Here is a 119,001-nt window from a genome sequence, read left to right as displayed (position 1 = left end):
CAAGACCGTTGCAGTGGTGCGCTGAAAAAAGGTCCCCGGTCACGCGTTCAGTTGGAAATGTAAATATAAATGCACACAGTTTAGAGTAATCCTCTTCATTACTTGTTGTTTTTCGTTAGTAATGAATATTTACGTTTTATGCACATATGCAACAATCCAGCAAATTTCCTATCCGCTCAGAACTATACGACGCACAATTTCTTTATACTCGTGTGCTGATCAGGGAACATCACGCCGGGAATAAAGGAAAGGAGAGGAAATTACGAAAAGTATTGCAGCAGAAACGGACGCACATGTTCTTATAAAGAAGAAAATCCAAGAGTATTATAAATACAACTACCACCGATCATGACAGGGTGTCGCAGCGGCAGAGTCGGGAGCAGAGCCCCAGCTCAGGACCTATGTTTCGTTCCGGGCATTTAAATATCGTGCAGCCACTGAACTGCGGGTTATTGTCAGACACAACGCGGTGGCGTGAACATCACAAGAAATAAAAATCAGTACAATATTATTGAAATAGAACACTTTAGCGTTCGTGTGCGTGCGTTTGTGTTGCTCTGTTTTGGGATTTCCCGTGTTCGTCGTCGAATTTGGCAATTGGCCGAGCCATTGAGAACATCAAAAGTGTGCCGTCTCTTAAATGTATGTAATTTGCCGGTAGTGCTAATGTGACAGCGACTCAACCTGTTGACACATCTATATACATTAAAAAATCTAAATGTTTTCCACAATGAAGTCACAGCAGCTTCCACTGACCATTCCTACCCACTGCGAAGATATGTTCGGTAAAAATAAGGCGACGTTAAATAAAACATACAATGAAAACGGTTGCTACGATGCCTTTATGTCGCCACCATTAAGTGCTAGTATCAGAAGTGATCACGAAGGCTTTCAGGCGCCAAAAGTAACTTTCTCAGGGAGCGTAAACAATACCAATTTTACATGCGCCGAATTGCAGTTTCCGGACTTCTCACACCCCTCCTTCACCACCGACACGCCCAATTCCGCTTTTAGTGACTACACTAATCACACAGGGCCTGAACAGGATAGGGATGATATTGTGTGTGCTTCCTCGGATCAAAGAGGCATGCCCTATCAGCAGGGTCAGTACACCCAGCTAAACCGTGAAGACGTCTTTCGCTTTGAGCCGGAGGATATTGCTCGACTAACAAGCAACAGCGGGAGCGCATTCGCCGAACTCGATGGATTAATGAAGGTGCCACAAACCCCGTATACACCTTGCAGTGCGCAAATCACTCAATTAGGGGTCCTGCCAACACAGGTGGGGCCACCTGAATCACATAATCAGGATACAGATTATTTTAACTATGACGAAGTTAATTGCCAGTCAAAAAATCAATCACCGTGCTCTTCGCCACATTTAGATGCTTGGTTGAATTTCAACCTCAGTGAATTATCTTCGTCAGAGGCAGCTCAAGAATCGTCACCAAAATTATGCAACATTTACGAGCGACAGCTGTCGCAAGTGAAAGTAGAGCAAACGCAAAAGAAGTTGCCGTCAATGAACTCAACTTTCGGTACACCAAAGTGCACACCCATGTGCAATAATTATGACGACTACTCCAATCTGTACAACAGTGCGGAGATGTTACAAGGTGTAATATATGACTATTCAAATGAATTTTCGCCCGACAATTTTCAACATAATATTGCACAAACTATTAAGAAACCAAACCGTGAACACAAAGTTATTTGGACAATTGATGAATTGGATGAACTTAACGCCGCGCTGGTCCTTGACGACCAGCAGCCACAACATCAGTTGAGCTCAGTGTCAGTTGACAGGTCTAATTTTTCAGGAGAAGATTTTCCAGTTTCAAGAGTTAAAATATCAAATGCTGATGACCAACTGCTAGCCACTGGCGGTAGCGACGACGACGACGACAAGGAGGAGGATGACATGGACGAGGTGTTTGCCACGCCAGCCGAGAGCGAAAGGAGGCTCAACTATTCAGACTTAGTGGACGGTGAAACTGAGCAGCCCGTTTCGCTTATATGCCGCTGGACTGCATGCAATATGGAGTTCGGGCACCAGCATGTTTTTGTAGAGCACATTGAAAAGTGTCACGTCGATGTCCGCAAGGGAGAAGACTTCTCTTGTTTCTGGCTCAACTGCCCAAGACGGTACAAGCCCTTCAATGCGCGATACAAGCTCCTCATACACATGCGAGTACATAGCGGTGAGAAGCCCAATAAGTGTCCGGTGAGTTGATAATTTGGCATTTTGCCCGTTAAATACAGAATACTCGTTTTCTTTCAGTACAATATTTGAGACTTGCATTTGGTTGAAAAACTTTTGTCTCGTTTGTAGCATAATTATATAAATATTATTGTTTGCATTAATAGACTGTCAATGGCACAAAAAAAAAAAAAAAACAAACAAATCTAGTTTGCCAGTATATCATAGGGGCGTTAATTATTTTTTCCTAAACGAGGTTTTATTTATTACAGAGACGGTACAAACATCATTAAGAAAGCAAGGCATCTGGCAGAGTTGCCACGAACCCTTTTTAAGCCACTTGAAATAAAACTGTCAATGACAATCATGACATTGCTCCATGTTTGGCTGTCTGCAATTCTCTTTTAAATGGATATTTTGGTAAACTCTTGATTAAATAAGATTCTGTGCCGCGACTTTCAACATCCAATACATCAGTGGCTGGATGCAAGCCAATTAGAATAAATTTCCCTAACAGTTCAGTTTTTGTCATACCTATGCTCCCTGAATTGCGAGGATTTGTTTTCCAGCAGCAGGGTGCTCTTTTTGATATGTGCGTGCTAAGAGTTCGCAATTTCCTGCGCCTAGTAATAGTAGCATTCAATAATGCAATTTTATCACTTTTAATTACAGTTTCCGGGATGCAATAAAGCATTTTCACGTTTGGAAAATTTGAAAATTCATCAGCGTTCGCACACAGGCGAGCGGCCTTATGGCTGTCAATATAAAGGTTGCCTCAAAGCGTTCAGCAATAGCTCGGATCGTGCGAAACATCAAAGAACACACTACGATACGGTGAGTATTCGTCTCTCTGGATGTTTTCGTATGTATATATGGCGGTGTGTGCGTATGCTGTAGAAGCAATTTGCTCCTCGTGTCAAAGGAAATTAAAGAGCCCGTAGCATTGGTCGCCTAGCCATCGCTGCCCAATTTAAACGCAGCTTAAAGTTTAAGTCATGTTGCAGTGTTTAAATTGTGCGCTGCTTCTCAAGGGAAGCTGATGTGACTGTCGCTGGTGCCGTTGCCTCCATGACATGTGCACATTGCCTGATTGATTTATGGTTTTTACGTGTATTTGTGTTGTGCCCAACGAAAATAGCAGCGACAGTAGCAATAGGTCCAACACTCACGACAAAGAATTATAACGTCATAGTCAACATAAGAGGCCCGGCAAAGCTCACTGAAGTTTCAAATGTCGACGGGGAAATTGAATAAGCGAAACGTGTTACACCAAGGCTTAAGCTGCTTTCATGCTCCATGCAATGAGTGGCAGCCAATCAGACCCACAGAACTTTGATCGCGAGAAATATGTTTTCATGGTTTTGGTTGCCCTTTTGCCTGCTCTGTGGAAACTAGGCATGCTGGTGTTCGCCCTGGACGCTGCCAGAATAAAATACATTGCGTTTTCGAAACATTTCACATAGAAAATATATCATAGGGCTAGATGCTTCGCTCGGTGGGTGCTAATGGGTTGGACATTTTGTTCCTTTTTAACACCATTGCCAAATAAATTGATTGATGATTAATTGGATTGGAAAAAAATAATATAACTATCCTTTAACTATGTTCTCTACTCAACAGAAGCCATATGCTTGTCAGCTACCGGGTTGCACCAAGCGTTACACGGACCCCTCAAGTCTTCGCAAACATGTTAAGAATCACGGACTAATGCGCCGCAAGTCTGCCAGTGGAACGCTCGCTCCCTCTAGCAAAAAGGCGCTCAAGACACGCCGCAATTCGGAATCGGCTGTATCCTTGAGGGAACCGTTAGGTTCAGGTGAGCAACGTCCGCAGCGCAGCAGTAGCTGCAGTGAGGCAGTGCAACTGATGCAAAATGATGTACACAATAAGAACATACTTATACAAAGGTTAACGGAAATAGTATCAACTCCGTCTACCGAAAACCGCAACCCCTGCAGTAATGACAATGTTTCATCTAATAACAATTCAATAAAATTTAATGAGTTGTCAAATTGCATTGCTGAACAAAGCCAATCCGGGACGACAGCCACGACAGTAGCTGGCCGTGAAAGCCAGGTACATAGATACAATGCAGTAGTTGAAACTGCAGCAACGGCAACAAATGACGGCTTCAGCTATTATGGTAGCAAAGGCGAAAGCGAGTGTGTAAACACATATGCTGCGATGGAAAGGAATACATTGAGCACTTGCAGCATTAACAGCGATAATTACATAGCCAACAACTATGATTGCTGCAACAACGAAAATATTAATAAATTTAACGATCTTGAACAATTGCTTAGTTCTACAGCGTTACCTAGCGAGCTGCAAAATGTTGGGACTGTTTTTAATTCAGGTGCAAATAAATGTCAATTAAATGAGTTCGTATCGTTTGAATATGTGCGAAAGTATCTAACGGATGTATTTGAGTCCCCCAGTGCGAAGAGGCCGAAGAGTCCTGTTACAAATTTTCAAGAGAATATTCCGATTCTAAATGATTTCGAAAATTATGATATTCAGTTTATTTGAGTATTTAATCTTTAAGTGAGATTGCTTGTCAAATATTTATATTTTATCCGAAGATCTCAACCGTATTAAGTAAGTGGTCAAGTTTATCGATTGTGGAAAAAAGTGTGTATACTCATTTGTATTTGTATATAGTCAATTATTTTTTTAGTTTTAGAAACTGTAAGCTAACTTGTGTTTCACTACGCTGGATATGTTTGTATATATTTATATAAAGCTAGTTAAATTGACGAACAATAAGTTTTGGCCTAAATTAGGCCAAGGAAAAAGGACTCGCATAAAGTTCCTCAATTTTACTTTCTTTAGTGATTAAAAAGTCTTCCCAATGAAAATTAGCAGTAACTATGAATATATTTCTAAGATACAAGGATTGTACTTCTTAGTTCTCAATAGAATTACAAAAATACACTAATACTTTTATAAATGGCTAAGAAATATATATAGAGATCAAATTTACATAGTAATACGCCATAAATTAGCGTAATATTGCTCCCAACAATGATGGAATATAAATAAATAATTTTCTCTGAAAGAAATTATCTAAATGTATAGCACTTTGCATAAAATGCAAGTGCTTTCTTTTATTTTGCAAAAATAAGGAGAGAATACAATGAAGAGGCGGTGCGGACAATTTTTCTAAAGCTTAAGCCTACCTCTCTTTAAAGCCTGGGTATTGCCAGGTAAATACCGAATACTGTAAAGTAAATATTTATATACAAGCAAGAATATCTTTCTCAACATCATGTCACTCCGTTCGTTTATACACTTGTATGAGCACGTATGGGGAAAAAGCAAAAAGGGTCACAGAATCACAATGCATTTAGTGATTGGTACTTGTCGTATATGCTTGTACACACTCACACGTGTGTTTTTGGTAGTTTGGAGTAGGATGCAGCCTATTTCCAAGTCGAGCTGAGTTAGTAAAAAATATTGGGAATACCCTGAACCCTCTTCTTCAAACATCAAATACATATATATTCTATTTTAGAAGCTATATGTCAAGTTTGGTGACTCTAGCCTTTATTATTTACCAAAATTGTCCAAAAAACAAAAATATCGATATCGATTTTTATCGATGGCTTGGAAACAGAATAAGTAATCGATTATCGGAAACAAACTCGATCTGCGCAGGCACTAGGAGCACCTACATCTTAAATTTCAAGTCTCTAGCTCTTATAGGTTCTGAGATTCTTGCGTTCATACATATGGACGGACGGACGGACGGACAGACGGACATGGCTAGACCGACTCGGCTATTGATGCTGATCAAAAATATATATACTTTATGGGGTCGGAGATGCTTCCTTTTGCCTGTTACATACATTTGGATTTTGCACAAATACAATATACCCTTTTTACCCATTTTCAATGAGTTTAGGGTATAAAAACCCGAAATTGCTTTTGCCTGACGCTCCCGTTTATCTCCATACTGTTACTCTGTTTTGGTTGTACGACAATAATACTAAATATGCTTAGCGATGTTTTGGGGGGTATAATGAGCCACACAATGCATTTAAAAGCGCTCCGAGTGTGACAGTTAATTTGCAGACCGAGAATGGTCTTCATTACCAACCACTCACACAAAAAACACCCGTCCACACACTGAAAAACATACAACAAAATGTAAAGCAATTAAAAGCAGTGCTGCACAACATGCAGCGCAAAACGAAAATATCCATAAAACATGGACAGCAGCCCAAATTTGACCTTTCGCGTTTCATATAACAGACTGCCTGCTGCGGCTACAAGTGGCCCACGATTTTGTTTTTGAGGTTAAAGTGCAAAAATTGCAAGCAAGTGTGTATCATAATACTCCATGGGGTTAAATATTTACGAGCACGCGCAGTCCCATTTCGGACTCTCAATGCATACGCTTCAGGTAATATATTTTTATGAAGATGACACTGCGCTGTGCTAAATGCTTCCAACTGCTAAACCAACCAAAAGAAATATAAGTTTATAAGAGAACTTTTCAAATAGAACATTTATGTGCATATAACATTTTTAATGTAAGAAAATATGGCAACAATTGTTTAATATGTGTAAAAATATGTATTTCTATTCTTTTTATACCCTGAACCCATTAAAAATGGGTATAAGGGTATATTGTATTTGTACAAAATCCAAATGTATGTAACAGGCAGAAGGAAGCATCTCCGACCCCATAAAGTATATATATTCTTGATCAGCATCAATAGCCGAGTCGATCTAGCCATGTCCGTCTGGCAGTCCGTCCGTCCGTATGTATGAACGCAAGGATCTCAGAACCTATAAGAGCTAGAGACTTGAAATTTTAGATGTAAATGCTCCTAGTTCCCGCGCAGATCGAGTTTGTTTCCGCTAATCGATAACTTACTCCATTTCCAGGAATCGATAAAAATCGATATCGATATCCTGTATTTTGGGCAATTTTGGTAAATAATAAGAGCTAGAGTCACCAAACTTGACATATAGCTTCTAAAATAGAAAATATATATGCATTTGATGTTGGAAGAAGAGGGTTCAGGGTATCCCCTAGTCGGGAGCTCCCCACTAGAGCCTCTTAGTTGTTTTTGTTTTAATTAAAAACAGTAAAGATTAGATTTCTTCGCCATGCCGATGATTAAATACCCTTTCAAATTAGAACACTGTTCTAATCTTAGTACTGAACAAAACTAAGCAGATAGCTTCATAGAATCGGACAGACGGAATTGGTTTTACTAACACAGCTCCAAATGCTCTTAATTGAGGTTAATATCTCTTTCAATATGTTACAGTTTTAGTGACGAAATTAAAATGCCGTCAACAAGGATATAAAGAGGTAGTACATGGTTGGGTAGCTGGAATCAGCCAAAACGTGAATACATTTCATCCCTCCCACGAAGGTCACAAGCAAAAGCGCGTCGCTTAGTTTTTCATTTATATAGCTCCTCGCCTTTCCCTGAGAAAGGGTTGGCCAGCAGTCGGCCGGCAAAACTGACATCAGGCCAGTATCCGGATTTTGTTTGCGTTTGGCGCTTTCGTTAGCAATTATGCAAATAGGGAGATTGCTGTAGGATGATATTGTGAAATTCCATGCATTTACAATTTTCTAATCAATGAATTTTAATTTATGTCTTCGCTCCCAGTTGTTGTACATTTTCGAATGCTTCTCGCGCATAGTTGCAAATTTTTGTAAATGGTTAAGTTTTTAATGTGTAACAGCTATTGGACTTTTTATAGAGACATCCAATGCCGGTAGGATTTTTTAATTAAGAAATGATGCTTCAACTATAAATCACAACAAAAAATGTACCTTAACAGAAGTTTCTGCTTTGGAGGATGTCTATGAAAATTATTAAAGATATTAACATAGCTAGAACAGGCGAGGATGGGAGCAATAGGATAACGAAAAACATGTTTCTGATCTGTAATTAAGTTAACGTTGGCACCGCGATTTTGTCAGTTGTTTTATAATTCATAAAATGTTCAGCTTCATCAATATTCATCGCGAATCCAAGCAATTTAACAATATTGGGATCCTCTTTTAATTTGTCTAGCAGTTGCGTCACGTTTTAATTCTTAATTAAATAAATGATTTCCATTGACAACATTAAATATTGGCACAAGGGAAATATTAAAATAAATAAAATGCTGCCCATCCGCCAACATTTTATTTTCCGTCATGCATCGCAAAAGTTATGGAAATCAGCAATAGTTCTTATATATTCCAACTCATATATTCAAGCACGTAAGTAATGTTACAGTTTTCCTTGTACATTTCTACATACATCAGACTTGTAAAACAAGTTTTTCCATGAGCGTAATTAGAAGGCTTACTGGACTGAATTGTTGCTAGCATCGTGCTTAAAATGCTCTTTTGGCGTTAAATTTATGACAACCGCACATGTTCGTTGCTGTCGTACTCAAAGGCAGCAACAGACGCATTAACTCTAGCAGCAGCAGCCAAAACTAAGCCACCGGCGGCATAGGTGGTAACAAAGGCACCCACACTTTAGAAACTTTCCAAGAATGTATGGCTTCTTTTAGGAAGCAGCTGCATCATTAAAAGATTTTCAAAATTATTGCACTCCGCCGGCATTGGCGGTAGCCACATCGTTTCGATACCCGGGCGTAAAACGCCGAGTAAAACACATCCTTAATTTGAGTTTGTATGTACCCCACCACGAGACGAAAAATTGCTTATTGGTCATTTGTATCACTCATTACTTGTAAGTTTTGCCGTTTTTTTTGTTAATAATTTGTTAAAACAAACAAAACAAACAAACAATCCTGCTTTATCTTGGATCTTGCGTCTTTCTAAGATGTCAATCAAAATCTTGAATATGATTGTGTAATCAACCCACTTAATAATATTAATGAGGACTAAAATATTTAGTTCTATCGTACAAGCGTTATTTTCTATCAATGTCATTAAAATAATTGCAAAATCGCTATCTTTCCTGTTTATGTTGCTTGGGGAAAACAATTAAAGTGGGTGCGTTTTTTTCAATTGATAATGAAATGCAATTAGAAAGTGTGCAGAATTCAATGTTATAAACAGTGCAAGCCACTCGAAAAGGAAAAATGGGAAAATTGATGGTGCTAAATGTAACAATAGAAGTAATTTACACAATTTCCTCTTTCATTCGCATTCCCTAAAAGATTTTGCCTTGCACGGCAACGTGAAGCCAGCATTGAGCCTGCATAATAAAGCATGGATTCTGTAATTAAAGTTTGTCGAAGCCTGGCTACTGCACTGTTGACGACAGCAGCAGCAGCATCACAAAGCATCATCAGAAAATCAATCCCCGCATCACAACACCGCCACAGCGGAAAATAGAATTCAATTAACGCGCTTAAATTAAACTGCCACTTCCGGTTTTGATGACGTTTTAATCTGAGCCTGCATTGGGCAGACAAGAGAAAATTTTGCGGTGTGGTCATACACTTTTGCGAATCCAACAAGTGACTGTTGCTGACAACAACGGCGCCGTATCGCCTCTTGCGTGACACTTGGATGCTGAGGTTGTTTACTTAAAGCCAGGCTTGGGCTAGCTACGCAATTTTTTAATTTATTTCAACTCAAGTTTTAAAATTATCTAAAGTGGTAGCAGACGGGTCCAATCGTCAGTCTTGACTGTGTGTCGTATCCTTCGTTTATTTCCCTTGATGCTTAGCCTTGTATTTAATTTACTACATATCACAAACAGATAATATTGGCTGTACCAATGTCCTTACCAACTCCAAGAATATTTCAAATTGAATCGTTAAATTGCTTTATTTACGAAACTGCATTTCAGTCATAAACAGTTAATAAATTTTTGAAGGCCTTACATAGTTACATATTAAAAAATGAATTTATGTTCAGCTCCTGCAACACAAAGAGCCCTAACATTTGCTTTTGTGTACTTTGCGAGGGCCATCAGTTGTCAGTCATTTACTCAGTAGCTGTGGATTTATTTAGCAGGTGGTAAGCTTAGAGACTGCAACAAAGCAACTTAGGTTTAATTAAATTAGTTTAAAAAACTTGGGCTTTAGTCAGTAGCGTGCAACTACCAAGTGTTTCAAAGGTACTCGGGGGAGATTATTCAAGGCATATCCTACGAGCTTTTGCTTTTAGACAGTTGGCAGTTGTCAAACAATGATCACAGGTCTTAGCCTTTATTAACGTCATGTTGCCAAATACCCTTTGGCGCAATTTACCTTTCGGTCGGCATTGCTTGAAGGCGAAAGCAATGATTGCATATATCTCTTCGGCAATACTTGAACGAATGGGAGTGAAAAAACCACGGCAGATAGGACATTTTTCAGTGCGAATGCGGCACTCGAGACAAAGCACATGTCCATTCTGGCACTGCAGAACTGGAGGTGTTATAATAGAGTTGCACACAGGACACTCTATTGCCTTCAGAATACTGTCTACAATTATGACCAGCCGTTTCAGACTGGTTGGCATGGGAACGCAGCTGATGCTCTGTAAAATACAAAAATAAATATGAAATTCGTTTAATGCTGGTGACCATTATTAAGGTTCTTACGTTCTCGTCGCAGTCGAATTCATGGTCGCTATTCCAACACAAAATTGTAACGTGATCTCTTTGGCTTTTAACAATTTGGGCAACTTCGGCTATCCTCATACCAAGAATATCTACACCGTTAACCTGAAAATTAAAAATTTCAAAGAAGTGTAATACTTTAAAATAAGTTGTACCTAGTTAGGACAAGATCCTGTAAATGCTGTTATGCTGTTAATGTTGGGTAAGAGTCGTACATGTGTGATCAAATGGTTAAATTAAGTACTAATAAATCAATCGTTAGGTTAAACGCTTCTCGCTGGACTTCGTCGTGTAAATATTACGTAAAGCAGTTGGACTGCTTAATTTCTGTTGAACGTGGATCTCTGTTTCAAAGTAAACTGTAACGGCTGCAATGCGCATATTGTGGTTTGATAAACACTTGCCTTTTAAAACAATTTTTTGTTAAGATGCCTCTGCCATTTGGTTTGTACACCTAACAGCAATATTTGTAGTTAGCTAGTAGTTATATCTAACAGTAGAACAAAGGAAAAGTTATGACATGTAAATAGGTAACATAGAGATATAATTTTTTATTAGTCTATTATTATTAGACTATTAGACTATTAAAATAATAATAATAATAATAATAATAATAATAATAATAATAATAATAATAATAATAATAATAATAATAAAAATAATAATAATTATAATTAATAATAATAATAATAATAATAATAGTAATTATAATAATAATGACAATTCAATAGTCGCATAGACAAAAGCCTCAAACGAACCAACCTTTAAAATGCAATCACCGGCCTTTAGGCCACGGAGCCAGGCAGGTGTGCCCGCGGCCACTTCACAAACCTAGACCAAACAAATACAATTAGTAAATAAATTTTAGACAAATTTCAAAGAGGGTATAAAGTTTATACCCAAGGATATGGGTCCCACTTGCTGCGCGTCAAACAAAATCCAAAATTCTCAATTTTAGGTGCGGCACGTGGTATTGTTAAGAGACGCACGGATGACTCTTGATCTTGACGGTACCTTTCGGTATTGCTGGCATTAATTGCGTTTTTTCCATTTTCATTTAAGTTGCGCTCTTGCATTAGACACGTTTACTCTGTTCAACTCTGTCAAAACTAAGCCGAAAGTTTTAATATTTTGAGTTTTGTATTTTGAGCAACACGAGCCGCGGAGCATCAAAATAGATACGTGTTTAACGCGTGCTCACAATAAACATACTGCCTCAGAGTTTTTACTAAACGCTCGATTCGCACTTTGTTTGGCTCGTAGTCTCCCTGTGTAGTCGCTACGCTGGTTAACGCTCGTTCATATGAGGTGAAGAGCGGCTTAGTGTAATCGTATAGAGCATCCGGAGGCGTGAACTGCCACCATCAAAATTAGTGAATCCATTAGTACAGAAAATATATAAGCTTTTAGCGGTGCTTGAATAAAAATTAATATAACATACTCCCCGCAATATTTACACAGTTGGTTTGATTTGTATTAGTTGGCGGATATTGCTGTTGTGAATGTGATGAAAAATACATCGCTTTATAGAAATTTTAAAAATGTTACTTATCAGATATCGATTTTAACTCTGCGATATTCATTCTGATATAAAAGCATTGCGCGCCTAAGATAGCATATCCGACCCCGTAAGTTTTTCTTTTTTCTGGGGCACAGCCAAGAGAACGAACGACTTAGTTAAATAAATGGACCGTAGCGCGTGTTATGTATAAAAAAACAATTTATTATAAAAACACAGTTTTTTGCCACGCCGTTGTTCGCTACGCCGTTAAAGTACTTAGTTGGTTCTTTGCGCGCAGGTTATGTTAAACATTAAAATTGTTAATTATTGTACCGCGCACCTAGCAAGCTTCCGAAAACAACATGGGCGGTTAACGTTTCGAATGAACCTTTTAATTTGTGTTTAATTTTAATTTGTTTAACTCAATAACGAAATTTAGAGCCAAATGGTCAGTTAAATAAACACAGCAACTACCTGTCAAGTTTGTAGCATAAAATTTAATGTTTTTAATTGGCGTGGTCACAACAAAAATTGGATTTTATTAATCAGAAGGCAAACAACTAATTTCAAGTGCGGCTGCCACACAAATGGTATACAAAAATTTACATTTTTGAAATACCTACTGTCAGATTTGTAATCAAATTAGTTAAATACACAAATTCAGTCCCAAGTGGGAATATATTATTTTTTCTTGAAAAATAAACAAATTCATGTTTTTATTTCCTTATGCAGTGCTTGCAAAGCTTTACGCATTAACGACCGTATAAGCTTTCTGCAGGTGGCGCTTTAGAGTAAAGGTCAGCTTACTTCGGGCCGTCTGTTGTTGCTTAGCGAAGCCACAGTTTACTTTTAGCTCTTTGAGTTTGCGCAGGTGCCGCTTGCAAGTTCCGTTTACGCGAAGTGGGAGTGCGGTACCGGTGCAGGTTTAACGTGTGCCGTTAATCACATTAATAATTTAAGCAGTAGTACATAATTATACAAGTTAAAGTAAGTTGCAAGAACTTTATAGGTGCTTGAGAGCCACGGACTGTTATTGGGCTTGGCGTAAGCTTTCAGTTACTTTATTTGAAAGCGATTCTAGACAGTTGTATTTTTTTTTTGTAAGCATGACTGTGTTATTAGTAAAATGACCTTACATGTGGCTAGATACAAAGCCCTTCTGCAATTTTATTGTTTTGGCGTTTAAAGTTAAAAAAAAAAAACAAGAATAAATGAAAATGAAATGTTTAATATCAATGCGCGCCAACGCACCCTTACGAAAATGATCAGGAACTGAATGTTATAAGTTTACAAAATCAATGAGCGTTGAAAATATATACATATACCGTACATATATAGATAATTGCATACATACATGTTATTGCTGCTTACATGTGTATATGTTATTTCTGTTAAAGCGGGCAGTGATTGCGGTGGCGCATGCGCAGCAAGTTTTAACTGTTTGCGGTTTCTGGGTCTCTGCCGAACGTTTCGTTATTTTTGTTTTTTGACTTTTCTGTTGCTGTAGCATTTGTGTAACTGTGACGCAATTCTCGTGTGAAGTTGTGTGTGTTTCGACTTGTTGGCTATTGGCTGAAAACGAAAGCGGCAAAACCCCTATTAATTGTACACTTGTACACACATATATATATTTATGTACTTATGTATGCCGCCACTATTGCTTACATTGCAAAAGCGAACAGCTGTTTTAGCGTTTAGCTGTATGGCAGTCTATCTGGTTTGTTAGTTATAATTTGCGCGCGCCAATGATTAGTTCATTTAAGTTGTGAAGTAAAGTATAAAGCTTCACTCTGAATCTCGTTAATTTAATATATAAATTACAAATAACGGTAAATGTTGCAATTTTTAATAATTTAACTTATTATTGGAGCACATCGAGTTGGCGTTAAAAACAAATTATTGTTTTTGCTTTCATACAGTGAAAACAACCTTTTGTAGACGCGTCCGTCAGGCATTTATTGTGCCGTCAAGAAGAGTCTCCGCCTAATGGAGGCAGATTGCGGATACTGCACCTTTAGATTTTGAAATGGTCGATTTAACTAAAATATTTGCTTTTCTTGAAAAATTTACTTTGCTTATGGTTTAGTACATTTTGTCTATGTTAAAACCTTATGTAATCGTCATTTGAATATTTCTTTCAATATGCGATTATATTTGAGTGCAGCGAGCAATAACTCCAGAAGCAGTATATGTATCGTTGCTAACGGTAATTACTACTCTATCCTCTGAATATTTTTTAAAGAACTATTTCGGTCCGTCCAAGTGAGTTAATGAGGTTTGAGAGAAAATGTCCAAGATAGGGGTCTACAAGGTGTCTATCGGCTAGCGAATATACTTTGATTTTGAGTCGGTTCTGGCTTCGTTTTTTTGGCATTGAAACCTATTTGTATTTAAACTATGCTAAGTCAATTACTCTGCGTTTATAATAACTTAATTTAAAGCTAAAAAATCAAGTTAAATTATTATTGATTTACTTATAAGTCGATGTGATCAGAATCGGCACTTTTTGCTAAGCTTTTGTTTTGATACAATTTTGACATTCGCTTGCCTTTCGACTGTGAGTACTTCACGTTTTCGACGTCACACAAATTTCATGGCCAATGTCGGGTAGAAGTGAAGTGAAGTGGGCGCTCGTTCGACTTAAAGTTAGTTCATTGTGAGTGTTCAGGTCTTTCCATGTATGCATGTATGTAGCTTTTTAAGTTACACACTTATAAATCAAAATTTCAGATTGCAAATAATAAATATTTTCTGATTAGTTAGTAATTAGATAATAGTTACATTTAGTACGGAGTAGAAAACATCATGGCTGGGCAAACACGGAAGAGTATGATAATCAATAGATGAAAATATAAACTCGTAATACACGAAATCCTTCAGTCCGATTCTGAGCACTTTAGATAATGTGAATGCTTCTTCTTTCCCTAAGCTATGAAGATTCCAGTCTATTTTGTCTTAGTACCCGCTCAATGTTTAAAAAGGAAGGAGTTATTGAAAAACACATAAAGTTGTTTTGCATTAACATTTGGAGCCAAAATTTCAGATTTGAGGTATCTAATTTTTAAAGTCTCTGAAATCGCTTTACAATGCTCGTCTTTCTGGCAAAGTGTAATTGTTCAGTTACCATTTTCAGTGAGTACAGGGTATACATATTGCTTTGCTTTCCATGACAACTATAAAGCATTAGCGGATGCTGCTCACAGCGGCCTTACTGCGTAGCTTGATGTACTTGAACTTGCGTTGCCCGCACTACTCATTCATAAAATTACACGGACTCAGTTTTCGACGCTGCTTATTTGATTCGCACATTTCCGGCTGTGGCTGTGGCCAACTATTTCTAGTGCTTATAAGTATATACCTTCGATCTTTTTTGTATAAGTGAATGCAATGCCAAAGTTTTGCCACCCCTTCTAATTTATATGCGTAATTGTATGCTATTTTGTTTGCGATGCCTGTGGCGGTGAACGCGACGTATGCTTAATTACAACCAGTAAGCAAAAATTTGGTCTGACGTTGGCAACTGTGCAACTTTCAACAGCCTGCTAATTAATTGTGTTTCGAAGCTGATGCCAAGAGGCAAAAGAATTGCCAAGAAGGTGCAAACATTATATGCGGCAATATTAAAGTCCAGTGCCCTCTCATAATTAATAGTACATGAAAAGAAATAACCGTTGAGTTAGGTTTGTAAGCAATTTGTACGTGCGGCGCATACAAAACGGGACCTTGATCTGAGGTTCGCTAACCGTCTTTACGCCCTCTTAACTATTAATAGGGCTTTCCACTCATTTTTAAATATATATGGATGTGCTTAAGAGTGTCAGATTCAGTGAACACACGCTTTTGTGCATGTGTATGCTTAGATAAATTACTTGAAAAACTTTGCACGTTCACTCTTCAACGTCAAAAAGGTGTAAATATATATGTCTAGAAATCAAGCTCACACAATCAAACTCTCGTTATCTTTACCTTATCTCTTACAGTTCCGTTAATATGCTGCAGCAATGCACTATTAAGGCACCCAATGGTGCCTTGGGTTTGAATTTGAGTCGTGCACCATGGGACCCCTATCCGTGGGTCAGCGGAGTGCAGGATGAGTCAAATGCGCAGTTGGGTGGCGTTTGCATCGGTGATACGCTGCTGCAGCTAAACGGAAAGGATGTGTTAGGCATGAGGATCAGCGAGCTAGCCAAGCGACTAAGCGAACACTGGCGTACCGGCGCTGAGCATGTGACTATGATGATGTGGCGACAGCAGCCAAGCGGGTCGATTTCGACTGGCGATTCGATGGAATCGACGCATGTTGTGGTAAGCCGAAAGCTTGCATGGTTTCAAAATTGTTATTACATTCGTTATATGTGTGTGCCATATAATATATGTTAGTTAATCAAACAAGTCACAGTATATTTTATGCAATAAATCAACAATATATATCATCGGAGGCTACCGTTCCTATTGTTTTACCTTTGGCAAACAAACAAAGGCTTACTGACAAAATGTTCTAATGTCCGAAAAAATTCATACACTGATTCACCCATCATGCAAGTAACTTATCATACTTAAATATTTCACTCCAAAATTGATGTCAATTTAAAAGTGCAGCATCTTTTTGCCCTAAGGGTGTCTGTCCCCCAAGGTTTTTATCTGGCAGTCATATTCCAGTGAACTTTATCAAAGTTGACACTTTGTATGCAGTACTTCATTCAAAATTCAATTGACTCAAATTTAACAAGGATGCAATCAACTAAAATAAAATACATACCACAATGCCTCATGCCTCACTAACGTACTCTATGACAGTCTGTATTACAAATCCATATAAATTTAAATCAAGGTAGCCTCCAAATGCTTATGGCTTAACGCTAGGGTAAACGATTTAATAGTATAGTAATAAATGTATATTTGAAGTGTGTGTGGAATGTATGCAAGCACTTTACTGTATAAACTATTTAGTTATCAGTCCTTGACCTAAAAAACACTTCCTTTTGGCTAGTTGGTATACTAAAAGATTTTTTAAAACAAGTATTTTTAAGAAATTATTGCGCACGTGTTAATGCAAGTATCTATGCTGAGCATAGAAAAAGTTTATTCAAAATGCTAAATTAAACTTCTTCTTTCTTTTCGTTAATTTGCCTTTGCAGCACCATGGCCTTAACCAACAATCGCTGCAAAAGTTTGCAACATGCCTGCAACATATTGCCCAACTACTGGAGTGTCCTGTTTGTTGTGATGTAAGAAAATAAACTAATATATATATACTCTTTATATCTATATGTGTACAAGGGGGTTTTTCCTGGCGTTGCCCGTTGCATCTTTTTGCTTCAAATATGTTATATAACTTTTTCCCATTTCTGCCAGTAGACAATTTTAATCTACTCGCACTATCTTGAACTTAACGTCTAAAGTTCTATTTTTATAAAATATTTAAAAATCTATTTAAAATCTATCGATTAAAGAACTACATATTTGAACTAACGGTTTCCGGCTATGTTAGTCTTGTAGTTAGAATCCTCAAGCTCTTTGACAATTCTATCTAAGAGCTGTGAATTTGGTGAAAAACGAAGAAAATAAATTTTCACAAAGATGACTTTCTAGCCGAATGGTTTTTCGCTATTTTTACAGTTGTGAGTAGAATTTCCCAAAACCCCCCCTTAACGTGCATTTTTACCACATAATATAACGACAGCGTCGCACCTCTTACGGTTTGAACTGTATGTTGATCACCAATCAGTCAGTCCGACAGTTTTATATATAGAGATATATATTTATTTTTGTATGAGATTTAAACAAGAGATTGGTGAATGCTGCCATCGGCGCTCTTTAAAACGGGCATGTGAGTTGCATATTGATTAGGTCGGTGGTCTTTTGGCGTGCATCGTCAGTTGGTTGCCAGTTGCCGGTTTTAGTTTTAGTTCGTCATTATCTAAGTTAACCTAACTCAACTCTGGTCGCAAAACTTAGTTGGCAGTTGCCGCTTATTTCCCTTTGTGAGCCGCCTGCATCATCATACACCGCCACGCCCTCGCCCATGCTGTTCTTCCGGCATTGCGTTGATTTTGCTGCGCAAGTTTGTTGCTAATCACTTGACCGTGTATAAAGTTGAAACGTCGAGCCGTACCAGTGATTGCGTGGCCATGCCCATGCTGCAGGTATGCTGTCGTGGTATTGTTTACACAATTACTTACAGCCTGACGCTGTCATGACTACAAATAACGACCGATGTTGTTAGTTAATACCCGTTTGCTTTGTTATTACTCACCTATACTTATATTTTCGAAGCTCTATTTTTATTTTTTAACATTTCATTTGTGTGTGATGTATGTATATGGTATATGTACACATGCACATATGTATGAATATATGGACACAAAATCATATATTTCGTATGCTTCTTAAATGTTTGCTATTGCATGTGATTTGATTAGCTTTGTCCGCCTACCTGCCGGCACTTTTGCGAAATATATCGAGCATGCTGGCATGATTGATTACCAAATTTAAAAGTCAAATATTGTCGATTAGGCATGACCGGCACTACGGTCGGCCGGGTCATTTTCTTGCGGCACCTGCTACACAGTGCCCCAAGTGCCGGGGCACTGTACTCAAAGCTTGCGCTAGAATTTAAATTAAAGCTACGGCCAGTGGCTGTTGAAAAGTGCTAATCTGTAAATTTCTTATAGCTACCATGTCAGCAAACACGTAACTTCAATTAATTAGACAGAATAAAACGGTCGGCACCTCCAGCCCGGTATATTTTGACTTGCATTTAAATATTAAAGTTATCTTCTAATGAAATTTAACATGCAAAAACACAGTGCCATGTGTTGACCATAAATAAAGCATTAAGCATGTGGCATGAGAGCAAACCAGAGACGCACAGACGGTTGCATTTGTCACTTGGACAAGCGAACATACATACTAAATACTTACATAGGGTTTGGATGGGACACTCCGGTTCTATTGGAGCAGCCTGTCAAATAAGCTGAAGACATTGCTTGCACGACGACTGTCTCCTGTCTTGCTGCCAACACTTAATACGTTATTTGCTTATTAACCTTAACTTAGTTTATAGAAAGCACCCTTTAATAGTGTCTCAGTATGTATTTGTCTGGCTTGCGGCCTACTTTGGCGTTCTATATCGTATTTGGAAACTCTTTGTACGGCACGAATAAAGCATCACTTTCCGGGTATCTAAATTAAGAGTTTATGTGTATGCATTTGAATATATGATAATAAGTAGGTTGTGCCAATGTGTATGCAAACAAGCAAGTCCATTAAGTTATTAAGGGATTTGTTGCGCTAGATTTTCAATAATTCTATAAAAGCATTCTCTTACATTTACACTTTTGTATAGTATACTTCAGTATGCCTCTACCAATGCTAAATTCAACCTATAAATAACAAATTAAGACAACTTTGTGCATTTAGTCGTCTGTATCTCTCCTTTGGAGCCTATTGTTGACTTTAAATAACATCAAAATCGCAATTTCATTCTATTAAATATGCATAAGCTTAACATTTCATAAGCTGCAAACGCATACGGAAGAAATAATTGCAATAGTTATTTTCTAGACTAGTGGGTATCCCTTGACTTTGCTCAAGGCACCATTTCCCGCTAACAGACACTACTCGTACTATTTTTAATTCCAAGTCTTGAATTATATTATATTTTAGATAAACAAAAAATATATGAAAATCTAAAGAGATAAAAATTTAAAAAATATCCTTGGAAATTAAATAGAAGCCGAAACATCACCCACTTAATCTTTGGCCCCTTTTCCACCACGGAATATGCTCGACTATTTGATTTAAGGCATTTTTTTTCTTATATATTATATTATTTTTATGGGATTGGAAGCAAATCGGTTTACATTTATAAAAATCGAATTTCATATTTGTAAATGATGGCAAAAACAATTCAAGCTGCTGTACAAAATTGTGTCTTTATTGCTACATATTTATAGCTGCTCCTGTGCACATCGAGGCAGGGCCACGTACATACATGCATTTAAATACGTACATGCAAAACGCATCAATTGAATTCCTCTACTGATATTTTTATTTTACTTCTCGAGACAGTCCCCATGTTTCTGTGTGTGCACGGGATATTTTACGTTTTTGTAGGTCCTGTAGCTTGAAAAGCGCAAAACTGTTTTGTATGCACAAAATACAGTTATATTATTTTAATCCGCTTGTAATATTTCCTTTTTTTTTATTTTCAATTTGTATGGAATCCTTTTATTCTTAAAGTATTGGCAAATGTATGTATGTAATACAAAATTTCAAAAACGATGATTATAAAATGGAGGGCAACGACTATATCATTGTTAACGTTTCAATTCTAATTAATATTCTCTTTGCATAATTTCATATCTTTATTTAATTTGGGCTATGCTGCCTTCCTGCTGATGGCGACTTTATAACTGACCTCGCCATCGTGTTCGTCGGTTACCTTGATTATGCCTACTGCGACTGCATTGGGTCAACTGCGGCTACTGGAATACAGGTTATTAAACCACCTGGCTGGCAGTGCTGCAACGGACACGTGCTTTGCAATAATTGCCGTAACCGCTCTGAAAAGTGTCCGGTTTGCAGAGTGCCTTTGGGGCCACGGGGACGGTGTTTGCTGTCGGATAAATTATTTACGCTGCTGGCGGAGAATTTCCCTTGTGATGGTCGTAAGTATGGCTCATTCTTAATAGTCAAACAGGCAAGTGTGCCAAATGTTGTTGAGAGAACCTATTAATATGTCTTCAGTGCGCCAGTTGTTGGATAAACTTTTGGAATATCTGGTTGTAATCTACCTAAAATGGTGCTTAAATTAGCGTTGTCATTAGTATAATGTCTCTGCCTTGGACCATTATTTGCATTTGCTTTAGTTTGAGCCAAGCCAAAAACTTCAGATTCCCATTCACATTACTTCAACGTAACAGCCGAAAAAGGTACAGCAGAATTACAAGGGAGCGCTGTTTGTCAATGGCTCGGTGCAAAAGTTTTCACCTCCGTAATAGCGGTTTGACAAAAAATGAAGCTGGTGTCAACATTTTCCTAAATCTCGGCACAAATTGCAAACAAAAAAAAAAATTAAAAAATTAAAAGGAGCATCCATTTAGAGTTGAGTGAAAAGTCCTTAGGTCCTTTTTAGGAGAAAGAGATAAGACAAAAACACTTTTTAAAGATTAGAGTATCATCCAAATATACCAATCATATAAAAAGTCTATTCTGTTTTCTTATTGTAGTTGTTTTTGTTTATTATATAATTATGTCGCATAAATTGCAAAAGTTTTTTACGCTTTTTGCCCTCCTCTCTGGATACTTTTTCTTAACATTGTTTTCTAGATTGCTTTGCTTGTTTTATATGACGGTGATGGTTTTTGTATCTTATACCTTATGCTTATGAAATGGGTATGAATGGAATAATAAACTTTTGGGACTGTATCCAAAGTATATGTAGTCCGTTCGTCTCTATGCAAGGGGACGAAAAGGGGTATTATATTTATGAGCTTGCTCTTTTGGTCAAGAGTTTCGATTCTACAAAAAAAATGTGAGTTTGAATACTTGTGTACGTATTATTATTGTATATCCAACAAAATTAGATTGTTCGTAAACATTTCAAGATATCTTTTAGTTAAGCTCTGGCCACTAGAGCACAATATGTTAAAATATCTGTCAATCAACGTAACCGAATTTCTGCAGTTTTCAATTTAAGCATTTCCATACAATACTTGCTAGCTTGAAATAATGTGAAGTTGAAAACGTAGCTAACAAACGACAATAAAAGAAAACAATGACGTTGCTTTTCTAAAAGGCGGATGCATTTGCTCTTGTTGAACTTTCTTGGTACTTTGCGGTCTTAGTACTTGCCTCTAAATTAAGTGTGGTTTCTTAATAAAAAATTGCTTTAGTATTTTCACAATTAGTTCTGCGCATGTTTCTATGTATGTAAGCTTTTACTAAGTACTTATTTGTATTTGCAAGTTCCTTCACGATAAGCTCGTGGAAATGGCTACCGTGGCTACGAGTCAAAAAGGACAATTTCAATTGGCCAACAGAAGTCGTGCAAGTGTGTAGGTTAAGTGTAACTCTTTTTCTGTAGATAAATTTTCAGTTTAAAAACGCTTTCGAATTGATACTTATGAATGCTCAAATATATTTTCTTTTTTCTTTGTTTTTAATGTTTAGTTAAACAAGACAAGAATACTGGCGTGGCCCGCGAATGCAATAACAATCACATCAGCGCCAATAATTGCACAAATGAATATCATAGTCAACCAAAAATGGCATTGCCCAAATCAAATTCGGAAAAAAAGTCCAGAAAAACAGACCGTCAAGTGCAGGCGGACACAGAGCCTTCAGTTGTGAATAACGCTCGGGAGGAGGTCAGGAAGCAAGTTCTGGGTATGCCGAAGGGAAATGAGGAAAGTGTGCAGGTACGAAATAATGTCAACGATGCAAACCTGCAACGTTGTGTGATAAAAGAGCAGAAGAAGGAAAATGTCTTGAAAGAGCTTCTACAGGACGGCAACAATATGCTCGTTAAACCAAAGTTAAAGTTGAGTAAGAAAAGTTGGCAGATTACAGGCCAAGATCAAGCCGAATTGCACAGCAATGAAGTTGGAAACATAAATAATGGCCAACAGCACTTACTGGGACCGGGGCAGGTGTTGAAGCCAAGCAAAGGCCACCAGAAATATCAAAATTATCATTGCCCGACTGGGAAATCATGCAACAACCTGGCGAAACTTTTCCAGCCAACCAGTGCCAACAAAATGTCAACCGCCAAACAAGCGACCACCGCAGACTCCCAAAAAGAGTTGGATACAGTCGCTGAAATTGCACTTGCTGCTGCAAAAAACAGTGTGGCGACCTTATCAGCGGGGACCCATAAAGGGAAGCCCGAAGCGGAGGCGCTGGCCAAATTTTTGAACAGGCCATCAATAAAAACGCCGGTACACACGCACCCAGACGCGTCCAAGTGGTTGCTGCTACAGCATCTGAGCGCAGAGCATAACTTGGCTGCTGTGCACATCTATGGCACCTTTGGCCAACGCTTGCATGTCCAAATTCAAATGATGCCTCAGGAGAAGCATGTCTGTCTTAGTCTGAGTGAAACAACATTAGCCGATGCCGGGTCTATTCAGGTGCACACATTTTTCTTAGCTGTGGTGGCGATCGGCACAGTTCGGAATGACAGCTATGCAGTATTCCTCTGGCACCTTAACCCGGACCAAGAGGTCCAGCAGAAATATCAAACAGTCATCGAGTCACAATGCAGACAGGTCAAATGGTTTGGCACAGCTCAGCCCCTCGTGCGGAGTTGGTCAGAGATTAGCGCAGCAGGCGAATTTCTTACATGGACCGTCAAGAAACAAAGCTCCTGCACGGGTTTTGATATTACCGTGAAACGAAAATAGCACTAAACTCTTATTTTAAGTTACTGCCATGCTTCTATTTGCAAATTCAATTGTAGATGTGTACTGATTTTTGCATGGCATGTAGCAAAAATAAATTCGCACGAATGCAATTTAAAATAGTTTGCATAACGTACATATGTACAATCAGATTTTTTTCTAGCAAATTTGAATAGTGAAAATACAAGCTTCTTCCCTTTTGAATTGTATACTATGTTAATTATATTTGCATTTTTTCATCTCGTTCATAGCATGATTTTAAATATGGAAAATACAATTTTAAATGTGTTAAGTCAGCTGAATTTTTAATTAATAAAAGCATTTAGAAATATGCTTGCCTGGTGTGGCAGGTACCCGGCTACATCATGACATGATTGCCCATTAAACTCTTATCCGCGAGGAGTTATTTTTTCATTTTTGTATACATATTTGCATAAAACCAACAACATCAAACTGCCGCTGCTTCCTGATAATTGACTTGCACGCAAATTAATGTTTTTTGCTTCGCACATATATACATGCATATAAGTATAAACATTTGAATATATGCACCAGTAGATATATGTATTTATTATTGAAATTGCAGTTGTGAGGGCGACTGTTACATAGAAAAAATTGCTGTACCAATTCTTTAGTAAATGGTGTATAAACTAAAAAAAAATGAATTAGTAAAAAAATCATAAGGCAACATTATTCTTGGTCAAAATGCATGGGTAAATGGTATATCCTATATAGGCATAGGTCAAAACCACCCCCATAACTCGGTCAAATCTCATCCGATTTTTACGAGGCGTGGGTCCTTTTTCATTGCTCGCCCCTTGATAAATTAAGCATATAATTCTGGCAACATTATCCCTGTTTTAGGGTTTTTAGGGACCTTCATTCTGATTTACTTTTACTTAGGAATTTACTTTTCCAGGAAAAACCATCTGCAAAATATTCTAAATAGCTTTAACATTCATTCTAAAATTCAAGCTATATAAAATCTATGTATACTTATGTATGTAAAATGTGTATATAAACGCAGTCCTTTCTTTTAACATTAAATAATAAGTCTTATTACCCAATGCGCCTGCGCTAAGGCGACACCAGCACTAATACCTTAAAATCAAAGCTCACCGCTATTAAAGCGTGAGTAATAAAGATAACGGGATCAAAAGCGTTAAGACCAATACCGTGAGACCTGTCTTCATAGAAAGACTAATTGACAAACAGACATGGTTATATAGCCTCGGCTGTAATATTGATTAGGAATTATGGTTTCGGACACAATAAACATAACATCTTCTACAGGGGCGTAAAAGTTATTTTAGCTAATTAGCATACAAATCATATTTCTGATTGTAATTTATGTGTGCTTCATTCTGTTGGTTGTAGACTCTAGACTCAGTGCCAATGATCAACAAGAAGACTCAATGGGCTCAATCAGTTGACTCAAAACTATTATAGGTGCACATCCATAACGCACATGTATCACACATGTATATTCATATTTACATACGACATGCATACATACAAAGCTTTTGGAATAACAGCTGTTCATTACGCTCATTTTTTTTTATTCTCTCTGTTATACCCTTTAAGCAGAATTATGTGGGAGGAGTATAAGGTAATGCATTCGCCACAAAGATCTTTTCCTATATGTATTTGTGCATAATTATTTACGAACCTTCATATACTTATTCACATTTGAACGATTTTCTGGCAGCATAAAAATATATGATCATTAAAATATATTTGACGATTTTAAACATTTTGTAAGTACTCGGTATTTCTTAGTCGAATATATGACACTTTTGACTCGCATTTGTGCTCTTCGATTGTTCTTTCGGTGTGTTCGTATATGTTTGCAATTAGTTTTTGTCGATGAGCGTCTCAGTCACCTCTGTTCCGCGTTCATTGTATATATACGTAGATTGTATGTGTATAGTGTTTGTTTAATTTGAGTTTATAATTAATTTGTTAATAATCATTAGCGAGCGCATTTGTAACAAAAATAATAAGATTCCGTGTTTGTTGAAATTTGGAAAACATAGCAGACACTGCGGCCGCCATTGTAAGTTGTTCCCCAATATCGGTGCTCCGCTGGCGTCGCTTAGTTCATTTGTTCTCTCGTCTTCGTTACGTTCACCATTCTCGTTTTCGCGCGCATTCTATCATTTAATTACGCCACATACATAAATACATACATACATACATGTGTATATTAATGTGTGTGCATGGATTTTGTTCTTCTTTTTGATGTGCTAGACAATCATGAATAGCGAAAGTGGTGAGTAAATGTGTTGGAAATATAATACAGTTAAATTATAACAATACACGCTACTCTTTGATAAATGCAACACCCGAATTCTCAACAATGTAGACATACCATATAAATTCTTGCAAACTGCCAAAGACTAAAATATATATTTCATATTTTTAAAAAAAGTAAATTAAACTACTCCACACATGTATGTATGTATTTTTCGATTTAATTAAATTGGAAAAACTAAAAGCCAATCGCTCTCTTAAAAGCTTATCCGTTGGCCACGTATTTTTCTTTAAGCGCAGTGTTTGCAATCGATCCGATTTAGTTGCGTGAGCTAGAGTGTATTAAAAATACAGTTCAAATTTCCGCTTTTACAACACATACATACATATGTCAAAAAAATAACAAATGCATAAAAAACCAAATTCCCTCATATTTTTGCAAACATACAATGTTTACATTGTAAGTTAATGATAAAAGAAAACAATTCTATTTGATTAAAGCAATATCAAATACTCGATATTTTCTACAATTTCGTACAATTGTTATTCGCGAAAAAATTATTTGGAGAGATTGCTTTAAAAAAAGCGTGTATATAATATATAATGGAAATAAAAAAATAATTGTGTGTATTGTACTTAAACTTATGGTGAATTTAGATGTTTATGATATTGTGGCGACTAGTGATGGACCAAAGTTGCAGGGCTTTCGCAAAACCTCTTTAGATGAGTTGTACAATTCTAAAGTGCAACAGGAAATTGAATCCAATTCGACACCTGTGCAATTGTTGCGACGTGTCAGTGGGACGGTAACACAGAGCATACTCAGTGACTTGGAGCCGGAAACGCAACACTTGCTGGGTGGAGCTGTGATGGGGCCTAGAGATGGTGCCCAAAAGCGCCCGCAGCCCCCACCGCGATCCAACACGAATTCCAGGGTACAGCAGAACCCTCTCAACGAGAGTGGAACAGGTAAGTGTATTGCTTTCTTTGCATTCTAACCTATGTACATATGTACATACATACATATATATGCTCCAATGTGTAACCTTATTTATTTGTACTTTAACGCGTGCAATAATGTGTAAACACACACACACAAAAAGCGATTCATCCTCATACAGTTTAAATAGTTCCAGTTTTGTCATATACATACAAATTTTAAGAGCATAATGCAAAGCTCCGACGCAGTCAATTATTTTCTCCGGAAATGAATTTCATGCACATGTATAATCTAACGAGTGCACGCAGGATCAGATGCACGCAGACCAAGTCGCTTACAAAAGACATCGGCGCCAGGATGACACTGGCAAAAGAACAGACATTCCTTCGATTTCACTGCAAACGGCGCTATTTTGACAACCAACTGATGGTGTCCTCTTTAAGCTCGGGTACATAGAGAAAAAGAGCAAACGTTTATTTAAAGTTTTTGCCGCGCTCAGCCGGTGTTTGGTTCGATTCTTGGCTTTTGTGCGCCAGTGTTTGTCACGCGCTCTTCTGGTTGGGGTGTTACTGGTTTGATTGGAAATAAGGTTTTTATATTGCTTATGCAGGGACATATTATACAATGAAGCGAGCTTTTTAAAAGTAGTGCATCCTAACATTGGCGCCATCAAGGCGCTGCGGCGATGTTGTATATTTGTGTCCTTGAAGACGCTGTACGTGTTTTGCTGAGATAAGACTTATGTTTTATTTAGTAAATACGAACTGGGTATCTTCTAGTCTAGCATTCTCGAAAGCCGCCTTTCAACTTGTTGAAGTCCAAAGTTTTTTATGCTGTTACAGCCGCGTATGTTTTCATGGCACTAACATAGTTAGGCGCTTGTTGTTTTTGGCTAAAATAACTATTATTATTATTGTTACATTGCGTTTGCAGTCGCTTTTTTATTTTTTTTATAATTTTTGCTTTTTGGCATGCAGAAATTCAGTTCACATTTACATAAAGAGCAAAGCCAGTAGTTTCTGTAGTATTATTTATTATACGAGCAAAAGTTTATGTAATTACATACATGACGCAGCATATATATAGTGAATTATTTTGGATGAATTAATATGTTGAAATTCATTTTTATGCAACAAAATTGTTTCACTGAGACTTCGACCATTTAAGCCGTCTTTTAAATGTGACATATGGATGTTTTTACCCCTGCCTGCGAAAATGAATAGCTGTTTAGCTTCTTCACCATTCCTGTTTACTTAAATATGTAACTTGAAAAACGATTTGCTTTCACGTACTAACCATTCATAAATTTACAAACGCGACGAGTCAGTCATACACCCATATGTATGTATTGACATTTATATGCGGACTTATATATTCAAATGCAGGCACTTGCAGGTACATGCAAATGTTTGCATGCACGTCTGTATATAAGTATACATAGATGGTGGTATATATATGTATTTATACGCTGGACCCAATAATTAGAAACGACTAAGTCAGCAGGATGTTTGGAAAACTTTTTGCTCAATGAAAAGGAAACTGTCAGCATACAGACACAGCGCTGTAAGTGCCAAGGCAGACACTCGGCGCTTCATTTCACTTGACACACAAAATCCATTTCTTACTACTTATGTACATAGTTGGTTTTACTTTGATCCCATTTACATTGAATCACTTGCGTTGACTGTACACACTCGTTTTCGTCCCCGTGGCATTCCGACGTCGCGCATCTCACACAAGAGGGGTTTTGAGTTGCCCGAAGTCATTTTACTTGAATCAAAGCAGTGCCTCGACAACTGTGGTTATTGGGCCAATTACAAAGACACGGCTTATGAGTGCTTTTTCCGTTTACCCTAAAACTACAAAATTTGCCTTTTTAAAGTGCTCTCCTTTCGAAATTTTTTTCCTGCAATGTTGTATTTGACTTTATTATACCCATGTGAAGAGTATTTAATTTTTTCATAAAATGTGTAACGTATAGAAGGAGACACATATTATCTGTATCATATTCTATCAGTTTTAGAACTATCGTATTCAAATTTTGCATAGATCCGTCTTTCTATAGCTGGCAGTACATTTGTCGCAACCGGCCGGATCGGACACCTATATCATATACCTTACATAGGAACGATCTGTAGAAAAGTAGGTTCTTGTATGGCAAAATATTATGTTTTCCAAGATATTTTTATCAAACAGGTTCTTAGAGCTTCACTATTCTTACTTATCTGCAAAGCCGGAAGGATATTAAACCTTTTGCGTAAAAAATGGTTTAATTGATTTTCTTGACCCTTGCAGAGTATATTATAATGTATATATATTCTTGTAGTACACAAAGTATATATATATTCTAGATCAGTATCAACAGCCGAGTAGATATAGCCATGTCCGTCTGTCTGTTTTTATGCTAACTAGTATTTCAGTTTTAAACAAATAATATAGCTGCCATGGGAACGATCGGTCGAAAATTACGTTTTTGTATAAAAAAATTTTTGTTTTTCAAAATATCCTTACCATACTCTTCCTTACCTATATTCCCCGTGCTTATTAGATACAAGCAAAGCACTGTAAGCATTATAAAAAGGTTCGGTATTAAATCTTCGGCGTGCAGAAGATAGCCCTACTTTCTCGATTTTTGCTAAAAAAGTTTTGCAATAATTGAAATCAAAAATTGTGCTCATCTAAGAAACTGCTTCAAAAAACTTTAGATTATTTTTATTCTTTGCCACTTGACACTTGAAGAAAATGAAGCAAGTTAAAATGGCAAAAACAGCCGTAAGCTCAATGGCAATGAAGGCCAGGGTGTGTAAAAAACAGCAGTTAGAGGAAAATTCTTACCAACCGGATCTTAAAATGGACAGTCAAAGCAATAATGAGAGTTTCTGCTCGGCTTCAGTGTGGGTGTACAAAAAACGTAAAAGCGTCTACATTAAAGTTTCTGCCTCAGAGTACCTTAATGACTTTGGCAAGTTGCAAACCTAAAGTTCATAACAGTTTTTTGTGAAGTGTATGAATATGAAATATTGCAATTGTAGGCCACACATACAAATTCACATTCCCGTCACCCGATGGCAGTAGCCAACTGAAACTAAATTCCCGTCTTACCTGCTTCATGCAACATGGTGTGCACTCCTTGCTATCTTTGGTGACACCTTGTGCAATTTATGTTGAAATTTCTAGCAACAGAAAGGCTGGAAAAAATGGCTCCGCCGCAAAACTTTTAAATGCGGTACATTATTCATAAATGTTGAAAGGAGCTTCGGGCTAAAAGTAACCAAGCGAGAGGAGTCGGTTATTGCGTCGTATAACGTGGTGGAGACATTTAAAATTAATTAACACAATGTTAAATATTTGTTGCACTTCAAACGCGAAATTCGAATTGAACTTGAATATTTTATCAAGTACATACCAAGAACCAAGAGCAGGCCAACTAAACTGAACTGTACCGAACTGAAATGGTCAATATTTACTGTTGATTATAGCTAATTAATTAATAAACAAACGCTTGTAAACATAATTTTAACTCAGTGTTGTTTGGTTGTGTGTATTATCTGCTGCAAAGACACAACAGCTCAACTAATTGCCCTTTTCTAGCCCATGAATCAGATTTGTATAAACGTACATATTTTTTTGTATGCCCTTGTAGAGGGTATTATAATTCTGTCATGAAATATTAAACGCATAGGAAACATGCTCACCCCATAAAGTATATACATTCTTGATCACCATTAACAGCCGTGCTAATATTACCATGTCCGTCTGTTCTTCTGTCCGTCGGCTTAGTTGCAAATAAGCCCCTCCGATTGTAACTTGAAACTTTTTAAAGGCCGGTGTTTCTGTTGTAGATATGTGGTAACTAGCAGGATCGGATTACTATATCATATTGCTGCCATTGGAACATCCAGATATCTTGTTTAGTGCTTATATATAAACCAACCCTAATTAAATAGCACTTTTATATAATATAGGAAGAATTATCGAAAAATTAGTTTCTGAATCGCAGAATATACTGATACCCTAAATATTTTCACCATGCTCAGCATTAATTGGGCTAAACTACTCTTACATATTTGCAAGTCCGCATGGCTAATGTGTACAAGGGTCGGTTGATGGTAATATAGAATATATATACTTAAGGGGACGGAGATGTCTTCTTCTACGCGTTACACATTTCACGAAAAAATATGTAAACTTTCTACAAGGGTATAAAAGGTCGGTGCACAAATATATATCGGCCTCGAAGCGTATTTAATATTCGTACCGCCGAAGTTTGTTTTTTTCGCTCTGCTTTTTTTCTAATATTCAAATAATCTTATATATAAACATCGCTCGTTCATTGGCTTTGTTTGCTGCTTGCTTCTATCGAAAGAATTTTTGTTGTTGTTATTTTAACTAATTAAAAGAGAGAATTCCCGAGTGTATAGCTGGCACGCGATCATTCGAGTGAGCTTGAGAGAGTGTAGTGGACAGTTTCGTTTATGTTTTTTATTAGCATAAGATATTGCAGCAACAAACGTAAATATTCTCCTATATCTATAGATGTTCGGTGCTTTCCGTGAAATGAAAATGATTCGTTTGGAGCTATGTCAGTAGTACCCCGCCGACTGGTGCGCATCAGATCTGTGATTAGTCAGATTTTTTCATTTAATCTTATCGTTTCGGTGCGGTTGGTAGACAGAAATTTTTTCGTTATTCTCAGTTGTTTTCTATCAACCTTGGTGAAGTGTGTGGTGAAGTGTAATTTGTAAATTGTTTATTGTACTTATAGATTCAACACAATTTGCACTTATTTTTGAGTACATGTTTTTACGAAAACATTTATAAATCGGGATTTTCCAATTCTGTGTAAAGGCATCTTTTTATAGTGTCGCTTTGGAATTGTGGACTTCCTAGGTGCAATAGTGCTAACAATTGTGTTGACTTTGAATGATTGGTCAGCCAGTATAAAAATCGTGTATTAAGAAATGTTTGTTGATTTAATTTTTAAACTGAATCACTTACATATCTAGATGATATTATACGCCATTCCTGAAGCTAGACTTTTAATTTATGCTCTGAATGTCACCCAGATTCACCCAAAATTTTGAAACCTCAAAAATTTCCCACTCCGCAAATTGCACAAATAAATTTTTCATAAATATGCCACAGTCCTAGATTCGCTACTTAATAATAGTCTGTTTTAAACTTATTCAATTTTACTACTTAATACCTCAATTGATTAGCTTTTATTTTTATATTGGAATTAACTAAATATGTTTTGCATTTGGAAGATTTTGAATGTGAGAATCAACTAACCTTCCTTCACTAATTTGCTAGTCGCATGATAGCTTGATCCATAACTGACACGTGATCATTTAACGCAATCAGTCATACTAAACTGGCAAAAACTGACACCAAATATTTGTAAGCAATTATCGTATCGGGGCTTTGTGATAATTGGCGAGTCGATTGATTTGTCAAGGCAAATATGGCTCAGGGAAATGGAATGGTAAACCGGTCAGAAAAATCAAATCAATTATTTACAATAAGCAAAATCGACGTTGGACTAATTGTAACAGTACTGGTACCTTCTTGAAAATATAAGCCAATTTTAATTGAGCTTGAATCCTTAAGTCATTTCAATTATTAATTATTAACTAACTAGTAGTCTCCTAGAGGCAGTATACATCAACTATGGAAATATTTATGTCTTCTACCACCCTAAGAAGTCCCTGTTGAAGTACAGTGATAGGTTGTTGTGCAACTACTTATAATGCCACATCTATCGCGTCGACATCGAAGACAAGCGGCAATTGGAGCATTTTAACCAAAATCAGTCCAAGACCTTTCCTTGTTACTTTCGACGTCACCTTTGCAGCTGCCGACACAGTTGTCGCTACTTCGGCGCAATCAGCGACTGTCAATCTTTGTTGCAATCTTCAGTTTGCCATCTTAGCGCTGACTTCGGGACAACGTCTTAAGCATAAAGGTTGCTGAGGCTGCATTTTACAATTTAAACGTGATACATGACAGGGGGTTGCTGGTTACGCAGGGCACGGCAAAGCTGGCGTTGCTGTTGACGCTTGCAGGTGTCGATGGCGTCGCCGTCGCCATTGTGTTTGTTTTAGCTTTTGCCATTTAAGTTATGCATGAGTTGCACAGATGAATGCAAAATGGCTTAAATGTAGCATTCTGGCACTTATAACCAATTTGAGAGATCACAGCTTAGACAGACAAGAGCACAGTAAGGACAATAAGGCAAAACGGTAGCATTTAACATATATATATATATATATATATATATATATATCCCCCGTTAGGATCAACATATACTACAATTTAAAATGTTTAAACCTGTTTGCTACTTACAGGCAAGCACATCAAGCAACTGCAAAAAGTGCAGCTAAATACACTGGTGCACAGTGACAACATGACACAATGCGGCAACACTTCTGGTAGTCCCGCTTCGCAATCACATACCAAATTAGACATACACAATTTCTCGGAGGACTACAATAATGGGTCGTCTGAAGTCGTTGGCGAGAATGTTGGCGAGACGGCACAAAACGCTGCAACAATAATTTTAACGCCGACATCATTAAATTTAACAAACACACCGCCAAATGCTCCCGGTGGGGGTGGCGGTGGCGGCAGCAACATCAACAACAGGGCAAACGCAGACGTTGGCAACAATGGCAGGGGTTATCCGGCGCACAGCGAACAATACAAAGGACCTAAATGGTAAGTCAAAAACGCATTGGGGCAAGGGCGAAGCCTTCACATTTTTGGGCGCCCGATGAGCTCCCAACTGTGTGTATATGTGCGCATTTGTTTAACTCCTTGAATGTACTTCCGGTACAGACAAGCCTACATGAACACGTGCATTGCACGCGTTTTTCGCATTGCCGTTTTACATTACATTTTGTTTTGTATTTATTGGAATTGATACAAATGTTGCTATCGTCCTCACGAGTCTGTCTGCTACATTTCCAAGGTGCTCTTCCGTTGCTGCGCAGAAAGCACGGCCTTAGCTGCTGCTTGGGTTAAATTTTCTAAGTGTGATGACCATCTAAAAAGCTGGCGTTTCTTTGCTTAGCTTTATAGCGTATCTTTGATATTATTATTAACAGCAGCAAGATATACAAAATATGTTAAGTTGTGGGACTACTATTGTAGGCTGTGTTCTTGACAATATATTGAAATAGTATTTGTGTTAGTACTTCTTATAAATATTATAAACCTTTTGGTTAGTTCTGGTACTCTTGGTCTATTTTGACAAATTTATGAGCAAAGCCAAAAAGCTGTACGCATTATTGATGGTCTGCGTACAAAAAAAAAAAAAATAATAATAGAATTATAAGAATAATATATTGTCTGTTAATAGCTTATTTTGGAAAGCGTACCTTCATAAATATTGGTAGTCCGATTTCAAAAAATACTCCCGCACGCAACTTTACGGGTCGTTTTAGAAGCTCCATGTAGCAGTTGAGAACTTTGCGAGTGGTTACAGAATACTCCAACCAATTCGTGTTAAATACGCTATTTGTAAGCTGATTAGCACACACGGTTAGCTCGTTGCCGTAATAACAGGGCAAAAATATCTGAATGATCATCATGCCGACAAACTGCACAGTGGTCAGAAACACACCCGGATTTCGTTGCCAGCCCACTTGCACTAGCCGGTAACCACTAAAGCAGATGATAAAGGCGCTGAACACAACTTGGGAGAGGACGTATGGTGAAATCAACAGCTCGCACTGCTTTGTCAGGATGCGCACTCGCTGGTGAAGCTGAAAGATGCGTCGTAATTCTGGGAGAGCCTTCTCTTCGGGCGCCTCGTGCAATGCAAGGAATCGCTGACCTATAATGCGGTAAAGCAAAGCAATATGAAACATAAAGTAGCAGCCCATCGTGTCCAGAAGGCAATTGGAAAGGCAGCACAGTGACATGGCCGCCGCGTTGTAGCTCCAGGCATAAAAGTAGCCCTGTGGATTATGCCACTCGAAGGGAACGTAATAACCGAATGGAAGTTCGTATGCATCCTGGTAGAACACGCTGATGTATCCTTGACAAGCTACAAGAAAACTTCCTCCAATATAACCGTAGAAAATTCGCTTAAAATGGTTTTGTTCGTGGCGCCAGAACTGAATTTCTCCTCTTAGCAATCTGTAGTGTCCATGTCTTTCCAGCTCATCCATTAACTGTAAGGCCTGTTTGCGCCTGTACCAAATGTTGATGACCTTTATGATTAAAACCACCTCTGTCACTGACATATACAAAACATTGCCGGCCTGTTCCATCCCTTTAGCACTGAAGACTTCCAACCACATAAGCGCAATGTATGTGAATGTCAATGGAAAATGTAATACAAAAGGATATATTCTCTTCAGTAGTCTCCAGGAATCGTTTTCATTCCGCCACTTCCAGATGCCTAACCAACGTTGAACTGTAAGGACAGTTCGTATGCCGGATATGCGATCCGCACATTCAGTTGTCGACATATTAAGTGAAACTCGTGCCCCCTAATGATAAGCTTGCAGCTATAAATTACCTGCTTTTATAGACTTACTGAGCCCGAATTTCATACAAATGTTATAAATATCCCTTAATACATATGTATATATCCATGTACATATATCCACACCAATGGCATAAAAGCTGACCTCAGATGTGAAGTAGTTCACCCTTGTCCCTTTCATAAGGATAGTTGTTCTGGGTTGGACTTTTCTTACTTTAAATACAATGCTTAGCACAGCTTAGGCAATAAGAACTAGCTCCATTCGCCATCTCTGTTTACGAAAGCCAGCCCTGCTATGTTTTTTAATTGGTGTTCATATTGACAATTTTAAAACCAAAGCAATTACAATCATTAACATGCTGACATAATGATAACGTTAATTGGTATTAATCGTATATTTAATAAGTCACGCAATTTCTGCCTGATATATTTTAAGTACGGTGGCTTAGCCGCAGTCAGTGCAAGGATAACTCTGACATAAACAACATGCCCGCGTGTACTCGTAAGAGTACAAACAATATTTTTCCTGTATATTCTATTTAAAATTTAAGGTCAGTATTTTTGCTGACATTTCTAAACAATGTTGTAATTGTAAAGATAAATTTAGTCAATCCTTTAAGCTGTAAATTTGGTGTTTCAGAGAAACCCTAAAAAAATATTTAACTCCCAACTTGTACAAGTTAAGCAGATTTCATTATTCGAAGTTCAATCCATCTTCCGATTATCAGTCTTGATAAATATGTCGATGTCAGGACAATGAAAAAATATATTCAACGTTTTAGAGCTGTCTTCTCGATGGATATGTTTAGTCTCTAGTATATGATATATTATATTATATATATATTATTTAAATAGCATTTTCATGCGCGTTTAAATAAAAATGCAAGTCGTAGGTCGATAGTGTGTTTATTAAGCAATAGCTAAGCCAACATTTTATTATGGAAATTTTTAAACGTTAATAATTTTCCGACATAATTAAGTGCAATTTAAGAAAAAGTCCTTGGGTTTATTTTCAAACATTCAGCAAAAGCGCAAAAAAAAACTGTAAGCATTATTGATAGTCTGCAAAAATGTAAAAGGTTTTTTATGGGAGAACCGCATTAAACATGTTAGCCAACCTCAACAAAAATAGGCAAAGCAACTTTGAAGAAATACTCAGCATGGATTATAACAGGCCGCTTGAGATGCTCCATCTAAGCAATAAGCAACTTGCAAGTGTGTTTTTCGCACTGCATCCAGTTGGTGTTGTATACTTTGTTGGTCAGCTTATGAGCATAGACCGTTACTTCGTTTCCGTAATAGCAGGGTAAACTAGTAAGAGGTTCTAGTCGGGAGCTTCCGACTAGGGAATACCCTGAACCCTCTTATTCCAACGCCAAAATGCAGTTCGCGCAACGCGCTCGTTTGAAGTAATAAAGATAAATTTAAAAAAAAAGTTACCTTGGCAGGGTTCGAACTCGCAACTAACCGTATTACTTGCTGACGACTCTACTCAACAGACGAACCAGCAAAAATAATAATAGTTTCCCTCTAATTAACAGCCACACTAATAATTAAGTATTACCGAGAAAAAAACCAACTAAAATGCTGTTGGAATGCGAAGGAGACGCGCATGAATGTGTGTGTGTACATGTATACACAAATTCTGGATGTTTTCGCTAGCTGTGCCATCCAATTGCGCAGTTACATATAACTTTGGTTTTCTCTTAATCGATCTTAATGAAATTTTCTACAGTATATCTTATTGTACCATAGAATATTTATGTATTCTCAAAAAGTCTATTGCATTAAAATTGTGGCTTAGATTGGTTGGCAATATTAGTTGGGTTATTAACTTGATTTATAGCTCTGCGGTGGTAGCGGGGAGGTGGCGATAGGTATAAAATGAAAGATACTTGATATATATATATAATATTCTAGAAGCAACATATCATGTTTGGTGACTCTAGATCTTAATATTTACCCAATTTGCTCAAAACGGAGTAAGCTATCCATTATCGGAAACAAACTCGATCTGCGCAGGCACTAGGAGGACCTACATCTAAAATTTCTCTAGCTCTTATAGGTTCTGAGATCCTTGCGTTCATACATACGGACAGACGGACAGACAGACAGACGGACATGGCTAGATCGACTCAGCTATTAATACTGATCAAGAATATATATACTTTATGGGGTCGGAGATGCTTCCTTCGGCCTGTTACATACATTTGCATTTTGCACAAATACCCATTTTCAATGGGTTCAGGGTATTCAAAATTTGAAGGACCATGACACTCAGAAATTGTAGTATGGCTATAAACTGGCCGGGACTGGCCTGTATCCCAACGTGCTGTAGACGATAGCTACTAAAGCAACTATCTGGGAGAGAATGTAGGGTGAAACGAGTGTCTGAACCTCGAAAATTAATATGTAAAATTGATCAACAAATTTAGTTCTAGTTCAAGCATACGAAGATCGATTTGGTGACCTGCGTACGCGATCGTGTAACGTGAAGATCATCCGCAGCTTCTGCGTAAATTTCATATCGTTGTCCACATTCTTTAGCCCTTTCAGCAAACGATTCATTAATCGATTCATTAACGATAAATGAAACAATAAGTTACACCCGATCGTGTCCAGGGTCACATTTGAGACACAGGTCTGCGTCATATCAGTCTTGTTGTAACCATAGGCATTAAAATGGCCAGGGTCATTTTGTCACTCAAAAGGCAAAAAATAGGCAAATGGAAGCACATAGTCGTTGAGAAACAATATTCCTATGCTGCTGCTGTAGACAACTCCTACACTTATAAGCAGATATAAATAAAATCGCTATTTGAAAACACGCTGCTCATGGAGTCAATTGTTGTGTTCCTCCTGCGGCCAGGGTCAGACCCCGCAGAGTTGCATGATCCAATGGGTAGCTTGTGTGCGATGCGATTGGTTTTCCATTTCTATTCTGAAATATTCTGTACGAAGGGTTTTTTATTTACCGGCGTGACTGGATAATTAGCAACATTTAGGGTGTCATGAATTAAGAAACAAGCACAAAAGGCCATTTACGGAAATTATTTCTGGTCGTGTTTAGATGTTCTGCTAACGATAAGTTGGCAGATATAAGCCAAGTTTAATGTTTTATAAGCCATTTAATGTAGCTGATGCACTTATTTTTCGAAGGTGGCGTCGCTTAGTAGTTCACTGGTCTCTTGTGTCGGAGCATATTGCCCTGCTTATGATTTTTCTAGCGCTTTGGACCTTGGCCTTGGCATTGTTACCCCAGTATGCTACACCTGAAACAGTGATAATGCGCATTATACTACTCTTTGTTGGTGCTCAAATATCTGGCATATTAGTTACCTTTATACATTTGCCAGACATGCTGGGCATGCTCTTCTTCGGTGTCCTTTACACCAATATTGGCTTGGCCAATTTCGAAGGTTATGAGCGCTTTGAACTGTTTTTAAGGTAAGTGTGTAGACACCACCTGGCTAAATGCTATCACTAATTAGTTGACTTTGCAGAGAACTGGCATTGACCAATATCATGCTGCTAGCTGGCCTCGGCCTTGATGGCAGTGCATTTAGGCGGTTGTGGCTTATGATTCTTCGACTGACACTCGTTCCGACAATAGTGGAGGTTGCCGTTATAGCTGTGCTGGCCTATTTTACATTGTCCATGCCCTGGATGTGGGGGATAGCTCTGGGGTAAGTACTTACGAGGTATATTGGTTGAAAAATGTATCACGTGATTGTATTCTAGCCTGGTCATCACAGCAGTCTCACCCAATGTTGTCGTCACTGTCATGCTTAAGTTAAAGGAGGATCGCCTGGGTCTGAACAGTGGCATACACACCCTAATATACGCTATGACCACGTGCAATGACGTCGTAGCTATCTTTATGTTTGGCGTCGTAATCAGCATTATATTCTCCACAAGTACGTGCCACCTTAAAACCAACTCTCTGCTGTAATGCAAAAGAGAATAAGCATGCTTGTATACTTTCAGGCTCACTGACACAAAAAGTATTGCAAGGACCCATTGGTATTGGTATTGGACTTGTTTTCGGCTATCTTTACGGCATGATGCTTCACTATTTGCCGTCGCGGAATGCGGTAAGCCATGGGTGGAGCTCAGCACTGTTTCTGACGCCAGTACAAAACAGTTATAATATACTTTCACTGCATCGCGCTGCATTAAAAAAGTACATTCAGTGAGCACTTACTACACTCAATCAGCGCATTTAATGGTACAAAACTCGCGACACCGCAATGTTATTAAGTGGCGTAAGGCTCCGAAAGCTATCATACATACCACAATCCTTTCTTGGAAAACGTAGTGTGAGGCCTTAGATATTCAACACGTATGTATGTTATATACGTATATAAGAATATGTGTCGTTGTGCGTGTTTGTGCCTGGGCGAATTTTGCATAAAAACACGCTTACACCCAATGCGACGACGATGTCGACGATGGCACTGGAGCTGGAGACATTTGCGACGACAGTTACTGCCAGCGTCCATGGAACTTATGGCAGTTGTGATGCAGGCAGTTGCGATGCAAGCAGCGTGCGGCAACACAGCTTCGTTGCAGCCACAAAACTCATTGCCGCAACTTACACCGCTAATGGTGCGCATAATCAAACGCCATGGGTGGGACTGAATGGCTTTGAACTCGGAAATACACACGCCCTCACACATGTACATAAACATGGATCTTCACACATGTGCATATACATGGACCCCTCATAACTTTTGTTTTTTCTTATAACCACTACGCGAAACTGCCGTCGGTATAAAAATGTCATGCTGTGTTCCTTTTAAGACGCACCACTTGCATTCATGCATATATTCGCAACTATCACTATTTATTGTCAGTGTGCATGCGGGTTTCTGTGGCTGCCATCAAGTCCTGGTTTTTTCTTTTCTTATTCTGTTCACTTGTTAGAGTGTATCAGTTTTGTGCCCGTGATGCTGACCGCCCGTCTCTCTGTATGATCGTCGTCGAGACTTCAATCTTGGAATGTATGTCAAGAGAAAAATATACGCCTTTTCTTTAATGTACTAAGAAAAAAGCATTTAAATGCAACTAGTGAACAAAAATTAAAAACTGAACTGATTTGAAGAATTTCGATTTCGATGTCTATCAAATAACTGGAGATGGACAGTCGTCTCCAGATTTCACTGTATGTTGTATTTAGGATACAAATACATTTTTATTTTTGATACTTAACTCAAATTTAAAAAGCTTCGTCCGCGTTGTTCGTAATTTAATGATTCTATTATAGTACTTAGTTGTTAATTAACTTCACTGTTGCTAGCTTAAACCCGGTTGAGTAAATGCATACAGTACATATTAGGTTTATTTGAACACCCATACCCAACTTTTTGTTTTGTAGTACACAGAATATGTTAAAGAACTTGCTTTTAGCAAAGGCGCTTGTATATATGCTTGTAAATGAATGAGCGGGGCTAGACCTGTTCACCATCGACTTAGCACACTTGCTTATCATTGAAATTATTTTCCTTTTCATCCATTATTTCCAGGTCTATGCAAATGGACTGCGCTTTGCTTTGACAATCTTGGGTGGCTCAATAGCTGTAATGGGCAGCCGAATTATCGGCTATACTTCAGCCGGTGCCTTAGGTTGCGTAATGTTGGCCTTTATAGCAGGCATTGGTTGGAAAAGGGAGGAGCTCAAACTGACCCCATATCAAATGCAAGCAACTCAAATAGTAAGTACCCAGCTCGTCAGCGTTGCCTTTTATAGCATATTTAGTGTTTAAACAAAACTTTCTTTATTTGCTGGAAGTCAGCAATTCCATATATATTTCGTGAAGATTATCTGAATTTAAAATGATTATCTAGCAAGATACATTATTCTTGCCTTTATAACTAAATATTGCCACAAAATTTAGTAAAATTAATAAAAATATATTATTGCACGTTTTGACTTTATATTCATTATTAATTCTCATTAACGAAATATTTGTTTTAGGCAAGTGTTCCTAAGCGTCTGGATCTGCTGTGGAAATTTCTTAAACCCGTCTCATTTGCACTAATTGGCAAGGAAATCAATTTTGCCGTGCTTGAAGGTCGCGTAATTGGTTATGGAGCGCTGCTGGTACTATTTGGAAGTTTGGTAATTAAAATAACCGGCAACGCCGCTGTAGTAACTGTTCCTCTCTGGTGCCATTAGTTTGTGTATGAAAATATTTTGTTGGCTTGTCGGCCTTTGCGGCTGTCGGACTGAAGGTTATGCACTCAATTTATTAAAGAATACTTAAAAATTAAAATTTAAATAATAGCTGTAAGGCAATGCAAACTGTTAAGCATAGAAAAATCTTGACTGCTTTCTCTCTTGGTCTCGTTTCAGCTCCGCTTAGCTTTTGCATATTTATCTACATATGGCGGAAATCTGTCAAGAAAGGAGCGTGCTTACATTACAATTTCCGGTTTTCCCAAAGCAACCGTCCAAGTAAGTTTACCGTTTCAACTGCTATGCCGACGCTGCGGCTGCTGTACTAGGTATAATGACAATGAGAAAGTTCGGCATGGTTACTGGACATTGGCTATACTGATTTAGGCAAGCCATTATTTGGGTTTTATTTGTTTTGCTCAAAAGCTAACGCTATACTTCGAGTTTGTATGATAATATTATTGTGGTTGAATCCGTTGTTGTCTGCAATTGCAGCGCAAGAGGACATTTCGTTCGCATTGCGAGCGCAAACATATGTAAGAGCGTGCGCCTTGTGGCGTACGCGTTTATGTTTCGCACCTCTTTTGTGGTTAGCCAGAATGAAAATGTTACATTTACTTGGCTATCAACCTGCTGTTTGCGGCTTTAACATGCTTCTTGTTGCGACGCAGTGCTCTTCGAGGGATGACCGTAAATTTGTACTTCTTAAATAATGTTTAATATGCAGTCTGCATTTCACTGGTTGTGCAATTCGTTATGTCTACCTGTATGTCGTTTATTAAAATTGTATTCATTTGCGCATGCACTCGCAATTGTATACATACAGGAACAGCATAAGCAGTCTTCATAAAATTGTAAGGATCTACCATAATTTAAAATGCTTTCTCTTCGCAGGCTGCCTTGGGTCCGGTTGCTTTAGATTTGGCTCGTTCAGCCAAAGTCGCAAGTGATTTAACATTGGCTAACAACGTGCTCATAATTTCGGTTCTGGCCATTATTTTCACAGCGCCGTTGGGTGCTATTTTGATGCTTCGTCTTGCGCCGCTCTGGCTTAAACATGGAGATCCTGAGGACGTAGCTGAAACGCCTGTGACACCCGGTTCATCAGAACCAGGCCCACTGACCAATGTGGGCGAACTTAATTCAGCGCACGGTCAACAAAATATTAAGTAGAGTAGCGAGAGCGCCGAAAATTTATCAAGTGAGATACCAATGAGTAAAATCACAACCTTTCTGTAGTTTTTTATCTTTTGTAGTTAAACATAACCATTAGTTATTAGTACTAACATATTGCCAAGAGCGTAAGGTGAGGGGTAGACCTAGTAAGTTCTAAAGTTTTTAGATATCCTAACCAAAATGTGTTTTGTATTTTACTTACTATTCTTATCTATGTACTTATTTACTTTTGTAATACAGAAAATATTTAAATGGAAATCAATATATAAATACTATCATTTTGGTATTTTTTTAATTTACAGCTATACCATTTGTGGAAATAATTGGCCTGGGTGAGTTTTTGCTACCATTCGTATTAAACTTAAATGTGAGATAGCTATTTGTTGTACAAATATCTCAGTTACTCAGAAGTTTCCTTAGTTAGAAACTTTGCATAAATTATCAAGGCTTAGCAGTAATCCTAAAAGACTTAAAGCCCTCCTAGAGCGAACGGCATTGACAAAAAATTTACAAGATTTCGCAATCGGCAAGTAATTTTATTGTTTTTACTGAAATGCTAATTTTGACGAGATTTGTGTTAATCTCCTCTCCGACCTGGATTTTGGTAATTGAGTTCTCAATTAATTTGAGGGGATTTGCATCCTTCGCTGTGTCAACCAATTTTGTTATGTGTGTATATTCTGTGTGTTATATCTGAACATTAATAATGTATAACTGTGTTTCTGGAAAATTAATTGAAGTAATTTCATCATTTAAATATGTGTAGGGGGAAATCTTTTAAAGCCCATGCAACATACCATTTAAAATTTAATATAAATTACAATCAGAGCATTTAAAATTTTTATTTTTGTACCTATAACATAAGAAAGTGATCTAAACATTTAACATCGTACCGAAAGCGAATACTATACGTGCAATGCAAAGAACTTAACAAGAGTGCAAATTTGTTGCTGGTTTTGCTGCTATTTTTAATGTCCCTTTTAAGATGACAGACTTTGTAAATGGACTGAGTTGGGGCTAGTTGAAAAAAAGAACACATTTGGATTTCCACGTCCATAAACCAGGGAATAAGTGAAAAGGAGTAAGAATTCATCAGTGCATGATATTTTTTTGATTCAGTTTTATTCTTTCAGCTTTGCAGATTTTACCTCTGCTCCGTTTTTCCGCATTATAGGAAGAGCGAGTTGAAAACTGAAGGTAAATTAGTGTTATTAAAATTGCTGCACTGAAATAATTGCGCAGCTAAATGAGAATTTTAATGAAAATTCTTTGGTTTTGTTCAGTTGTCGTTGCCTTCTCTGTTGTATTAATAGTTGTTTTTATTTGCTTTATTTGCCTGCGCTGGCCTTTGACTACAAGCTGTGCTGAGATTTTTCAGTTCACGGGGTACTTGTAAATGGTATTCAAAATGCATAGAATCTCATTATTTTTGATGTTATATGAAATGTTTTATTTTTGGTTTGTTTTGTAACGAAGGAAACCAAATAAACCGAAGCTGCGCATGTAAAGAGCACAACATTTAAATCTCGTAAAGTGTACAATTAACCCCAAGCGATTGAGTTATGTTGCCTTTCAATCACTTTCAAATGAGTGCTTGGCACGCCCGTAGGCTTAATCCTTAAAAAATCATTGCCCTTATCGCAGTCCATTTGAATTCCTGTAGCTATAGATCAAGCTTATCAGCGCAAAATATTTTCCTGTATAAAATAAATGTCAGCAGTTTATTATTATAATTCGCATGCCAAATTTGTATAGAATAGAGGCGCAAGCCGAAACCAGGCCAAAGTATACTACCATTGTTGAAAAGACAACACGCATAACACAAATACCATACAACGAGCAACAAGAAGCGAATCAGCGGAGTGGTAGAAAGCAAAAATCAAATCAAAAAGTTCACAAATATGCCAAAAGCAGCAACAAGAAAAAATACAACTGTGCAACACAAAAATTAAGTTATAAAATTTTAAGGGCTAAGTGCGGTTTAATTTCCAAATGCCACGCCAGACCCAGACACAGGTGGGCTAGGCTGGGTTAGGGGTGTGGTAGCGTTTGGATGGTTGGAATTTTCGTTTGGGCTGATTACCATAAGCCCAAGCTAAAGTAAACTGCTAGGGTTTAGGTTCGTCATCGTTCTCTTCGTTGCTGGCGTCGGAAGCGGAAATCAAGAAAACAAAAAGAATGAGCGTAAATTGAGTCAAACTTGGTGCCCGCATAGTTAATTAATAAAGTTAGTTGCGTTTGACTTGACTGTTAAAATTGTGAGTTACAAGCGCACAAATTATGGCTTACAACAATGTTCCAACAGCCAACTAATAATAACAAGAACGAGAATGAACTCGTCAAAGCTACACAATTAACATGACGGAGTCATAAAATTTCACTTTGCCAGTCGCCTGCCCTTTTTCAGCTGGGTGCGCGTCATATTAACATTTGAATTCCTCTGTGGAAACATGCGTCAATCACGTGATAAGTCGCAGTATTCGTCTTGTTTGTGTCTACGCCTTGTCATTTGCTAATTTTAATACTTGTCTCTATATTGTCCACTCATGGGCCTGTCAAAAGCATAGCAATTTTATATTTAAGTTTACACGATTAACATGTTACAGAACATCACAGTTATGTTCGTTAAAATTTGTTAGTTTTATGACTTGTTGCTTCTGTTGTTTTTGTGGAAAAACAAAAGGCAAAATAGTTCGGATAACGGCACTCCACCATTAGATTGCAATTCTTTAATGGGTATTTCGTTTTACTTTTATTACTCTACATTACAATTTCAAAGCTCTAGGTAAAAATGTCGCGAACGGTAAAAACTTGATTTCTTTTTGTGTCTTACTGATCAGATCACCATATCTCACGGCAGCGTCCACGGCTGTCAGGCAGGTAGCCTGGCTGACAGGGAAAATCAATCATAGCAACCTCCATAATTTTTTCGGTTGTTGCTCCATCATATGACGATGGTTTCGTAGTAGTTGCTTCATAGTCAGCCAACACTTGGGTCTCGTCTAGCTCCACGCACTGATTAGGCTTACCGCGAATCACCTGGTTGTTGGGGCACTCTATGCGTTTCAGGCAGTACTTAACGCATGGACGTGGTGCTGCCACATTTGTAAGCTTCTTACTACATGCATAATGTGCAGTGCATTGCGCCTCCACGATTGGTAAGTTGTTATTTATATAGAGCTGATTGCCTGTTTTCTCTGTCGTCGATGTCGTCGACGATTTCGTATCCCGGTGCAGTAGACGTGTTAGCAAGTTCCCCTCAGCGGCGCTCAGCAGAACGCCAGTACAGAGCCCCAATACAAATAGCAAAAGTTTCATTTTCAAAATGTTTACGCTTGCAGCCGTCGACTGAGAAATGCGCCCGCTGGTTTCCACTATATTCAAATAAATTGTAATCTCCGAGCTAAGTCGCAATGATAACATGATAACCTTTAACCGCCCGTCAGACAGACCTAATTAAAGCAAACAGATATTCGTTCAGCATTTGTTTATTGACTTGATTATTAACAATACCCTGTGATCATGAAATTGGAACATTATCTTATAGGGCTAAGGAGACAATAGCGACTCTTATGTATAAATATTCCTAATTAGATAAGGCTAGGATTATTCAGCTAAAAACGTTCCTCAGATGGTCAATCTCCGCCCTGCTGTAAATATGGCTACAAGTAGCGTTCAAACTGATTAGGCAAAACTTTATGCCAGAGGGTAGGGTATTTTCTAATCTACAATAATCGTATAAAAGAGTAAATTCAATTCTCTTACAGGGAATAATAATGCTGTCACAAAATACTTGACGCATTGAAGGAGGAGTATATAAATACTTCATCTGAACAACGACATACATCATTAGACAAATATTTTCACAGGAGTATTTAAAATTCGCTTTCAAAAATCAAATATTTGTATACCCTGAACCCATTAAAAATGGGTATAAGGGTATATTGTATTTGTGCAAAATCCAAATGTATGTAACAGGCAGAAGGAAGCATCTCCGACCCCATAAAGTATATATATTCTTGATCAGCACCAATAGCCGAGTCGATCTAGCCATGTCCGTCTGGCAGTCCGTCCGTTCGTATGTATGAACGCAAGGATCTCAGAACCTATAAGAGCTAGAGACTTGAAATTTTAGATGAAGATGCTCCTAGTTCCCGCGCAGATCGAGTTTGTTTCCGATAATCGATAACTTACTCCGTTTCCAAGCAATCGATAAAAATCTATATCGATATCCTGTTTTTTGGGCAATTTTGGTAAACCGAACTTGACACCAAACTTGACATATAGCTTCTAAAATAGAATATATTTATGCATTTGATGTTGGAAGAAGAGGGTTCAGGGTATCCCCTAGTCGGGAGCTCCCGACTAGAACCTCTTACTTGTTTTGTTTTGTTTTGTATAAGAGTTTTTAATTTGCTCCTCCCTATGGCTTTGCTGATTCTGTCCGAAAACGTGTCAAATACATTCAATATGCATTGATTTCCCATCTTTTCCCCAAAGTAAGAAAAATTTCCAGACATCTTGTTTATGACGTTATTAATGAATCGTAATAAATGTGCATTAAGATTGCCGTTTCTGATAAGGATGAACAGATTTTGGTTGCAGCGAAACTATTTGAATAATTGATATAAATTATATGCGAATGCTGTCAAAATGCATTTATATACAAGATTGATGTTGATTATAAGAACCAATGAAACCCATTCTTTAAAGAAGTTCGAGCAGATGAAAACAAAGGCATTCATTTTACTTTATAGCGAGTTATTGATGACAAGAGCTTGTTTATTTTTATGGGCCCTCAGTAGAAGTTTGCTGACTGTTATTCCCGAAGGCATGTACCTAATAAGTATTAACATTTATTGCCTTGGTGAGATGCCGTGCATAGACAAATGGATGCTTAGCCAGTAGCATACCGGAAATTGCCAAACACTGATACTTCCGCCGGAAATAAGCTCAATTGTTGTTGCTTTTCTTGGTGTGAGAATTTCAACGGAAGCATAGAAGCCAGAACTATGCTAACCAAGTGCTTTTAGAAATTTCACTTAAAGTATAGTGAAGAGCAAATGCTTCACTATTTTATAACAGTGAATATATATTTAATATAATATTTAGACAAAACTAGCTAGGCATAGAATTTTCGCACTTCGTATCAGTAATGACACATTTTACATTCTTCATATGATACATGAGGAATGGAGAAAACCGTGGACACAGGAACTCATAAAGTTTAAAGTTAATGTGTTTATATCAAGTATAAATTTCAATAGTAAATAATCAAAGTCATGGAACGAATGAAAAACTATCCTGACAAATAAATACGTTTTGTGACAAAATAAAATAGTTTTCTCAGCCATATCGTTAAGGGTCTGTGCAGCTTGCAGAATGTACCGATCATAATCTTGTTAAACCTCTCTTAGCACAGATAAAAACTTTGTTTAATCCACATTTATTTAAAAGTGTAAGGCTATTTTAGTTTTCATAGCCGCAAGTCGTAATGAATCTATAACTATACTGTTTATTGTAGACCCTATCGCTATTGCTTTAATACTGAATGGATGTATCCAATTTTGGAAGAGAGAGAGGGTGGTGGTGGGGGGGGGGATACTAATGAAAACTTACGTTTATTAGATTGCTTTACAAAATAATTAATAGCTAAGCTATTTAATAACTGAAAAACGTCTATCATACGCTGTAATTTTTATACTCACTTTTCAAAACATTTTACTAGGATTATTTGAGGTTAATATGTTTATTTAAATTAAAATCTAATGTTTAGGAACATGAATATAATTTGCAATTCATCGGGCACTAAATTGCATAAGTACATACGCACGCAAAACTGATTGCTGAAATGCTTTATAAATGACCCGATGGCATTGAATTAGCGATAAAAACGTAAATTATGTGCATGCCGTGTTTAACCACAAAAGCAGGGGCAGCGGTGCCGCTTGAAATCGATTTTAGATTGGCAAATTGCTTTGTAGGCATCTTAAAGTGGGCTGGAGCATTTGCCCACGGGCTTAAATGTGTACAATGGATTATTGCAGCAAAGTGTAACGTGTTTGTAACAAATTTCATTTAAATTTTGAATGCGAACGCTTATATAAGTAGCTTGGTTAACTTTGATATCAAATTTAACTGCATACAAAAAGGCGCATACAGATTTCGTTGATTAGCGCCAATGAAGGTATTTAATTTCAAATATTAATGCAGATTTGTAGAGTCAATGCGGACGTAACAATAAATAAGGCAGTTTTGTGGAAGTGCCTGCCTGTTTTAAAAATTGCAAATCATTTAGCAATATGTTTGTATAGCATTATATTATGATAATTTAAATTATTAAACAAAATTTTTTTCCAAGTTGAACAACTTGTTTGTTATCGTTTATGGGTGGATTATTTTTATGTCAAAAATATGCATTGTAAAGCTAAATATTCTTAGTAAATTTCTATAGTAGAGTTTAAACTTCCAAAACTTTGACACGTATAGTTCCCAAGTTCCTTCTTTACATATTGAACAATATCGCATCGTAAACCTATGCATTCCTTACAAACATTACATTTATTTAGTTAGTTCTTGGTTAAAATTTTAATTTTAGTTCTATATTTCGGTGTGCCACGTAGCAGTCCATGATTTTAAATTGTATTATAAACACATGCAGTATTAATTATCTCTATATATAAAACTGTTTGTTCTGACTGACTGATCTCGGTCAAATTTCATCCTCTAGATCAATGTGGCATATAAATCTCGTGACATTATTCTTGGTCAAAATTCATTTGAAAATGGTACTCTAAAATATCCTATATTGACATAGGTCGAAATTTCCCACCCACATAACTCGGTCTTTGTTTAATTATTATATACGTATCATGGGCATGGCCACGTCATACCCGCTAGATACATTTGTTGAGGTAACTACTTTTTGGAAGCATTTCCCACCCCATAAAGTATATATATTCTTGATCAGCATCAAAAGCCGAGTCGATCTAGCCATGTCCGTCCGTCCGTCTGTCCGTCCGTCCTTCTGTCCGTCCGTCCGCATGTATGAACGCAAGGATAGCAGAACCTATAAGAGCTAGAGAAATTTTAGATGTGGGTCCTCCTAGTGCCTGCACAGATCGAGATTGCTTCCGATAATCGATAACTTGCCCCGTTTCCAAGTAATTGATTAAAATCTATATCGAAAGACTGTTTTTTGGGCAATTTTTGTAAATAATAAGAGCTAGAGTCACCAAACTTGACATGTTGGTTCTAGAATAGTATGTATATTTGCATTTGGTGTTGGAAGAAGAGGGTTCATGGTATCCCCTAGTCGGGAGCTCCGGACTGGAACCTCTTACTTGTTTAAACGTAGTTTGGAAACATATTTGTAGAAAAATTTGTGCAGTCATCAAGTGCGAGAATGCGTGCTGGAACTCCATGCCATGTCAAGAGCACGACCAACGCCACTTAAGTTCAATTAAAACCGCACTTTTATTTGTTTATACAACAAACACACTTGACCAGCTGAGCGAACATCCAGAGGACACTAACTCTTTCCAAGACCTTTTGGGCCTCCTCTGCCACATGTTTTCATAGCCTTTCAGCAACGTAGCTCTGAGCGAATATTGTGGTAGCGAAGGAAGTGAGTGTTCAGAGCTTTCAATGCTAGCCATTGTTTAACAATTAACCGCAAATTGAATGCAATTAAATAAATAACGGTGTTGAACCTTTGCGTAAACGTTTGTAGGCGTCGTTGCAACTTTACCTTTGTTATGCCAATACCAATGTTAAAGTAAACATACGCACATGCTCTGCACATGAGCACCCAGCTGTGTTGTACAAATGAAATGAAATATTATGTATACGTCACATTGGTCCATTTGCCAGTTCACCCACACAAAAACAACAATGGCTGGCAGTTGAGCCGACTACTGGTCGAGTATTTGTTTAAGGTATTGTTATATATGTCGTTCGACTAGTGGCAAATGGCTCTGGCTGTGAAAAAAACAATTTATTGAAGGCAGCAACGTGCCAATCATTAACAGTGAGCGTCGATTATTTGCGGGCGAATGAGGCCTGAAAAGCAGCAAGCCCGTATTCAACCCATTGTACATTTTTGTAGCGTTTGTGATTTTGATTGGATTGGGAAAAGATTTGCACACCTCAATATTGATTAATCACGTATTATTGTGGTATTTAAGGGTTGTGCAAGTTATGCTCATTTAAAACAGCAATTGCGTTAAAATAATTTGAATACCATTTTATTTTTTTTATTTTTTTATAAAGGTACTCAAATAAGCTACTTGCTATTGCCAAAACATCCAAGGATTCTATGTCTTTTATCAAGTTGAAGCTCTTAATTTTTATTATATCCATACACTATTTGCAAGCTTGTTTGATAAAGACATTTCCACTTATTGGCTGCGTTTCAACTTCGTTTTTATACCCTGAACCCATTAAAAATGGGTACAAGGGTATATTGTATATGTGCAAAATCCAAATGTATGTAACAGGCAGAAGGAAGCATCTCCGACCCCATAAAGTATATATATTCTTGATCAGCATCAATAGCCGAGTCGATCTAGCCATGTCCGTCTGTCTGTCCGTCCGTCCGTCCGTCCGTATGTATGAGTTCAAGGATCTCAGAACCTATAAGAGCTAGAGACTTGAAATTTTAGATGTAGATGCTCCTAGTTCCCGCGCAGATCGACTTTGTTTCCGATAATCGATAACTTACTCCGTTTCCAAGCAATCGATAAAAATCGATATCGACATCCTGCTTTTTTTTTAGCAAATTGGGTAAATAATAAGAGCTAGAGCCACCAAACATGAAATGTTGCTTCTAGAATATTATAGATATTTCAAGTATCTTTCATTTCATACCTATCGCCACCTCCCCGCTACCACCCCAGAGCTATAAATCAAGTTAATAACCCAACTTTTTTTTGTAATGTTATTTTGGTTCCTTTTTTTATCAAAGGTACTTAATTGTTGGTGTGGCTGCTGAGTATAGCCGTAGCAAGTGGTGCGGTGTGTCGCGAGTTCGAGACCTACCGGGGAAAGTATTATTATTATTTTTTTTTGCTGGTGTGGCTGTTGAGTAGAGTCGACAGTAAGTAATGCGGTCAGTTGCAAATTCGAGCCCTGCCAAGGGAACTTTTTTTTATTAATTAATTTGGTGTTGGAATAAGAGGGTTCAGGGTATCCCCTAGTCGGGAGCTCCCGACTAGAACCTCTTACTTGTTTAATTTGTTAAACCATTAGCAGATCTCAGCAGACAGGACATGTATAGGCCTAGCCATAATACAATAAACATTGTTTATTTTGCCCAAGTTATTGTTTAATATTGTCAAATTTCGAAATTATGAAAAAGGAACGGATCTTTGTACTTTACTCATTGGTGTTAAGTGTTACGAGGCAGCTTTTTTTTTGGGTGGTTGTCTGCCCAGGGCATCGATACTTAAGCAACCTTTGAAATTGTTTAATGGCTATGTGTGCAAATACACAGACATAGTTAGAATATGCTTGGGTAGTAAATATTTTTAGGCATCCATTCAATTGCATTGCATGTTGTTTTAGTTTGCCGAACGTAAAATGTCCTCGCTTAAGTACTTGCATTATTCTAGCGTTTTAGGTCTTAAGTAACCTTCGCTAAACAAATTATAGCTATAACAGGTAATGCTATAGCATTATGTATTATAGCAGGTTATGTATTATTTTTGTATAATATGGTTATTTGATTAATCTAGGAACTAAATTAATTATCCAGATACTCGCGTGTGCCCTTAAAAATGCTAACTACACGAATATGTTTTAACAAATGAGATGCACCTTATTCAAGTTTCCTAGGAATTTTAGTAACCAAGACATGTAAATGAGGTGACTATACTCAGCTCGGCTTGTGCTCAATTAGGATAAACGTCGCCGGGAAATGTTGATTTAAATATGAATGATGGTTTTCATAGCCTTTATACTAGGTTATAGCTGAGTAGCCTTTCGTGGCTTGACAGTTGCGTGCGTTGCTTGCGACAGACTTTCATGTGTTTGGGTCTGGGATAACGCGAAACAGTATATTGACTTTTATACCAGTCTATAGGCGTTTGGTTGAGCTTTAATGCCAATTTGATTCTCTCGTGCCAAGCGGGCATGATTGCGGCATATGTATATGTGTATGTATATATATATATATATATACATATGGATGAACCATTTGTAAGTGGAATCATATTCCACATGATCCTTACAGTTTCTGAGATGTAAACGAACCGACCCTATTGCAAATATGAAAATCTTATCGCACGACTAACGAAGTAACGCCATTAGGTGGCATGACCTTTACGACAAATAATGGCATAATAAACAAATAATATTGCTCTATTCTGGGGCGCCCGACTAGGGGATACCCTGAAACTAATATTACCACTGCTTCATATTCCATACCAGGAATTCAGTTTCAAAGACAAACTGAATTAAAACGGCAGCACGGCCCCACATAATACAAAACAATCACAATTGCAATTCTGTTTATAGAATTTCAATTTGAAGCTCGTATGAAGATATGTGATTTATATGATGATGTTGGTGAAATTTCCATATAGATTATAATCGATTGCTGGAAACGGGACAAGTTATTGATTATCGGTTACTTCTGTTGTACATAACCTATATTGATAAAATGTTCAGCAGTAAGTCTAATTGTGCTATAGAATATAATATTTTCTCAAAAAGACAATAGTATTAAAATTGTGGTTTGAATTAATAAGAAGTTGCAAAGAATTTATTTATTTGATTTTTAGCAGGGGGTGGCGGTACTTAATCTGTATGTACTCTTCTAGAATGTCTAATTTGGTGATTCTAGTTCTTAAAACCTAAAAGATTTGCTTTAAGACCGGAGGTCGATATTTATTAATATCGATAGCTTAGAAACGGGAGAAGCTATCGTCTGTCGGAAACACACTCGTACAATTCAAAATTTCTTCTAAGATCGACGCGTTCATACATACGGACATGGCTAGATCGACCAAGAAAATATTTTTCTTTCTTTATGGGGTCGGAGATGCTTTCTTTGGCCTGTAACATATCTTTGCACAAAACCATTATATCCTTCTTACTTGTTTTCAGTATGTTCAAGGTATAAAAAGGCAACAGCCGGCCATTAAGCAATAACAGTGGTGATGAGGGCGGGGTGAAGTCTAATGAAATTCCGGAGAAACATGTTCTCGCCTGATAAGCTACCATTGGTCAGCTGCAATGTAAAGCGGATGGCATGCAATGTTGTCCCAAATGTGCACGACGCAGGCGAAGGCGCGGAAGCGAGCGTGACGTTATTGAGCGGGAATGGTGGGTTAAACCAAATAAAATATGAAAGCCACAAAGGCACATGGTTCAAGTCATTTTACTATAGGACATAAGCTTGAGCTTGAAGGATTAACCATTTTCTCTGTGAGGATCTTGGAGAATTGGAGAGAACGTTGTGGCCGTAGTTCCACCTCCTTGGTATTGCCTTGAACAATTGGGCTGTTGATTGGCCAACTTTAAACATTTATGTTAATGAAAAGAAAACGCCTAACGCGCAAGGTTTAACATTCAACGCTCACCACCTGGCGTTCAACATAGGCGTCATTGTTTTATTCTTAACGGGCACACTCCGAAACGTTTCCGTCGCATGATACTGCGCTGAATTTTATGCAACGATTGTCAGAGCGGGCAATCCCACCCAATCCCCGCCCTTGCTTGGTTTCTTTGTGTGGGCAAACAAAGTACGAGATAAACTTTTATTCTGCATGAACTTTACCGTCGCTGCTGTTGCTGTGCCATTATATTTTTAGCTTACCTACAGACAGTTCCTTTTTTTGTCCTCATTTTATCAGAATTAGTTTAGCATAATTCAAATCATTTTTTTAAATTTTTATACCCTGAACCCATTAAAAATGGGTATAAGGGTATATTGTATTTGTGCAAAATCCAAATGTATGTAACAGGCAGAAGGAAGCATCTCCGTCCCCATAAAGTATATATATTCTTTATCAGCACCAATAGCCGAGTCGATCTAGCCATGTCCGTCTGTCTGTCTGTCCGTCCGTCCGTATGTATGAACGCAAGGATCTCAGAACCTATAAGAGCTAGAGACTTGAAAGACTTAGATGAAGATGCTCCTAGTTCCCGCGCAGATCGAGTTCTTTCCGATAATCGATAACTTACTCCGTTTCCAAGCAATCGATAAAAATCTATACCGATATCCGGTTTTTTGGGCAATTTTGGTTGTGCGTTGTCGACTCAATGGTACATTTTTTATTGCCATTTTTGCTGTTAAATGAATGGTCAAAGCTTACGATGTTTCAATCATACAGCAAGCCTGTGATTATTATTTCCTATTGATTTTCCATTTAATTATCTGGTTAGTTCTTGTTGCAATAATCTAGTAACGACACATGCATGGGTATAAGGTTTAAACATGCAGAGTACTTGCTTCTGACTTTAAATTGTATGCTATTCAATTTACTAGCCTTTGCTCCAATACATGAGCAGAATGTGTTACTGTGAGCAATCAGACAAAAAGCGCACCAACACTTACCCTGCCCAACCGCTCAATCTAACTTCGCAACCACCAATGCTATGAATTATGTAAATCTCAAGCGGCTAACGTTACAGACACGACCTGAAAGCCTGTCGAGAAAAAATCAAACAAAATCGATTGATGTACAAATTTTTGTAACATCCGCAAACAATTTGCTCCTGCCTGGAGGAGGCAGCCTTTTGATTTGTGCCCAGTGTCAGGCGGCCTAGGAGTTAGAAGTGTTTTTGCTTGAATACTTCATTGCCAGCCTGCTTCTAAATTATGTAGATTTGTTTCAGCATAACACTTGCGTAAGTGAGTTTGTGTGTGTGTTTCTTTCTGAACACAGAGGATCTTTGCTTTGCTCCGACGTACAACATTTTAAACCGTCATTAAGCTGCGCCCATAAATATCAGGGCGCCTCTCTTCTACGGCTTTCGCTTTTGACTGTAAAATTATGTAAATTTATTGGGCAATAGCATTGCCCTTTTGCTGTTTCTTTAGTTTGGCCTTGTTTTGGCCACTGAGTAGATTCTTGTAAATTGTACCGAGCTATTGCCGGGCGGACACAGCAGATAGTTGGTTTGTTGTTGCATTTCAGTGTCATGTGTTCAATGGCTACGGTATTCTTTATTCGATATAATTTTGTATTTTGCTTATTAAACTTTTCCTTCACGCCAAGCCATTATCGCACTACATTTGAGAGCGAAAACTTTTTTGCAGTTTGGAAAAATCAAATCAGTTGAAAATTAATTTAATTCGCACTTGGCTTCAAAAGTTCTTCTTTCGTGTAGCTTTATGATTTTCCTGCATCTATTTCGTATTTGCTAGACGAAAAAAAACAGGATGCAAATTTTTAATTATAAAAGTTTGAATCGCACTTGTCGCCCCGCTGCTAGCTAGTCCATCTGTTCGTCACTGAGCACTGAAAAGCAGAAAGCAATGCTAACCATCTGAAATTGTTGCTAGCTTACGCAATGAGTGCTGACGGCGCCCTTGCCAATTTTACCAATACTAATTATGATTTTATTTTCAGCCGATTCCTTACAGTTGAAAGTGCAGCTTTCTGTTTCGTTTCTTTTTTTGTGCCATTCCTGAGTTGCTCTGTTGAAAGTTTGCTTCTTGGAGCTCTGAATTCCAATTGCAGTTTATGTGAATGTCCTGAGAGTTTGCTCGTGGCGCAACTTAATTAATTTTACATTGCTTTGAGTTTTCCGCGATAGCTGTCAGAAAAGTGTTCAAATGATAAACGAGCTAATTAATATGCGCTCAAAGTTTACACTCTACCCATCATAGCAACATAAATGGCTGTAATTGTCGCTTGTGGCTGCGCAATTATCCATTATGGGCTTTGCAAAAAATTGTAGGACTGTAATTGCACAGTCCAACCAAAAAAGATTTCTGCAGCGATGCCAGTTTTTGAGCCAGCTGCTAGGTCGGTCAACGACATTGTTGGAGGCACTCCAGCAACTGGATACGTAAATTTCATTAAAATTCATGTGAAATATATGAGACTTGCATGCATAATGGTCACTAAGTTTGAAATGCGCAGAAACTTGTGTCAAGTGTGCCTCTACATACCGGTGCAGGCCTTGCTCAAATATGCAAATATCACCACGGAAAGGGGGACGTTGCTGAGTTGCAACTTTAAATAACAGAATTTTCCGGGAATGGTAGGTCACCCCGGCGTCCCTGCTTTTCTTTGGGTTTTCTAAAAATGGAGCTCAAGTAGTTTTTCGCTCTATAAAATATCATGCATAAACTTTAGAAAGTGCTTAAGATTTTATAATTTAAGCATAGCACGTATGCGGTGTCCACTGCCGTACAAAGGAGCTAAGAACTGTTCAGGGTAGTTTGTTACTGCAGGAATATGTATGTATGTTGTTGAACCAAAACTTTATTAATCCCTGAAACCGCTGAGTGGTTTTGATTTAAAGCTATTGATAATATTTCAAACAGTTCCTTAATTATATGCGAAGTCTTACCGGAACTTAAGTTCGAGAGCAGGCCAGTTCAACTTGTTATGATTGTTATTAGTGCTATTCTTATGTAGAATATAAATGAGTTCGAGTTTAATTTTGTAGATACTTGGCAAGCACATAATAAATATGCGTTTGGAATCCGCAACATAAATTAAAAGTATTTTTCATATTTTATTTTACATCTAATGCTTTATTTGTATTTGATTAATTTAAACATTTTTTATCGGTAATGTTTCTTATGCATAATAATCATATAAGTACCACCATAATTAGCATATAACTAGTTAGAATTTAGAGAATTTTATAAATATTCTTTGGTTGCCTCGGTTTGATGAACTTTTCGTTTGCTTTTTAGTTGATATATATGCAGGAAATACATTCTAATGTTATTATTTTTACTTGTCTGATTAACTTGATGCTTCTGTAAATTGTCGAGTTGTTAATGCCTTAATTACAGTAATTATATCATAACCCATGCTTACGAGTTCGCTTCTTAGTGGCAATGTATTAACACACATAATTAATTTACCTCTAATTCGACAATTTATTTCAAGTGCAACTACACAAAAGTCGTATCTGTATGGGTTCATATTGCATGCTTAAAATTAGCTTGGCCGTATTTTGTGGCTTTATGAAAATGAAAAATATACAAGTACGATCGTACAACTGCTAGGTGCAAAAGCTGATCAAATACAGCGCTCAATGTCCTTGTATTTACTAGTACTTTAATGAGCTGTTATTCATGGCTTACTTATAATCTGTATTTTAGTTTGCTAAAATGCGTGTTTGAATTTTATATTAGGGTTTATTTTAGTTTTCTTGTTTTTGGTGGTACAACGTGTTTTCTTAAATGCTAACTATAATTCGAAACGTTATTCTAAATTAATGTTGTTGGTGCATTTACAACTAAGTTGAGCGAAATAAATAAAAACACAAACAAAAACAGGAATATTAAAAATACCTTACAGCTAACATTTTACAGTGGTGTTTCGTTTGCTTTTCATAGGTATTTATGATTTCATTTTAAACTAAATAATATCACTATATAATGCTTGCTTAATTTACATATATTATTTACGCATTGGAGTTTTTATGAAATACTTAAAATGTAATTCACATTCAAATATCTAATGCATATTTACATGACCTAGTTCGAGTGGATTATCCTACTATGGATTTTCATATTCTCATATATTGCATTCGCATTTGCCCTTTATAATACGTTTTTGTATTACTCGCATTATTTACTCTGCGCTCATGAAATAGCTAATTTAATGGCTGACAAAATGGTTGAAAAATTATTTACATTGGAGGTTGTTAAGTTTTTTCCTAATTTTTTTTGTATATATTTTTATAAATCTAATCTGGGTGTATCTTTGGTTTGTTTTCTGTAGTACCTGTACGAAATGATTGATTAAATTCAACGGTGGTAGTAAAAACAAAATACACATTTAAATGGGTTTAAGTAGTGAATGTGTTTTACAGATGCACATTTAAATAAATGAAATAATGTTGAAGACTTATATAGTATCTTTTAAAGCGTGTAGTTTAGAGATCGTCTTCATATTTTCCCTAACCTTTTTGGCAAAGAATCAAGTTAAACAAAATACAAATTTATCTTTATAAGAAATCAAGTTTCTCGGCATAGCCGACGCTTCATTGATGTATGTAGGGCTTACCCCAAGCCAAAACGAAGTCGGTCAAACTGGCTATTTCGCAAGCCAAAGGCAAGCAACAGTGCTCCACGAAGAAGCAAACAATGGGGTATAGCGTTTTGTAGGCTGCTGAGTGCGCCGCTGTTGCTGCGCGACTTTGAACTGGCTACCACTTCGGCGTCCTCGGGCGCAATGTCCATGCTGTTGCTGGCAACGATAAATTGAAATATATCGCTGACCTGCAGGAATAACAGTTAAAAAAAAATAGGTAATAATATATCTGTAGAAATAATGATTAACTTTTCGGTTCTTACTAAAGTACTAGAGTATTTGAACGTAACCCGCTCCTGACTTACCTCATTCCAACCATATCGGTTTTTAGCTTGAACAATCGCTTCGTAATATGCACCTGGATGCAGATGCTTAATAGTGTAAGACATGATATGAGTAAGGGGCTCAGAGGCTGGACGATGTTCGGGGGTGAGAATAAAATCATGCCATCTTCCTGGCTGCTGAAATGTGTCATTCATCTAAAGTAAAAAAATAAAATAAAATGAAATTATGGCGTTTATGGGAACGTTTATCAGTTCTACGTTTTGACAGCTTCTCTATATTCTAACAGTCATCTATCATGTACTTACCAGTACTCGTCGATAGAGCAGGCGCACCTCCTCTAGAGGGGGATAGCTATCGATTTTCCATGTCAAATTGTAACTATCAGAAGAACGTCCCCACTTTGGCGAGTAAAACTCAGCGGGACCAGGCCGACCAGAGAGTTCCATGTACTTGCGGGAGCGTCCCAAAGAGTTATCAGCTACGCAACTGCATAAGTGCACATAAAATCAAATTACTTCAGGCTGTCTCAGTCTAGGCAAGTCGGCTACATTTTTTCATAGGTACTATTTCTTTCAATAATTTAAAGGATATTTGGTTTTATATTTAATTTTGTATCGCGTTGCGTACCTAAACCAGTAACCCGCCTGTTACCAAAAGTTTTTGCATTGGCAAACAACTCTCAAAGGAGGTTGTGGGAGTGGGGCAAGCTGCGCGTCCGCATTTCGAAAATTGTGTCAACTTAACTAATCTAATCACGTCTATGTCAGAAGCTACTTGCAGTCAAAGGTAGGTGGCAGTGGATGGATTGTGGTTGTCCCACATTGTTGCCGGCAAAAACAAAAACTTTGTATATAAAATATTGTGTCAACGTGGCGAAACTTCCACTTCCTTAATATGTTTCAGACAGATTGACGTGGCACAACTTGTTTGCTTATGTAATGGTCAGGACACGGTCATGGGTACGCTGTAGAGTATTAATATATAACAAATAATAAAGAGACAATAACTTATGTGTAAGCACAGGCAACAGTCCATCAAGTTTTATGGAGAAGGTTATAGTAAAAGTTCTTGAGGTTTTTATTTTGTCGTATAAGTTGTCTGTTTGTGCAGTACAATCAATGGTTTTGCTGTTCAACTTACCTGTAGTTGCCAAAGTCCTCCTGCTGGATGTGACGTATGGTAAGTGTATGTCGATTGGCTCTTGTGTTCATAATTCGCCGATCGGTTGTTTGAATCGGAAATGAGTTTTGGTACCAGGACACCTGCAGTTTGAAAATGCCAAACAATATAAAATGTAGAAAGCGAAACTTTGAGTCCTATTTTCGTTTGTTTAAGTAGTAATAAAATAAAAAGAATACATATAATTTATGGGATCCTTCTGCCTATTACATGCATTTTACACAAACCCCTTATAACCTTTTTTACCATATTCAATGGATTCTAGGTGTAAAGATATGTATTCAATTATAATATAACGTATTATTAAAAATTAGACCAACCGTTGCGACCGGATCAGCGTAAACAATGCAAACGAGTTTTGCCTCGAATCCTTCTCCAGAGTGTATCCAGGATTTTTCCACTTGAATATCCGGTGGGTCTACTCGCATTGACGCACATTCAAAGCAAAACACGAAAAGATAATTGGTTGGATTTTCCATCAAAAGATTCGTCCAGCCGCATTTTTAAAAAGGAGAGATGAATTATTTCAAGAGTGCTTAGCGAAGACTTGTGTTTGTTTCGACTTAGTTTATTTAATCATGTTATGAACGAATGTATTTTACACAACTTACATAAAACATCCAGTCGCATATCCACCGTAACTGGGTCTCCGACGCCATTATCGGCGGTGCATTGATATACCCCCGCTTGTTGGCGCTCCAATTTGTCTAAAGTTAGTATAGGTCCATCACCAATTCTAGCCGGCGATTTGCCAGTGCCGCTCTATCAAAATACAATTTTATATTACTTTCATTATTCTTTTGCTTTTAGGCAATAAAAGTAAAGTTCTCGAGAGGGAGTAAAAAATGTGAAAAGTCAACTGCAGTGGCAACTGAAAGTAAAAATAAATGCAATAGAAAGATCTCTTGACTTCAAGTACGCTCTGCAGGAGTTAACCTGCTGTCCTTTCGGTTGCCTTACACAACTAGAGGTAAACTCAAAAAAAAAAAGAAGAGAACGATAAGACACAAAAGACTATGTGGGACTCATGTCTAGTACTTGTATGTAGCCAGTCAGCTTTTGGTTGCGAACATCTTGTTTTTGGACAAGTGACGCCAACGGGGAACACGTGTCGATGTCTGCTCTAAACGCAAGCAGAGCATCAAACTTGGATAGAAGGGGCCGTGTTAAGGTTGCGGAAATGACAGTAGATTGAAGCGAAATTCAATGGCATACAACTTACTAGAAAGGTTTGAAAGTCAACGACTGCGTTTACATATGGAGCGCAAACTATTTACTGAAACATGGAGAAACCGAGTGATTGAACTACGCCCATGTCAAGAGCAAGGCATGCAAGCAAACAAATCGAACGGAAATGTCTAATGTGCCAAAGTGCAGAAAGGCAAACAAGAATGAGCAGGGCGGAAGATAGAATTTTTCCACTATATTAAGAATTTTGCCACTTGTTTTATTGAAAGCTTGCTAACTCTCTGTTATAGTTGTGGGTTGTAGGTTGCTTCTGTTTGCCATTTGCCAATGTATACTGTTTCATCAAAACGTTTCTGGTTTTATGCAGCGCCCCACATTCTATTCAATCTTTATTAAATCACGCTTGGGAGTGCGAGTGTACGTGGGCAAACGATTTCTAGTTTAATATTTTAAATGTTACGTTTATTTGTGTGTGACAGGGATATTGAATTCTTAGTCAGATATTACACTCATAATAAGAAGCATATCTCCATACGAGAGAAATCTTTTTGTAACCAACCCACTGTTATGTGTATGTTATCGCAATACACTCCTTAACCCAACACATTACTATATTGTAAAAATTACCTAACGACACTATTGAGATCTATTGGTTGTTGCTCATCGAATATTTTAGTGTTGACACCTATATTTTTTGGTCTGAAAAACTACACTTACCTTTTTGGTCCAGTAAATTGATGGTACCGGATTACCGGATCCCTTACATTCCAGGGTAATAGGTCCGCCCTTTCGTGCCTGCAGCTGTCCCGATGTGGGGATAGCGCGAACGCTTGGAGGCACTGTTTGTATGGAAAAATTAGTTTTAATGATTAAAATGGGCTTAACAAACTATTTACGTACAATTTAGATTTGATATGTTGTAAGTGTACATAAGTATACTTACCCAAAATTTCGACTGTGTGTACTTGATCACGATTTATTTTGTCACTGATTTGGCAAACGTAATCCCCTGCATCTTGTGGTTCCAAATCTGATATCTCTAAATTATAACCATCTATCAGTCTTACGCGCTCATCCCGTGTTACCATGATGTTGGAGGCGGTAAGTACATTTGTGCCACGGCGCCACAACAAGACGAAATTGCCTGCAAGAAAAGCAAGCAGGGGGCTCAAATTCAGGAACAGACAAAATATTAAAGGCGCATACGAAAATGTCTTCGTCTGTTGTTCTCCTTGTTAGCTGGAAAATTTATTGTGAATCGCCACAATACAAATACAAAGCAACTGATATATACATATACTTTCAAGAAGCCAAATAGATGACATTAAAGCGGACAGAAGGTTCATATTGTAGTTGTCGTTTAGTCGCATAGACAAACACACATTCATGCAGGCATATACAGATACAGACATCTATCTAAAATGCTATCCGCTTTTTCAGGCCCCAAGTTGCTTGGTCGGTTTGCTGAGCTGTGTACAGTCTAAAGATTCCCTCTTGCTTGGCTATCCCATTGCTGGCGAGATTCCGAGTGTGTCCTAGTGCTTTCATCTATTTTTTAGTGTGTTTGTTCATATAAATGACATAATTTCGTAGATGTTGCTGGCAGATTTTTCTTCCATCTTTTTGCATATTTAATACAACTTACAGTTTTTATGGCCGTAACAAAATACAAATTTGTTATACGAGATTACAAGACACATAATTTATTTATTATTGCATAAGCTTAGGCTGGGAATGTGCATTCACGATAAATTCCGAAGCACTGACCTACCGACCCGCTTCAAGAAAAGTTTAACACAATAATTTCGTCAGCTTTGTATTACCTATTTCTGTACTCAATCATGTGCATTTTGTTGGACTCTTCTTTAAAGTTATTAAAACATACATATGCTGGTATTTTAATTGCTTCCTTCCTGACTTAATATTAAAGGCTTAAAATATGAAATGGGCAAATTGTTTCTGAGATCGCATTATTTATAAATATAAAGACCCTAATTAACCGAAAAAGCTCGACTCCTGGATACTCGACTGCGTGATAGCTTGTACCAAAGGCCGCAAATAGAATATATGGTCGAAGTTTTCTCCTTCCTGATTATGAATATGCATTTGCAGAAAAGGGAAACTATACCGAAAGGTGTATTAAGGGTTGTTATATGTTCACAACAATTTGAATTAGCCACAACATTTATGTAGGGTATTTCAGTCGCAACGCAGTTAAAAATAAGTAAATGTTAGGGGACCACGTACATATTAACGTGCGTACTAGGATAAACGTTGTCACATTGAATATTTGAGCAAAAAAAACTGTCTCTTATAACTTTTTATTTCTACCCCTCTTCGGCCGTCTATAAAGTCTTCTTAAGCGAATACAATCATCTTTTTATTGCTTTGATTATTATTGAATCCCGTAAGTGTTCGAGGCCCAGTTGATGGTAAAATAAGGGTTTTGTTCCTCTTCTTTTGTGAGTTGCGTCCGTTCGGTCTGGTCCCGAATTGTTTGCGAATACATTGGCTTACCGTGCGAGGCTATTGATATTTTTTAGCTGAGCAAAAATTGTATTCATTGGGTAATAAGAATTGAATTTTATATCCTTTTTTTATAGACACGAATTTGTACAGAAGTTGAAAGGGTTGGCTAGCAAATTGGACTCCTTTTTAAACCTTTTTTAAAAGAGTTGTGCATATGCATGTGATATGATATGATATGATATATCCATAAACTATTTATATCGGCACAAACAGTCTCAGATATATGAAGGTTTTTACGAATTTTTCGCAGTTCAGAAGCGCGAGATACACCAAGATAACAGCTAAAATACTCTATCACGGCACGTTTCTGAAGAGAATTTCAGTATTTTTTTATTTATACGAATATTTTAATGTCGTCTTTTAACCCAAAAACTGTAGTATTGTTAATCTACATTGTGAATTGTGAATTTGGGAATATTAATATTAATGTGAGTTTAGGTATTTTGGAAATCGGCTCGGGGTGTATCAAAGTATGCTCATCAGTTTTTGCGATTCTGTTACTTGTAAAACTTTATACTAAATATCGTGCTATTATGTTGTATTTGCAAGTTAGATTCGTAATCCCTTAGATATATTACCTCTCCTTATATCCAGTCAAAGTTTTTTTTGTTTTGATTATAAGGTTAATGATTTGTATGACAAAGGGCTTCATTCACAGTTTGATATTTGTTTTCTTAATTGGATTTAAACTATTTTGTCATGGTCCCCTTTGTCTGTTTTTCAATTGTGCCAATTAACCATGTTTTCCGTTTACCTCACTTGGCTCTTTTATTTAAAATGAGTAATTTAATACTGCAATTAAACCTTCGCCGTCCCGCAATCATTAAAGACTAATACGGATTAAATGTAGTAAAAAAAAGATAGCAGTCACTGTAAAAACATTACTCGTATGTACATTCGACCATTGATGTGTATACACAGTGAGGTTTACTTTGCTATCAGTTAGGTTTTCCAGCTGTATTTAACATTCGGTGTGGCCGGAATAGGCAACGACTAATAGTCCTATAGTCTTAAGTATGACATATGTTTGCATGTTATTAATTGATTTTGTCGTCACAGTCACAATCATAAGGCAGTTTTTTGAACGTGTATCCCGTATATCTCCTGCTGTCTCCAATACGTACAAATGATAACTGACAGGTTGAACAGATTTCGGTCGCATTGTCGTCGATGTCGTCAATGTTCAATTTATTTTAATTTTGCTGCGAGCGGTTTATTGCATTTTATTTATTGGCTTGTCAACAGCATCTGCAATTAAAACTCTTTACAAGTTTTCCTTTAAACTAGGTCATGTTAAAGTGTATTGGGCCCAACAATTAGTGTTTATTGAAAGTAAAGTGACTACGTTTTAAAGAAGTATTGGACCTATATTTTATTTGTTTTTTTGCCTTCGCTCACATAAATGATGTATGTGCAAGTTTAATATCATAAACGTTTTTTTATGTATATGGCTATTTATTAACTCAGGAATTAAAATTGACACTTATATGCTAATATAATTATTTGTAATGCATTGGAAAATTCTACTGCATGTATACTATGCAAAGTCTTGAATACTCCAATAGTAATTTTACCATATTGCGATTTTCAATGCAGTTCGTTAGAATTTTCAGTATTTATGATTGTTATACAAAACCAAGATGGAGGTTTTAATAATTTAATTTGATTTACTGCTAGTGTATGTAGCTTGTGTGAACATAAAGTTATAGATGTCGTTTGATAAATATGTTGGTTAGCTGTGCCACGCGAGGCAACGCATGAAAGAATCGATTGGCAAGCTGCTGACAGCTGTTGGTTTTCATTGTCGTGCTGGTGCTGCCATCATTGTTAATGGTGTTTATAAAACTTATTTGGAGAGACATTTTGCCTAAACATATTTGCATATTATTTTGCATAATATGTATTAAATGACTATGCGGTTTTCGGAAATCAAAAAATCCTTGTGTGTTTTCAGGCTTAGTGTTTGCTTTTCCCATCAATAAATTTTAATAATGGACAATCAATTATGCGAAACTTACCCAATCCGCGAAAATTAAGTTGAATTTTTAATTTCTTAACGGCTTACTCACCCAGATTCTCAACCTGACAGGGCAGGACAAGCGTGTCACCCACTACTGCCCGATAGGTGTGCCCACGGGAAAGGAAGCGCGGTTGCGCCGCAGTCAGCGAGGTGGAAGAGGCCGCAATTAGTTGCTGGGCATTTTTCAGGGATCGGGTATTGGTTCCTGAAATTAAAGACAATAAAATTATAAGAACATAAGACGTGTATAAGTTGTCTTGTAGTTTAGACGCAAATATTGTTTCGAAATCGAATAGCTTTCTATTAGTAAGAAAGCGAAACGATGCTGTTTCAGTACCAGGATATGTTTAAATATTTGCGATGGTGTGGCTATTGTCTTATACTCCACGGTCCTCAACGGACCGGACCACAACTCTTCGGGAGTATGTGGACGCGTCGGTTTTCCTTGGGGCATCATTTGATTGGGGGAAACCTAAAGCCGGTTTCAACGACGTTTTAAGAAGATCTGACTTAGGAAAGCAGCAAGAAGCTAGACGAGTCATGCCCGCTGTTGGCATTGACGACAAATGTGCACACCGACTCAACTAAAGTCAGCTCTCTAAATATTAAGCGTTCTTGCAAAAGTTGCTGAAGTTCTCATCTTCAACCCCAACGAAGCGTGACAAATTTGATTACAATAGCAACAGTATGTTCGTGAACAATAAACTTTGGCCCCAGAAAGCGCCCCAAGGAGCAACTGACTGTTGGCATGGATCAGACCGGCACTCAAAAGTAAAAACAGCAACATCAGCAATGGTGTTCCCCGTTTCCTGCACTGTTGAATTTTATGGCGCCTAGACACATGGTCTGGACATTGGCACCATTTTTGGCGTCACACCCACGCCCACCATCTTAGTTGCTGTCTTGGCCATAAGCAAGCAGGTGGTTCTTCATGGACTTAGCCTTTATTCGCAAAGTTTGCTGTGGTTGCTTAACTTGTACTAACGGGCCATCATTTTATAGCCGAAGCACGAAGGAAACGACAAGTATGCGGTCAGTTTGGCGATTCTGTTAGCCTGTCTTAGGTTTTCTCACCTGCACATAAAATTTGTCAACAATGTTGAGGTTAGAGAAAGTGGCTGGTTTACCATTATTTTTAAGTCCAGAAATTTGCAGCTTTATTAAAATTTAAGAATTCTCGCAACAGAATAAAATTTGTGACAAGATTACTAGCTTTAGTTGCCTTAAAACCAGCATTGAAAATGGTCATTTGAGTCTGGCGACCCGGGTGAAATGGTATGCGAGCAGCCTTAAATATCATGCATGAAATGCATATCAAATTAAGTGGCAAACTATGAATGTTGCCAGAATGGGAAATATTGAATTTTATTTTTAGGGGCCGCACAATCTTAAGGCTCCCATAATTTGAACTCATGCCTCAGTTCTATCAGTTAAAGAGTGCACACCATGAATGCATTTTGAATTATACTTACTTCAGTCAAACCAAAACGAAAGCATACAGAAAAAATAGTTATTCCTACTCATGGTATTTGAATGAACACACTTCCAAGCATTAATATATAATGCATACTAGTAGTTTTTTTTCAAGTGTATTTAATCTGTGGCGTCTGGTAGATAGTAATTTTTTATATTGTTTGTTAACTTTATACTCTTTCTCACCCAGTATTTTAACTGTTGTTGTTGGCGCTAACAGTGCTGAAAAATGAGCTGCAATGTGTTTGCATGTTGGAGCTACATAGGTCGCTCACATTGCGGGTGCAGAAGTTGGGAAACTATTGCACACCTTCTTGCATGTGTACATGTACATGGACTTAAATACATATGTGCTAGTGCGGTTACTTCAGTTTTTGTTCGTTTGCTTACCACAAATGCTGTCGTTTGCGTCACAACACAGCAAACTCAATTTTAACAAGTAAGAGGTTCTAGTCGGGAGCTCCCGACTAGGGGATACCCTGAACCCTCTTATTCCAACACCAAATAAATTAATAAAAAAAAGTTCCCTTGGCAGGGCTCGAATTTGAAACTGACCGCATTACTTACTGTCGACTCTACTCAACAGCCACACCAGCAAAAAAAAAATAATAATACTTTCCCCGGTAGGGCTCGAACTCGCGACAGACCGCACCACTTGCTATGCCTCTACTCAGCAGCCACACCAACAATTAAGTACTTACGATAAAAAAAGGAACTAAAATAACATTACAAAAAAAAGATGCAATGACCATGCTATTAGAATGCGAAGCAGACGCGCATGAATGTGCGTGTGTACATGTATACAGAAATTCTTAAAGCTGCTGCCCCATTCAATTGCGCAGTCGCATATAACTTTGGTTTTTCTTAACCGATCTTTATGAAATTTTCTACAGTATATCTTGTTGTACCATAGAATATTTGTGTATTCTGAAAAAATCAATTGCATTTAAATTGTGGTTTAAATTGGATGGCAATAAAAGTTGGGTTATTAACTTGATTTATAGCTCTGGGGTGGTAGCGGGGAGGTGGCGATAGGTATGAAATGAAAGATACTTGAAATATCTATAATATTCTAGAAGCAACATATCATGTTTGGTGGCTCTAGCTCTTATTATTTACCCAATTTGCTAAAAAAAAAACAGGATGTCGATATCGATTTGTATCGATTGCTTGGAAACGGAGTAAGTTATCGATTACCGGAAACAAACTCGATCTGCGCGGGAGCTAGGAGCATCTACATCTAAAATTTCAAGTCTTCCTTCTGCCTGTTACATACATTTGGATTTTGCACAAATATAATATACCCTTATACCCATTTTTAATGGGTTCAGGGTATAAAAAGCGCAGTTGTTGCTTGAATAATTTATCTAAAACACACACATTTTAAAGTGTCATCAGGCAGTAGGCAATGGTTACAAGCACAAATACTGCCACCGCTCTGGTGTTACTCTTGACAAGGTAAGGTTAGCTTTGACTGGCTGTGTGGTGAGTGCTAATGTGTTCACGTGGCATTAGCAACAGCTTTTGTTCATAAAATGCAGAGGGGTTCTTTGATACAGGGCTTTGTTATGCACGCACCTTGCCACAGCAGCACAATCTGACACTTAGGAAATCTGCATAGCTTACATTTCAATGCGAATGTCGCGATTACTGAACAAGTGGTTGCAGCCCAATGTTGTCGCTACCTGTAGGCTTCATTGTGAATGAAGCTTAAAGTTTTTAAAATAATAAAACTATTGCTAAACACAACAGTAACCATCAAACATCATCTATGCACGCTTGTTTTCTGCGTCTGTGTTGATGATTCAAGATATGTGTTGTTTGCAATTCGAAGTTATTTCCTAAATTTATTCGTTTTATTTCCGAAGGATATGGCGCTCAAAAGAAACAGCTAAAACACTGAATTTGCTTCATTATTTTACTCGCACGCATCACCACGTGCATGTGAGAAATATGCATAGTGCACCTTTCCGTTGTATTGGTATCTTTTCTCATTTCCGGTGGGTGGCTAACAGTTGACGCCAACAAACTTTGTATGGTTTTGTGGTAGAGTTTACACGCCATAACACCTTTCCAACTGAACATTGGCGATGCTCTGGGCAAAGCTAGGTGTAGACTTACCCACTTATACACGTGTACATCAAAACACCCGTTAGAACCGCATTTTGTTTCATTAAAACTTCGGCCGCATATGTCGAACATACATGTGTGTGTGTATGTGTGGTTATATAGCGTGGGGTGTTTGCGATCAGCATCTTGGATGTTTACTGTTTGCTTTTCTTTGGTGCCTGGCTTTCAGCGCTTTTCCATCTGCAATTCACTACCTTTTACATTATGCACGGAAATGAGTCGAGCTGGAGGAAAGTGAACAATAATAAGGAAAAGTACTATTCGGAGTACCGAAGATTAAATACCCTTGATTCAGTTAACAAGGCTATATAAAATCATTTTAGGCCCGTAATTGCTGCGTTTGGTAATCAATTCAAATGACATTATAGTATTGACTGATTATTCCTATAGGATCTATATATGTCATACGGACTGCCTTCTTCAGATCGTGGCAAGTTCCCGACAGCTTTTAAGCTGAGAGACTATTTTCCACAAAAACAAACATTCAGACAGATTAAAGATGGCTTTTTCAACGCGTTACACATTTCGCAGTAAAATTTCAATACCCTTTGCATTAAATGGGAGAGAAACAAAAATGTTCATTTCCTCCAAGGCAAGTTGTTTGCTTGTTAGCTCACGTTTTCAGGCACATGGAGCCGAGGGCCGCGGGCTAAATTGCCACAGCACCGGCCTAAACATATTGATTTTTTTTCCCTTGTTTTTCAAATGCATTTTTAATGAATGCAAATTATTAACGCGTAGACACCTTCAATAAGGTATCCGACAGTAAGATTTCTGCTCTTTCCTTTCTTCGAGTTTTTTTTTGGGCTGAAATTTACTAGAGTAACTAGCCCGCCTATAGACATAACAAAGGTACCCGGTACTGTCAGGTTCCATAAGATGGTGCCGCCTTACTTGACTTCTGCATTGGAACATTTATCAAAATCCGCTTTCAGTTGCGCGCTGTGAACTCTAGATCGGGAAAAGCATCGCAATGTCAGGTGCCGAAGTCGACTTTCATGCACCGACTGCGAAGCTTGGCACACAATTTCGCAGCAATTTCGGAAACTTCAGTGCAATGTCATTCAAACAGTGAAAATGACATACATATACACACGCCGAGTATTTACATATGCGCGTGTGTATAGTGTGGAGTAGAACCATTTGACACCCAAAATATGCAAATGTTTCCAGCTTGCTCTGCTTCCGCTTTCGAAGGCCCGACTCTCGCACAGACCGAGAACCTGTCAAGCGTTTTCGTATGTTGATAGCCAATCTATTCATCTTTCTAACTGCTTTCACATTTGAAAGCTGGGAGTCATTTGGGTTGCTCCTGGTGCAGTATATTCGTCAGTGCCTAACAGATGCTGTCACTAGGTTGGCGGTGAATCTGTTGACTTTTATGCACATATCATTTGCATAACATTATTTATCTATCCGCCCAGCGCATTAAAATTTTAAATTCAAGGTAAATCCGCAAGTAAAATGCTTTTCACGCTTTTTTTTCGTTAACTCTTGCACTCTTGAAGCGTAATGCACTTTGGTAAGCTCCTGCACATCCGGTTGTGCATCGTTCAGTGCTGTGGCTGATTGCAGCTAAAGGTGGGTCCTGGCTCTGACATTTGCTTCTTGAGCTGATGCTCCTTTGACTTGCTTCTGCTTTTTTATGTGGAAAAAGCCCAATTGGTGATGCGCAAAACGGAAACAGATTTCTGCATGTTAAATCAGTACACCATTAACCATTAACCTTTATACTCTTTAAATCACAACTTTCATACCGCATATTTTTATCATAACCATAATTTTTTTCCCAATCACTGACGATTATGTGTAATCAACAGTATTAATTAATCATAAATCTAATTAGAGAGCTTAATTTTTTTTATTCCCCTAAACACATTGTAATGTGGAGAGATTGTTAGGAAAGTCAAGAGTCCTTTTTAGATTGGATCGGTTGATCTGCAAAGTATTAGTATTCCTTTTAAATTATGTGGTCTATATTTACTTGAAAGCGGTTTTTAAACTTTAATTGGTTGGAAAATTTCTTACCGACTTTGACAGTCAGGCTTCCGCTTATGCTGTTGCCCTCTGTGTCTATTAATTTTCCGCGCCTAAAATTGTTTACGCAACATTAAACAAATGCAGCGCCAGCGTAAAAATCGTTTTAAATATACATACGCTTGCCTGGTCTCGTTGCAGAAGAGCAGCATTAGACAGTCGTGGCTACATACTTAACTAGGAGTGAGAGGCAATGTGGACGACGCAAGATATCGCATTAGGAATTTAAATTAATTAAATTAAAATGCATGGTGTATGTGGTTGCGTTGTTGTTGCTTTTACTGATTCTGCTGCTCAGGGGCAGAGCGACGAACGAAGTAATTGGCAGCATGGTGAGGCTGACCGCGAGAAAAGAATCTACTGCCAGGGCGCATGCGCCGGGTTGTTAAAGCTGCCACAGCATTTGCATAAAGTATAATGGCCAACATCCTGCTGGCGTTATACGACAGTCGGCATTCAATTTACCGCTTTTTCCCTGGCTCTGCTGCCATCGTCTTTGAACTTTTTCAATTTCTCGTCTTGGCTGTCGTGAAACATTTGTTCCACACTTTATACAAGACGTTTCCGTGCCGCATGTCCAGTTTCTGGTGGTAAGTTACTTTGGTCAATTTTGCATTGGCTCTGTGAATTTTCGTTTCTCCGTCTTATCCATTCGGCTTTGTTTCCTGAAGCTGACCATGGCGCGTATAAATTTGATTCGCTTTTATTTGTTTCTTTTAGCATCAGAAAGTTTATTCCATGAATCAGAGCTAATTAATATACTTTTTCTAGTAGATTTATCAGGAAAACGTTCAAAATGTCATTTTAATGCACTTACTATCGAAATGCCTTCAATAGATGACATGCAATTTCATAGGTGGTAGGTTGCAGTTCTAACTAATGACAACATTAGGTTCAACTAAATACTTATTTTGCGTAGCTTGCTTTTCGTGTGACTTTGATGAATTTTAAAAGAAATTAATCCGGGTAATTTGTGGTCTGTTTGTTTGAATTATGTTTGTTTACGCTTACTCGTTTTCAATAAATTAGTTGAAGCAGTTGATGGATAATTATATGTTTTTAAATTGTGCGCAATTATCGATAATTCTAATAAAAAATAAATTATTGGAAATTTTGTGGTTTTTAACTTAATTGAGATATGGCTAGTGAGCGGTGTGCTGAGTTTCTTTAAACATCCGCCACATAACCGAAGTCGGAGCAAATAGACCTTAGATAGAAATGCATGTCATGCAGTTCAACATACTTGCCAATTTTTATACCCTGCACCCATTAAAAATGGGTATAAGGGTATATTGTATTTGTGCAAAATCCAAACGTATGTAACTGGCAGAAGGAAGCATCTCCGACCCCATAAAGTATATATATTCTTGATCAGCACCAATAGCCTAGTTGATCTAGCCATGTCCGTCTGTCTGTCTGTCCGTCCGTCCGTCTGTCCGTCTGTCTGTATTTATGAACGCAAGGATCTCAGAACCTATAAGAGCTAGAGAGTTGAAATTTTAGATGTAGGTGCTCCCAGTGCCTGCGCAGATCGAGTTTGTTTCCAATAATCGATAACTTACTCCGTTTCCAAGCAATCGATAAAAATCGATATCGATATCCTGTTTTTTGGGCAAGTTTGGTAAATTATAAGAGCTAGAGTCACCAAACTTGACATATAGCATCTAAAATAGAATATATATATGCATTTGATGTTGGAAGAAGAGGGTTTAGGGTATCCCCTAGTCGGGAGCTCCCGACTAGAACCTCTTACTTGTTCATATATTTATGCATGTGTATAAGAAGAGTCTAAGAAGAGTGTAACGCTGAATGACGACTGCCAAGTCTAGGCCAACCAAATTCTGTCTGCACAGGAACCGGAAACAAGTTTTGCAAGTAGAGAGGAAGGAAGCAGGCGCGCCATTCGAAAGCAACTAAAGACTGTCCTTCTAAGCAAGACCAAATCAAATTCTGCTCGCCATTTTATTCTGGTTTTTGGATTTGCTTACATGTAGGAGCAATTGACGTTCAATGACGCGTATGACCTCCATAATGGAGAAACCTCCACTCTAATCATTTTTGGTATCCTGTGTATGTAATTCAACATATTAACTAAAATTCAAAACACTAACAAGTGCTTGCGCCAACATAGATACAAGCTGACGCTTTTTTACTTACGTAGAACAAACTCACTGGCCAAAATGAAACCATTTCCCAGCTTTGGTTTCTACCCACGGTGTATAAATACATGTATAAGGCTGTCATCAACAGAGCCAGAAAAATCAATGCAATCTGTGCAATTAATTGCATTTTTAATTAGTGAGTCTGTGTTTCTCATTTTTGTAGGTGAGTGTGGTGGAGCTATTTTATATTTTTAAGTATAGTATTTTGAATACACTTACACAACGAAAGGTAAACAAAATACCTTTATATATTTTTTATACCTTAATACCTTTTATATTTTTTATTCATTTATACAAGGAAAGGTAGACAAAATACTTTTACGGAAATAATAAAAAATGCGGGCGTGTATTTTTATGCCCTTATAGATTGTATTAAAACTTTGTCACTAAATGTGTAATGCATTGATAATGCATCGTCTTCGAACCTAAAAACCATACATATATATTCATGTTCGGTATCACATCCGAGCCGATAATATCATGTCCACGTATCCTCCCGTTTAACCGTCTGTCCGCCTGTAAGTTTCTATGCAAACTAGTCTCAGTTCTAAGCATAGCATACTTCATATGGTAAATTTCAAGTTTTACTATTGGTTTGGTGTATAGGAACAATCGGGGTGATTCGAAATTTTGTTAAAATCACTTCTCTATTTTTTGCCTAAAAGAGTATTTAATCTTCAGCATGTCTTATTTCTGGTTTTAATTGTTTTGCTTGGTTATGCAAAATATACACATATACATAAATATATACATATACTTTTTTTTTTTAATTGAAGTAAATGCCTATTAAAATTGCATAAAATAATATATAATTTTATAATAAGTTTAAAGTTATATTATGTATAAACTTATTGTATTTTCTTTTCTTTAGCCTAACTTTTGTAAATTCGGTTAATATATTAATGTTACTTTGTTTATTTTTTGCAATTTCAATAGGCATGTAATTCAATTTAAAAAAATATATATATATATATAAGTATATATATATATATATAAGTATATATATATATATAAAAATTAAAATAAATACTTAAAAACCAATGCGTACTTCGCATGTGTTGACTGATACGGCTCAACGGTATTATTATAATTATTGTTTTAAATGAAAATTAGATCTTAGAATATTGGATGCTCTTTTTTTTCTTGTGAGCCTGTTTAGTCCACACAAACGTTCATAATATTTCCACTATTCATCATCAATGTGTTTGACTGTGCCTGTCGCTGCTGTCGGTTCCCAGTTCTATAAAATATTCGCCCTAAGCATGCACGCTTAATTTGTAAACGAAAAAAAACATAAAAAGTATAATGTGTTCTTTTTTCCCCTGCTCATTAACGGACGCCGTAGGCCCATTTTTTTTCGCAATTGCCAGCATTTTTTCCTGGACTCCTTCCAACTGTAGGCAGTTTAATGTGTGCTCGCCATTTATCAAAGCTCAAATGGTACCTTTTGTTGAGGACATCAAAGGGTTTAATCTCATTTTGTAAAGCGTTCGATGTAGAAATTTGTATGGTAACGAGTGAGCGTTGTGGCGTGCATTGTGTATGAACAATCCTTCGGCTAATAACTGACACGCGTCGATAAATAAAACCGTATAGAGGGTTCAGCTTGAACTACACATTTTAGTGCGGTTGTGGTTTCGAAGGAAATTCCTTTCCAGCAGATAGAGTGTGGCGTACTTCTGAGGCCCATGTCGCATACAATTATTATACAAATTATTATTTTAATAAAAAAAACCTAAATGGCAAGCACCAAATTGTACGGTCCATAATATTTGTATAAGAAGCTTAAGTAGGTCCCATTAGCGGTATTTACTACATATTCAGTAATAACAAGTAAGAGGTTCTAGTTTAGGGTATAAAAATTGCTTCAGGTTTGTCAAAATATGTTTCGCGTGTAGTTAAATTTTTATTCATGTAGGCTAAATCTTTAGACTGACGAAGCCTACATACGAAATTACAAGAACTGAATCTAACTCAGAGAAACAAATACCATCATATACATAAAATACTATGCAGCCAGCGCAAACTGTCACTATTATTAAAGTTTAGCACTTTTTTATTTAATTCGTTATATATTACATGACCCCAGTTAGTAGTATCGATTGTATCACCTTAATGCTAAATATGTATCATCACATTCCTGACTATATTCTCTCCCTCAACCTATTCCAAAGCTGTACTTTGAAGTAAATCCTGAGGCGGTTTTATTAGCAGCTAGTGTGTCTCTAAATTGCTTGCATATGTTTTACTGGCGCCCACTCTCCAAAGTTTTTAAAAAAAGTTTATTTTGTTTGTCAATCTCGGCCACTGGCTGACAGCCTTACTCAGCTGTGCTTGTGTATTTTTTGTCTAACAAGAAACTTCAATATTTTTTTTTTGCACCCAACAATAAACAGCAAAAGAGAATGGAGAGAATTGGCTCAAAAGAATGCCAAGCAAATATTAACCCAGGGCTATTCATTAAGTAGTCTTTTGCCCATATGCTTCTGCCTATTCAAGCTTATGTCCTCTAGCTACGTAGCCTTTGCATCATTCGGGTTGTGTACTGATGTACCCAATGTTTGCGTTTGATAAAGGTACCGAAGAGTGGTACTCTGTATACTCACCGTAGTACCATTTGAAGCCTCTTTAAGACGGTTTTATTTACGGTGTAGTTGAGATTAAAACTTAACATCTAATTTAAATTCTGGTACTTCTTATTTTAAATATTTCTGGAAAAATTTTGTCAGCCTTGCTGCCTATAAAAGATTTCTTCCCTTTCGATTATTATGTCTTCTATCTACAGCTGACGTCTGGAAGCATTAGAGTTTAACGTTGGTGCGCTTAGTTGTCATTGCTGTCCCCCTCTGCGTTCTCTATAGGTTTGTTTACCCGTCTGAAAGTCTGGCGTATATAAAACGCACCTGATGTAAAAAAATTGCTTAATTGAAACTTAAGCCGCAATAATTTTGCCGCATTCAGAGCCAAAAGACGGCATTAAATTATTCAAATTTGCGCTGTGCATATTAAGAGGCACGTTCGTAGTCCCCGCTGATTTTGTCTGCGTTTTAAAGTTTGTGTAGCATAATTTTTGCAGCTGTTTACAATTAAAAGTGCCCACCGGCCTGGTTTTGACCGATTTGAGTGAACGTTATTATATAGGCGTACTGTCGCGCTATATCGCTTTTCAGATGATTTTTTTAAGCTGTCACCTTCAAGTTTGCTGTTAGTATTTTGGCTGAGTGTCAAGAATAACATTTTGCTCCATATAACAACCCGAGTATAACAAAATTATCGGAGTGTGACAATGCACCACGACAAATTCGCGTGTTATCTTAATATTCCCCACATCTGGCGATTTCATAATTTCTGTCAAACATTAAAAAAGAATTCTTAACCGGGCAGAACCGGATAGAAAAATAATCAGCCCGGACCTTTGTTTACTTGTAACTTTCGTAACTTGTGTAATGCTTTTGTTACGAATTGTGGTTCGTGCTGGTGTTCATGGCCCAAACACGCTATGAAGCTAAAGGTGGTGAATCAGTGTGGTGCGTAGCATCTCAATTCATTATGGGTAGGTAGTTATCTTAAGACGTTGGCGAATGCGTTTTTCTGGTGATTTCACAGTCTCCAAAACCCAAGCGACTGCTTGAGGCTTGGACGTTGTTGCTACACTTCAGCTCTGAATTTTTAACAAGGTAAACATTGATATATTGTCTCTTAACTGTACATTTCGAGGTCTACTTAAGAACTATCATCTGAAATTAAAACTTGAACTGAATGCATTGTAACATCAATAAGTAAATAAATTTCAGTTAAATAATCTAAACAAATAAGAGGCTCTATTTGGGAGTTCCCGGCTAGGGGATACCTTAAACCCTCTTCTACCAACACAAAATAAAGCTCGCACTAAGAGTGAGTTCGTTTTAGCAGAAATTAAAAAATAATAATTTATTTTAAGAAAAAATAAGTTTTTCCCAATCGAACTCGAGCCCGTACCTCTACTCGCCACCATCTCTACTCGACAGCCATAAAGACAATTTGTTGTCCGAGGAAAAAGTGAATTAAAATATCCGCACATGCATACAGACAGCTGTTGATAGAATCATTAACCAAACAACATATAGATGGGAAGCTCGAAGAAAACTTATAGCCATTCATTTTTATACCCTGAACCCATTAAAAATGGGTACAAGGGTATATTGTATTTGTGCAAAATCCAAATGTATGTAACAGACAGAAGGAAGCTTCTGCGACCCCATAAAGTGTATATATTCTTGATCAGCATTAATAGCCGAGTCGATTTAGCCATGTCCGTCTGTCCGTCCGTCCGTCCGTGCGTCCGTCCGTCCGTCCGTCCGTATGTATGAACGCAAGGATCTCAGAACCTATAAGAGCTAGAAACTTGAAATGTTAGATGTAGATGCTCCTAGATGTAGATGCTCCTAGTTCCCGCGCAGATCGAGTTTGTTTCCGATAATCGATAACTTACTCCGTTTCCAAGCAATCGATAAAAATCGATATCGATATTTTTGGCAATTTTGGTAAATAATAAGAGCTAGAGTCACCAAACTTGACATATAGCTTCTAAAATAGAATATATATATACATTTGATGTTGGAAGAAGAGGGTTCAGGGTATCCCCTAGTCGGGAGCTCCCGACTAGAACCTTCTACTTGTTTAGATTTCTGGTCCTTAGTCGACTTCGTTTTTGTCCAGTTCGGTCCGGGTCGGAGTAGGAAGTTTACATGACTTGTCAGATAAAACGACATCGCTGTTTTTTGGTTCGCTCACATTACATGAAACTGCTTTTTAACCTTGGTGCTCTCAATGCTCTCTCAAAATGTCTAGGGATTCTTTAAATGCATGTGTGTGAAAGTCCAAATCCCTACCAGCAATAATGCTCACAAATTCAATTTTCCGGGCAAGGCCGGGGTTTACACGTTAGAATAATATATATACTGTTCAGAAAGCTACATATCAAATTTGGTGACTGTAGATCTTATGATTTATGAGATTGATTTTTATCGAAACGGGTCAAGCTATCGATTATCGGTACCCAACTCGTACTGGGCGGGCAGCAGGCGGACCTAAATTCCAAATTTCAATGTCAGTAGCTCTTATAGGTTCTGAGATCCTTCCGTTCTTACATACGGACGGAACCAGTACCATAATGCTGTCAAATAAATGTGTTTTTAATGTTGTTTTAAAAAATTATATTATATTGTAGCTATAATATTCTTTTAGTAAATCTATTATATGAGTCTATTTATAATAATTATTATATTGATTTTTCCCGAATTAATCCCAATTCTTTGAATTTTTTGTAAAAAATGTCTACAATAGCAGTTTTAAATTGCTTCTGTAAAGAAAACTCTAAAAGACCTCGGACTAACTCAACTTTTGTAAAAAAAAATTAATATAAATACTGAATGTAGCTGCAGCATGAAACTTTTCCAATCTGGACACAGACCACACAGAGGTGCACAGCATATACAAACACAAAATGTACCTGTGGCCACGCTCCAACTGGCACATATCTAACTAAACTTTCAAATCAGACAGACGTTGACCTCTCCACCTTCTGGGCCCAAATTGAGAAACAAACTAATCGATGTGAAATGCTCGAAACTACAGCCTGCACAAATCCCAATATTCGGGGGTCGCCTTTAGCCATCTTGTGCACACGAATTATACAAAATTGTCCAGTTGTCGCTAGTTGTTCATATACATTATCACCCACTACAAAAATCAAATCTCACACAATTTGCGTTTTTCCCGTTTCTTACTTAAATACCTTTAGAGAATTTCATATATTGTGCGTTTGGCAACAAAATGTGTACCTAGGTTAGGCATCTAATTCTCGACTCTATCTCTAGGCTCTCTAGGCACTAATTATCGTCATCTAAATGATGAACAAGATGCGGATACAACCTTTTTGTAATTCGGAGCATTGGGCTACACGTTTTGACAGGACACCCAGTCAATGGTTTTCGGTCAAAGTCGCCAGATTGTAGCTTATAATAAGGACATGAGGTTAGAAAAGACAGATAATACTAGTGCTCAAAGGTCTCACGTCAACAGAAGGTTCAACAGAAGGCTCAGGAAGGGCGAATTCGTAGAACGAGTAAGCAATGTTTGTGGTCATTTTCGCTGTTATTACTAAGGTCTGTCATATTTAAGTTGCCGCCTTCAGCGTTCAGTAGCCATCGTGTAATACCGAGCAGCATGCTGTGTTATTCACAAGACCGATTTTGTTGGTCCGTACGTACCGGTCTTCCGGTCGTCCGGGTGTCTGTCATTACAACAGCATCTCCTGCTTGACAGCAGCGGCGTGGCAAAGTCGTAAAGTACATTTTTTAATTAGAGCCACGAGTAAAACAAAGCAATTAGTAGGGCTGTCCGAGCAATCCCTTTACTTTCCCCTCTGTCCCTCGCAATTTCTCTGTTCTGTCCCGTGTTTTTAATTTTCAGTCCAAATTTTCGCGCGGGCGTGTGAATTATTAAAAAATAAATTACGTAAAAAAATAAATTAAAAGACCGGAAGCCGGCGGGTCAAATCGTTCTCAAACCTTTCCACTGTATGACCTGGAAGTAACACTTGGTTACCATTAGTGGTTACTCGAGTTGAGTAGTTGGTTGTCAAGTATGGCTTTATAATAAAGACTCTAAAAAAACAAAGCTGTCTGACACTGTGGGGCCGCTTATAGAAAATTCGATCTTGTACTTCATGCATCTCCCCCGCAAATTAACAAAATCCAAAAATCTAGAGTCACATAATAAAATGGAACAGAGTATGCCACAGTCTGCAGCTCTCAACTGCATAGTGCTTACCTTTTGATTTAGTTTTTAATTTATATTTTGTTTGAATCGAAATTTACTAAAGTTTCAGAAGACAAATAAACGAAAAAACTCTCATAACTCTTGGTCTGAAACGAAGAGTGCGCCAGGCTCTGGTTTGAAAGTTTTGAACTTGCCCACAGTCGCGTGGCTTACAAAAAACTAAGTTATTAGCACCAACTGTTTTCTGTTGGAGGCGCGGCTGCAGCTTGGTTGTTGCGGGTGTGGTCTGCTACTTGCTGGTGTGGCAGGCAGTCAGCTTTTAGTTTATGTTTACTGCATTTTGTGTGTGAACGTGCGGCAAAAATTTTTGCGTTGCTTTGACCAAGCACTATGTGAAGCACATTGACATTTTCGCGTAGTTGGTGGCCTAGACCCAGTGAATTTAAGCAATGGGTGCTCTGTATGAAAGAGTGTCGCCGAAACCATGCTCCGGTTGTTGCTTGCTTTAGTTTCTGGTTGCAGCTGCAGCATCTGCCGTTTACAAAATTTATTACACTTGCACTTTGCAGAAAAATATTTGTGGTTCTGAGCATTTACATTTTATTTTTCGAATTTAATTCTTGGTTATTTTATGAAGTTTGTAAGATTTATCATACGATCTGGCATTTTGTTAGTCAGAATAACGAATGCCAATAGCATACACAGGTATCTTACTTTTTATACCCTTGCAGAGGGTATTATAATTTTGTCGTGAATTTGTAACGCATAGAAAGAGACATCTCCGACCCCATAAAGTATATATATTCTTGATCAGTATCAACAGCCGAGTCGATATAGCCATGTCCGTCTGTCCGTCTATCTGTTTCTATGCGAATTAGTCCCTCAGTTTTAAAGCTATCTTTATGAAACTTTGCAGAAGTCCCTCTTTCTGTTTCATATGTCAAAACTAGCTGGATCGGACCACTATATCATATAGCTGCCATAGGAACGATCGGTCGAATACTAGGTTTTTGATTAAAAACCTTTTTTGTTTATCAAGATATCTTGACCAAACTCGGCATTACCTATTTTCCCTGTGCTTCTTAGATACGGGCAAAGCACTATATGCATTATGAAAAGGTTGGGTCTGCAAGGGTATTAGATATTCGGCGTGCTGTAGATAGCCTTTCTTTCTCGTTACTATTAAAGTTTAAGTACAATATACGATGTACGCTTATGTTTCTTTTAGGAAAAGAATGTGCTAATGTTATTGACGTAGTTAAAGTTTCGCTTTAATAAAAATAAACACAAGATGTCAGCAAATAAAACGAATCCAAATGCTGCTACTAATCATTTTTTGTCATTCTAACAACTATATTTTAGACGGAATATAACGCTCACAATATCTTTAAGAGTTATAAGTCTTATGATTCAGTTATTGCGAAACTATTGCTGAGAGCTTGGAGCCACACTTAATCCTCTAAGCTTAATTCATAGTATTTTTACTCAGTCTGATGGTAGAGTCCTTCTGAAGGCAATTGAAATCTCCTTGCGAGGTTAGTTACACTATAGAAGCACTTGAAACGAGTTGCCAAATGGAATGAAACGACGCACAAAAATTAAACTGTATTGATTTATGAAGGCGGTGTGTGTCGTGTGGCGCTCTAAAAAACTTTGTCCTGCAGTATAGAAAAACTGAAGGCAAGTGCGACCAGGCAGCCGGGCAGTGGTGGGTGACTTTTTAAAAGTTCAATGAAGTATGGACTACTCGACTCTAGCCAAGTGCGCAACCAATAAGTGGCGCAAGTTGCTTCGTCGCTTGGCAGGTTGAAACTTTGTCAAAGTCAAACAAAAAGTCGCTGAGCATTCACAACAGTCAGGGTATCTGCGAGGGTGTCAACTCGTCTGGCACTAGCAGTGCATTAGTCGATGGTACATTATTAATGTTCAGTCGTTTGATTTGTATACTTGTTTGGTTTTATGTGTGTTCAGCCCAACCTCAATACTAATTGGGTTGGATTATTCAACCAACACAAAAGTAGCTTTGACTTGGTCGCACCTGGCCGTTTCATGCCTGTGCCAATTATTGTATAGAGATAAGTTTTAACGTGTGCGTGTCAGTTTCTTTAGCTGTATTCGACCCTACCGACTGACCCCGTGACCTGTTGCATGACGCTACAAACCGCGGCGGGAAGTTAATTACTTTGATTTATTTGTAAGATTTCAAATTGCACTTAATTACGATTTCATGTACGTACAAATTAACAAAGTTGCATAGGAGTGAGTTTAGCTGGCTTGTAAATCGACCGATGAGTACACACCTTTAAAGAAAGTTTAAAATTATCAATAACAAATGGAAAAAGTGAATCGCACACTCATAAGAGAAAATAGTAAAACCTTACCGTTGAGTTGTAAAGATAAAAACATATTCAGTAGTAACGTCCGATATTATCTTTATTAAACTAAGTTACAGCCGCGAAAATTGTGAAAACGAGGGTTCAGCGATGAAATCGCCCGAAAAAAGGTTTACTAATGAAGCAACGAAACTAAAACTATTAAATATAAAATTTATAATGTCAAATAAATCGATTATAACATCATTTAATTTGAATTGCAACAAACACATTTTGTAACAAGTAAGAGGTTCTAGTCGGGAGCTCCCGACTAGGGGATACCCTGAACCCTCTTCTTCCAACATCAACTGCATATATATATTCTATTTTAGAAGCTATATGTCAAATTTGGTGACTCTTGTTCTTATTATTTACGAAATTGCCCGAAAAACAGGATATCGATATCGATTTTTATCGATTGCTTGGAAACGGAGTAAGCTATCGATTATCGGAAACAAACTCGATCTGCGCGGGAACTAGGAGCATCTACATCTATAATTTCAAGTCTCTAGCTCTTATAGGTTCTGAGATTCTTGCGTTCATACATACGGCGGACGGACGGACGGACAGACAGACGGACATGGCTAGATCGACTCGGCTATTGGTGCTGATCAAGAATATATATACTTTATGGGGTCGGAGATGCTTCCTTTTGCCTGTTACATACATTTGGATTTTGCACAAATACAATATACCCTTATACCCATTTTTATTGGGTTCAGGGTATAAAAACGATTTTATGATCCTGTACCCTATAGATGCTGTTAAATATGCTAGACACTTTGTCGCTGGTTTTTGCACAACATCAGAACATATCTTTTGAGCTTCCGTTCTCAATATTTACGCTTCGTTTCTGCTTGAACTTTATTATTAGAAAAGTTTTAATGTATTTAATAAAGGCACGAACAAACCTAAAGCAGAACAATCAAACACAGCAGAAAAACAACTTATTCATGAACTGTACAAGTATGCATCCATGTTTACTATGGTGAAATGTGGTCCGAATTGTTGTGTATATCGACTCAATATCTAAGTATAATATACCTAGAGAATCGAGAGCTGATGAGTAATACAAGAACAATGTCAGCTTAGTGTTTGGCAAGGTCAGTCGAAATGTTTATTCATATTTCACAATTTACATACACAAAGAACTTAAATCATAAGCTTCTACTTCTTGTTGTGTAACTCAACTTAGTTTCGCTTTTATATTTGCCCCAGTTACTCCGTCCGTTGACGTTTTTTGTAGCCGTTGCTTGCGAGCTTTGCGTACGTAGGTTTTGTAATAAAAGTCGAAGAATAGTGCAAACATGAAGACGTTCTGAATAAAGCCGATAAACGCGATGAAGACAGGAAATTGACAAGGATTGCGAACGATCACAAGTAAAAAGTGCAGTGATAAGTAGCCGAACTGAACCAGCTGCAGCTGCGTGATATACCGCTTCCACCATAGCATCTGTTTCAATGCCCCCAGTGAGGTGGCAAAGTAGTAGGCGTACATTACAGAGTGCACCAGGAGGTTGATCAAGCCAAGCATAGTGCAATGAGAGCCCGCTAAGAAGGTCATAAAGATCGAAACACCGAAGACCATGCCAGCGTGGTGATATACATGTAGAAAGCTCACCTGGGAGTTCTTCTTGCGCAATACTATGAAGACCTGAAATAAATTGTGAGTTAGATAATTCAGAGACGTTCTGCTTTAAATGGCCTTGTGTCACTTACAGTATCTAGGAGATCTAGATATTTGAGAATATAGTAGCCGTAAGAGGCATACAGCAAGTGCATCATTTGCGGCGTTCTATTGAGATGTTCGACAGGCTGGCAGATAAAGCTGAACTCAGGTTGGAATAAGGTGTAGGTAATCCCGTAGACAAATATGATTGAATTTGCCACAACCTGAATAACGTTGTATAGCTGCATCACAAGTTTCAGTTCAAAGGGTCGCCGCTTTTCCATCCATTTGGGCCCAAAATATAGTACAAATGCCAAATAAACGACGATAACGAAAGCCACACTCCACAAATTGCCAGTGAGCGGTAAATGTGCTACGCGTGGATCTTTGTGCAGTTCGTACAGATCTCGCAGCATATAAAATAGATAAGCTACAACATTAGGCGCCATTTCAACTCCCACACTGTCACAGGATTCTGGCTTTCCTTTCGTTCGTTCCTGTTCGAATTTTCAAAATAGGCGTCAGCGTTTGCACACTTCGAAAGTCCGTATTCATCTGAGCAATAAACACTAACATGGCCACGTGTTGAAGTGTGCGACCACCATATACCTCTGTCCAACGCTTGATATGGTAATGACCGCTAAATGAGAAGCATTACGCTCGCCCAATTGACCTATGCAAAGCGTCGGCAGCATTACCTGCCGTGGAATGTATGCGAGTGGCATTGGCCACGGCGACCAACAATGACAACTATGACGACAAACTATGACGTTTCACGTTCTGGAAGATATTTATATACATTGTTTTGCTGAAACAAGCAATGGTTGAGATTTTATTTGACTTTCTGGTAATGCGTTACCTGAACGCGTGATAATGATTTTAACTGCTTTTGCACAAATTGAAAGGCTATTTACCGAATCTTGTGTTAGACGGCCATTCTGGACACTCTCAAAGGGTCAGCCACGACCTTGTCTGCGCAAGCGTCTTGCATGACCTTGTTGCTGTGCAGAATTTGAGTCAGTACCTTCTTGTTGGCTAAAAACCATCATTTGCATTTTCTTCGCAGCTGCGGAATATGACAATAAACGGGCTGCAGCTCATTTACACAAATAAGCTATAACCGCATGACTGTTGGCGGCCATTTCCATCTAGCATGCTCGATTGCGCTTGGACTCGGGTACAGCTCGTCGGCAATGTAAAGGGCCGCTGGTAGTGTAATAACCATAATGCCGACGTTTATGGCCACAGCAAACAACAAAAATAATAATGGTAATCATTTTGCCGTTCGCCGGAAGTATGCAAATATACGAGACGACTACGATGATGGCCATGGCGATGTCGATTCAGTTACACAAGGCATATGGCGTGAGAAGGCCGTGAACTGCTTCAAGGATATGGTCAGGTGTTGGGTGGGATTCGCCAAGCACCAAGTCTACAACCTTGAGCTCTGTTCTACAAATGATGCGTTAATGACACATACATATATATAGAAGTAAACAACGGGCCGAAAGCAAATATACTGGCAATGCGAACGTGTCTTACCGAGCCATTTTCTGTGTGTGTCTGCCGGTAATCATGGTTCACTGAATGAAAATAATAATCTCTTTCGGCAGGAAATGAAGGGAAATTCAACAGGAAGCTTTCGTGACGTGCTGCAAACATTCCATGTAAATAAACCAATTCTTTTAGTACTAGTGCCTATTTGTGTGGCAGCCTCTTTGGAGGCATTGAAAAGATAAAGTTAATTATCTGGTTTCTATAATTTAATTTTTTAAGCTTTTGTGTGTTCAACTCTGATTGTTGACCTAAAATGTTGCCTGCCTACACGGTATTTCCGGATTTGAGTTACTCGAGTAGAGCTTTCTTATAAATGTATTGCCTTCATCATGTTATTTTGATGTTGGTGTTTTTTTGCGCTCGCCATATTCCCTGTCGCACTTAGCAATGCAACTGCCAAGTGTAATAAGTTAACTGAAATTAGTTAATTGCTTTTAAATTACTAAGATTTTGACTGTGTTTTTCGCAATCGCATCTGATTTTCTAATCAGCTCTCTATATACAATGTATTTGAATATTTGCTTTGATTGGTAAAATAGATAGTAGATCTTTCTTGAAAATATATTTCTTTTCAGCATACCTTATTTTTCTTGTCGATTAAGTTATCACCCATCAACAGGCGGTGTTAATATTAGTTTGCGTAAATGAGAGTCCAGTCTCAGCTCTGTATATCAATCATTCTAGCGCTGTCAAAGTAAATCCCCTGGTAATAAGATATTTATTTCTATTTCCTCGCGGATATTTTATTATAATTTTTCTTTCCTTTTTGATTGCGCCAGAGAGAGATATCGTAAAAGTATACATAGTTACACGGAATTTCAAATCAATGGCCTTATTCCGTTAAAGCCAAGCGAATGATACACGTAAATTCGCCTTATGTTGGTTGCTCTATAAAGCTATGTCCCCTTTTAGGGTGACAGCCATAAGAGCAAACCAAAGAAACAAAAAGGCAGTAATAGAAACGATTTCGTAAAAATATGACAAACAATCAAAACGTATTCGAAAAAACCACAACACAGCCAACAAAACTTGCCAGCTGAGCCCGAGATTTGCTACCCAGCAGCAGACCCAGCAAGGCAGCCTAGTCAGCCAGAGTGCTGGGCGGTGTTGTAGTTAATGGAGATGAGGCGCGGCCGGCGTGAAGTAGGAAAAATAGCTTTGCCGTTCGTTGCACAGAGGAGGACTGATGAAAATTTATTGCTGCCAACATACCCATAGGGATTCGCAAATATAATACTACAACCACAGCGGGGCGGATCCAACAGTTGGACAGATGAGCGCGCGAACAGATGGCAAGAAGGCGTCGGCGGCGGCGTCGGTGTTGGCAGAGGTAGCAGCGATGTCGGTAGCGAGGCGACTGCATACAAACACGTACAACATGTCATGCAGTTTGCCCGGTCCCTTGTTGTTGCCTGGATCTGAATCTGGATCTGGTCTATGCGCTCGTTGCTATGCTAACATGTTTGTATTGAGTGTGTGTGGAATGTGTGTTGGGATTGTAATGTCTGTACGCTAGATGGGCGTGCGTACGGCAAAACTAAACCTATGAAAAATTCTACAAAGCAAAACATATAAAATGCGGTTTTCGCAGCACTCCGCTGTGAAGAAATCTGTAAAAAAATCTGTTAAAAATATATATATGTGTGTGTGTATGACAGCTAGAACATGCTGCTTTACCCTCTGCCTCGACTTCTATTCAATCTCATATAGTGTTGTACATCGTGCTCAGCTTAGCCGAGCTGCATGCACGCACTCTTCATGTTTTGTTATGAAAATTTAAGTGAAATCACTAAAAATGCCAAACAAAACTGCCAGATATGCAGATATACGGCGCAGGGAGCGGGGATAAACGTATGCGTATTTGTTGTTGGTGCAAAAGAAAACCTTCGGGTGGAACGCGTTTCCTCGCTATGTTTCGTGTGTTCTTGATGCTGTTTTATTTACGCTATTAGAGTACATTTATGAAAAACTGTAGTCAGTTTATAAAATGTGACTCGATGTGAGTTAATGTGCTTCCTTTAAGAACAACCGAATGGGTTGTGTAGTGCAACAGTTTTTTCTGCTGCTGTTTTTGTCACAGGACGATATCACTTGTAAAATGGGTCAAACAAAGTTCATGTTCCACGATTCTCTTATAGTGCCGGACTGTTGTGCTATAAAGAGTTTTCAGCTAATGGTTTTGGCTACTCAATGAACATTTGTCAAGGACGCAGTACGCCCACCCAAGGCGATGCCACCAATTTGCTACGGGCATCCGTCCGTCCTTTGCTTGGCTGGTTGTGAATCGTAAGTCCTTCTATATGTCGATGTCAATAGCTACGTTTTATTACCTTGTCCTTTGCATCCAAAACAAAAGCACCGAAAACAGCAACGCAGCGGGAATGGGTATGACACTCACAAAGCTAGTTTGAAAATTTATGATCAGTGACAAAAGCACATTCCCACCTGTGATATACCTTAACTGCTGCTCACTTTGTGCGTCTGTAATGCTGTTATTGTTGTGTGCTTTGTTGCTTTCGTTTTTTTCTCAGTGTACACGCCTTTTCAGTGCCATTGTTACACACACGCCCCGCCTCCAGGTCGACAGAAACGTTGGCAATTCCACGGTGCGCCACGCATCGATGGCCCTTTTATGCGCTTCGCAGTTTTCACATTTTTTGTGCGCGTTTGCCTTGGATTTTTGCGATAATGGAGACAAATGTTGGGCTCTTAAATTTATCGATTGGTTGGTTTGTAAAAGTTGCCAAGGAAAAATATTGGCCTGGCATGTGAATTTGTTTTTATAGGTAGGTTAGCTGTGCATGTGATTCCATTCCAAGCGCTGCACAGATTTAATGCTTTAAGTCGAGCAAAGTCCAACGACACACCTGATCTTTCAATTTATTTCTTGTTTTTCATTGCCTAATAGAAGAAAAGCAAAGTCGACGCCCGATAGCAAACAATGAATTGCGCTCTGCCCAAGATAAACTTGCGCCAAGATAAGCCAACTATTTGTGCAATGTACCCTGTTACCTCGTTGCTCTTGGCCACAGATCCGAAATTTACAATTCGCCCGCCGGCCTGCCTGTAGAAACTTTCAAATTGAAAGTTCATCGCATTTAGGCAGCTGTTCGTTCCGGCTTGGGACTGGGAAGACGCATCTGGCAGGCAAATTTTTTGGACATTTGTTGGTCTCCCTCTCTTCGTATATACGTATCTGCATCCATATTTGCGATGCTTGAATTTGTGCACTCTTTGTAAAGATATTATAGGGCGCCAGCCAGCAGCAACAACAGCATGTGCTTCGGATTAACTATCAGATAAACGCAGCATCTGTAGTCTGTTTGCTTCAGAGAACTTTTAATTTTTCGTGCTCACGCAATTGCAGCGTTGTGGTCCGCGATTAGGGCTTAACGTTAAACACTGCAACGTGCTGAAGGTCCTCGACGACCGGATTTATACAGCGTTACATTGGCATTTAAATAGGGTCGGGATTGTTGTACCAAGCGCGTTTTGCAAAGTATTTGCTTTTATGTAAAATTATAAATGCTACTTAGGTTGCTGCGGCAAATAAAACAAGTAGTAATGCCTCTTGTCGAAAAAGCTTAAATAGGAAATACCCAGTATCAGAATACTTAAATTTCCCCTTTCAAACAAAAAACAAGTAAGAGGTTCTAGTCGGGAGCTCCCGACTAGGGGATACCCTGAACCCTCTTCTTCCAACATCAAATGCATATATATATTCTATTATAGAAGTTATATGTCAAGTTTGGTGACTCTAGCTCGATATCGATATTGATTTTTATCGATTGCTTGGAAACGGAGTAAGTTATCGATTATCGGAAACAAACTCGATCTACGCGGGAACTAGGAGCATCTACATCTATAATTTCAAGTCTCTAGCTCTTATAGGTTCTGAGATCTTTGCGTTCATACATACGGACGGACGGACGGACGGACAGACAGACGGACATGGCTAGATCGACTCGGCTATTGGTGCTGATCAAGAATATATATACTTTATGGGGTCGGAGATGCTTCCTTCTGCCTGTTACATACATTTGGATTTTGCACAAATACAATATACCCTTATACCCATTTTTAATGGGTTCAGGGTATAAATATAACGTTAATGCATGTCCGATGATTACGAAATTTCCAGCCAACAGTGGCTTGGGGCAATAAAATATTCAATCATTATTTTTCCACTACCTTTAATCCCTCTTTACTCACTTTAAAGGTATAGGGTACACAAAATGAGGAGGGAGAAATATTATAGATATAAATATGTGAATGTACTGGTACAGGTTAAATGCATAAGCTCAGGCGCAGAGTACCCATCAGTTCCCTTCCCATTGAAAAACACTAAAATGCCTGCGGGCTCATGCTTTTAGTGGCTTAGAGCTGCCTTTGTTCGCCGGCTTGGCAATATATATATATATATATATATGTATATATATTTGTAAATATATATATATTGTACCTACAACTTGGTCTGAAATTGCTCGCAACTAACTGCGAATCACTTACCTCGATTTGAAGTGGTGGCATCGGCGTAGCAGAGGGCGGATAGCAGACATCCTAGGCTAATTACAATCAAAATGGGACACTTCATTTTCAGCGGCACCTGGTTGCGGGGTCGACTGCACGCTGAGGAAGTCGCACCGCTCCCGTGGCGTATGCTACGCGAAATTATTTTCATTGTTTTACTTATCCCGTGCTACGTATACGCACCCTTTGTTTTAAAATTGGTTGAAGTGGTCTCTTGTGCGGCGCGAGATGTGTCCCGTAATTGATATGGTATGTGAAATGCGCTATTTCGTGTCCTCTTTAAGTTTTAATTTATTAGAAGCTTACATACTTTGCATTAAATGCCACCTCTTCTGGCACGCACCATTCCTTTTTGCTCAATTTTAGTTTTATTTTATGTTTTTTTCAAAAGCGCTCTTTGCTTTTCCAACTAATTAGCAACCGCATGCGTTTTCTGTATTGCATACGTTCACTTTGCCTTTGACAGATTTTATTGTGTGTTCTATTAAGCGCCCAACGTTTAATTGTCCTTGACGCTTTTTAAACAAAAGAGAGTGTAAATTTTAAAATGTTATTAGTAAGTTATATAGGTAATACAGGTAATATATAAATGATTTTGTCCATTAATTCAGAGCTTATAAACTTTTGTTCAGTTCTCAGTGCACAGCTCAGGCAAAGAGTTGACACTGAAAATTTTACCACAATTTTATTAAATTTACAATTATAATATATGCGCATTTAAGAAGTTCTCAATGAACAAGTTCGAAAATCCCATATTTTACGAAATTAACGAGGAAAGCTTTAAAGTGCCTGACGGAGGCGGGGGGCCAAAGTAAACTAAACTTCAACGCTAAAGCTCATAGCCAAATAACGAATTGCTCTTAAGGACATACTCTTGCATGTGCACACATGTACACTTGGGCATCTCTTAGCACGCTTCTATTATGATCTACCCGCTGTCATATTTAAAGGCGAAGTTTTGTATAATTTAATGAGTTTGTTTTTCGTAATAGGCCAGCAGAAGGACCGAGCTGGACAGTGCATGTGCGGCCTGAGGGTGTGCCAAAGAAAAACAACTAAGCTGAAAAGTTCAAATTATTTCATTATCACTTCCATGCAGGGCAAAACTCAAGTGCCAAAGAGGCCAGAAAAAGTGCTTTATAGCTATACAATTTTTTATACCCTGAACCCATTAAAAATGGGTATAACCCTGAACCCATTAAAAATGGGTATATGGGTATATTGTATTTGTGCAAAATCTAAATGTATGTAACAGGCAGAAGGAAGCATCTCCGACCCCATATATTCTTGATCAGCACCAATAGCCGAGTCGATCTAGCCATGTCCGTCTATCTGTCTGTCCGTCTGTCCGTTAGTCCGTATGTCCGTCTGTCCGTATGTATGAACGCAAGGATCTCAGAACCTATAAGAGCTAGAGACTTGAAATTTTAGATGTAGATGCTCCTAGTTCCCGCGCAGATCGAGTTTGTTTTCTATAATCGATAACTTACTCCGTTTCCAAGCAATCGATAAAAAGATTTCCAAGATATCGATATGCTGTATTTTGGGCAATTTTGGTAAATAATAAGAGCTAGAGTCACCAAACTTGACATATAGCTTCTAAAATAGAATATATATATGCATTTGATGTTGGAAGAAGAGGGTTCAGGGTATCCCCTAGTCGGGAGCTCCGGACTACTTGTTTTTTTTTGTTGGAGGCAAGACGCGGCTGCTCATAAAAATAAAGTTATAAATTTAGATAAACCCATGCAGCCGATACTACTTCCGTGAGGAAAAAGCAGTCGGGGAACGCGACTAGTTCACTCTTACACTCGTCCATTCGGTTCAGCCACAAGGGCGAGCACGAAACCCATTAAAGTCACTGCGCTTCTGACGTTGTATGCGTGTTTGAGAGTACGCCATGTATAATTATCTATCGTATTCATTATTGCCATGGGCAGCCATTGCTTGTTCGACGGCTTGGTATCAGGAAGACCCTACGCAGTGCACCCTAGTGCCTGCCCGTTGCTTCGCCGCATGTCCTGGAGGAGCAATAAAATATTTGTATCCATTTTGTACGCTTCACAATCGACTTGAAGCTTCGTAGGTGGTGTAACATTTATTCGCTGACCATGTAATTACTCAAAATTATTCCAAGTATTTTGCAGAAGTGGAGTGAACAGAAAGATAAGAGTTTTATATGCTTTGGCCTATACAGCCAAAAAGCTCTTATCATGTAGGCGGCTAAGAGTCATAAATAAACAGACCGGCAACGAAACGGTAGAAGAGGGCAAACTGTCGACGCCATAGCCATTGTCCATTGTCATTTTTGCAGCCACCTTGGCTAGTCCAGCATTAGTTGATGTTGTTGCTGGCCGTGGTTATCAATTTTATGGGTGCTCGGCCTCCAGATTTATTGCAGAGCGTCGCTTATTTTTAAGTAAAATTCTGCTTTCTCCTTAGCTGGAAAAAATGTTCTCTAAATAATTTGGCATTGTATTTCGCTGTTGACTTGTCTCCGGTTCTCCGCAGTCATTTTTACGTGAGACTTCACCGTTCCTAATTTTTGCGCTATTCATTTGATATCTAACCTTAACTAATTGCGACTTTCGCTTTCAGAAAACTGTGTCCGGCGGGCTATTTGTAGCTGTGGCTGTTGGACGTATAAATTGCCCTTTGCCGTATAATTTCAAGCTATAAGTTGCTTGCGCAATTAGTTTTAGCTGTTAAACTGATTTTCTGTCAGCAGGCGCTGAGCGCCAGTGGGACGTGAATAAAAACGAAACAAGACCAACGGAAAGGAGAAGCCACGTCTTTGTCAGTTAGTTTCTGTGGTCGACAAGCGAAACTTTAAAATGGGTTAATTGCATTGTAAACTAGACAAACAAATGTCAAACAAGTGCCGTAGAAACTGAGCAACAAAACAACAAACACTGCTGAGCAGCTTCGGTATTCGCAAGAGCCTGGTGCAGATTCGATTCAAACAGCTGATTTTTATTTTTTAATCCGCCGCGGTTCTTTTATAGGATGCCTTGCAACTGAGCGAGCTGCGAAGTGCATAATTAAAATTAGCAAAACCATGTTTAAAAGTCTGCTAAAGACGACAACCAACCAGCAGAGCTCATTTCATGCTCTGCTGCAAATCGGTTGGCAGTTTAATCAAGCCAGTAGCCTATGCATCAGGAACGACCTTACTCAAGCAAGCCTAACCCCTGGCGAACAGAAAACATGTATTCACAGCGTAATTCTGTATGATGAAGGCCATTACTCAGTCCGCTAAATTTGTTAAAATCAGATTGAGGACGAAATGTTGCCTGTGCACTATTTTAATATTGAAATTATACATACTTCAAAAGCTAGCAGAAAAAACCGACGCATACAAGAGCTTAGTTCAAAGTTCAAGCTATGCCTTTTAAAAAGTTCGCCAAGTCAAGGGGTACTGACTCTCCAACAATGTGCGGAGTTGGCACACACGCTTGCATATGCTGACACAGAGGCCTAATATGTTGGTCTTGTTGAAACATTTATCGGCTAAAGAACTTTTTTACAAAAGATCTCGATAAAAGATTATTAAAATTTTCCAAAAGAGTGGCACAAGTTCACTGCAACAGTTCTTCAAGTGCTTGCGGGCTGCAGGTTATCTGCAGTCTCTGTGTCTCACAGAGGCATACTCCACTTCAACCTAAGTACATCTGCGTCTAAAAAGTTTGTTGTCAGTCTCCATGTTTCAAAAGCGATGAATGCAGTGCATATCAAGTTCTCAAGTTCACTCGCGGATTTTCCTGAGCGGTGCGACATAGACATAAATATAATAAAATATTTGCCTTTCCCCCTTATGTCTGGCAGCAAGTTAGAAGGATAAGGCAGCTAGACTGCCCGCCAGCGACTGGTCACCTACCAATGGATCGATATATGAAATATGAAAAAATACCTTCACCATATTAAGTATATATATGATTGTTGATGTTAGCTTTAGAAACGTATTTTGCCTGCGCCTTGCTTGCTCGAAACCAGTCGGCTAATCCTATGCATTTTTGCTGAAGCAAACATAATTCATCTTTTATGTACAGTGCGCTGGTCCTTGCCGGCGTGGCACCTATGTAGTTCAGGTATGTATTGGTATTACGAGCCTGGGGCTGTGGATTCACTTAGCAATTACTGCTTTATTTTTTATGCCGAAATGAATTATCCCTTACCGCCACGGGATGCAATTTCTGCTTGCGTTGCTTTTTGAGCTGTTCACAATATTCTTCTATGGATAGCACTTATGTTTGCCCCCATTGTTACCTGCCCCTATGCTTGTTGCCAACGCGCTTATTTGATGTCAACGTCATAAACGTTCAGTGATGCCTTAAGCGGAAATAAACACGATTGCAAAAACAACAACGTGAATGTTGTCTGTGTGTACACCGTGGCGAGCGCTTCGGTACCTTTTACATTAAGTCGTACAGCTATTTTCAATATCAATCTATTAATAATCTTTTGAATATAATTTAATAATTTAATTTACCTATATGCATACAAGGTTTTATTTAAATATGGCACTGCTCAAATATAAAATCTAGCCTTGCGACCAAATATCGAATACAACTAAATCCATAAATCAAACAAAATGACAGCGAAAAAATTGCTAACATAAAAACAACAATCAAAGCCATTATAATAAATTTATAAAATGAAAAAAGTTATTTTAGATGGTGTAAATGACAGTCAGGATTTTGAAAAAATTCAACAACACGAAAGTTACATGAACTTGTGACTTTGCTTGACACTTTTAAAAGGTAAATATTGAATTAAATAATGTTAACGAACGTAAAGTGAAGAAAACATACTGAAACTAACCAGCTATACGGAAAAACTCTAATGAAAAACCCCATATTTTTGTATGTTAAATTATTTACCACTCTCTTCAATATTGAAAATAAATCCCTATGCCACAATACGTTACGCAGCACAAATACTGATAAGGCATTGAAGGGAAAGGCTTCTTCTGAAGTAGCACAATTCTAGTACTTTTTCCTATCTTTTTTCTTTTACAGGTAAGGCATGAAAACATGCATGACCCGGTACATACTTACAAAGCAAAATCGAAAATCGAATCGAAATTGAATTGAATCTTACCAAGAAGTCTTCTTGTGTTATGTGAAATTTTGATTTTCAGGACTATGCTGCTCGAATCTAAATTGACAATAGGTTAAAAGAAGTATCACATTGATTTTGCAGGGCTCTAACTAATGTCTTTTGTTGAGTAGATGACTAAGTAAGGTGCTTCTTTTTATAATCAAGTCCTATTATGTGTTTGAGACTATGAACGAACGGAGCGTAAATGGTATCTCATTAAATGAAATGTCGGTCTTTTAATCAAGGTCAAAAAAGGATTTAATTTTTTTGATTAAATATCATAATACCAGCGCTAGACAGGTGTCTAATCATAAAGGCCCATTCAATGAACAGATTTGAAAATCTAAGACAGTCTAGTCAATACATTCAACCGTCATTCTTCTTTTTTCTGTTAGCCTTAACGTTAACATACTAATTAATTTTAGTGAACAAATTTCTGTGATACCCTACGTATAGAAATTAGAAAAATTAACTAATTCCGGCCGGTAACTTTCAAGGCTTGTTAGCCGACTGCACAATAACCGCTGGCCTGTCTCACTTGACAGCGCAAATTGACTGAGGGCCGGTAGCTGTCGTACCCAGACAGGTAACAATGCTCACCTCTTGCTTCCAGCGACAGTTTAAGATTAAAGCACACGATGTATTGTGACAGTTGACAAGTTGTTTATGCAAAGTCACTGTTTAGATTGACGGACAACCTGTAGATGAGCTACATTTCCTTTACATATCAATACAACCAAATTTGTACCATCCGAGGGCCACTTGAAGAAAATGGCCAATTAGAAGTTTTTTATGTGTTTTTTAGTTTCACACGGTAATTAATTGAAATTTCAATTGCAGTGAATGTCAGCTGGGCAAAAAGATATGTGTTCAGCACTATTTAGCCCCAGCCTGCGGCAGCCTTGCTTATACATACAGCTCGCATTCAACGTGATGAATCCACTTCCTTCGGCTAAGCGGAGAAAACTTTCAGCCACAGACTTTGTTCTGGCTGTCAGCACCACTTGCTAAACGCTTTTCCTGTTCTCCTTTGTTGTAGTAGTTTTCATAAACTGCATGTGTTTGTGTGTTTATGCATGTGTCTATGGCGGCACAAAAGCTGTTGCTTTCCTGCTTAGGCGCTAGCTAAATGCTTTACCCGCAGGGGCAAGGCACCAGACACGTGAAAGGACCCTTGTGCCTCTCACAATGCATGCTTTTGGCCACACTAAAGATTTTCTTTTCAAATTTCATTCGATGTTGGCCCTTGTTGCTTGTCGCAGTGGTTCTCTCAGACCGTTTACTTCCTTGGTGCTATTAACTATAATTACCGCATTAAACGGCAAAGTGTCTTAATATTCAATTACAAGTTTTTTTTATCCACAGGCCTTTCGTAAAATACATTTATGCGTGTTTTGTGCTATTTGCGGCGGTCGATTGGAAAAGTTTCACTTATACACATTTCGGCTGACTTTTTCATTCTGTCTTTGTTTACTCTTCTAGGCCCTAATGACGCTTGAGTGCGTACAAATTATATCCGTAAATCTTAATGATTGTATTGCTTTTGATTTTGTGCCAAAAAGCTGTTCGAGTTTTGTCGCCTGTTTGTGTATTGATCGGTTGCTAGCCAATGTGCGTTTTGGTGCCAATGGTCATCATTGGTGCATCGGTAAATAAAATTGTATTTTCTGCCTGCCGGCGCTGCTAATGGCCTAGTTGAATATTTCGAATTCACCGACTGATTTTCGGTGCATTTGTAACAACACATGGCAGAAAAAACATTGCTAATGAAATTACGAGTATGCTCCTTTATCAGGCCCCTCAGACTTTACTGTAACAAGTAAGAGGTTCTAGTCGGGAGTCCCGACTAGGGGATACCCTGAACCCTCTTCTTCCAACACCAAATGCAAATATATATACTATTCTAGAAGCTACATGTTAAGTTTGCTGACTCTAGCTCTTATTATTTACCAAAATTGCCCAAAAAAACGGGATTTCGATATAGATTTTTATCGATTACTTGGAAACGGTTATCGATTGTCGGAAACAAACTCGATCTGCGCAGGCACTAGAAGGACCTACATCTAAAATTTCAAAAATTTATCTACCTCTAATAGGTTCTAATATCCGGATAGATCGACTTGGCTATTGATGCTGATCAAGAATATATATACTTTATGGGGTCGGAGATGCTTCCTTCTACCTGTTACATACATTTAGATTTTGCACAAATACAATATACCCTTTTTACCCATTTTTAATGGGCTCAGGGTATAATAAGCATCTTCCCAAATCGTTGTGCAAATGCATTCGAAGCAGCTCACACGCACTTCAATAAACTAATGAACACTATTAAAGTCAGCAGCGTGGGCGCTTTGCTGGCATTGCTGGCACCGACAGAATTTTAATTAACAAATCGTAAAGCGCTAATTTTGCAAATTAATAAACACGACACACTATACAACAGAGTTCCACAGCACAGACGCCCTTAGTCGAGCCTTGAACTGGAACTATACGGCTGGGTAAAGCACATACATAGACCTGAGTACGACGCGACACGCACACAGGGGAATTAAATATCCTAGTATATTTGGTTTGCTTGGAATATAATTAGTAGAAGCTAATTTCAATTCTGCTCAATGCTCGTGAAAAAGCTTTTTTTCACTAGAAGTCAGGCAGATAATAAAAAGAAATCTAATTACAATTGTAATTTAAATAACATTCAAAATACGAAAAATTGTAATAAATATACTTGGAATTAAAAAAAAGTATACTAGAAAGAATACTCATTGTTCAGCTACGTTAAGCTACCATAGTTGCTCTAATCGACAATCTTAGATATAATATATGCTTCAACCGTATATATTGATGATAGGCTCTTCAATTCTTATTGAATAATTATTTTCGCTAAAGAAATTATAGAGAATTTTTCTGACAGTTTTAGCAATTAAAAGTGGAAATTGCTTGTAATTATAGTCGCCTTCAAAAATCCACCAACTCACGGTATTGATACCTAAATTCAAATTTAACTGTGTTCACAGGTTTAATTTCAAATAGGATATTTTATTATCACCGTTTTTTAAGTCATGGGCACATTACGCAACGCTTGCAATTCACTTCTATTTTTGTTTTCGGATACTAGGTTATCGTACATTTGTCATCATCTATGCTTTGATTTAATTAAATGTATATCTAGAAAAAGCTTTTCTGTGTAACTTATTTTGCACAAGGCACCTGTCATAAATAAGTAAGTAGGTCAATAATTTGCACTTAAGGAAAAATAGAGTGTTAATTTCCATCAGAAATACGGAAACTTCTTATCCACAAATGTTTATCAAAATTTGATATTATTTCAAAAAAAAAAAAAAACTGAAAAGAAGAAATGACTATAAAATAAAGGTGCACATTTGAGGGCGACTCATTCACATTGTGTTCTTGATTTTATTACAAGCCTTTCTACGTTAACAATAGCAGCAAAAAGGTCGAATAGTCCCCGTTAAGGCTACTTGTTACCCTATAAAAAGTAACCTAAAATATCGTGGGAAATGTGGTTCAAAAAATAATTTAAATGCAAACTCAGCTATTCCTTGACGACTTCCTGCAACAATAGAATCCACAACAAAAGCTGAACAGGAAAATTTAAAAATAAAGCTGGCTTTGAAGCTGACAAAAGTTGCGCAAAAAAGTATGCAGCAAAAAAGAAACAATATAATCCCAAAACAAAATTGTATATTTTTCTAAATAATTTACATAGAGATGTTTTTTGGTAAATTGTTAGACGAAAACAGCGGAAACGTCTTAAAGCGCCAAACTTGAATTTTTTGTTGCAAAGTAGCGAACGAATAAGTCTTTCATTTATATGCTTCCAGTCACAACAACTTAAAGAAGACAAAACGTGGCGTGACGCAAAAAGGCCTGGATAAATATGATGTTGTCAAAATATCTCCTGCCAATCTGTCAGCTAGTCGGTAAGTGAAACCCTTGCAAGGATTTGTAATATGCTTTACGAGCAAAGTTTTGCGCGAGTAAACATTGTAAGTTGCTGGGGTAGAGCGCAGAAGCTGTCGGAAGAAAAAACTCGTATAATTAGTAGAAACTTGAATAAAACCCTGAAAATTGCTTTAAACTGCGCGTGAAAATGGTGTTCGGTGAAATCCATCACAGCCTCGGGGGTAAAATCGGCATAAGCAGAGGTTCTTGGGTGAATATAAATTTGTACAGTAGCGCTTATATCCATGTTTATTATGAAATAACTTGTGACGTTAAGAATAACAATTTTCTAGTGCTGTTTGTAAACATTTCCGAAACCAACAGTTGCAGAATGAATGTGGTATTGCAGCATGTGGCAATAATATATTAAAGAATTTCATCTTTGTAGGCAAATTATTTTGGGTATACAAGCTCCAGCGGGTAAATATTCAGTGACATGCCGTTGAGCTTTTACAAATATTGTAAATATTGTAAAATATTGTAAAAATGACAGCAAAGAGTGGGACGAAAATACGTGCTGAAGGTTACTTGGCAGTGGCAGCCGGCAACTGTCTTTTTCTAGAAATAGCTGAGAAATATGACTCATCGTGCCAGTTTGAGTATAAAGTCTGAAGCGGGAGCTGAACACAAAAATATTCGTGGAGACATTCAAAAGTCAGTATAAAATTTAATTAAAAATTGTATTATAACTACAGCTGCACAGTAACCAAAATTAGAACAGAGTAAGGCCGCATATATTGCATCTCTAGTGGGTACATACATACATACATTTGTTATTCTTCTAAATTGTCACAATTATCGAGTTGTTAGTGAAATGCGTTTAAAGATATTCGCATACCCCAATAAAAAGGAAGAATGTAATATGTCCCGTTTGATGAGTTCTATTTGAACAAGAAAATATATTAAAAGTGTTGCAAAGAACAAGTTTCTCTATAGTAGTATGTATGCTACAATCGAAATCGAAGACATTTAATGGTCTGGCTTGTGCCGCTAGTTAACTGTCTAATCGCATTAAATTAACACAAATGAAGCTCTTGGCAGCTAACAAAGCCAAACAATTAAAAGGCAGCTTAAGCAGGCGATAAAAAAGTGTTGGTAAAACAAATTAAAAAAAAAAAAAAACAATCCAATAAAGTTGTTGCTGCTCTTCCTTAGTTTTGCTTGCTAAAGGCGTTTATAAATTACTTAAATCGTTTAACGCAGTACGAAAAAAAACTGGGGGCGCAACAGGAACATCCTGCCCCAAAAACATCCTGAGAACCGGAGCAAAGAACAACTTGTGCCGTGACCACCACGTACGCACTACTGCAACAGAGCAATACGTTTTTGCTGCCGCCCTGAACAAGTATTCTGCACAAGTCTAAGCCACAGACAGACAAAGGAATGTGTATAGAGAAAAGAAAAGCTTTAGGCGTAAGAAAATCCTCTCAATTGATTATCAATCAATTTTTGTGCCAATGTGTGGAAAACAAAAAAATTGAGGCTAAGACAAGCCAATGGTATGAAACAAAGTCTAGCGCCTTAGATTGGGACTACTGCGTACGATTGTGTTAATGGAATTAAAATTGGCAATTTCGGCCATGGTGGTTGTCAGGCTGCCTTGTTAGATGTTCGTTGTGCTTCGTTGTTATGCTATAGCTATATCTTCTCACAGTAAGATAATTGACTCGTCTAACCAAATTAATGAACACAAATCAATTGCATTAAGCGACAGATAGTGCGCGTGTGTGTGGCTTAGGCTCTCTTAGGCTTACCTAAGAATACCAATCATTTTGGCTAACGAAATTGGGATAAGCGCAAAGTTGCTAATCAACAGCTGCTAACGACTAATTTATGCATCACATAGTGGAATACGGTTGGGCTTGAAGCTTCTCATAATAATTAAGGATTATTATGCGTCTTCTCAAGACTTTTGCTTTAATTTTCTCTATCTGCAAATTCCAGGAGACATTTATTGCTATAACAAAGACAAAATAGAAATATCTTTCTGCATGTCGGGAAATCGGTTGTGTGTCAATTCTATGTGTTGGCGTTATTAGAGGCAGCGCACCAAATATTTGGGCTATTTTCCGACAACATCCTTTGTTGTATATCTATTCAAGAAGATATTTCGCCCATTGCTTGTTTTCTTCTTCACACGTCGGCGCATGTGTTTATTTCTCATCTCGCAGTCAGCTCAGTTTTGCCTTATTTCATGTTGGCATTTGCACAATTTCTTGCCGGTCTTCTTGTGGGTTTTGGCGTCTTGATGGAAATTTTGCTTTACTTTTTGGTTTTCCACATTTCGGCGCCTTGGCATTTGCCTGCGTAGTTGGTGAAAGCGCCTCAAGCCACCGCAAAACAATGAAAATTGGTTTTGTTACTTTACTTATTTTGCACCGGCTGTTGGCTAAGTTTGTGGTTGGCAATGCGAGTGCGGCTGCGACTGAGCCTTTTGCCCAAGACGTTAGCCTTTTATTGCTCGTGTTATTGTCGGAGTATTTATTTGGCAGCCGTAAATATAGCAAGATATTCAACTTCCTGCGTCTTTGGCGGTTTGCAACCCAACCCCGTTTTATATTTGCGTTTTGTTATTTTTTTTTTTTTATTTCTGTTTATGGTGTCGGGTATTATCTCATAAAATGTAAAATGTAAACACTTGTAGGCTACCAGTCTGCCAGCCGTTGACGCTGGTTGGCTGGTTTTGTCTCTTTAGCACGTACACGTTTATCTCCTTAATGTGATATTCAGTGTCTTGGCCAGACGTATTTTACAAGTAGCTCCCGTTTGGACGAGTTCCACGGTAAGTGGCGCGATTGTCCACCGGGTTCAGTAATCGTTTTGCTAAGTATATATCTTATATTTCGCTAGTTTTACCAGAGTTCGAGTTTATATCTGAAAATGTATTACCTTATTGTAAGGAGGGCCAATCTATGACAACATTTCGGTACACATTCGTATAAGTTTTTCACTTTTTATACACCTTTTATGGATGACAGCTATTTAATTTTAATCAACTTTTTGTGTTTTATGCGAGTAATTCAAGGCTTGTTCGAGTTAATTAGCCTATTAAGTCTACCTTCTTGGCAGCTTAAGTACGCACATGCATAAGCGACAACACAGCGAAACTGATTCACTCTTGGGTCAGTATCTGAATCTATAACTCTATCTATCTTTTGAGCAGAAGGGAACGAAATCGCGTACGCGCGCGGAACGTGTCAACTTTATGTCAGAGTTCACTTTCAACTAAACGCTTTTTGCTGAGCGCGTGCTGCCGATTACCGTTATTTGCTCGGCTGACTGTCGGTAATGCTTCGTGTGAGGTCGTAGTAAGTCGTGGTTGTTTCTCGCAACTAGAGTCGTTGAGCGAAAACTGCATGAAGTCGATTGCGTTCTCATTTGTCGTAAGGACAAAGTTCGGTGAGTAAACTTAAGGATGCGGCGAATTTAAAGGCAGGCTTGAGGCTTGCCGCGCAAAACCTTCAGTAAAGGGGCATTAGGGTAATTTTTGGCGATCGTCGTAAATCTATTGAAGTAAAAAAAAATACATATACATATATATATTTTTATACCCTGAACCCATATAAAATGGGTAAAAAGGGTATATTGTATTTGTGCAAAATGTAAATGTATGTAACAGGCAGAAGGAAGGATCTCCGGCCCCATAAAGTATATATATTCTTGATCAGCATCAATAGCCGAGTCGATCTACCGATAATCGATAACTTGCCCCGTTTCCAAGTACTCGATTAAAATCTATATCGAAATTCTGTTTTTTGGGCAATTTTGGTAAATAATAAGAGCTAGAGTCAGCAAACTTGGCATGTAGCTTCTTGAATAGTATATATAGTTGCATTTGGTGTTGGAAGAAGAGGGTTCAGGGAATCCCCTAGTCGGGAGCTCCCGACTAGAACCTCTTACTTGTTTTTGTTTCAGTTTATAGTATTTTTTAGATTTTAACATATTATTGTAAAAATTAAATCCCGCTATAGCACTTTGTATAGCTTTGAATATATAACATGTAAATCATCGAGTATCACTTAACAGGGTAATCATAGCTATGGATATGTGCTCTCTATTTAAACTTTCTTCACAAGTTATCGCTATTGCGTTTTGCCAACAAGCCAAGGGGAAATTTTAATTCGAACATCCCGAAGTGTGCCTGCAACATGTTCGTTCCAACATTTCGTTGCATTCAACCACAGTTTGTGGGCTCTTTCTTCCGAACCTTGAAAACAACAAAAAGATTGTTTTGCACATGCATGAAACAACAACTGAGAGTCAAAATAGTGGAGCATGACCAGCAACCAGACGCGCGTGTAATTAAAATCAAACAGATTCGGAGAAGCAACCTACCGTGGGTCTACCTGATAAGAACCGTCGCCATGAAGACTTCGTACGGTTCGTCAGCATTTTATTGTTGTTGTTCAGCAATAAAGGAAAACAGAAGGAAACTCTTCACAGGCTTGCAGTTATTATGGTGATGATGATACTGGATAGTCTAGAGGTCCGGATTAAAAACAAAAATAATGCTTGGTGGGCATAAGCAGCGACATGCAAAATATGACATTGTTCTATAGGAACGGGAACGTAGGATACAAAAGCCGTCATAAATTTAATTTAAAAATTTTTCAACCTTTCTGCTCTTGTGCCGCTTTTTGATATAGCTGCGTTGCTGTGCTACCAGCGGGGACTTTGACTTAATCAGAAAAAATTGTGGACTTTTTATGATGACCAAATGTGTTGGTTTTTGAAAAATTTGCATATATATAGGAATAGAATGCGCGGGTCGTCACAATTTTCAAGATACAAAAATCACGATTGGCCTGGCAGCTTGCTTTTATTATTTCACTTACCCAAAATTAATATCAGTAGCGGCTTTATCGACAAGTGAAAATTTGAAGCGAATACGCACCAACTTCTATTTTGCCCTAAGAAGTATACTAAGTATACTATATACCACAAGTAAAGTTGGGCCACAAATATTGGCTGGAGGATTTGTCGCCATTTAAACATTTCGATTTTTGGTGCCATCTGATTAAAATGAACTACGGTATCTATTGATGCACTCAGATGCACTTACAGGAGGCCAAGCGGATTATGTGTCAGTTTGAATTTACTTGCTCGTCGCCGCATAGGTGTGTCGGGATGGGTATCCAGGAAGTCACGGGGCGTTAAAAATGGGAAACCATTGAAAGAGTGGGCGCAGGGAATACAATGGGAAGAAGAACTACAAACAGGCAAACAAATAAACAAGCTGCAAATAAACATGCCGCGCTGTGATTGCCGGACAAAAAGGCAAAACAATTGAATTGAATTGAAAACAACAGTACAGGCACCAGAGGGTAGTCGAGGGCTTAAGGGAACTAGCCGACAACGGTGCTGATAGTATTAAACATACCTCTCCGAGGTCGCCTAGTATGCGTGCCGCCGAAAGTCCTAGCCGCCAGTGTTGCATGTCCAATTTGTGCGTTGTCTGTCTGTTGCCGGTTGTTGTTGCTTGATGTTGTTTGCGCTGCACTCGAATGCTTTTTGCAATGTAAACAGCTGCTCTCGACCACCCTCCACTGACACTCGGTCATATTTTCACTTTTTTTTATTTTTGTTTATTTGCGTTGCTGTGGTTAATTTCCTTTTTTTGTTTGGGTGTCCGCAAATTAGTTGAATTTCAGCAATGCCGACGAGGCTGTTCTCAGTTTTTGTTTAAGTTTGGCGATTGGCCCAACCAGATGTGACATAGACTACCACCCCTATTTTCACTCGTATACCCTTAAAACTATGCCGTCCTTCTACGAACTTAATCCTCTTAAAATTTGAAAGTGCTAATAGTTTTTCATGTTACATCCCTGACTTTTGGGTTTACAAAAACCATCCACCATAAGACTATAACTTCTCTCTTTTTGTCCAAAAAAAGGTATCAAAGCCTATAACATACATATATGCTTAGAATTATCATTTGCGGCTGTGCATGGATATATCCTTGCTCTGTATACTAATCACATATATTGTGATTGTGGTAATTGAAAGTCTGGCGCTCCCGACTTAAGCAATTTGACTTGTTTTCCGTACTGAGTGTTTGAAAGAATCTGTTTAAAAAAGTGTTTTTTTCTGTATCTTGACATATGTGTTAAGGCTAGGCCTTTCGGCGTTAATGCTTTTAATGTCAGTTCTCGATTAATACTATTTCGACCCATCTGCATTTGCACGTACATTCCCCTAATTGTGTGAATACACAATTATGGAATCATATAGAAATTCCGGTAATAAATATAGCCAAACGAACAAATTTTGTGCATTTGTCAGCAAAATTAATCACAAAACAAATTGCACAAGGAATAGGTATAACAATATTCAACAATGCAATAAAATTATTCTTTAGTACGCTCATACACGCATTTCCTACTCTATGGGACATGGCTGGCTTCTGCGATATTACATTATTAATATTTTTAGCACTTAGCTAGGCATAGAAAAACTTCCCGAAATTTGACGGGAAAATAATAGCATTGTGACAACAACAACAACCACACATGTGTACACAGACACCCATGCGAACATGTCCATTGAGCAGGACACATGTCTGGAATCAGGCGGACATCCTGGGGTGTATTGAGCCATGGTGGCTTGCTCTTTTATTTATGATAATGTCTGGCCATTCGTTTGGTTTATTGTGCTAATGTGCCGCAATTAAGATTAAGAAGATGATTTTCCTGTTTCCGAGCCTGCGTTTGTGTGCGCCAATCAGCACGTATGCGAACGCCCACGCTTATCCTCAAATGCATTGTGCACTTTTGGTTACCTTACATTTGTATATATAGCTGGTGCCATTAGTGCCATTTGTTGCTGATTAATAAATTAAATTTTGACATTTTTAAATAATTTAACGATTTTTTTTTTGTCAAATTTTGCGCTTTAATTAAAATCGTAACAGTCTACCTGCCAATCTAATCTGGTAGTTTCTCAATAGGGACGTCATATGTACAAATGGCCGGTTTTGAATTTTTGCAGTGCCGATTATGTGATTAATGACTTGGGCAAAAGGTCTCCCACCAATCTGTGATGTCGAGCCGTATGAAATCGTACGATAAAAAGTCTTAAACATCAATTTCCATTGGCTTGGGCCTTTCTGGGAACCGTAAGCATTTATTTATGACAATCATTTATCATGGCAAGCGAACAGGGCAAGTTTTACGCGATTACGTTTTACCATTACCCTGCACATTGGGCCTGTCTCCGCAAAAGTGCTGGTGGAGCTCATCCTTTTCCTTTTGTTATGTTAAGTGCACAATCGAATTTGTACTTATATTTAAGCCGTGATTCAAGCTACGTTGCTGCCTTGCCCATCTTTCTGCTCTACATTTATGTTAACTTTATGTATTTAAGATTTGTTTTATTTCATTGGTTTTGGCAGGTAATTAATTTATAGTTTATTTATTTCGTAGTTCATTCGTAGATAGGCTGGTAAAGGGTACCTAATTTCTTTAGCAATAACTAATTAGATGCAAGCTTAAAAAAATGTTGTAACAGAAATAATGCGGTTAAAAAAATACAACTCATTTCATCATTTAAGTTGCTTTTACGGAGAACACATCTCGTCCCAAACACTCAACTGCAATTTAAATTGTTTTTATTTCCCTTCCATTATATTTCATTTGTTTTCGTTTCATTAAATTCATTTATTTCTCGAGTATCATGATACGTGTATCCTATATTTAATTGCTATACAAACCTCAGGGGCAATAGGAAAATCGGTATTCATAGATTAGATGAACATTTTGTAGTTACAAAACTTACGCAAAGTTTCGGCCATAAATGATTTTAATTGAGATTTTTGCACACAGAACATAGAACATAGACACATTGCCTGATTGTTTGTTTGCTCCTTTGCGTATGAGTCGGCAATTGGCAAAATGGAATGAAACATAAATATTACGTATGTGTTGATGCAAACGAAATCCATTGGGGAAACTGCAAAAGTTCGTCCGGGATTAGAGTTTTGACTGTGCAAATAGCTGCATGATAAATTAAATTTATGTGAGCACCGCCCCTTCAACTTGATTTGTCTGTTATGGGTATCAGTTGCAGAGCTTATATAAGTGTATAAATCGAACAGTTTTGTGGAGGTTTCACTTACAACTTATTTGTGGATATTATTAGGTTCCCCGAGATGTCAGAAAATGCTTTGAAGAGGAACTGTGTGTCAGAGCAATCACCGGGGAACTTTCTGAAATTGAACGTGCGGAAATTGCGCGCTGAACTCTAATTAGCTTTGTGGGTGCAGCCGCAAAAGTGAAAATGCTGAAATTATACAATCTTGCCACAACCATTTTGGGCTCTCTTTGTGTCCCAAAGCAATAAATAAATGGCTCTTGGTCGGGATCGAAATGGTTGGTAGCTATTTATTCCATATTTGACTGTTACAGAAATCACTCCGTTACTTATGATAGTGTTTTTTTGCGCAGCTCCCTTCATCTCGCTAACTTAATGTAAAATTATACGCTACTGATTTGTGGGCTGAGATTAGGGTCCACACAGATGCAGAAAGTTGCAACTCACGGCGGCCAGTCGTCAAGTGTCTCTCACGTAAGCGGTAATGTGGGTGCACTGGCTTAATCGACAGTCATTGTATAGCAGAACCACAGTGGACACAACCGAGAGCACACGGTGCTAGTGTCTCGGTCCCTGTTAAGAAGCAATCACGCATCGAAAGCTGAATCGGCAAAGAGCGAGACAGAGATGGGCATGAGTCAGAAATTGGTATGGAAAAAGTGCGGCCGCACGCTCAGGGGCGGTATGTCGATTTTCTGCAATATCATCAACTATAAATTACGAATATTGACGCACAAGAACTGCGAGTACGTGGCGTGATAATGGATATTTGTCAGATATGTGAACATTTTAAACTTCAGCCTATAACCGCCCGGAGAACCAAAACGTTCTGACGAGCATTGGTGGGTGCAAGGGTCATGGTTGTTTACCCGTACAGATTGGACCTGGAAATAAACATAAAAAGGTAATATGCCGCAAGGGATTGTTGGGCAGGAAAAAAACAAATATTCGGCACTCTGATTGCAGTGAGTGCACAATAAACGTAAAAGAAGGGCGGCGATATAAGATAGTAAATATACGAAATAGCGATGCCGAATGTTTGGCAATGATTTGGCAGGATTTTTCCGACTATTGGCCTTGGTGTGATGTTGGCTTATTGTGATTAGCTGTGGCAGTAGCACATAAGGATGAATTTACAGGGCTCGACTGGTCCGCTACTCAATATCTTTGCACGGACAAAAATCATAAAACTGAATATGGACAACAACAGCAGTTTCGTTGCCTTTTATAAGCAACGTCAGTAAATCAAGAAACATTATTCTCACATGATTGTGTGACATTGAACTTTTGCGATAAAGTTAAAGTTTTGCTTATAAATTCGTGGCCTTCATAATGAATACCCCAGGCTCTCATGCTTGGTCTTCTCCATGTACCTCACCAAAGTTTTAGTTATGATTGTTTTCAACTTTCCATAAAAATAGACACAAGTATGATGCAAACTTTGCATTTCCTGCTCATATTTTCTTCGCATTTTACAACAGTAACTTCCTGTTTCCGTTCCGAAAATATAAAAATAAACCAAAACAGCCATTATTGTTGTTGTTGTTGCGTTTGTCGTCCTGTTGGCACTTTTCAGCCCGTTTCTACAGCTTATCGTCTAGTGAGTGCAAAGAACGTTTGTACTGACACCACCTGCTTTCTGCAAGGCTGCTTTATCTACTCATCAGTATTATTACGCAAAAAGGAATGTTCTACGTGAATTTGTATTTATATTTAAATTTCTAGTAATTGAGGTTGTGTTAAAGTTTAAAATTATGTCTAATTTAATATTTGCGTCATGGTTTATTGAACAAATTAAAATTCCAGTTTCGTTCACTTTCCAACTTTGATATTGAAAGCGAACTTCTTAAAAACCCTATTTAATACTGAATATCTGACGTAAAAAAAATTTCTGTCTCTTTTGAGCTACACAAAAAAGTGTGGCACGCAGTAACAAATATATTTATACCCTGAACCCTGAATTAAAAATGGGTACAAGGGTATATTGTATTTGTGCAAAATCAAAATGTATGTAACAGGCAGAAGGAAGCATCTCCGACCCCATAAAGTATATATATTCTTGATCAGCATCAATAGCCGAGTCGATCTAGCCATGTCCGTCTGTCTGTCCGTCCGTTCGTCCGTCCTTCCGTCCGTCCGTCCGTATGTATGAACGCAAGGATCTCAGAACCTATAAGAGCTAGAGACTTGAAATTTTAGATGTAAGTGCTCCTAGTTCCCGCGCAGATCGAGTTTGTTTCCGATAGTCGATAACTTACTCCGTTTCAAAGCAATCGATAAAAAAAGATATCGACATCCTGTTTTTTTTTTTAGCAAATTGGGTAAATAATAAGAGCTAGAGCCACCAGTAGAGCAATCTTTTAGTTCCTTTTTTTATCATAAGTACTTATTTGTAGAGTAGAGTCGACAGCAAGTAATGCAATCAGTTGCGAGTTCGAGCCATGCCAAGGGAACTTTTTTTTATTAATTTATTTGGTGTTGGAATTAGAGGGTTCAGGGTATCCCCTAGTCGGGAGCTCCCGACTAGAACCTCTTACTTGTTTATTAATTGAAGCGCGCGACTTGAATGACATTTATGAAGCAACCTAGCGCACCCAAAAAATAGCACGTTCCGCAACAGTAATGAGGGCTGGACACAAAAAGGGATTAACAACCCTTAGCAATTCCGATAGCACCGTGTGCATGTCTAAATGCCAAATAAAAGCTTTGAGCTAAATGAAAACAAATTACCATTGCATGTGAAGAGAAGTAAAGGGAGGGGCATTGCGACGGCCATCATAGGCTTAGCCACGTCCAATGCAATATGCTCCTGCCTGAAAATGCAACAAATGCTTTTCAGGACTTTAAGCACGCAAGTGCGTTATGACATTGCAGGCGATTCAATAGCATGAAGCAAAAGGCAGGAAGCAAAAATTAATGAACGCAGCCTTAAATGAGCTCAGTTTTTCGATAAATGAGTGTGTCTCGGTGGTAGGTGGTCAATGGTGGGAGCTTAATGACAGAGCTGTTAGGGAGTCAAATGAAGTCGCGACTGGAATTCGATATTGCTTGTGGCCGTGGCGGCGTTGGCTGATAGCCTACGGTGTTCGAGCTTCGTACGACGATGTCATATAATTTTCAGCTGCTCATAAAGACACCGAATAAGCCGTGAGTTCCGAGAGGAATGCAAAATAAAAATTAAAAATAAAAATATGATTATCGTATCATTACATTTTTTCCGTCCGCAGCAATGATAGAAGAATTAGCTTGGTGAAATGCTTGAGCAAAAGCCACAAAATTCGTTGACGGTAATGAATTTGGTACAATTTAAATTGCTCTAGACAAACACCCGGCAGTATCGATCCACAGTAGGGGATTTGCTAAGGCGATTCCCTTTTGTCAATGTCAGACACCACCAGGCTCCTATGCTGCTTGAGCCTTTGTAAAAACAACAAGTAGCGTCTGCCAATGTTCTGTAATAAATCTCAATAAAGTTCACGCGACAAGCCATAAGATGCAAAACAAACAACTGATGGTTTCCCATCCCTAAAGAGAATAATAACACCCTCACCCACAATCTAAAGAAAGAATATTTTAAATTTGATTATCGAAAGAGTGTGACGACGGCGACGATTATATGATTTGTGTATTGTGTGAAATGTATTTGCAATACGAAACTCCTTGTGCCAAAGCTATGGGGGAAGCACTCAAAGTATGGCATTCATATGCACATGTGTTGCCATTGGGGTTGTGCGCACTAACTTTGTTTATGTTTTTAACAAGTTTTTAATGCGGTAAGGGGAGCGTGCAGCAAATAGGGTTCACGGCACTAAATTGAAAACTCTTTGGAAGTTTCGATTCTCTTGCCTATGTTTTCACCCCTGGTAAACAAGACACACCATTTTTTTTATTGTTTATCAATTTTCTGCTATTTTGGACACCTTAAAACGTCGCTTTGTAATTAACTTTAGAGAGCTGCCAACAAAGCTTAAATCTGAATGAATCAGAATATCGATGATTTTGAATGCATTCGAGTGCAAGGATAACATAACTGCTGGCAGCAGTCTAGTCTGTTCAGTCTTGTCTAGTTCCCCATGCATTGGTCCAAACTGGCGCAGACAAAGTTTTAAGGCAACTTCCTGTACGGGCCGAAAAAGTGCCAGCTACGCAAAGGCGAAGAAGAAAAATCCGAATCAACTGTTCATATTTTTGTCTATCCTCGCAACAGACACATAAATCTCACAGACAATAAGGTTACAGTGTATCTATAGCATATACTGATTTGAATTTATGAGAAACAGATTACGTTCCATGCAGTTGGAAAAAAATATAATCAAAACGGAAAGCGAGCGACGCAGGCGACAATTCGCCACTGAGACAGTAAGATATATGAGTGCACGCCGCGTGCCAAACAACTATCGAATACATACATCCATATGTCTGTATATAAGTGAATTGGATTAAAGTTTTAACCATTCCAAGTGCTGCCTTAGAAGGGTCCGTTCCCCCCACGTTCTAAATGGTGCGGCCACGTGACTAGCGCCATGCGGCGCTTAAGACAACAAATGCAAGCGGAAGCCGCAACAGCTTTCAGTATCAGAAGCACTTATTTGAATCTTATTGAAAGATCAACCGAAGTGTTGCAGCTAGTTGTCTCGCCTGTTGGCTAGTATTTATGTTGGTACTATTCATTTGGTTTTTTTTTTAAGTGAGAGTCTACGAGAGCCCTTAACAAGCTCGAGGGTCGGTTGTACAATCAGCACTTCATTAGACGCGTGGCTAGCCGCGTTATAAACAGTCAGAACGCGGCAGGGCAGACAAATAACAACAAGCAGAACAGAACAGAACAAGAACAAGAACCAAGTAAGTTGAGTACTGCAGCCCTTACCCTTTCTGGCTCAAGCTGTGCGCTGAAGTGTGGCACACACTGCGAGAATCGGGGTCTACCTTGTCGTGGTGTTCCAGGGCAATGGGGCACTTTTTGTTGCTTTTTGCTCGGCAAATTTGAAATTGATATTCGCATGGCGTGAAATCAGTTTCAGTTTCCATTTCGTTTGTCCATTTGCCATTTGGTCTCCCGTCCGGCCGTTAACTATTTTTACGGCGCGTCTATATTGCGTGTTTCTTTTCAGGGCCGGACAGCTCGGCGTCCTTTTTCGGTGACGGTTACAATTGCAAGGGCAGACCTTTAGATGGGGTACTTGATTTATTGAGTTGCATAAACAGAAATGGCAACGCAATCATGTCGCAACCGGCGTAAAGTGAACGCCTTGACGTCGTAGCCAACTCACTCTCACCGTTACCCGGCTGTAGCTGAAGGAATTTACCGAGTGAGCTCAGCTTTCAACTCAATTGCTTCACAAGTCGTTAGGCGTCATCGAGAGGTGTACGCTGGGCAAGGGGCAACTTGTATAAGGCAAGTCCTGCACTTTATGGTCGTGTGGCAGCGGCTACCCTGCAGGCCTCCCCGCCTTTTGGCCACAGTAGACATTGAATCTCAAGCCACAATTTTTGGTTGCGGGTCCCTTTCAGCAGCCGCACTAACAGCGCTGGTCATCCCGCCTTCACAATGTATAAATCACAAATAGATTTCCTTCGTTGTGCTTTTTAAACCCCTTGCTGCCAGATGCTCGGGGGCTGTTGGGCTAAAGTTTATGTCGGTTGCTATGTGAGACGTTGGTGGCACTTTGTGCAGCTTTGTGTTGCGCTTCAATGAGGTCGGAATGGCTCAAAAATAATGTGAAAAGTTGCCTTTAACCATTTTTTCACTGCAGCAGCAGCAACAGCGTAAAAAAACAATGCCTCCAAAGGAAGAAGACAGACACAGACACACATACAAACAAACAAAGAGAGATACTCAAATGTGTCTTGGTGAGCCTTTTGGGGCTAAAGGATTCTCTAGAATTTACTCCTTTCATTGCAGTACGACTCCTTTGGTCGCATTTGCTTCGTTGAAGTTATGTGACTTAGGGGAATTGTCTGCTCCCTTATCACCCTCGGCTCCCTACTGCCCATTCTGTTTGCCACTTTGGGTTTCGCTTTGCTTTACAGTTGATTCTTTGACTTTTACAAACTTTGTTTGTAAGTCTTTCACATGGTTGTTGCTGCTTACGAGTTATGCCTCTGACTACTACAGCCCCTTATATATTGATAGTGAAAACTTGAGGCACTTCCGGTGGCTAATGTTGCGGAATGTAGCTATAGTACTGGGGGCTTAAGGATACATAAGTGTATTTAAATCAATTTGTTTAAATTTTTAACTGTTGTGTCAGCACATTTGGTTTTCAAAAAGTCAAGAATGATTGGAATTGGCCTAGAAAAGCGGTCCGACAAAACGCACCGTCAATTAAAGCAATTAGCTCTAGACAGTTGAAACGCGAAAAAACCAGTTAGAAGCAAGCGGCAACTATACTTTAGACTAAAATGAAGCCACAATTGTGTCATGAATGGCATAGAAAAAAAACCAGACAGCGTAGTTTTTGCCCCGGAACAGTGTAAAATTTGCTGTTAAGATAAATGGCAGCAGCAGCAATGCCAGATTATCAACTGCCTAGCCGGGATAACAACAAACAAAGAGACATCAATGAGAGCATATCTGTACTGTTGATTTTTGGTGTCCCTGTGCCACCAGCTCAATTAAGATGCTTTAGTTGGCCCAATTAATTTACGCTCAAGCGCTCTGGAAGTCTAAACGTGTTTTGCACAGCCTGTGCATTCGTGCGACGAGCTTTGAAGAAGGGTTGCGGTTTGGACGGTCTACCGGCTGGTAACCCTGAAATATGCATTTAGCCGCAGATTTGCCACTCGCAACAAAAGCGACGACAAACGAGGCCTGTAATTAAGAAGCAGCAGCCGACTTTCTTGCCCTCTCATGAGTTTCTGAGCTGCAGACGAGCTTGAGGTTGATCCGTCTCTTGTCAACTGGCAAGTTATATGTGAATCTGAAAGGTAACTGTCGCCAGCAATCAGCAAGTCCTGACTTTTTAAAGTATCAAGTTATGCGTTTAATGAGCGGCACGTGCTGTACGACAACCATCAAAACCCCTACCCAAACAAACATTGGCCTTGATTATGGGGGTTTGCAATTTCAATGGCGGCTCTAAACTATTAGGTTTCAATTGCATCAAAATGTATTATTGTTTAAAAATATGTTTGGGTATGTGCATGTACCAAGAATTATTTAATATTATATATCAAATTTAAGTTTTATCCATAGAAAATTAGTAGATGAAGGTTTTTTGTTTCAATTTATAGGCACAGCCTAGCTGATTTAGCTATTTCAATCTGTCAGTCCGTTTGCATAATAAAACCCGTCGATCTCTCAAATTACTACATTGAAAATACTTATCATTTTTGGCATGATTCCTGAAAGGAAAAATCACGCATAGTCTGACAGTCTTTTAGATGGCATTTTATACTTATTTCGACAACACTCTATTAGGAAAATATGTACGGAAAGGTTGCTTAAATTAAATTTACGAACTTTTAGTAAAAAATACTTGATTTCGAAATACTTCGTAAGCACTTTAAGGGCAAGCTGGTATAAACAATATTTTAATGTTTTTTAAGTGAGTGACAGCTATTAAAGCTATGGAAAAATGACTGATGTTTAATTGCTGAAGTATCCAGGCAAAATATTATGAATATGCATAAGCTAAAGATAAAGCGCAGCATTCGGATATGCGCTGCAGCTTTTCAGGGTGGGACCGAATCCAAGTGCGCTATCACAATAAAAATTCATTACGAAAAGCGCAGAGAAACCCAAAATGCCGAAAAAGAAACCGCAATAATTTTTCCCAAAAAAATAAAAAAAAATGAGAAGAAATAACAACTCTGGCAGTATCATGAAGAAATATAGCTGCAAACTGCTGTCCACCTACTTAAAATTAATTTCGAGACGGCTAGCAAGCCGCCAAGCTACAGACGCCGGGCACATCTCCCGCGGCGTCGAGTCGATGCGAGTGAAATCGTTTGTAATAAAAGGGTAGGAGAATGGCTGACGTTGATACTGTAAGTAACGACTGCAATGGGCTGTATAGAGCCAAGGGATGACTGGGTGTGGTCCTTAAATGGGCAAAAGGGCGCCATGACTTTTGGTGCGTGTGTCAAAATATTGAAATATTAAAGCAAATAACAGCAATAATGAGTTGGCTGGTTTGTTACCCGCTGCTCACCCCGCTGCTGTAGGCCTGATAAATGTTCGATGTACACGAAATCCTTAAAAAGCGCAGACGACCCAAGCCCACCCTCGCACTTACTTGTACCAGTGAAAAACCAAATTAGTACAAGTTACAAACGAGGAGCGTCGATTGCAAACGCGTGATAACAAAAAGTGAGCAGGACATTTCTAGCCCGCAGCGGGACAGCCAGCAGCTGATAGGGTTGGGCCACTGCGAGTGCCAGCAGCAACAATCATAATCAATTCTAAGCTGGGGTCAGATTCATACATAACAATTGAATTATGAAACTCTAGCCGATCGGTACGGCTGCCATGGGAGCCTCCACAAAGGAAGCGTTGCTAAGAGGAGCACTATTATCCATCTCATTAAACAGCTTCATTTATCGCCACCTCATATATAAATAGTCATATGTGGTAGCTGTTTTCTAGAACATAATAATGCCTCGTTTGCCAATGCCCCCAGGCGCTCATAAAGCCATTAAGCTCCTCAACCCTTGCGTGTAATTTAGAGAGCGATTCCTCGTTCGGGTTGCGCCTAGTGCAAGACTTCGACCGTCATAAATTATTTGAGTTGAAACAACACAAATAAGCTAACTGGGTACCTAAGGTGGCGGTTGTAAAATAGAGTCTAGACATGCCAAATTCCCTGCTTGGGGATCGCTGTTGTCTGAGATGATCTTTTGCTGGTGCTCGACAAGCTGTGAAATCGCCGGCTAATGGCAATGCAATAGACACACGACCAATCCAAATATGTACTTCAACCGTTGAACTTTATAAGATGATTGGCATAGGGTTTTCAGGTAAAGTAAAGAGCAAAAAACTGTGCTGCAAACTATGTTAGACGCAAAGTGTTCGCAGTGTCAGTTTTCAATGCAAGGAGAAAACTACCTGATGAAACTCGGGATCAACCCATTAGCCAATAGAATGAAAAAGCTTCCCTTAAAAATAAATCAAACGCCGGGGCGACATGGCAAACAAGCAAAATAAAAAGTAAGCCCCATAAACTAATCCACCTACGAAAGCCAACGTACCCTCGGGAATACACACACCGATATGAGACTCATACCTGACTCAATCGGGCATGGAGGCAATTCAATTATATTTTTGCAATAATTTTCAATACACTTAAGTGCAGATACACCATTTACCCCCGCACACCTTGGTTCCGCTGTGCGCAACTTCGGCGGCAGTTTAGAAAACAAATAACAGTCAATACAAACTCTGGCTCCCGCTCCTACCACCTTTCTCCTACTACCACGGCGTCCTATCAAACCATTCAGGCTGCGTGGCAGTCTAGTACATTTGCTTATGTGGCTGCTGCTGTTGCATATATTCTTTATTTTATTGGTCGGTCGCTTGTGTATGTTAATGGAAATTGAACCAGCGATTGCCTTTTTGGTTTGATTTGAACTCTGAAGAGTCCGGTTGCAAAGTTCTTGAATTATAGAAGCGACTGAAAATTAACTTAAATTGTTTTGCGCCTGGGACTAAAAGTGGATAGACATAAGTCGATTACTCTGTGATAAAAAGTAATCACGCATGTGTAGAACCTCTATAGACTGTTTGTACTGACTGACTGACTGACTGATTGATTGATAAGACGTGGTTTTGAGTAATTCCATCCTCTAATGTGTAAAAATCGCTAAAAACATTCGAATGAACATTTTTGTTGCCCATCCAATCGGCTTCATCGTCATTTTCAGTGATCTTCGTTAAAATTCATTTAAGGTGTTTCATACTTTCCAAAAATTGCCACTGTCTTTTCTTGGTGGAAATGGGGGCCAATGATTTGTTGGGTGAAGTTTCGGGTTAACATTCATTTCCAAGTAGCTTTATGAAAAAATATTGGTCTCGTCCGATTGGCCTCAATTTTAGTTTTAAATCACAATGTAAAACATAATGGACGGAAACCAATTCCAACTTGTGATTCTTTAATTAATGGACCTTTAAGATGTTTTCAAATAGATGTGGAGTTAAATTTAGTAGGTTTAAATATGCCACTGGAACTGGGTGAAAAAAAAAAAACAATTTTTAATTTTAATCCTTACTACGAGCAAGAATAGGGGGAATACCCACTTGCATATTATATATGTGTATGTGAGTGTGCTTGTGTGTGTGAGTGCGCAGTAAATTTAAACCAATCGCTTACAAATCACTCGACAGTTGCCATCGACTCTGATAAAACGTCGCGCTTGTCGTGCATTAAGTGCAACTCCTTCAGAATTTGTAGACAGCACCGGCATCAGTTAAGAATAACGACAACGACATCGACAAGGGTAACTTCAGCACAGACCAGAGTTATGTAATGTCAGTGCTGGGTAGTGCAGCTAACCCAACCTGACATTGACATTCGATATTATCGCAAACAAACGATCGGCAATTGAAAACTGAGCAAGAGAAGAGTTTATAAAATACTTACTAACGAGCGATTGGGGTAAAATTCATAAGCGTGCGCGAGCTTATCTTAGAGCACTTTGTCACAGCTTATCAACATCTCCCGGCTGTCGGGATACGCACTGCGAGGGGATGCAGCAAATGCAGTGAGCTGTACACAAGTATGTTGGCTGCCCCTGCAGTGATTAAAGCAATTTACAGATTGAATGCGAGCTCTCAACCACGCCTCAGCGGACGCCGCACAAACTTCAATATATTTAAACTGTTGGGTTGCTCTGCAAATGTTGAAAAAAGCAACAGACACAATAATCGCAACACCAACATTATCAACTACAGTAGCAGCCCTTCAATGTGCTGTCTGACGTGTAGTGGGTGGCGTATGAAACAAGAGACGTCAACCGGGATGTGTAGTAAAAATCTTATGAAATGCAACCATTTGGAAAATCCAGCCAATACTTTTATTGTTATTGCTTCATGTAA

At 38.2% G+C, this 119,001-nt stretch overlaps 8 protein-coding genes and 1 pseudogene across 15 annotated transcripts; 3 read left to right on the top strand and 6 right to left on the bottom strand.

The window, feature by feature from the left end:
* The first annotated feature begins 730 nt into the window (after positions 1-730).
* Positions 731-4,729, top strand: LOC115768644. Its single transcript, XM_030713316.1, has 3 exons — positions 731-2,224; positions 2,873-3,034; positions 3,821-4,729. Exons 1-3 carry the CDS (start codon positions 731-733, stop codon positions 4,727-4,729), a joined length of 2,565 nt encoding a protein of 854 aa, XP_030569176.1.
* A 5,233-nt stretch (positions 4,730-9,962) lies between these two features.
* Positions 9,963-12,159, bottom strand: LOC115768633. Of its 3 annotated transcripts, XM_030713300.1 has the most exons (5): positions 11,643-12,147; positions 11,506-11,574; positions 10,726-10,848; positions 10,391-10,661; positions 9,963-10,170 (listed from the first exon to the last, which is right to left on the bottom strand). In XM_030713300.1, the coding sequence occupies exons 1-5, from the start codon at positions 11,817-11,819 to the stop codon at positions 10,148-10,150; spliced, it is 663 nt and encodes a 220-aa protein (XP_030569160.1). In that variant the 5' UTR covers positions 11,820-12,147; the 3' UTR covers positions 9,963-10,147. The 3 variants fall into 3 exon arrangements, with proteins under 3 accessions (XP_030569160.1, XP_030569159.1, XP_030569161.1); XM_030713299.1 differs by having other exon boundaries at positions 9,963-10,661; positions 11,643-12,141; XM_030713301.1 differs by lacking the exons at positions 9,963-10,170; positions 10,391-10,661; positions 10,726-10,848 and adding an exon at positions 11,153-11,233 and having other exon boundaries at positions 11,643-12,159.
* A 658-nt stretch (positions 12,160-12,817) lies between these two features.
* Positions 12,818-23,938, top strand: LOC115768650. Of its 4 annotated transcripts, none has more exons than XM_030713326.1 (5): positions 12,818-12,834; positions 16,225-16,549; positions 17,383-17,472; positions 20,745-20,916; positions 22,421-23,938. In XM_030713326.1, the coding sequence occupies exons 2-5, from the start codon at positions 16,235-16,237 to the stop codon at positions 23,650-23,652; spliced, it is 1,809 nt and encodes a 602-aa protein (XP_030569186.1). In that variant the 5' UTR covers positions 12,818-12,834; positions 16,225-16,234; the 3' UTR covers positions 23,653-23,938. The 4 variants fall into 4 exon arrangements, with proteins under 4 accessions (XP_030569186.1, XP_030569183.1, XP_030569184.1 ...); XM_030713323.1 differs by lacking the exon at positions 12,818-12,834 and adding an exon at positions 13,124-13,231; XM_030713324.1 differs by lacking the exon at positions 12,818-12,834 and adding an exon at positions 14,006-14,073.
* A 1,721-nt stretch (positions 23,939-25,659) lies between these two features.
* On the top strand, positions 25,660-42,940 carry LOC115768635 (sodium/hydrogen exchanger 9B1). Of its 2 annotated transcripts, XM_030713303.1 has the most exons (12): positions 25,660-25,705; positions 25,900-25,921; positions 26,560-26,871; positions 33,190-33,559; positions 38,496-38,783; positions 38,840-39,022; positions 39,078-39,253; positions 39,324-39,430; positions 40,862-41,050; positions 41,314-41,457; positions 41,692-41,793; positions 42,409-42,940. In XM_030713303.1, exons 2-12 carry the CDS (start codon positions 25,906-25,908, stop codon positions 42,685-42,687), a joined length of 2,166 nt encoding a protein of 721 aa, XP_030569163.1. In that variant the 5' UTR covers positions 25,660-25,705; positions 25,900-25,905; the 3' UTR covers positions 42,688-42,940. The 2 variants fall into 2 exon arrangements, with proteins under 2 accessions (XP_030569163.1, XP_030569164.1); XM_030713304.1 differs by lacking the exons at positions 25,660-25,705; positions 25,900-25,921; positions 26,560-26,871 and adding an exon at positions 31,548-31,562.
* On the bottom strand, positions 34,086-35,409 carry LOC115768636 (odorant receptor 94b-like). Its single transcript, XM_030713305.1, has 2 exons — positions 34,222-35,409; positions 34,086-34,139 (listed from the first exon to the last, which is right to left on the bottom strand). The coding sequence occupies exons 1-2, from the start codon at positions 35,317-35,319 to the stop codon at positions 34,086-34,088; spliced, it is 1,152 nt and encodes a 383-aa protein (XP_030569165.1). The 5' UTR covers positions 35,320-35,409.
* On the bottom strand, positions 36,349-38,377 carry LOC115768626 (annotated as a pseudogene).
* Positions 42,941-45,423: 2,483 nt separating the features above from the next.
* Positions 45,424-46,040, bottom strand: LOC115768634. The gene has a single exon (XM_030713302.1). It carries the CDS (start codon positions 46,006-46,008, stop codon positions 45,532-45,534), a length of 477 nt encoding a protein of 158 aa, XP_030569162.1. The 5' UTR covers positions 46,009-46,040; the 3' UTR covers positions 45,424-45,531.
* Positions 46,041-57,420: 11,380 nt separating this feature from the next.
* LOC115768628 (neurotrimin) lies at positions 57,421-103,054 on the bottom strand. Of its 2 annotated transcripts, none has more exons than XM_030713291.1 (11): positions 102,771-103,054; positions 90,792-91,327; positions 66,170-66,325; positions 62,515-62,715; positions 62,289-62,410; positions 60,995-61,145; positions 60,704-60,801; positions 60,345-60,466; positions 59,510-59,690; positions 59,225-59,398; positions 57,421-59,107 (listed from the first exon to the last, which is right to left on the bottom strand). In XM_030713291.1, exons 2-11 carry the CDS (start codon positions 90,961-90,963, stop codon positions 58,889-58,891), a joined length of 1,596 nt encoding a protein of 531 aa, XP_030569151.1. In that variant the 5' UTR covers positions 90,964-91,327; positions 102,771-103,054; the 3' UTR covers positions 57,421-58,888. The 2 variants fall into 2 exon arrangements, with proteins under 2 accessions (XP_030569151.1, XP_030569152.1); XM_030713292.1 differs by lacking the exon at positions 102,771-103,054 and adding an exon at positions 96,513-96,545.
* Positions 84,145-85,271, bottom strand: LOC115768629 (elongation of very long chain fatty acids protein F). Its single transcript, XM_030713293.1, has 2 exons — positions 84,776-85,271; positions 84,145-84,710 (listed from the first exon to the last, which is right to left on the bottom strand). The coding sequence occupies exons 1-2, from the start codon at positions 85,172-85,174 to the stop codon at positions 84,243-84,245; spliced, it is 867 nt and encodes a 288-aa protein (XP_030569153.1). The 5' UTR covers positions 85,175-85,271; the 3' UTR covers positions 84,145-84,242.
* Positions 103,055-119,001: the final 15,947 nt, after the last annotated feature.

This window comes from Drosophila novamexicana, unplaced genomic scaffold (genome assembly GCF_003285875.2).
Source record: "Drosophila novamexicana strain 15010-1031.04,08,12 unplaced genomic scaffold, DnovRS2.1 tig00001876-arrow-arrow-pilon, whole genome shotgun sequence".
Taxonomy (NCBI): Eukaryota; Metazoa; Arthropoda; class Insecta; order Diptera; family Drosophilidae; genus Drosophila; species Drosophila novamexicana.
Note: the sequence above shows the minus strand (reverse complement) of the source record. Positions and strands in the feature narration are given on the sequence as shown.

Bases quoted from the DNA above. Each gene is read 5' to 3' on its own strand.
- LOC115768644 (XM_030713316.1), top strand. From the start codon at position 731: ATGAAGTCACAGCAGCTTCCACTGACCATTCCTACCCACTGCGAAGAT. The intron at 2,225-2,872 runs GTGAGTTGATAA...TTTTAATTACAG, and splicing joins AGAAGCCCAATAAGTGTCCG to TTTCCGGGATGCAATAAAGC. The intron at 3,035-3,820 runs GTGAGTATTCGT...TCTACTCAACAG, and splicing joins AAAGAACACACTACGATACG to AAGCCATATGCTTGTCAGCT.
- LOC115768633 (XM_030713299.1), bottom strand. From the start codon at position 11,819: ATGCAAGAGCGCAACTTAAATGAAAATGGAAAAAACGCAATTAATGCC. The intron at 11,575-11,642 runs GTATAAACTTTA...TGTTTGGTCTAG, and splicing joins AGTGGGACCCATATCCTTGG to GTTTGTGAAGTGGCCGCGGG. The intron at 10,662-10,725 runs GTAAGAACCTTA...TGTATTTTACAG, and splicing joins AATTCGACTGCGACGAGAAC to AGCATCAGCTGCGTTCCCAT.
- LOC115768650 (XM_030713326.1), top strand. From the start codon at position 16,235: ATGCTGCAGCAATGCACTATTAAGGCACCCAATGGTGCCTTGGGTTTG. The intron at 16,550-17,382 runs GTAAGCCGAAAG...TTGCCTTTGCAG, and splicing joins TGGAATCGACGCATGTTGTG to CACCATGGCCTTAACCAACA. The intron at 17,473-20,744 runs GTAAGAAAATAA...ACTGGAATACAG, and splicing joins AGTGTCCTGTTTGTTGTGAT to GTTATTAAACCACCTGGCTG.
- LOC115768635 (XM_030713303.1), top strand. The intron at 39,023-39,077 runs GTAAGTACTTAC...ATTGTATTCTAG, and splicing joins ATGTGGGGGATAGCTCTGGG to CCTGGTCATCACAGCAGTCT. The intron at 39,254-39,323 runs GTACGTGCCACC...GTATACTTTCAG, and splicing joins CAGCATTATATTCTCCACAA to GCTCACTGACACAAAAAGTA.
- LOC115768636 (XM_030713305.1), bottom strand. From the start codon at position 35,319: ATGTCGACAACTGAATGTGCGGATCGCATATCCGGCATACGAACTGTC. The intron at 34,140-34,221 runs GTACGCTTTCCA...TTTTGTACGCAG, and splicing joins GACTACCAATATTTATGAAG to ACCATCAATAATGCGTACAG.
- LOC115768634 (XM_030713302.1), bottom strand. From the start codon at position 46,008: ATGAAACTTTTGCTATTTGTATTGGGGCTCTGTACTGGCGTTCTGCTG.
- LOC115768629 (XM_030713293.1), bottom strand. From the start codon at position 85,174: ATGGCGCCTAATGTTGTAGCTTATCTATTTTATATGCTGCGAGATCTG. The intron at 84,711-84,775 runs GTAAGTGACACA...AATTTATTTCAG, and splicing joins ATCTAGATCTCCTAGATACT to GTCTTCATAGTATTGCGCAA.
- LOC115768628 (XM_030713291.1), bottom strand. From the start codon at position 90,963: ATGAAAATAATTTCGCGTAGCATACGCCACGGGAGCGGTGCGACTTCC. The intron at 61,146-62,288 runs GTAAGTGTAGTT...GTATTTTGATAG, and splicing joins CAATTTACTGGACCAAAAAG to AGCGGCACTGGCAAATCGCC. The intron at 60,467-60,703 runs GTTGGTCTAATT...TTCAAACTGCAG, and splicing joins ACGCTGATCCGGTCGCAACG to GTGTCCTGGTACCAAAACTC.